General features: G+C 38.2%; 4 protein-coding genes and 1 long non-coding RNA gene across 8 annotated transcripts; 4 read left to right on the top strand and 1 right to left on the bottom strand.

Moving 5' to 3' along the window:
- Nucleotides 1-240: 240 nt before the first annotated feature.
- On the bottom strand, nt 241-6235 carry FGG (fibrinogen gamma chain). Its single transcript, XM_013951604.1, has 10 exons — nt 6016-6235; nt 5878-5922; nt 5249-5432; nt 5042-5135; nt 3408-3538; nt 2622-2755; nt 2328-2512; nt 1385-1659; nt 851-1020; nt 241-470 (listed from the first exon to the last, which is right to left on the bottom strand). Exons 1-10 carry the CDS (start codon nt 6085-6087, stop codon nt 456-458), a joined length of 1305 nt encoding a protein of 434 aa, XP_013807058.1. The 5' UTR covers nt 6088-6235; the 3' UTR covers nt 241-455.
- Nucleotides 6236-14748: 8513 nt separating this feature from the next.
- Nucleotides 14749-82909, top strand: LOC106492086 (uncharacterized). Of its 3 annotated transcripts, XM_067297837.1 has the most exons (20): nt 14749-14805; nt 15110-15210; nt 15756-15825; nt 16764-16894; nt 19405-19493; nt 21720-21819; nt 23186-23229; nt 24420-24497; nt 34649-34845; nt 37190-37254; nt 39842-39948; nt 42820-42931; nt 49690-49789; nt 61066-61105; nt 62623-62674; nt 66638-66749; nt 72085-72168; nt 73703-73826; nt 79705-79795; nt 80957-82909. In XM_067297837.1, exons 2-20 carry the CDS (start codon nt 15175-15177, stop codon nt 81029-81031), a joined length of 1707 nt encoding a protein of 568 aa, XP_067153938.1. In that variant the 5' UTR covers nt 14749-14805; nt 15110-15174; the 3' UTR covers nt 81032-82909. The 3 variants fall into 3 exon arrangements, with proteins under 3 accessions (XP_067153938.1, XP_067153940.1, XP_067153939.1); XM_067297839.1 differs by lacking the exons at nt 79705-79795; nt 80957-82909 and adding an exon at nt 72771-72810 and having other exon boundaries at nt 73703-73783; XM_067297838.1 differs by lacking the exons at nt 73703-73826; nt 79705-79795; nt 80957-82909 and adding an exon at nt 72538-72762.
- A 4277-nt stretch (nt 82910-87186) lies between these two features.
- LRAT (lecithin retinol acyltransferase) lies at nt 87187-92097 on the top strand. 2 transcript variants are annotated; one of them, XM_013951854.2, is made up of 3 exons: nt 87187-87760; nt 88564-88651; nt 90193-92097. In XM_013951854.2, the coding sequence occupies exons 1-3, from the start codon at nt 87218-87220 to the stop codon at nt 90207-90209; spliced, it is 648 nt and encodes a 215-aa protein (XP_013807308.2). In that variant the 5' UTR covers nt 87187-87217; the 3' UTR covers nt 90210-92097. The 2 variants fall into 2 exon arrangements, with proteins under 2 accessions (XP_013807308.2, XP_067153941.1); XM_067297840.1 differs by having other exon boundaries at nt 88564-92097.
- Nucleotides 92098-93542: 1445 nt separating this feature from the next.
- On the top strand, nt 93543-101759 carry LOC136992257 (uncharacterized). The gene is made up of 3 exons (XR_010884384.1): nt 93543-93581; nt 95177-95295; nt 101644-101759. It is a non-coding gene; the product is annotated as an uncharacterized lncRNA (long non-coding RNA).
- Nucleotides 101760-103382: 1623 nt separating this feature from the next.
- On the top strand, nt 103383-126832 carry RBM46 (RNA binding motif protein 46). The gene is made up of 6 exons (XM_013951853.2): nt 103383-103403; nt 103898-104069; nt 106206-106367; nt 111765-112232; nt 113207-113989; nt 125275-126832. Exons 2-6 carry the CDS (start codon nt 104051-104053, stop codon nt 125298-125300), a joined length of 1458 nt encoding a protein of 485 aa, XP_013807307.1. The 5' UTR covers nt 103383-103403; nt 103898-104050; the 3' UTR covers nt 125301-126832.
- Nucleotides 126833-144179: the final 17347 nt, after the last annotated feature.

The raw sequence follows: 144179 nt of genomic DNA on the forward strand, positions 1-144179 counted from the left end.
TTTCATCTGTGCCACAAATCAACAATTCCATCAGCAAGTAGAATGAAAACTTTTGGAAATGAGCAACATTTTATGGAGAAATAGCTCCAACACACACCTCTAAAAAAACAGCAGAAACTACTGGTGTGCAATTCAGGAATAAGTGAATCAAACAGATCTGATCAGAGTAACCTTCCAACCATGATAATGTTTACTTAGCTTTGCTTGGCCAACAGTAGAACACAAAAAGCAAGTTCAGAATTTTGTAACAATCAGAAACTTATTGAAAATTGATACAGAAAAAATAACAATGTACAGAGGTAAGTAATGGCCTGCACAAGAAAAAGGCTTGGACATTTTACAGTCAAAGGTGTTTTACGGTCAAAACAGAACTGAAGAAGGTTAGGTAAGTTCTGTGTCCCACAGGTATAAGATTTGTTTTCCCTGTTCAGGTAAGTCTTTGTTAAATTGTCTATTTATGCATCTCCAACCTACAACAGAAAAAAAAAAAGAGAGCATTATAATTTTCTTCTGAAAGAAGGATGGAATATACAGGGCTATGATGACATGCTGATAGTGTTCATACATATTTATATTAGTTGGAAATTAAAAATGTAGCATTTAAAATATATGAAGGCAAAGAATTATTTCTGATCATAAGACTATCCTTTTATTTGTCAGTTAAAAGAAACAGTAATGAGGTAGGTATACTAAAACAAAACTACAAGTATTTCTGTGACAAAATGGTAAACAAAGCTGACTTCTCTTAGATATAGTGGGCTTAACACTTCAACTGTATATGTTCTATAATTTGAAACAATAACTCTGTTAGGTTGTCATTTTACATATCTCCTCAGCCCTGTGGTCGAACCTGTTTGGTGTTGCCTAAGTTGTGCTGCTGTCCATCTACTGACAGTCTGTTGAATGGGATGATTTTCATTGCAGTTTTCTTCATGGAGTACCACTGACTACGCCACGTTACCCAGATAATCCCATTGTCATATCCAGCTGGACCAGCATCTTCAGATGTGTACACACCATCTAAAAATAGTAGTTGCAGCAAAATATTTAATTGGTTTCTGAAATGATTAATGTGTCTGTGCATCTTTCTGGTGCTTGACACCTCTTGGGCACACCAACAGGTCCTGCTCCCTGCCCCTATCCCACCAGTTTGCTCCTGTCAGGACTGATTTTCTCACTTTAGACTGGAAGACAGCCAGAAGTTCCTACTACTGGTGTTACTATTAACAGCTATTGCTAAGAATGAGCGATGCCAGCTTTGGGGAAACCAGATGGCTACACATACATAATGGAAGTGACACATTTTTCTTTGTCATTGGAATGTGGTGTAGAACTGCTGGGTTACTTTTTCTACATAAAAATAGGTATTTAGAAGATGTTTTACCTATATAGTATTTGCCATTGAGGTGGCCAGCGTGACATTTATTCATCCACCATCCAGATCCATCTTCCGCAGCACAGTTGCCTTCAAACCTATCGTTGTCGTTATCATAGGTACTGAACTGCATGCCATTATGGGAGGTAGACGCTTTGTCACTTGCAGCTCCAAAATCAAAGCCATCAAAGGCATCCCCAGCTTCACCACCAATAAAGTAGGCATAGGTCATTCGGTATTTGTCTTCTTCACTTCTGACTTTGAATACAGCATAGTCAGCAGTGCTGTTAACAAAGAATAATGGTGAATGTGAGCACATTGCACTCCCACATTCATGACTGAAAAATACATAGGCAATGCATTTCAGGAAAGGCATTTCTGCCATCCTAGCATGTAATTTTGAAAAGAGGTTGTTCTTTGTAAGATTGCATACCTCACTTCAATGAAATATGTCTAACCAATTTTTGTGCTCCAGCATTAGACATGTTTTCTGACTACAACTCAGTGATGTACCAGAGATCTATGTTATATATGCATATATATAGCCCAGGCTCATACTGTTTAGGCTTACTTAGCTCATGAGGAAATTCACAGTTGGAGAAAGGAATAGATATCTCAAGAAATAGCAAAGATAGTACGCCCTGCTAACTTCCTGGAAAACGGAAACAACCTAACCATTATATATAAGATGTGAAGAAACTCTGAAGGGAAGAAACAGATTCATTCTGCTAAATAAACTAGGGCTGCCAGTGCACGGCCTTCAGACACACACACGTCTGGCAGCAAGTCACATGCAGCGACTACAGTCACAGCTGTGGATTCAGGAACTGATGAAGTTTCCTATGCATGTATTAGCAGACCTAAGGGCACCATCATTTTTTCAGAAATCTATATGAATTGACACAACAGTGTGTTTTAAGCTGTCACTTTCATAAGCTTCATTAGCAGATACCCTTTTTTGCCACTCCAGTCCTCCAGTTCTATTCGTAAGGCATATGGCAGAGTAGACTGTGTAGTTATTAAATGAATCTTTTCATTGCCCAGCCAGAACTCTGTGCTGTCATCTGGAGACAGATGTCCAAATCCTTCCTTGTACTGATCCCAATTTTTCCTGAAGTCCTGGCTCCCATCCAGTCTCTGGGGGGGAAAAAAAAAGTCTCAACAAAAATGTTATGTATCATATGTAAGTAAATTAACACAGTGCTGAAGCAATAAGCTTGCTCCTGTTACTAAACAACTGACCTACCCTCTGTAATACTGTCCACCCATTGCCGTATGAGTCAATCTCACAGTAGACTAGGAACATCTGCTTGGCTTTTTGAGGCTTGATGAAGTAAAGACCGCTTTTTCTGGCACCTTTATTTGCAATATCTTGACAATCTGCAGTAAAGATATTCAAAGGATTGTTATTAATTTAGCTACTGTTCTGTCTTCATATTTATTTGATCTTATAACTTTCCTAGTGCAAGAATTAGAATTCATCTAAATATCATCGTTGCAAAGTTAGCTATTCAGTCTACACCCTTTAACCATAAAAATCCTACTGAAGTTCACAGGACTTGTGTAAGATGAGCAGGACTTTAGTTTCACATACAGTTTAAGCAACTTAAATGTAAAATGCAATCATTGCATTAATTTCTACAGCAACAAAAACGGCACGTTTGGTGCTAATGGAATAATTACATTTTCTTCAGGTGACTGCAGAAATGTGACAATGATAGTTCTGTTTTTCCTATGTCCACAGAAACTCTCCTCCCCTCCCTGGTGTACAGCATACATTTTGGGCTGGTCATATTTCGGCTAACTAGGCCAAAGGATCAAGTACGACTTCTGTTCCAACTGAATGTCGTTTTTGCAGAGCATCTACCTATCGCTCATGCTGATCCAAGTGCAAGTGGCATAGCTTGCAATCTCATACATCTTTGCAGAAGTCTGTGGCCCGCAGGATTACAAATAACTCAGCACGATGATGCCTACTGGCAGTACTTGTAACTGAATTATCCCTCCACCATACAAGAAGTATTTTGTGCACCTCTTCCAGTTGTCTCCTCTATTTCAGCAGTATCTTTGCATGGCTCCTGACAGTGTGTTTCAAGCTGAGCAATCTTCTGTCTTAGTAGTGAGATCTTGTTGCTGTTCGTTATATGTAAATCTGTCAACTGTCTGGAAAGACATAAAAATGGCTTGTTGCTTCAGCTGTTTCTTACTGACAATAATAAACATTTTCCAACACACACATGCCTTACTTATCTGGCATGCTCTTCCAAAACGGCTGCCTTTCTTAGCACTGGTATTTAAAGTTGAGGTACCCCTAAAGAAAGGAAAGCAGCCTCTGCATTTACCACCAGGCAGAAAAGTGCCATTGCATTCCTCTACAAGCAGCAGAGCAGGCGTTACAGCCCTCAGCTCCCCTCAGCTAGTGCTCTGCAAGAAAATGAATTTTCCACTGTCAGCTATTGTTTGGTGCAAAAGATTCAGCCTATGCCCTGCCATTCCCTGGCCCCTTTCTTCTCATGGTTTTCACGGGCTGCGAGTGAGTACCAAGCACGATTGAGTAGCAAGCTCACCCAAGTGCAAGCACCACTATTCCAGTTTGCCTCTCAGCAGGCTGTTCAAGTATCAGTAGGCTCTATCCTCCTTATGATCTCCCAAGCAGTGAGATTAGAGCTTGCCACCCACTTGCCCTGTGTAAATACATATGCCAATAAGTATATGGAATTTAACTTTCACATAGGCATAATTTTTTAATACAAAATTCTATTCCAAAGGCTGTAATTTTTTCTGTTGTTAGATTACCACGAGAAAAAAGGTTCCTCATTTCCTTTATCTTTGCTGTGACTTGTTCCTGCCCTGTATTCAATACTTCGTTCCCAACTGGCTGAAACAGGAAAGCATGCGCTTGATCTTACGCCAAATTTGACTTGACTTTGTCTCCCTAATCAGCAAAGCTCAAACCAGTAATTAATACATGAATATAACTCTATTGAAAGTTTTTCTTTGTTCTCCTGAAGTAGATGATAAATTATGCTTTTTAATTATGGATACATTTGTGAAACATAGATTATGCAAATAAACTGATGCAAAAGTCAGAGGGCCTAAGTCATCATTGATATGTTATAGAGAAGGGGAGATATTGCTACAGTCAGGTCAAAAAATGTATCATTAACATTTAGACAAGTTAATGATCTTTTCAATCTTAACTTACAAAGTCGATTTACAAAAGAATGTCACTGTTACTTATGATTTATATCAGTGGAACGAAGAGCCAATTTGCATGGATATATGCAGCAAAATTAGCCAGGGTCAGTGATTGTACAGATATTCAATACACTCTGCATTACAGCACAAACTCACGTTAATAAAATCTCCAAATTTCATGACAAAACTGGTATGAATATTTGGCATAGCAAATGAAACATAAATAAAAAGTTTGCCAGCCTTCATAAGATTCTCATCTTGCATTTCTTGCACAATTAAAGGGTTATGTAGATGAGCAAAGAATGCAATATCAGATCCACATTGTGGCTTGCAAGGCAGCTATTAATAATGTGGGCATAATGGCCACATGAGCACAGAAAATCTTTCTGAGAAAGCCTTAACTACAGTTGATAAAAGAAGAGAAAGGAAATGATCTGGACTGTGATACAAAAGGTGGAAGATACCTACTGTATAGTACTTTCATGAGACGAAATAGTGTTTTCATATCTGAGAATTTCTTCGATTATTTTCCTGGACTTTTGAGTAAATCCATCAACTGAATCTGTAAAACAGGTAAAGATGTAAAATTAATGTAACTAATTAAGCAAATGAAAAAACCAAGCAAACTGCATAAATGAAATTTTTTCAATGGCGTAGTTATTTTTATATTCTCACTTGGAAGTGTCTGCTTCTCAGGAGGACTGATGGTTTGGATGTGTTGAATCAATTGCTCTGTTGATACTGTGGAGTTAATGATTTGCTGCAAACCTCTCTCAATTTCCTGCAGTTCATTATCCATAGTGAGATGGTATTTATTAAAGAAATCTGCAATGCCACAGGTAGTTGGGCAATAGCTACCCTAAAGAGGAAAGAATAATAATTGATAATGTTTCAGGAGAAAAAAAAAACCAGCAGAACATTTGGGCAGGAAAACTTGCAGTCACCGTTTATACAAATGATTGTGGACAAAAAAGGGTAGGCATTTGCCACTTTGTCTGCAGTATTTGAATTTATAGGGACAATTTAGTTTCACATGTATACATACACACACATAACAGAAAATAGTGCATGCGATTACTTTTAGCGTCTTCTTGATACATGCTCTTATCAATGGTGCAACTTCCTGTGCATTTTTAACAAATGCGTACTGCTATTAATAATGGGTCTAAAGCACAGAGCATTTAGCAAGCATAAAAAATAGCAATGAGGCTCAAATAAAGCTACAAATGCATACAAAAGCATAATCAGTGCGGCAAAGTGTTAGTTAGCCTCTTAACACAGAAGAAAAATATTCAGATACTTACAAATCGCTCATCTAATATGCAGCAGTTTTCTCTGGTAGCAATGTACTGAAGAGAAGAAAGGAGATCATTTTCAGTGATTTTTCTCTGACAGCATTTTCGGCACGGACGTGTTTCCTAACACTCTCTATCTCCACTTACCGCCATGCTAGTCGAAAAGAGCAGGGAGAAGAGAGGCCCCAGAGGCGCCCAGCTGCCCAACTTGAGCACCATCGCGTCCACCCCACCGCACGCTGCCAGCTGCTCTGGGCAAGTGCAGGCAGCAGCCAAAAATGTTCAACCCCACGCCTCGGGCAGCGCCTTTATGGTCCTCGGCACATCAGAGCAGCAGTTTAACGGAGCAGGCTGGAGCTGGGGGTGGGCACTGGGAGGTAGCGGGAAGAGGCGGGGTGGGGGGTTGAGGTAAATTCCTGGAATTTGCACACATCTCCTCCTCCTCCCATTTTCAGAACCTGCTTCCCACTCACCCACCTTATCTCTGTTCCAGCCAGGTGGTCTTAAGACAGGCAGAAAGGTGAAACAGGGCACGGAGACTCCACTTCCACTAACATGGGAGTAAGAAAACTCGCACATGTTTTTGGAATGGGGCCTGATGAAAGTTTTATTTAATGAGCATAAGGGCACACTAACCCTCTGAATTATGTGTAAGAACTACCAATAGCCTAGCAAATGCAATCTATCCAAACTATCAGTATACTATCAATACTAACCTATCAATAGCCTAATAAATGCAAAGAATAATTTGCTGCTATGTAGTACTTTTCCTCAGCAGATCTCAACATGCTTTGCAAAGGGGACCATCATTCTCCCTATTTTGCAAATGACAAAACTGAGGCAGAGAAATAGCAAATTGAGTCAGAGAAAGATATGAACTCACACTGGGCAGTGCCATATCTGGAAAAAGAAGCCCATGGTGCTTCTCACAGGCAATGAAAATGTGGCTCTTTTCCATCCCTCAGTCCAAGGGGTCTGTTTGAACAACTTTGATCAAAGCTTCCTTGCGGGGAACTAATGTTGTCAGTATCAGGATCAGGAAGGTTTCCTTTCCAATTGCCACAAGTCTGGAACTAGTGTTTGCAGAAACATATTGCTTCTAGATAAAATTGTTGCCTCCCTGGAGGCAGAGGCTGACTGAGTTTACATTTGTACTCTGCCTCATTCAATACACCTAGAGGACTGGTGACAGGTTCCCTGTTCTGCTACAGACTTTATCCCAGGCAAATTATTTTCTGTATGTGCTTCTGGGCACTCTCTGTAAAATACCAGTGTTAATATCTTTCTAATCATGTTCTGCACCTAAATCTTCTCTTTAGGCTAGAGCTTCTTCAGAGAAAGCCTGCATTTGTGCCTATGCAATATCACGAGTGATGGGGCAGTGTTGACTGAGGCTTTTGACTTCAGTGCATGGTTGACCAAATGATGAGAAGAAAGGTGGGACTGGGTCTCAGGAATGCTGAGTGTCGTTACTAGATCTGTTACCAGCTGGCTTTGTGATTATGGGCAAATGACTTCACCTCTGTACAGGCGTATTGATCTTCAGCTTTCTTTGCAAGCTTTTTAAAAGACACAGAAAAGAAAGCACAGTATAAAAGTTAGATGTTATATTATTATGAAATTAGATACGATTATGTTGTGAAACATGCAGAGTCCCTGGCCAGTATATCATCTTTTCATCTGCCAACTGGAAAGTTCCCATCATGTTTGAGGATCCAACCACACACTACCAGAATCATATATGAGCATTTATGATACTAAAAATCAAACTTATGGGACATTTAAGTGGAAGCTGAAGCACTGTGAATGGGAGAACCAACTCTGCAGTGACTGTACTGATGACCAGTGAGTCAGCTGCCTGCCTGCCATAAATCCTTTCCAAGGGGTGACCCTAGAAGTCTATGCTTCCAAATCTTGCATTGGTTGGTTCTGCTTCCTACATAATGAAGATGAAATAAATAAAAATGGATAAAAAGTCAACCTGATCTTGTAGTGTTTTCTATCATTGCTTCATTGGAGCTGTTAACATGGACTCAGGAAAGGACCATCAGGTCCCACTGAGCTTAGAGAGAATCTCCCTGCCGCTGCTGCTCACACATTGCTTGAGCTTGCTTTACTGCTTCGAAGGCTGCAGGTCATCTGCTGGAGCGAGGCTGCTGCTGGGGCCAGAGGGTCCTGGAGACACAATTTCAGCGGCTGTGCACCACCAGGCTTCCATGAGATAAGATTTTATAGTGTAAGTAGGTCACTGGCATGAACTTCCCAAAATAACTGGACAAACTTCAACCACAAACATGCACTCAAGAGCACAGATGGGCACACAATGTTCACGACACGATAGGTGAACCACATAACACAACTCCGGTATCTTTTATCCCTTAACAGTGTCCAGAACATACCCTTTCCTTTTTTCACTAATAGCAGTACATATAGGTTTGAGACTCTTTCAGAACTGTACTTGGCAGCAGAGCATAGAAAATTTGGTCTTGCATTCCTAGGCAGGAATTTCAGGATTCAGAAAAGATGGTAAAAGTCAGTACTGCCAGTGATAGCTATTAGTTAATCTTGAGATAAAATGTCTATCTTACAATTAAAACATGATGATGGTTGTAATGAAATAATTTCAATGTATAATGCAACAATTTTTACTCAAGTCATTAATATCTTAGGTAACAAAAGACATTGTTAGAGTTTCATTGTTCTAGATAATTGGCTAGTTGGTTTTGGAAAACAAGAGGATCATTATGCCTACAAATGGGTTAGAAGTTGGAATTTTCAGCAAGTTGCTTATATTAGGCAACTTTCTAGGATCAGTTTATAGATCTACATTCACAAAGGAATCATTTTGAAACATTTCTTTAATGATTAGCAAATACCTGTATACTATATAAGTGCTGTCTAGTTGTATTTCTGTTGCAACCTCTTGTACTTCTTAGCAGGAGATACAGATATTTAAACCTCACAAAATGTTTGCTGATTACATGGTCATGATTTAGCCTTGAGTGATTAATCCTTCCATATCTTTGCTTCCTTCTCTTTCCTTCTACGGTTTCACTGGGCATGATTTAGAAATAATTTATTCCTACTTTCTCATTAGGTTGAAAACAATATGTATTCTTCGTGGAACGGCTATGTAGTCATTTTTCTGCCTTACATACATTTTCTCTTGGTTGGTCCTGGCTGCAAAATAGCTGACCCAAAACAAATGTTCTAGAGATCCAGTTGTACTCTGCTATGTGCCCAACATAATTTGACTGTGTTGATTTTATGACCAATTTTATCTTTCTGGTAGGTTTATTTGCTGATTTGCTAACAAATTAGGAATGATTAATGTAGCACAGACAGAAGGAAGAATTCTCAAATGCAGTTTACCTTTTTTCTTGCAATTTATTTTTTGAGTAGATAGTAAAGGTGAATCATTATTTGTTTAGAAGAGCCTTGTTAATGTAGCTCAATAGGTGAGTAGCATTTTATTCGTCAGATACACCCTCATCTTCTCTGTCTCCATACCTCCATATAAATGCAGCGGTAATTCAATTAGTCAATTATTATTCTTGTCAAAGAGCCACTGGGAAACTATCCAATACCTTCCTATTATTCATAGTAAATCTTTCCTCAGAAATACAAAACAGGAAAAGAAATGTGTTTATATTTGTAAATTAGTTCCTGAATACCAGGGCATTCTTACAACTGTCTTGGAAAAACAACCGTTTCCAAATTTTATGACTCATACTCATGTGCCCTTATGAATCAAACTTGAACAATCAATACATACAATTTCAGAAATGCTAGACTGATACTTTAACATTTCCAGAAGGGCTTTGTTATTGGTTTAACTGAAAGAGTTCAGTGGACTTCAGTCGGATTTGCACAGTTTTTCAGGTGCTCCTAAAGTGAATTTTCTTACTAAAATAAATACCAAAAATAAATATTGAAAAGAAAGTAAATACCGAAAAAAATGTCTATTTTACTTTGCAACCCATCACCAATATACATTACTGCTGCTTGCACTACTACTAAGCTATACAGATTGGTGTGCACAGTCTCTTTTGCCAGGCCAGTCAATGAGTGAGTTGATAATCAGAATGAGAAATAGAGATGATTAAAAACCTGTGTAGTATTGAAATTATGCTGCTAGTGTGCTAGAAAACCAACCGCTTTACAAACAGAAATAGAAAAGTGAAAATGAAAAAAAACCCAAAAACACAGTTTTGTATGTCATCTTTCTCTTTCTCTTTCAGTATTTAAATTTTGGTCAAAAAGTACAGGGCAACATTTTTGCCAATTCAATAGTCCCCTCTCTCCAGCCAACACGCTTCCTCACACTTCTGGGAGTGAAAGGCCCAGGGAACTCCTGAGTCAGCAACAATCGGCTCTCACTTGCTTTGCACGCGAGAGGCTTTCTACTGCTTTCCGCTTCCCATTCACTCCCACTAGAATGTATTCTTAAATAAGAATGGAATATTATGTATTTTTAAATCTGCACAGGGAAACCACACTGATGCATGACTGCTAAATGCCTTTTGATTTCTGACTAATGTTCTCGTGGTTATTTTTTCCAGCACTTTTTCTACATAATATAGCCATGAAAAGACTCTGAAGAAACACCTTTGAATTCTACAAAGAATAACAGAGTTTTTATATGGCTTCATTACTTGAATACACTGTTCTTATTTTGATTATAAATGTAATTACATACAAATTTTCAGAAGTATTTAACAATTAAAAAGGCCAAAAATCCAGGTGCCCTATCATTTAACTGTTTTTGAAAATACCTCAGGTCCATGAGTCAGCTGTTTAATGGTTTGGATAATGGTTTGATGGGTTTATTTTTTAAAATCATATAGTCTTCCTTTTAACACTTGCTTTCACATGCAATAACATTTTAGATGTTATTTAAACTTCATTCAAATGTTGAGGAATTAAGAGAGAACATATCTCTAAAAACAACAGAAATGTAATATAAAGGAACAAAACCAATACAATCCATGAGTACAGAAGATTGTTTTCTTGCTTTGTCACAGTCAAGGTTTCTCACGTGAACATATGATGCTATACCTGAAAACACTAGAAAGCTAAGAAACGTGCTAAAAAACCCAAACAATAGGTTGGGAACAGTTAAACATCGGTATTGAGTTTTGGGTGGTTTGTACCTTATTTGGGGGCATTAGATGCAACACTGCAAATTCCCTCTCTTTACTGATTTACAGAGATCATTTTCAGCTGTTGATTCCTTTAGAAAAGGTTGGGTTTTAGACTATCTGCAAAAAAGAGATTGCAATGTATACTTTACCTTGAGGACAAGAGCAGTGAACTCCATTTGTTAAACAAAGATTTGCCCTAATTTATGGTAATAAGATAAGTAATAAATTCAAATATTTGCTGAATATTTTGTAATCAGTTGAGAGGCCAAAGCCTCAATAAACTAAGCAGAACCTTCTCAATAAACTAAAATACTTGTTGGTAACTGTTTATACTGTTGTTTTGGATAGGAACTTATTTTCAGTGACATTAACGGGAACATAGCAAAAATGTAATCTATTTGACAATAAAAACCTGGCCTGTGAAATACTTTGCTTGTACTTTTTAGCAACCTGAGGAAGTCTGACTGTCAGCAAAGTCCTAGAAAAATATGTGGAAACTGTATTTGATTTGGAACAACAAACTCTCGTATTTTTTTCAAATGTCCGCCCTGACTTCCAGGATTAGCTGTGAACAAGATTAATTCAGGATCATGGTAGTAGGAGAATGAAATGTTCATTTCCTTTACACATCATCTGTGCTCCATACTAGTGCACAAATCTGCTTATAGGGAGGGAAATACCAGCCAAAATTTGAAACATTAATGGCACTAACATAATAAAAGTAAACCTATATATTCAGGGTCACTGTAGGACACTGTGAATCTTAGACAGACCTGCATTGGAACTGTGAACAAGAAAGAAAGAATATTCTTTAATCTTTATGTTTTACTCTGTAACCTTTATGTTTCTGCAGCAGTACCACCTAGCATAACAATTCAGGCCAAAAGATTTTTTTTTCCTTTCATAATTTATGAGCAAAGGAATTCAAAACCTGGTTTAGGCTTAAAAATTGTATGTTAGGCAACAGAGCTGATGGGCAGTGATCCTTACCAGGTGACAGAGTCATAGAGTCTATTATTGTTTGCTAATATCCCCTAACTAGGCCACTAAGCGTTAAGCTTTTACCAGCAGCTCCATGTATTAATTTCCTGTACCCTTGTTCCTAACTGCAGTTTCTTCAGGGCTTCGCTGACAACCACCCAGTGCCACCCAGTGTCCTCAGTGAGCAATGAACTTTTTCTAAAATCTGTATTAAGTCACCTAAGAAACCAAAATCTCAAGATTAAAACTTGAAACATCACGGAGCAGGGAACAGTGGAGTCAGCTGGGACACTTCAGCTGGGAAAAGGGATGGTTCAGAGGGGCCACCATGAAGTCTGCCAAATCAAGAGCAACCTGGGTAGCGCAGGCTGGCTCTTTATTTTTATTTCATGTCTGTCTTTTATTTTTATACAAGAAATAGAGAATAGCAAAGGAAGCTAGTAGGAGCCAGCTTCAAAACGAAAGCAGCAGGTTTTTCATGTGACAGATATCAGACTTGGGAACTCCTTACCAAAGGATATTCTGGGTGCAAAATGTTTACATGGGCACAAGGGGAGACTGGGCATGTACTTGGAAAGGAGGGAACTACTGTATTGAGGGTTACTAAACAGATAAACAGCTGAAACTAGAGGGTGGGCAAATACTCAGTAGAAACATCAGTTGTCAGTTGTCTCAATAACCCACAATCACCTCCACAGCTATGTTCATCTGTATTAAATATAAGAAGAGGAGGTTTTCTAGGACTATATATACCACCATATATATTGCTGGGTATAGCTGTGGCCCCAGTGTAGGGATATGCAGCTGTATAGCTGCCTCCTCATGATAAAATCAAGACACCTCACATGACATTAATCTGGGATGAGGCACCAGTCATAATTCATAAACGCCCCTGCATAAACCTGCACCTGCACTGCCTTTATAATTATTTTAATTATTGAAGATCCAAAGAAAATCATCTGTCTAATCAGATAGAGAGAATCCAAGGAGTGTATAAATTATTCTCACTGATAAAATGGATGATTTTGCCAGAGCCTTAACAACCTATTAAATGGCCTACTTACTTAAGGACAAGCCTAAACTGAGTAAGAAAAGCACTTGCTTAGGAAACCAACAAAATGCCATCTTTGACCCCTTCAGCTCTTCAGTGTACCGTTACAAGTAATGGAAACAATCTTAAACCCTTTCCTCATATTTAATTAATTGGTTGACAGACAAATTAAGTCATAGGTGTGTATTAGCATCTTATGTATCTTATTAGCATTTTATATAGTATCTTATATATGTTGTATATTAATTTTCTCACACGCACATATATAAACAACCCCATGCAAAGGTTGGTGAAATTGTGTTCATGCTCCACAAGGACTTTGAGATGCTTTATGACAAAGCAAGACCCAACCCATCATAGAGCCATGGGCAGCTGCTGTCAAAATCCATGCTACAAACATATTTGAAAGGAGTTAAAAGAAGAAGGTCCCTTCTGCATCCCAAGACTGCTACACCAATGCATATGCATTTGTCTCTGTGTGTATATGTGAATTTTTATATGTTAATATAAATAAACTGTATTTGTTTATCTGGGAAGAAATGCATACGTTTGTCTTTGTGTATGCTACATACAGCACACTTGATGCTGACTGGAATAGAGGACAGTTCCCACTGACATTTTTTGTGGCTGGGAATTATGTCGCATAGGAGGCAAGGATATGGAAGCCGGGACAACACAGCCATCTACTGGCCACAGCAGGGTAGTTTAGTTTATTTGAGTAGGCTTGTCTTTCAATGTCCAGAAATTCAGCTTTGTAGTGTGAAATCTCAGCGCAACTGATTTCAGTGGAACTTTTATTTATATTCCTGGGTTATAAAGTATGGCATCACTGCTAACTGCAATTAGAATTTCGTCTAACTGGACTCCGTATTTATCAACAATTTTCAAAAAGTATTTATTTAAATGTTTTCAATGTGGCTACTTTTTACACCAATAAAACCGCCTCTCATCATCATATACTTAGAATTATGTCAATGTCTCATTGAATGTTGCATTTTCCAGCTTTCCTACAAAGACCCAGAACAACCCCAGATCTTCCTAATGTTTCATTTGCAAGAGGTAACGCGCAAAACCAGCCAGGATCGAATTGCAGGCGTTAAGGCAGGCCTAGCCGTTTTCACCTGGGATTAGCACGCCAGACTTGCGGACTGAGTTACCGCCCTTGTCACGTTAGACACGTTACGTGGGTTTTGTCCGCGCAGGGAGCCGTTCTCAGGCACCTCTACGTGATTTAAGGCGCTGCGTGAAAGCCCGCGCACCGCGGCCTCTGGAAATCCCTCTGCATTGGACCATGCGCTAGTTTGGCGAGGCTTATTAACAGACTCCAGGTTCGCTGCCTAGAAACTCCGCCTGGCACCTGAGAAACCTTTCCTGTCAAAACCGAGATATATAAGTAAATATAGGCATAAATAAAACCAGGCACGCAGGATAAAGCCAGGCACCCCGCCTGGGAGTGTGCCCCGACGGGCTGGGGCAGCCCACAGGGCCGGGGCCGGGGCCGGGCCGGGGGCGGAGCCGGAGCCGGGGGCGGAGCCGGAGCCGGAGCCGGAGCCGGGCCCGGGCGGTGCCGCCGCCGCCATCCCGCCGCCGCCACCGCCGCCACCATGAGCTGCGCCGCGCTGCTGGGGCCGCGGCTGCTGCGGGCCGCCGCCGGGCCGTCCCGCTGGAGCCGGCGGCGCAGCGGCGGCTGCGAGGCGCCGGCGGGCGGCGCGGTGCGCATCGGCTGCGCCTCGGGCTTCTGGGGGGACACGGCGGCCGCAGGTAGGCGGCGGCGGCGGCGGCCCGGGGGGAGCCGGCGGGCGGCGGGGCTCGGCCTGGCGCCGCGGGGCCGCCGCGCTGCGTAAGCGGCCGGGGCGAAGCCGCCTCCGCACGCCCGGGCGGCCCCGCGGCGGGAGCGGGTCGCCGGCAAGGCCGTGGCCAAGGCCCGGCGGGGCCGCGGCGTCTGCTCTGCCCTGCGCGGCGGGCGGGCGGGTGGCGGCGGCGCGGCGCGAGGCGGCGCGAGGGCCCGGGCGCGGCCCCGTGGCCGCCGCGGGGGGCTAACGGCCGCCGCGTCTTGGCCCGCTAGTGCCGCAGCTGCTGTACGGAGGGAAGCTGGACTTCCTCGTCTTCGACTATCTCTCCGAGATCACCATGTCGCTGCTGACGGCTGCCAGGGCCAGGTCTCCCGTAAGTAGCTGCGGGGTGCCCCGGGGGCAGGCATCCCAAAATCCAGCCTTCCCACTAAATCATACATTTATTTATTAATATATGTATATGAATCATGTCCTCTGCTGCCGAAGCAGAGCTCTTGCAGCCGAACACCTGCGTACGCAGCTGTGCCCCTCGGGCTGTCTGATGGAGTTGAGCAGCCAGGCTTGCGATGGCACGGGCGCCCTGTTGTAACACCGACGTTCGCCCCGCTTTGAGCGAGGCTGGGTCAGGTCCTTCCCAAGCTCCCTTCCAAACTAAACCACCTTGTGAGTCTGGTCTAGCACCTGCCAGACTCCTGGGAAAGCTGCCCATTTGCTTTTGTATTTTTCTACTTGCGTGCTATTATTTATTCTTGAGGAATACCCAGTTTTCATATAGTAAAAATGATCACGTCTTTTTCTGTAGCATAATGTAAGTGTTTTGAAAACTAGTTGTCCTTCAGTGTTTTCTCCTGTCAGCTAAGAAAAGGGGGTTGAGTTGATTTATCCCTAACAAAGAGTTACAGCTTTTTGTTGTTTCAGGCTTTGGGTTACACTCCTGATTTTGTCTCCACTGCAATGGCTCCCTATATAAAAGATATTCACAGGAAAGGTATGCAGTGCTTTGTGTGAGTTTGTATGTTAGCGAAGTTAAGTTGTTTAGATATATCTTATATAGTGTATCTTACTATAAGCAGTTGTTTTGCACCCCACCTTTTGCTTTTCTGTGGGAATAATATTTTAAACACCAGCAAAAATCCCATCCCTGATTTTAGCAAGTGTGAAGTGCAAATCTGGTGGTAGCACTTAAACTGGGTCGATTTAAAATGTTTGCCTTTAAAATGTTTGCCTGTAATTATGAATATATATATCTCCATGTAGTTATTATTGTAGCTTTAATTCAGGGATGGAAGATAACTTTGTGTGCAAGTCTCCACATTGAAAATGTCCTAAGTCCTTGTTTTGACAAACTAAAAATTTGTCAACCTTCCCAAATAGTTCTAGCTTTTTATATATGAGCATAATTTATTTTCTGGTCATTTATTTCTCTTGCCGTTTATATTAGTATATCTTCATAACTCGCTCAGTTTGAGAGAAAAAAGTGAATGATTTCTCCTAAGCTCCCAATACAGTTTAGAATTTATATATAAATGCATATTTCTGTTAAAATGAAGTAGTTCGAAGAGCACAGTTGTTTTGAATGACAGGCATCAAATGTTGTACTTGCAGGAACTGTTGTGACACTGTTTCCTCATTGTGGCTGTGTCTCTTTGGTTACTTTCCGTATGTGAAAGATGATGTATAAATGCAAGAAGATGATCTACAACAAATTTTTTTTCTCTGTATAACACTTCTACATTGACTCAATCCATTCCTTTTATTTCACAGTATAAAGGGGGTTGATACTTTAATGTAATTTTAATACTTTATTTGATTAGGTGTCTGACACCTTGCAGAGATGATGTCTTGCTTGTGTTTCAGCATACTTTAAGTTTTTGGAATACAAATGATTGTTAGTGCTGCTGAACTCGGTTTGTATTTTTTGTTTAGGTGTTCGTGTCATCAGTAATGCCGGTGGAATTAACCCACTTGCTTGTGCGGCTGCCCTTCAGGAGGTGGCAAAGAAAGCAGATGTTGACTTGAAAATAGCTGTTGTTGCTGGAGACGACCTAATGAGTGAGGTATTTTACTTTGTCTTAAGTCTTAGTAGGATTGCGAAAGTTCATTTCTATAGCAAAAAATGGCATTTAATATCCTATGAGAACTTATTTTGTGCATCTTTATGCAGTATCTTTCTACTGCTAAACGCATCTAAAATTGTTACTTCATTTGGGTTTTTTTATGCATGAAAATAATCTTTGACACATTTTGTTTGGTGTGTGAAGGGATGAATTTCATAAGACTCTGCTGCTGTGTACCTTTTTGAAGTAAATTGTGAATCCCTGATCTAAGGTCTTTTTTCTCTTCAGGAGAATATAGGATGTGCTGTTACTTACTGCTTCTGTTTAAAATAATAATAATGCATACTTATTCTCTTAAATTAAGATGTGGTATAGTTACCACATATTCAAATGTTCATGCCTTCTGGCTGTTTTTAGTAGCTTGCACTCATTACCTGTTGTTACTTTGCTTACAGGTAGCTGTTTCTTAAGTAATCAGTTTATGGCCAGTAAGGTAGCCTTAAGTGGAAGAATTGAAGTTTGAATCTTTTCACGGAATTTGAAATCTAAAGATGAAATACATGGCTTTTTTTGTCTTACTTTGAAGGACTTTTTTTCCTGTACAGAATCTCATTCTACAAAAAATGTTGGCTATACCTGAAAAGATACCATGAAAACATTTTATGCATTGGTAATGTTTAAAAGGTGATAAGTTTGAACTACGTTTCAATCTCTGGCTGCAACTTGAAAAGTTATTAATCTCCATAGGCTGTATCTAATTATTCCTTGCATGTTATTGAGTATGGAAGAAGCTTGAATAAACTTCTTTCTTCGCAAATTATGTGCAATAGGGCAGAAACGTCTGCCCTATTGAAATTGGTGTAACATCGATGGTCCCGTATTTCGTTACTGGTGTGATGGTGAAATGGTTGTTATTTGAGCTTGGCATGGCTGTTTCTTATCTGAACTGGATTGTTTTCTATGTTGTTGTCATCAATACATAACTGATATGAGCAAAATACTGCTTTAGAGATGATTTCATACTATTGACACCAGAAATCATAAATGACAGTAGGAAGTGTTATTTGTGGTTTCAAAGATTTCAATCCTTACCCAAAGTATACTAAATTCAATAGAAGTAGAAGGTGTTTTTTTTTTTTTTTGTTTAATGCTATGTTACTGGCTGACTGTCATAGTGATAATGGTGATGGGAAATACTTGAAGGAAAAGGTTGAATGTAAATACACTAAAAAAATTAACTTGTTGAGCTCATTTGATAACATTCATGAAAAAGATCAGCTGTTGGAAAAGTTGTCAAGGTGCTGATAAATATTCCAGGTCATTATGTCAAAAAATATCCAGGAAATGTTCTGCTGTTCCTAAAATGTTGACTGTCTTCCAACCTGAATTGATACTCTGTTAGGAGTTGCCCAATCTGGTAGTCTGATAGAGGCAAGGCTGCTGCAGCTCCATGTCCTGAAGTCTAGCCAGTAGCGAGGCTGAGCATGTATTCCTGGTAGGTGCACGTGCACGCATACACACTCTATATGTGTATGTGTGTATACACACTTGTGTGTGTATGCACATGTTAAAATGCATACACACCCATCTACACATAAACACACATATAATATATATATACACACACATATGTACAAACACACAAGCCAGTCATGCAGTTCAGCACATACAGAAGAAACAGCACTCACGCAAACACAAGCAGCATGAGTAACCTGATGCTGTTTCCCATCTCCAAATGATCAAGATAAAAGCCCACTGGTGGAAAATATATACAGTAGGGATCCCTCCAGTAGCTGGGCTCGGACACTCAGTCTATCCAGTAGCTGACCCCTAGATCCCTCAGTCTTCCCAGTTACTGCCACGTGGGCATGTGAGCCCCCAAGGCCTGCAGCCCCGCTCCAGCTGCTGGTACTTGGACCTTCATGTGCTCTCTCGTGCGTGCACACACACTCTACAGATCCCTCCAGAAACTAGCCTTATGCATTGAGTCAATCCAGTTGCTTGCCTCTGGATTCCCTAGTCTCCGCAGTTGCCTCATGCACAGACAAACACACTTACACGCAAATGGGTCTCTCTGGTAACATGCTGTACTGAGGAAAATAGCAAAGTATTGCCTGGAGCTGCAGCATTAGCCTTGTTTTCTGGCCATGCAACCATTGCTGTTACAGTAGACATATTTTTGTTGGTATGGTTTGATTTATTCAGTTCTGCAGGAATTAAAGACAGTTTCAAACCCTAAGGAATATATCAGCTCGTTGTAGTTGATCATCTGTGAATGGACTAGCATTCTTTAAAGACTGATTTCTTTTTCTGTGTTCAGGAACGCTATGATTAAAAGTGTGTGTAAAGCTTTCCATAGTTCAACTGACTTGTATTTTGTTTCGAATTTTAACAATTATATTTTTCTTAAGAGTTGCTACAAAGTGGATCTTTTGTCTGATGTTAACAAAAGGTTTATAGTAAATACATACAAAATATTCAGAATTGAGTTTTGTTTTCTCTTTTAATAGAAAGAGAACCTGAAAGGAGCTGGTATCACTGATTTAGAGAGTGGCAAACAATTTCCAGAGAGCATTCACAGCATGAATGTGTATCTTGGGTGAGTTATATAAACAAGCTGTTTTTATTGGGGAGGAGGGGAGGGAGAAATAACATGTTGACTACATGACATTGTTTTGATTTGCAAGTAGAACAACCTAATACTTAAGGTTCTCCGTTGCATAATTAAAGCAACCAGAAAAAAAAAATCTGTTTTCTTTGTCGCTTCTGAATAAATTTTAATTTAGAACTTTGCCAGTTGTGACTCTTTAGGATTACATCTCCTGAGAATCTTCAGGTTTTAGCTTGAGTTGAAATCACTTTAGTTTAATTATAACAATCCCCCAAATCCATTTGCATATGCAGAGTATCCTGTCACTGCATGGAGCAGGGTTCAGGTTTGTCATCCCTAGAGAAATGCAACTCGGGAGTGGAGGTACCATGACGCATGATGGATGCTGTAGAAGATTTCAGTATTTGTGTTTCGGATTTTGTGCTTTTGAAACTTTGGAGGCTGCCTTTTTGGAACAGATCACTGTTCTGAAGGATCTTAGGTACTTTCTTTATGATACGGAGCACCTTCTGAAAATCTCTTCAGTGCAAGTGTTCTAGCTGCCCATTTGTGAATGGTTACGTTTTCATTGTCATCATCAACTTCCTCAGAGGAATCAAGGTAATCAAGTCTATCAAAAGTGAAGGACTGAGAAATGGGGCAATAGTCAGGCATTCCCAAAAGCTAGCATGTCTTCCAGTTGACAGTCCTGGTGATCCTGCTTTTGCTTTTTCATCCTCTATGCCCTATATGTCATCCCTTCTGTATTTCTTTTCTGTGTGTTTCTTAAGTCCCTACACACAGCACCCCTTTATTACATTAATCTTTATGGGAAAAATTGCCATGCTCTCTCTTGTATCACTATCATTGCAATTTCTAGGAATGCGTTACTGGCACATGGCAGGGTATGGCTGTACCTAACACAAAATATATTTTTCTCTGTAAAACAAGCATCTTCTAATAGCTTACTCTTTCAATTTGTCTTTAGTGTTTTGTGTTACAGTTGTTGCTAGATTTTCTGTTTGTTAACCTTTGATTTGCAACATTTGTGGATCATAAGTAACTGTAAATGAGGTCTAAGAAATAATGATTAGTATTTATAACCATGAGAATGTTTTTCTTTGACATCATTAGCAGTGGAGGCTTATTTGTAAAGCAAAGGGAAATTCACATATGCCTGTAAAACAACTTGAAATCATAGCATACTGGGTAAAATCTGTAAGTTCTGTAGATTGACCTTGGTTTTTTAATTCCATAGGTCGGGTGATGTTTACAGTGGTGGGTTGGGGTTTTTTTTGTTTGTTTGTTTGTTTTGATTCAGAATGTAAACTTCATCTCAAAAACTTGCACTGAGATATAGATTCTGAAGTGTTTCTTCTATCCCTCATGATTTGGACTATTAAATTCTACAGATTGAACTCATGTACATCTTCAATAATAAGATCCAAACTGCTTTACTTACTGACATACTGCTTTTTTAAAGGTAGTTATGCAGTTGCCGTGTCACTATCCTACATATTTGTATGCAGAAATCCTATCTGTGCTGCTTACCAGTGACTATTACTTCACACTATGCTCAAAGGTGTAAATTATTCCAGTATACTGTATATTTGCTTACTTATCTGGCTAGTATCCTTTAGTCTATGTAGTATTAGCTAAATATGTATTTATTTACATTATATGTTATTTACATCATTAAGATAACTTCTGTGTATTCTAACCTTTCTCTTAACAAAAGCAGGGCTAAATCCATTTGTAGAAACTCTAGAAAAATTTTGGTTTTGTTCTTAAAAGCACCCAGATAATGTGGTTTATGTTTTCAAGCTGCCTATTTCATGAATAATGGAAGGATTCAGTACAGAGCATGGGTTTAGAAGCCAGGAGTCGTGCATTCTGGGCAAAGGTTTCTTACTAACCTTCTGTATAAACTTGAGCAGTTCACCTGGATGAATATTTTCAAGCACTGCTAATTCTGACTGGGCTAACTTTTACTAAACGAATCTGGAATATCTGTTGCCTAAGCTTCTTCAAAAATAATCAATGCACAATGCTGCTCTTTAGATTGGTTGATGTTGTTTTAAAAACGTTCACTGTGTATACAAAATGACTAATTGATTGTTAATTTAAGTGATCAGGACATTTAAGTGATTTTTGTCCTATCTGTGTCAGGCAACTGATTTTTAAGCAATGTTTTAAAAAGCGAGAGTGCACATTGTTTTATTTTGTCATCTTTAGAGCAAGACCAATAAGCAGGGCCCTTGACCTTGGAGCTGATATTGTTGTGACTGGTAGATGTGTTGACAGCGGGATTGTATTAGGACCCCTCATTCATTCAGTAAGTTCAAGTTAATTGTCATATGATGCTGAACATATGGGAATGAATATTCAGTAATCATTATCAGGTATTTCTGCTCCTTAAGAAAATGTAGATACAAATTAAAAATAGTGAACTCTTTTTTTTTTTATTTTATTTTATTTTTTTTTTTTTTTGCTTACATGCATGAAACTTTGCCAACTTTCACTGCTTCTAAATTTGTAGCAGGGATTTTTAAACATGTCTATATCGTGAAACTGGAAATCATCTCAGTGAAGTTCAGGGAATTTTGCCTTGTCTTACCAGGGTTTCACTTGTAACTTCTTCCACTTTCAAATTCAGTGCATAAGGTTAAAAAACATATTTCTTTCTTTACCACAAGGTGGCACTTGTAGATCTCATTTTGTTTCAGGGGAATAAAAGGCTCATGAGGTGGTCTAAACACTGGCCTTTTTCAATGGGTAAGCAGTTTTATTTTAAGAAGTTGAGTTTTGGTGTGACATTTTTCAAATTCTTTCAGTTTCAAGACATAAGGCAGGATATGTGGTTTTCTGCAGTGTTTTCAGTAACGTACACTTTTGTGAATGACCACACACTGTGGAACATTCAAGATTTTTTTTGATACACATTTAAAAATATACTGGGGTATGTGTTAATGTCTAGTTACAGGTGTCCTTTCTAAAACTTCATAGTCGTTTGACTTCATGCATATAAAACATTGTCTAATCTCTAGTTAAACTTTCCCTTTTATAATTGCCATTATAACTTCTTATTCTATTCCTATCTATTTATATGCTCAAAATAGTTGTCAGCATATATTATTTACTCTAGAGAGGCCTTATATGTTATTTATGTTTTGTGGAGGTTTCTGTTAAATTCTAAGTAAGAAACAAGGAATATATTGTTTGCATTACATTGAACTTGATAAAAACAACCTGTAGTCAAACAGAAAACACACTGCTAGTTTTCAAGAAAGATTGGTAGTTGTCCAGGAACTGATAAATTTCAAAAGTTGGAAAAACAGTACTTTGTTTATGTGACACAACATATTTGCTAGATATTTAAACCTATAGTATATGCAAGTGCTGAAGATTTGAAAATTGTACTTCTAAAGTTTTTTGAAGAGGATGAGACTTTGAAAATTTATTTTAGGTTGGGTGTATTAATAAGAGGAAAACTGAAACACATCAGAACTCTTTTACTCTCTTACTGTGTAGCAACTCAAATCCACCTGCAGTTCCTACCAACTAGTTAGATTATTCTTTAGATTTCTGCAGTTACTTAAGTATGTACAATGTGTTGTTACTCAGAGCAGTGAACATACTATATGCTGTTTCCTCTATTGTAATAAACTGTTGTATATAATATATTTGTATTTTTCTTCTAGTTTGGCTGGAATAGGGACGAATTTGACTTACTAGCTGCGGGAAGGTAAATGATATCAGAAGAAATGGGTAAAATTGTATTTGATATCAAATTATGTCAGAATAACAGAACTTTCCCTAATGCTCATATTATTGAATTCATTTGTTTGAATGTTACAGTTCGACTCACTTAATCTCTTGTTGGAACTGAAATCATAAAAACTTCATGTTGGAACCACTTAAAATAACAAAATGAGGGAAAGAGTGAATGATTTTATTAAACAGTGTAACTTTTTCTTGTCTATTTTGTGTCAAAAGAGGTGAAGTCTTAAAGTACAGACCAGTGGTTCCCAGCTTTTCCTATTTGGGCATCACTGTTGCTAGTTGAGATGGCAGCAGCTCTTGTCCTCAAACATGCACAGAAGGAAAGATTCAGTCATTGGTCAGCATCCATTTATGGTTTTACAGAAGCTGCGTGTGAGTATCCCCATTTGCAAAACTAGCTGTAAAACCCAGGGTTAGGAATTGGATGCAGAAAGTACAGGTGAAAATCTGTTTTGTCTAATTTAATTTTCTGCATCATCTTCACTGTGTTGAAGTCCGTAGAAATGAATGACTACTTAGGTGATCTAAGTGCACTAGCAGTAGTATTTTGGACCTCCTATTGCTTGAGAATAAATGCAGAAAGAAATTCTGGCTCTCCTGAGTTGGAGCTGTAGTAAGTAACCATTTGGTTTAGAGAGAGCAGGATTTCTCCCATAATTCTTCTAAGTAGTCAGTACTTACAGAATATCACAATCAAAGATTTTAAAATCATAATACATTCAGTTCAAGGATGTCCTTTGCCTTTAAATGAGACCTTAAAACTCTTGATTAAAAGTGAGTTTTGCTTATTTAGTTACTAACAATGCAGACCAACCAGAATACTGAATTTTGATCAAGTTTTTTAGAAATGAGCAATCAAACTTGCTTTTGGTGTCACATGATATCTTTTCAGATTGTTTTCACTTTTTTAGAAAGTTCATTTGTTTCTTCATGTAAAAGTCTAGTTCTTTTAAGCCTTCTTATGTTAGACTTTTAAAATCCCTAGTTACATTTAATCCAAGGTTTATAAACGTACTACTGGATGCTTATGGAAAATTTTTAGCATGTTCTGTTATTTAGCTTTCTTTTCATTGTACTATAATACTTTTAGGCTGAACTTGTGAAACTGTTTTACAAAAAACTTAGTTAATTGAACATTTGCCATTTTCCCAGCCTTGCAGGTCATCTCATTGAATGTGGTGCTCAATGTACAGGTGGAATATTCACTGATTGGCATGCAGTACCAGACTGGTAGGTAACCATGACATCAGCATGCATGTTTATAGTGGACCAAAGATAAGGTTTCCTGCTATTTCTTTGTTGTGAAATTGGTTTTCACTTTTTTTGGAGGGAGAGGAGCAGTATTTGCATTTCATGTTTTTCTGCCTTAGAGTTACCCTGCTGCAATATTCATTCTCTCTCTTCCAGGTTTCCTTTCTGGTTAACTGGGGACTTTGGTAACTTAAGCAGCAGATGCTTTGAAGCAATAATCGGCCCTTTGATATATATATTTTTTCTTTTATATTGTCTTTTTTGGTGTTTCCTTTTCTATCATCTGCTTTTTGGAAAGATTTGTTATCGTTCTTGATATCACCGTATGTGATGGAAAAGACGATATGAATATTTTATGTGCTGTTTGGTCAGTCTTCAATTAGATCAGAGGCATCTGCTGTTTAGTTACCAATCTCACATAATTTACTCTGGCAGGAATGACTGTATGCCACAGTCCTCTCCTGCCGTATGACCTGATCTCCTTAAATGTATTGAACTGTCTGTCTATCCATATACATTACTGTCCTTTCAAAGTTACATTTAGCTCGTGTATTCAGACTTACTGAATTAGACCTTCACATAGGTAGGTCTCTTTCTGCCAGCTGAAAAGGGCCACAGGGAAGGTCTAATGTGGCCTGCTTTTGACCAACTTGATTTTGAGTAGTTTAAAAGCAGTCAAGGAACATGTTTTATACAGGATGAATGATTCTGGTTGTGGTTTATTCACATTTTTCATGGGATAAGAGGGAGGAATTGTGACCCCTGCCTTGTCAAGAGAAAGGCAGTGCTTCCATTACATGACTAAATAAAGTGCTGAAGGACAGTAGGAAGGATGTAGGAGAGAAGACTGATTTTTTTTTTTTTTTTTTTCTTTTTTCTTTTTCCCTCATCTGGCTGTATTCCTGCTCCCAAGCTGACTCTAGGAAGGAGGCCACTGGGAGCAGCCTATAGGCCAGGTGCAGTGAACTAGGACACCCATGCCCTGTAATCTGAAGATGCACTCTCCTGGGTTAGTTCCTTAAGGCTGCCAGGCTTCCACCCGTTTCCCCCCCCCCCCCCCCTTTATAGTGACTGTTTCTAATTCAGAGCTTGATCCTGAAATGAGTGTTTGCTTTTGAGTCACTGAACTCCATTGATTTACAGGTGAAGGCACATATTGCGTCAAAGGAAAGAGGGTTGGACGCTTCACGTATTAGAAGGCCATTACCCCAAACAAATTGCACTCACTCTTTTCTTCGTTATCATGGTCAATGGGAATGACAAATGTCAAATGACAAGGTTTATAGTAATGAGACATTTTGTTCAGTTCAGAAGCTTGTAGGTGCTAATCTTACCCCTGTGTCTGTATCTCTTGATAATTTTGTTATGCTGTATTATGAAACGCCTTAAAATCTCCTGTAATCCTGACTCCAACAGACCTTTGATTTATAAAAGAATGAGGAACTCTTCCCCCTTTTTTTATATTAAAGTACTGGGTTGTTCTTTATTTTTAAAGATTTTTTTTCTGTAAGAAATGGCAGTCTAGGTTTTAAAAAAATAAAAATAAAAAAATTAGGAAGGAAGTTTGACTATATTAAGCTATGAGCTACTGGAATGAGAATAGGAGTAATATTACATGCACAAATGTACATTCATTACACATGCATATCTAATACTCAGGCATATATATGTAAATCAGAGAGCCATGTCTGAAATTATAGTAGTCTTGTAGCATAGAGCTGACTGGTAGTAACTTAAACTGCTACTAACTAATATAGAAGATTAGCACTAAATACTGCTCTATTACCTTATCCCCATCTTCCATCTGCATGCACACATTTGAACCATGCCTGATTTTATAGCAATAATTTATTTACCTTCAAATTAAGTCTGCTGAAGCATTATTGTAGTGCCTTAGAACTGGTAAATGTTTTTGTTTGTAACTCCAGGAAGTCTCAGGCATTTAATTGATCAAATTCTTGAAACTCAAGCATGATATTCTGCCCATATGATATATTACTAATGCTATTCAAAACAAAACAAAATAACTTGTGAGCTTTAAAATTTTGTATTTGGAGAGGCAGAATAGAAGACTTGACTAAAGCAGACTTGCAGTCCAGTGCATTTCTTGGGATACAGTGAAAAACTGATTTGTTAGAGCTTCACTCCCCCCCCCCCCAAGAAATAGTTGTTTACTATAAATAGGGCCTAGTAAGCTAAGGGAAAGTATTATGAAGTTTTTAGGTTGCAGATAAATCCATTTTCCATTTGCTAGCTTTATTAACAGTAGTCTGACTCTTAAGCAAAAAAAAAAAAAAAAAAAAAATCTGTATTTGAATGTTTGGGATTGGTCGTTAATGCATGCAGATTCATGTAATCTTACAATGATTATTTGTATTGTCTCAGTAATGATCGAAACATGCAGTATCTGCTGTCACCAATATTGCTTATATTGCCAATAGATCAGTGGAGTTCTCAAAGAAGATAATTGACTACAGTCTGTTAATGATTTTTGCTTAGTTTAGGAAGAGCTACATTTTTGTCAGTCTCTTGAAAGTAAGCCTGTGTAATTTAAGTCTCAAGAAATCATAGCATTTATGGTATGCAAAATTACATCCAAACCAGCCCAGTAGAGTCAGTTAATACTGGAGGAAGAAGCCAAGTCAAATCCCTGTCTTGTCAATAAAGTGCCTCTTATATGTGAATTTTTCACAGCCAAAGGTGCTTATCATTTTTGGGCCTTTTCCACTAGAGTTTAAGGACACCTTTAACACCGTTTGTGCTACTACCTCTGGTGACCAAACACTAGAGGGCAGTCTCGTGCTCTCGCTCTCGTGCGCGCGTGCGTGCTCACACACTCGCTTTGTTATGGAATGTGATTTGGTTATGGGGAGACTCGGGTTATGGCATTGTCTGTACCTTTGGGGTTTTTTTGTTTTGTTTTTTTTCTTCCTGAGAATAAACAGTCCACTTTGCTGTTCTGTCCTTGGCTGTTGAAGAAGGTAAAAGTGTACTGCTAAGCAGGCTTGATGAGCATGGGTTTTTCTAACTCGTAGACAAAAATAAAGCAAGAAATTACAGATCAAGTTTTAGACCTACAAGCCTTATGGATTTTTGTTTATGCTTAAACAATAGACAGATAAGTTATGGATAAATCTATATTACTGTGTCTCTCTGAGTACTGAGACGCTGGATGGGACCTACTACATTCATCCAACATAGTATTTTAAATTTTCTTGAAGTGTTTGATGCAGACCACTTTTGGAAACACCCTTTTGCAGTTGCATCCAGTTTTAGTTAAGTCACATGTTCATTCATGTGGATATATTGTGGTGATTGAATGGTTAGCTCTTAAAACCTAAGCTCCTCTTCCTTTTTCTTTGTTGTCTCAGCAAAGTAGGTTTTAATATAAAATGAGTAAAGTATATCTTCTGACTCGTGGCTCTCCAAATTGTTTTAGCTGTTAGAAGCTTGAGTTAATTGATTGTAGTCCGATGTCTTAATGCACTGGGACTTCTCTAATTGTGCTGGATTGTATTGCTAATGTGCTTCAGTGTACTTAACTTAGAGGCAGGAGTCTTGAAGCTGTGAAGTTTTTACCAATTTTCATGATAACAAGCAGAGAGATAGAGGGGATGGACATTATTTAATTCTCCAGTGAGAGAAAGGCTCCTGAAATCATCCTTTGTGTGAATTCTCTGATGTTTAGTAGAGAAGATGCAATAAACCATTAATTCACAGTTTACAGAAGACTAAGTATACTTAGTCATTTTAAGTAAATAATGTTATCTAAAGACACTCATTCCTTTTCTGTTACTTGTCCAGTAATACATTCTAGCAGATGGATAAAAGAGGCAATTAATATTTTTACTGATTTGCTTGATGCATCACCACTCCCTATTTAATGTCTAGGCACAGCAGTCAGTAGGGAATTCACACACTGAGTCAAAATGTACTGTGATGCCAAAAGTATATTGATAATGCACAGCTCTGAATTTCATTCTCATTTAACCCTGGACATTGCTGTCTCTTATTATTTAGTGCCAGTGGGTGACTAGACAATTATTTTGTTTTGTTTTGAAATGCAGGAGAGAATAAACAAATGCTGATCAGTAGTAATCATTTTGAGGAGATGATAAACACTGACATTTTGCCCTAAGCCAAGAGTGTACAATGGTTGAGAGCATAATCATCTGGCCTGGGATGACCAAAAGGGTAAGTCAATAGTTGTAGTCTCTAAGGACTGGATTCAGATTGCTTAATTTGGGACTTGAACAGAATCCAGCATGCAAGTCCCAATCAGCAATGTGGAATGCCTTTTCTCTGTAGCACCATCTATTTCCAGGCAGCTGGAATCACTAGACGGCCTGTCTGGTTGGCCTGAAAATTCTCTAGGCATTTAGAATTTATGTACTGTGCCTACCCTGAAAGGCTCTAGTCAGAGGAGGCAGATGATGAGATAGCTAAATTCTGCCTAAATCTGTATTGCAGCACAGCTTAGGGACATGATGGGTACCTGTATATCAAGAGATGCCTTACCCATAGGTATGTGCTGACGTCCCCTGAGGCATGCTAGCAGTTTTGAATTGGTTAAAAAAACATAGCTAAGTGTGGTAGCAGTTCCTGCTTTTGCCTAATAGCATTGTGGCTAAAATACTTGCCCGGGGAGTTGAGCAACTTGGCTCTGAGCTTTATTCAGCCTCACATTCATTGAGTCACGTCCCAGGAAACTGTATTAGCTATAAAGCTAAAAGTTCATACCATAGCCTGCTTGGGCTATGGTATGTGTGTTTTTTTTGTGGGGGGGTGTCTTGTAGTATCTTCCCCTACAAGTATATGTGCTAGACTGTCTTCTCTTATATTGCCAATAATCAGTTCAGTTTGCCAGTAACTGGCCAGAGTGAGATACTTCAGGGTTTTGATACTTAAAAATGGATCTTTCTTACCTCATTTCCTGTATCTCAGAAACTGTCTTTTTCCCCTGAGCCTACCAGGGCCCAATATTGATCACAATGATGATTCTTTTTGTAATGCAAATGGTGTAAGATGTGGAACACAGCAAGAGGGAAGGATGTCTTTACATCTGTCCAAAGATAAAATAGTGCACTGTCTAAGAAGAATTCTCTTAGACAATTCATGGTATAGCTTATGGGCATGTCTCAGGTGATCACATTTCTCAGAGCCAAAACTGCAGAAAAATCAGCATTTTACACAGAAAAAATTGATCTAAGAGTAGATGTTTGTCAGGATGGAGAACTGACATGAGGTTCAATTTCAGAGTCCTAGTTCCTATTAGAGTAGGACAGTAACTGCAGGTGTGAGAAGTTGGCTTCAGCAGCAGAACCAGTTTTGAACTTTGCTACCCCTATACTGCAGTTAGTGAGGGCCTGCTTTCACTGTTAACTCCTCAGTTAACCCCGGTTTGGAAGGGAGGGGAGCTGAGAGGTTTTTTGAGGATTAATCTTAGCCTGGATTTATTCAGGTCTCTGGTTAATTAACCCATATAACTTAATTATTAAATACCAAACACACAACCCGAAACAGACATGTTGGATAAAGCAGTGGTAGTTACTATCTCCTTTCACAAACCTGACTTATAGTATTTCTTCTGTATCTCAACTCCATGTTAAAAGAACAGCTCAAAATGCTTCTAATAGTACTTTCATATTTTTATTTCTAATATTGTCTTTTATTAATTACATAGCCATATAATTTAATTGGAATCAATCTTACTTTTTTTTTCTTCTTTGCTTGATACTGCCCCATCCTGGTAGGGGATTTTATCTTTAAACTTACGCAGTCCTTTTAGCATTAAAGTGTGCCCTTTGGCTACCATGACTGCAGTTGACCACTGGCGAAGTTCAAGTTCAGTTTTGTGGTTTAATTCCCTTGCTGTGTTGTACAAGATTACAACTTGGCCGTGGGTTATATCGATTTATGTTGGCACATTACAGAGCAGATTACGTCTGTAGTTGTTCAGCAAAACCTGCTAGTAAATCAGAGACAGATTTATTTCTTTTAGTGGAAGTGCTTATCAAAGTGAGGATGTAATTGTAGTACACGTGGTTATGCACTAGAATATCTTATCCAGGTAGCTATTGCTGCTGGTGAGCTCTAACTCCAGACTGAAGGAGCTGTCATTTGACTGAATCATTGGAAAACAGCAACAGCAAAGAATATTCCTGATGATATCTGGTTTGTTGCATCTCATGACTTAGGGGTAACTTAGCCTGGTTTGCTTCCAAGTTGAAGTTTAATTTTAAGTAATGTCTTACGGTAATATATAGAGTACTTTCTTTTAATTAAGAAGACACATTTTAATGTAAGTTATTATTGGTGTCTGTTATGAGGTAGTATAGGATATTTTCCCAGAGATCCTGTTACAATACTTATAGAATCTAGGGGCTTCTTGCTCAGTTCATTTGCATTAATTTAGCATTTGTATGATGTCTAGGTTAATGCCCGTATATGTTTGACACCAGTGCTGGAAGTACTCCTGGCTTTTTGTCGTATTGTGGAACTTGACTCACCATATGTAGTTAGAATGGAGATTGTTGCTGAGTTGTTTTGAGTCAGGCTGTCATACTGATACTTCATGTGATGTGGGTATATATGGATGAGATAAATTAACTTTTAGGTATTGTAATTTAGAATGAAAGTATTCTTATTGGCAAATCCATGTATTTGATTAAAAGAGTGCTTCATGGTTTGTTTTATGCAGCAACAACAGTTAATCTCACTCTAGACTATTCAGTCCTGTCCATGTCAAACTTCACCAGAGGAACACTCCAGAAGACCTGTAGATGGAAGTGGGACATCTGGAGCTTTTGTGGGGTTTTTTTGTATGTTTGTTTGGAATAAGTTTCATAGTTAAAAAAACAACAACAACAAAAAAAACTTTATTGTAAAATTCTAATGGTTCTTCACTAGTTTAGTTTTTCTTTTATCTTTAGATTATCTGAGTTCATGATTTGGGTTTCCTGAAGGGAATATAAAGGAAAAGAAGCTCAAGGGGGGCACAGTGAAACTAGCACTGAGCAGGGAAGAAAAGTGGGCCAGGTCCATACCTGTACTGAAATTAAACAGAAACTCCCTTCACCAGGGGGAGCCTGAGATTTGGCGACCTGGAGAAAAAGGAAGCTTTCAGAGCTGACATGACCTAGTAGAACACATTATCTTCTGCAACTAACTGAGCACTCAGGAAAGTTTCTTCGGGTGATGTTGAATATTGAGAAGGAAACATCCCTTGTGCTTATCTCGGAGGAAGACAAAAAATCTTCCTTGATGCCCTCACTTCTTCAACAGTCATTGAGAATGATTTGAGAGATTACCAAAGAATAAGTCACTATGATTACATTGTCCTTTTCCTTAACCTTTTGGGTTCTGAATTTCAGATTGGTTTAAATGTAGCTAAAATTTCTCAGACACCCAAAGTTTACCCAGTATATTGTCATCCTTGACCAAAATTCTCGGTGACTTCTTGTGTTACCCAAAAAGCTAAGAAGAAGGAAGTATTTCAGTCTGGTTTTCATTTCTTGCTATGGAGCAGGAGTATAGATCCTGCCTTAGGCTGTACAAAAAATGTTCCAGGAGAGGATGCTGTGTAGAGTCTTAATTTTCTGGTTAGTCCTGAACAGAAATTAAATACTGCTCTCTCTCTCAAGGCACTTACTGGTTTCTGCATCTCAGCAGAGATGTCTCTTCTCTTTCCCCTTTTTTTTTTTGTGGGGGGGGGATTTGTTTTTGGTGGGTTTTTTTTTTTTTGGCAAGCTCTAGTGAACTCAGTGGTTCAGAGTAGAAAGTTGAGTATCTGCTGTTTGCCACCCCTTTCAAAACAAAGATCACTGGGGACTAGGTGTGCAAATATGTGTCTTAAGAGTTGCATGCGTTGATGATTTAGGTTAAGGCAGGTTGCAACAAGGATACCTGTTCTCCCTACTGCCTTACATTGTTGCTGCACTGCCTAGATTGCACTGAGTAATCTGTCTTGACACAAGTGATTTTAGCTTTGGGTAAGTGATTCAAATAAACTGCGTTCTGCCTAGCAAGGCACCCAGTGGTATTGCCTGAAGAAAAGACAGGCAGTAGGGTCAAAGCACACAAGCATGCCACTAAGAAGTTAAAAGCTCCTTAATTCTAGACTTGTTAAATCACTGATCTTGCTGTGTAATGCTGGGTGAATCACCTTCCTTCCTATACCTGTCTCCTCATCTGTAAAACTGCAGTAATTACATATGTTAGTTTATTAACTTACAATGATATTTGAAGCTGATAACTGAGAGTTATTTTTTGGGGGTATTGCTTTCTTTTATGTCACATTTTAAAATGATGAGTGTTAGATACTTTTTATCAGCATCTTTTCTCCCTCCTCTTCCCCTCAAAAAATCTAGAATCATTTAGAATCAACAGCTTCTTACAAATTCAGTTCATTGTATCCACAGATTTTTTTTTTTTTCCCCCCTTATCTGTTTTGTCTTTCAAACGCCAGGTTAATGAACATCTTTCGTGATTCATGGTGGGCTTTTCTAGGTGTTCCCCAGCTACCATAATTTCAAGTTTTGTATACAATCAGTGTTAAAGTTGCTGATCTCTAGTGACAGAGCTTGTTTCTTAATCCTTTTTTTTTTTTTTTTTTTTTAAATAATGGAGTTATGTTTGAAGCTTCCCTATGTGAAGGAATCTGTCCAAACTCCCATGAACTTTTACAAATGTCAATTATAAGAGTTCACTGGTTTCTTTACTTACTTCCTTTAAAACTTTGTGGATTTATGTTATCCAAACTATGTTCATCTAACCTTTGCTAATAACCAGTTTGGTTGTATGTTCAGCATATTGTTCTTACTAGCACCTGAAGATAATTAATTTCAGGGATGAACTGATCTTACATGATGTACAAAGGACCTGAAGGTCATTGACTTTAATGGGAATGGTGATCTTCAGCACCTTTTGTTATCAGCTCCTTTTTAGAACAGTTTAGATTTTGTGAGGGGCTATATCTGCTTAGCTCCCCATTTTCTATCAGCTGCTCTTTTTACGTCTCTGGGAAACTTTATTTGGACAAATCTCTAACTTCTTGTGAGACAGGAATGAGCCAGGCAGCCTCTTTAAAAGAATATTAAAGTTTTGCTTTAATTTTCAGATGCCTTTTTTTTTTTTTTTTAATCATTACATTTCCTGAAAGAAATTCTCTGGAAATGAAAGAAAAGCCTTTTAACCTGGAAAGCAGCTATTTAGATCTCTTCTACATAATGCTGAAAATTCTGTCCTGCTACTGTAATGGAGGCAGTGTACCTTTTACTATGAGCTATTGACGACTTTCTGTATTTTAATCTTGTGAAAATGTGGGAGGGGGGAATATTTTCATTTATGAAGACCTCTGTAATTTGCTATTTTGCTGCTTTTTTTTCCTCTTTGCTGTGCCTGATTTTTCTGTCTTTCTGTGTTTTGCTGTTGTTCTGGTCTAGAGATCTTAATTTCATCTATCTTCCTGTTTTCTTATTATGATTTTTGTTTGTATAATTTATCACAAACATGCAAAATTGTCCTTAATAGTTGTGATTATTCCTGTTTCCTACTTCTCTTCATTTCTGAGATCTCCAGCACAGACTGTTTTTACTGCTTGACTTTCTTACAAATCCATAATCTAGGATGCATTTACCTGTCTGTCCCTTTCATTCTGTGTCTGCTGCTATAGCCAAACTAAGTAGTGTCATCCTAGTCGAACTTTTTTCTCAATCTCTTCTCTGCCCAGAACTAGCAATCATGCTTTTCTTCTGAATTTACCTCCTCAGTTATAATTCCTCTAATTCTTTCTGCCTTTCCTACTTCTAGGTTTTTGGTTAGTGTCCTAATTTGTGGTTTCTCCTCCATTCCCTTCTCCTCTCCCATCCCTTTACTATTGACGTTTGATGTTATATCTGCACTGCTTTGCCCAGCAATAAAATGCATCCTCTTGTTAACTTGGTTAGCAGTTTATTCAGTGCTTTTTCTTGTGTATTTTTCTACAGAAGCAGTCAGATATGTTCTTACTTAATGACCAGTTTTATTTAGTCAGCCATTACCGTGAAATGCTGATATGCTGTTAATCATTTTTCTTTTCCCTCTCCCTCTGTATTTATAAGTTTTTGTTTTTTATGTTTTTAATACTCCAGGCATAACATAGGCTTTCCCATTGTAGAATGTTCCTCTGAAGGAGACCTAATTATTTCCAAACCACCAGACACGGGGGGGCAGATCTCTTTTGGCACTGTGGCCGAACAATTGGTGTACGAAGTGGGCAACCCTCAGCGTTATCTCTTACCAGATGTCACCTGTGACTTTTCTGAAGTTTCCATCACTGAAATTCCAGGTTAGTCCTATAACATGTTAAGAGATCTTTGTCAGTGAACTGGGTTATCAAACTAAAGCAGTTACTTTAGTGGGTTTTTTTGTTTTTTTTTAATTATTTATTCCTTGTTAAATCTGTTCTTCAGAGCATGATAGTGTGATAGACTGATTTTTTTTCAATGAATTTTGTTGGAAATTTCTTTGGGAACTTTAATCTTATATATCTTTGATCATTTTGATCCTTTTTGATCATTGCTACTTTAATGCATGCCTTATACTTAGCAAGTCTTTAAACTGTGTGTTGTGTGTGAGCAACACTGAGACAGCTCTACTATGAGATTTTGGTATCTTTTGTAACTGTGGCTCAGTTTCTTTAATTTAGAAGGTTGGTGGGTTTTTTTTTTTTTTTTTTTTTTGGTAGATGTTCTCTCACATGGCACTTGAAATGCTGGTAACAATAGACAGCTATACCTTTCAAAGCATTACTTGATTATGACTTTTCCTGGATGTTTAATGGGTCATCTTAACTGGTAGGAGCTTGCTTAGGTACAGATTATCCACCGGAGAACCTCTGTTAGGAAAAGGTCTGTTTGTCATCATCAAAACTATGAACAGCCATATTAACAGACTAAGGATGGATATAAGATTCATTCTGGATTTAGTCTTTAAGTTTTTCTTTTTTCTTTGTTTTGCTTTTAAGATTCATAGGTTTGTTTGTTGTACCAAAAAAAAAAAAAAAGAAAAGCTTGATAAAATGTTTAGCTACAGTAATTTGATGTTTATTTTTATTGTGTCTGTATTATATAGGGTTTTTATTTTAATGGCACTTACCCTTGACAGTATGCTGAGTGACCTTATAAAACCTAGAGCGATTGAAATCTTAAATTAAAAACTTACTGTGATAATATTCTAAACTCCATAACAGCAGAAATATTTTGCTTCAGTAATAAAAGTAGCATGAAATTGTACAGTGAAACTTCTACTCATACAACATGATCAAATGACAGTCCAATAAGGCCAGCTTCTTATTCTTAGCCACTAGTCCTTTAAAAAAGGGGGTGGGGGAGGGAGAAGAGAACCCTAACCTTCCTATGAACTTTTAGCTTGCAAATGACCCGATATGACATGTTTGAACTTATAATGAACTTTCGCATGAACTTTCAGTTAGTCCTCTTAGAAATATAACAGATGGAAAATAGGCAGATTTCTTAAACATTTTTAGTTTGAAGTGCTTTGACATGTACTCCAGTTAGATCAGGGCAAGCTCTGTTTTTGTTGTTTACATTACTGGTTTTATTATCCTGTTGGATTAGTTGCAGTGCTGGAACTGAGAGGTGCTTCTGTTTTCTTTTTGTCAATCAATGCCATGCATTTTGTTTTGTGAGGTTTTGTTAGAGTTTCTCCATCACCTGGCTTATAAAACTCTTCTAGACCTTTGCTCTGACTGCAGGGATATTGTTCTGTATTGACAGAGTCAATTAACCTTATGTCAGCCTGTGGCGATAGTGATAATGTTATTTTTGAGTGACAAGTAAAATTTCTGCCAGTCCCATTCGATTGTTCAGGTATGTGCTGAAGGAATTTTTGTGTTTTGATCTCTTCAGAATATTTATGTAAATCTTGAAATTGTTTTCTAAATACTTTGAAGCATACATGAGCTACAGGTGAGCTACAGTATAATTCAGCTTATATTTGATAGACACATAAATGAGGTGCTGATTCTGCACTGCTAATTTTCAAGGGACTGTGCCTATTGATTTTTTTTTTTTTTTTTTCACCAGTGCAAGCTCAAAGCTGATGACACGGGAGCATTTTCTCCAGTTTCTTATTGGCATTAACATAACATACCTGACACAGAGCACAGTATTTGCCCTGGAACATATGTTCAGGCTGTTTGTTAGCAACAAGAAAACTAAAGTTAAATTACCTTTTCACTTACCAAGCTACCAGCAAATAAGCTCTCACTGGTTTCTTATCTTTCTCCTGGTTTATTTATGTGCCAAGTGAAGGACTTCAGTCTGCTCCAGCCAACTACAGTAAATTGAATGCTATGTGTGTCTGCAATAGCTGGCTGTTAAATGGTAGATAATTATTGGGTCCAAAGTCCTAAGGTTACATTCTGTGCTAAGTATTTTAAGTACATGAATAAACATTTCAAGCATTACATTAAAATGCTCATTGAAGTCATAAATTTAGTCACCAATTTGCTGCCTGTCTTCCTAAGCCATGGAGGACTGTGTAGTAAAGCAGTGGCAGTACAGCTATCAATGATTTGTTTTTAAGTGTATTTGTTTGATGTGCATCACAAGCGAATGTCTTTGAAGTTATACTGAAGAAGTTTAAGTATTGATTTTTAACCATTTTAGGTATTGAAGGTGGGGCAGTGAAAGTTCAAGGAGCAAAAGGATCACCGCCTTCAAAATTTTATAAGGTATTATCTCTTTCTACAGTGTAAGGTATTTTTGACTTAAGTCTGGCATTTTTGGAGAAAATACTAAATATTTTCTGTCAAAAACTGCCACCACATTAAAATCTTGATTTTTCTTCCCCCCAAGAGTAACAAAAAGAAAAAAGAACCCACCCCCTATATTGGAAGTGTTCATTTGTATAACAGGCTAATCCAGAAATCTCTGGAGAAGCCTGAGATGTTTCTTTTACAATTTTCAAAAAAAAGAAAAAAAAGTCTGTCATCACACTATCATCACACTATCATTTATATAATATTTGTTCATTTTTATACTGTCATGCCAGTCTTGTTGTATTTGATTGTGAAGTGTACCTGCCAGCTGGTTTTCAAAAGTTAAGTATTGAGTAACTACATATGTCAAGATAGCAGTTAAGTATTAGACAGATAGTCTTTTGTAGTCTCTTGAAATAATCTACTGAAAGAAACTTACACTTCCGGTAAAAGTGAAAGTTTTATTTGATGTTATTCTCCTAGTGGTCTCAATTCCCTGAACAGATGCAAATGTAATACAGTTCTGGTAAAGTACTGGTAGGGCTGGATCATTTTCCTGTTTAAACTAATGGCAAAACTGACTTTTACAGAAGCAAGGTTAAGGCCAGAAATTGACTGTTTAGTGTAGCAATATCAAAGGTGAGTTAACCTAAGTACTGGATTGTGCAGATCTGCTTATACTTCTATTTGTATGATAAAATGTGTGCCTACACATAAATTTAATTCATACTGCATTTTTAAAATATTTTTAACAGTTTAATTATATAAATCAAATTTAAACCAGTGATAGTATCGCTGAGAGAGAAGTCAATTTAGCAGTAATTGCCACAAATGACAGAGTGAAGAGTACACATTTTTACATAACATTGAAATCCATTAGTCAAAATGATAGCTATACTAATGCTTCTTATTACTCCTGTATTAAATAGTGAAATTTTGATATTGGCAAATATAGAAGGCAGTGCATGTGTGAAGCAAGAAATACTTGCTCTTCCTTGATCTGAGTGCAATTCAGAGCAAAATATACTTTGCTTCTGCTCAGCAACCTCCAGCAGCTGTTGTCTTCAGCAGCGTTGTCCACTTGCAGTTATTGTTCTTGACCTTACATTTACATACTCTTGTACCTCTAAAGGAAATAATGAAAATATCTAATGTTAATAGGAGATCAAGTGAACCATTTCAAGTAGAAATAGTTACATTCAGTTGTTCATGCTTGTAGTTGTCCAGATTGAGATTTTCAGCTAATGAACCATGAAATGGAATAAACTAAAAAGAATAGAATGAGAGTTTGTGTTTTTTATTTGTCAGTGCAATTCTTTCTTTGACGTAGCAGTAAAACGGTAAGAAATCTTTGCACGTATCTCAAGTAGGTTATATGAAATGTATATGTTCCAGATTTTTTTGAATATATCTTATGTTTAATATTTGAAACATTGTAATGATGTTCTAACGTACATAAATTAAACTTCCTGTAAAATAGTTCCATTTTTTTGAAACTTTTGTTTAATTGGCTGTCAGTGACAAATGCATGGATTTTGGCAAAGCAGTTCTATTTGAGAAGTCATTTTTAGGACATGAACTTAGTATGGTCATCTTGGCTAAAAAGTGACTGAATGGGCATTTTAACAGGCTAGAAATACTTTAAGGGTGTGTTTACATCCTTCAGTAATTTTACAGTAAGCATAGAGAGAAGTCATGTAGTTGCTGCATCAAAGTTGAAATGGAGTTAGTGGGAACAATGGTAAGAGATAGTGAGATACAAGGTAAACTTGTGGGAAAATAATGAGTGATACCTTACTTGTAAAATAGCTTTCCAAAAGAAATAGCTGCAACCCCATTACGTGGGACATTTAAAAGTAGACTGGATAAAGTGCTTGAAAACTTACTCTAGGAAGCACGCTTCTCGTGGTAGAGTTATGCTGTATGTCTTAGCAGATCTTTCCATCTGTGTTTCCTGTTAGATAACAAATCTTATCTTGACCATACTTATCATGCTTAATTTAGATACATCTATTAAAACCCCTCTACCATTTACGGCCATGCATTATGGTCATTACTTTTATTGTATTAGAGCTCTGTTAAACAGCTGTAACATTGGAAGTGTAGTAAAATGCTTATTACTCAAATGTTTGCAACATATGCTGTGTTCTTTTTAAAATGTGCGCGTGCACACACACGCACACACACACCAATATATATATGTCCCTCCCCCCCATTTACTTTAACACTTGAGGAAAACTTATTTATAGTTTATTTCTTTGTGATAGTTTATGCCCCTTTTCAACATCATAATGTATCCTATGTTCCAAAATAGATATATACAAGAGGATTTTTTAAGATCGCAGTGAGAAGCAATTCTGAGTTTTACAGCTTTGCAGATTTGAAACTTCCTCCAATACAGTTTTGAATTTTAAATAATGGAATAAGTTTTCTTGATGCCACGATGATGATGACTTCTTGTTATTCCATTTCTGATTAGTTTATGGATAAAGATCGTCAGAGAGATTGATAGTACATCAGTACTGAATCTCATGTAATTGTATGCTCCCTTTATCATTAGGTAAGTGCCGCTTACCTTGATGGTTTCAGAGCTACTGCTGTCTGCCCAGTGGGAGGACCAAAGGCTGTACAAAAAGGAAAACATACTGCGGAAAGTATCCTGAAAAGGTTAGTATTTGAGATTTGGAAGAGTGGTGGGTTGTTTGTTTTTTTTTTTTTTTTCTCATTTAGGGTCGAGATCAAAATAGAACTGTGCCTATGATAGCAACCATATCTGACTAGAAGGAATCCTGGAAGATCCTCATCTTCCAATTGGAAGGACATTTCAAGACATGAGTAGTCTGTTTAGGAAATCTGCCTTTAGGCTGTAACTACATTTGAAATACGTTTGACAGAGGGCAAAGAGGTCTCAAATGTTATTGAAAATAGCTAGATAGCAGAGAGGGACCCAAATTAATGAGGGAAAAGCTGCAAGTCAGACTAACATTTATTAGATGTCAGAAATCCAAATGAAACCAGGTTTCATTGATTACCACAGAACTCTTCTTTTTATCAAGAATCTTAGTGCTATGAAATATAGGCAGTTTGCCCAGATCATGTTTTAAGTGTTTAAAGTTTGTTCTGCAGCCTTGTCAAGTGTCACAAATTATTTTGTCTGACAGAAAAATTTTCTACTTGGAAGGCAGCCTAATAAACCTTTAGTCATGTTTTCATGTCAGTGTATGTGGGGGAGGAGGGATTCCTCTTAAAAATATAATTCCATCTCCTCACAGAAGTCTCTGAACATTTACTCCAATAGCACCCAATCTTTCTAGCTGTTAGCTATTTACTTCCTTTGCATCATGTTATATACATGATCTCTCCCCCATCATACGATAGAGCTGTGGAGCAAGTACACTAGGATAGATGCCTCTCAGAAATGCAAGATTTAGTGTGGACTTACAGCATAATATATTGCTCATATGCCCATGCACAGCCCTTTGCTGAAACAGTTGCTGTGTGATTTCTCTCAAGAAACATAGCACATGAGAGCAGACTGACATAGAATGTGTAATTATGCTGTGGAATCCCTTTCTTCAGTATGTCGTGAATGCTAAAAGTTTACATATGTCCAAAACCCACTGAGGAAATTAATGAAGAAAGTCCTTCATGATCTATTAAATACAAAGACTCAAGGGCTCAGGAATCCCTGAAAAACCTTTTTTTGGAAGCTAGGCAAGTATTCTGGAAAAGAATGATATATTTGCTTTTTGTTAAACTTTGTTTTTATTTGCTCTTGCCCACTATTTCAGACTGGAGTACATGAAAAGTTTGTGGCACTACTGCTGCCACTACCACTGGAAAATTAACTCAGCCTGCTTACTGTGCTGTCCTGAGTAATCCTCAGAAGAGGGCTGATGGGTGATAGCAGTAGCCAGCTTCTAGTACTTTATAAATTAAATTCCTCCCAGTAGTCCAATGGCAAGAAGTATAGATTTCATCACACAGACTTAAGCTGCTTCAGTTGTACAACTTAATTTAATAGGCAGCGTAAGGCATTAAGCAGCTTTAGCAGCTTGTAATATGACTACTTCTTTCACTTCTTTCTTGCATGCCTCCTCTCCTTTGTTCATTTATTCATTGCAAATACAGGAAAGATTTGGCAGAGTGCGTGTGAAGTCTGTTTCAAGTAGTCTCCAGTGTCTCTATTGCAGTACAAAGGCACATGCATGTGCTAAAAATTACCCATAGAATGTATTTTGAATTCTGATGTCTCTAGCTAACTATTTTTAGTTAAATAACTTACAATAATTAATTACAAATACAGTTTGCAAATTTAAGTGCCTTAAATCAGGTATTTGTCTTTCTGTGGTCATCAAAATAAAAATGGCCCCATTCTGTGGTATATTGACCACTTTCATCTCTATACAACAACTAGAAAGTTGCATTTTGTATTTAAGTCCCATTTACTTCTTCACTTCTCAGGTGCCACATTTAATATTGACAATAATTACAACATACTAACAATGTCTTCAAAATATTCCACTGATCCAAAATACCTTTCTGATTCTGACATAATTTCCATGTTTCAACTGATGAAATCTTTTAAACATCTAGAAGGGTGCCAGACAAAGCGTTATTGGAAAACCAGTTTAGGTGCTTAATGGTTTCAGAGTGTGACTATTTTAAAAAAAAACTACAGTGCTAATTCTCAGCTTGCTCTGTGTTTCAGCATTGTGCTGTATTTTAAGAGTTGTTGCAAAAGCTCTATTTAATCTGAATTTAATATTTGACAAAACACAGTATTTATTAATTGCTGGCTCTCTTGAAGCTGACTTGAATGGAAAAAATGAGAAAATAGCAATGTGTGTTCTTATGATGTCTAAAAAGAAGGTCCATCTCCCTTATTGATCATAGTAGGACAGACTTAGCATTCTTGTCACAATGTGCTTTTGGTGGAAATAGTCTTAGAAAAAGGGTTTGATGGCTTTCACAGTACCAGGCTAGAAATGCGTAGATAATGAAGAAAAGTTCTGTTCAAAATTTTCATTTATTTTTTGGCATTTGAGTCATATATTCATTACTCCAGAAAAAGTACCTTTAAAGTTTGAATAAAAGTTCCTTCTCAAGTTAGATTTTTCTTCCTTGGTGCCTGTGATGTAATGATACGGTTTCATATATATATTGGTTGTTCATAATGTCTTACAGGAGAAACAAAGACAGGGACTGAATTTCCAGTATGAAAGCCAGAAAGACTATATACTGTAGTTATATTTCAAACTGTCTTTGTCTTAAAGATGAAGGTAAAAGATCTGGAATCCATATATTTGCCTATCATCTTTTAAATAATTTGAATAAAGAAAAGATTCAAATTGAAACCCAGTGACAAATTCAAAGGTATAATTTCTTGACACTATCGCTTGATTTGTAGTATTCAGATGTTAGTGAAAAGTATTTGTTTTCCAGTCTACATCACAGAGCTAACTGCTGTGGACCACATGAGGCTATTTCAGAGAATCATTTTGAGGCAGTTCACTAATAAAACATCATTTGTTGCAGGACTCGTCTTATTTTCAGTCAGCTTGGGTATGAAGATTACAGTGCGGTTAACATACAGGTTTTAGGGTCTGAAGATACGTATGGACCTCACGCTAGAAGGAGTGTAGATGGTGTAAGTATTCAGTGGAGTGTTTTTAAACTTCTGCTGACCTCTGTTAATCTCTCTCTATTGTTATCTTTTCTGTAACTTTAAAGGAAGTAGCTATCATCTCAGGAATTTCACCCCATCATCTTACAAAGAATTCAGTGTCACTACTTAGTGTACAAAATTATGCAAAGACTTATGCCTTTGCAGTATTGGCTTTTCCAGAAGAATTGTTATGAAATCTTACAAAAATGTTGTTGTAGTCTGTTCTGATGTTCTTCATCTAAAGAAAAGTCTTCTTATAAAAGTTCTTGTGATGTAAGCTTTTAAATTGCATTGAAGATAACTCTGAAAGACCTCAGTATAAAGATTGCAGAGTCAGAAAATGGCAGAATTATTATTTCCCATGCAGCTTTAAAACTATCTGGGAGTAGTATCCATAAAACGGCCTTCAGCTCATCATTTTGTATTATGTTTTGTGACTTCTTATGTTCATATGTAAGAATTTGAATGATGGCCATAGCAACTGAGACATCCACTGTAAGTTTTCTTAATCTACAATATGGAAGCCCCCCCCCTTTTTTTTTAAGGCTGTAAATCTTGTCCTCACTTACATACACTTTAAATATTTAGACAGCTTAGCTTTTTCCAAACAGTAGCATCTAATTCTTTGTAAGTGGCAGCGTCTTGCGAAATCGTAAGGTACTCATGGGACAAAACTCAGCTCTGAGAATTTGATACGAGGAATGTCAGCACTTAAAATAGCTGAGTATTTGTATTTATAGGGAACAAAAACATATGATAGCGAGAAAGATAATGAACTTTTTACTGTAGAAATTAATTGTTCATAGAAATTGGGTAAGTTATATCTGCAGCTGTTCATTTTAGTGCTGGAGCTTCAATTTAATTCTGCACAGCAGCAAAAAAAATGATCCTGGTGAATCATCTATATTATGTGATCTTTTTCCTTCTCAGGATCATAAACCCCACTATGTTAAAAGTGTATGACTGAGATTGCAGAATCAAGATTTTCAAACATAGGAACAGATGTTCCAGATGTTAACTTGTCTGTGTTCTGTTAGTACCAGCTCCTTATGATTATTTATTGTAATATATTCTTTAATAATATGGTTACATAGTATGTTTTCTGTCTTGCTTATTGTATAGAATGAATAATGATTTGAGAAAGAGCTTTTTATTGTTTTGTCTTTCTTACTGTACACTAAATAGGTTTTCCAAATCAAGTTGAATATTTATAGTATTTCTCATATTTCAGCCACAACTCTCAAGTTTTTTATTTAGAGATAACACTCTATTTACTTTTTTGTATGTGCTTCCCATGTATACTTGATACAGGACATGAAATATGGGAAATCCTTCTGCTGCCTTCCCCTTTCACCCTGTTCCTCCAACAGTTAGGAGAAACTAAGCAGAGGAGTTTTCATCTGGAAAGTAGCAGTTGTAGCTTAAGAAGGAGGGAGGAGTGGAACTTACTTCAGCATTTAAAATGTAAAGTTGTGGGATCCTAGGCAAAACATCTGCCTTCTGGGATATCAGGGAAGAATTGTGTATTCTCTTAGACACTCTCAGTGCATCTTTCTGTGCAAAATTAGATCTGGTCATTTGGATTGCAAATAACAGTGCTCAAAACCAGAGGCTTCTTATGTTAGGCAGGATATTAACACACATGAAAAGCAGTCCCTGCTTTGAAAATTCTGCCATCTAAATTTATAGGAGGCAAATATGTATATGAATACTAAGACAGGAGAAGTATATCAAACAATACTCAGAACTCATTGTAGACGTCTGGTATGACTAGGCTGATTCCCACACAGGTCTGTCAAACTGGGTGGGTGAAGTCAATTCCTCTGTGAAGAGGAGGAGGAGGTTTGGCTACATTAGCAAAGACAGTCAGTTGGACTTTGTAAATCTTGGGTTTGCCTCTGTAGTTATGAAATCACGGTATATCACAGACTTAGGCTCATATACTGTAGTCTGAGTTGCTAAGGGGAGCAGCTTTGAAGGTCTTCTCGGTATTGTCTAATCCTAACAACAGAAAGGAGCCTTGAGAAATTAAGAAACACTTTCACTCTTTCCCATCTCAGTTTTCCCTGTCTCGTTACATGGCCTTTCCGTGCCACTCTCATAGCTTGTTTAGCTACAGCTTTAGCAGCAGCAACACAACATGAGCACAAAAAGGATCCAAACCAGCACTGACTAACCCTAGTGATATTTAATTTTTAACATCTCCTGCTTTGTGGTTTTCTGTGGGGCTGGGGCTAGGGAACCATTAATGAAAGTGTCATAAAATCAGCAAGTTCATCATTTGGAAATACTGGAGGTGTTTCATATGAGGAGTGCTTATTAATAGTATATTACAGGTATTAGAGTTACAAAATACAAATTCTAATTTTTTATATATATAAAAATATATATGTATATATTTGTATGTGCTGAATATGGATATAAGCACATAATTTTACTCTTAGCAGTACTCTAACTAAAATCTATTGTCTAACTCTACAGCACAGCTTTAAGACTCAATGAAGTACAGCTTTGCTATTTTTTTGTGTGTTGTTTGATTATGATGCTGTAAGAATAGTCTGCGACTTCGGTTTTGATACTGGATTCACACACTCAGGACAGGATTCATTTTTTTTGTTTTGTAGATCATTTGCATCATTCATTATCTTGCATCTGTTGGCAAAGAAGTAAATATAGAACTTAAATGGAATATTGAAGATATGATAGAGTTTAGAACCAGGAAACAAATGTGAATGAATAAGTGTTTTCTGCAAGAATATTTCCTGTTAATTACTACTAGTAGTAATTTAATTAATATTTTGATAGCTTTTGAAATACTGAATGTAAAAAATAATAATAAAAAAAAAATTGCACCTCTACTTAAATTTGTGGTGTGGCTGCATGTTTTCTGTGTAGTAACAGTTCTTATAACAATCTTTTTTTTAAGTCAAAGTTGATTGGTTTCTTATTATTTAAATGAACTTGGTCAGGACATCTGTTTGTACATTCATAAAAGGAAATTTCTATTGTTTAACTTCATGGCTTAGTGATACGTGACCTGATGGAAAATTTAACCTCTCCCACCTCAGTTCTGCTAAATGCTTATTCTAGGGTTTGCCTATGTGGGTATTCAGGTAAACTAATTAAAAATGTGAATCAGGTTTGCAGGTTTTCCTACATGATACCATCTTTGCAGGCTTTTTCCAGGCAGGGAGTTTGGAGCCTTAGAAGTGAACAGTGTGTCTCTCCCTATGAGTATGCCTACCTAGTAGTACTTGAAAAAGATGAAACAAATTAACTGAAACTGTGCATTTACAAGTGCATCAGTTATTGTGCTTCAGAGCATCTATCTGTAGACATGCCACTAGAATAGGAAGTAGTGAAATCCCATCTCTCAGATTTACAAATGGTTAGGAGTTGGGCTTAAAAATATTGAAACAAGAAGGTTTGCTTCATTATTGCGTTTTAGCTGATTGCCAGCTATGAAGTCAGGAAGTTTCCTTCTCTTGGTATAAGCTGACATAAGTGAGCTTGTTCATTTTATGTGGTTTGTCTCTGCATGTTGTCTATTAGAACTGGAATACGAAATTTAGTGATATGTGTTAATATAACAGTTCTTCAGGATAATCTTACAGTATCCAGTGTACAGTACTACAGCAAGTATTATAAACAGCATTTCAGCAGCTGCCAGTAGGAAATATATCCATGTTCTTACATTGCTGAAGTTACTTAAATTCCTGAATTTGACTTGAGATTTTCTAATGTTGACATGTTCTACAATACTGCTTTTGGGAAAAATGTACTATATACACACAAGAAAATGACACTAATATACAACACATCAGTATTTCAAAAAGCTTAACATTCAGTTTGCTGTTTACTTTTATGTAATGCTTTTAAAGAATGCAGCTTTACAGAAATGTGGACAATTAAAATAAGTAACATTGGAGTTAGGAGATGTGTTTAAAAGCTAGGCAAATTAGGAGTTTAGATGTAGCAAGTTAATTTTGCTGCTTATTTTGAAGAGGCGAGCCTACTTTTTAAATGGAAAATGTTTAGTCAGTCTTAAAATTTGGAAAAAAAATGGTGGTTTGATGTTATGTTATTAGTAAAATTAAATTTACTAGAGTGCCAGTGTATAAATTTGTATTTTGTTAGGCATAATGGTTTAACATTTTTCACTGCAAGTTGTGTAAATTGGTAATTACTTCAAGTTATTTTTGAATTGTTTTAAATATGATTTCTAGTTCTTGAATTTAGGGACACCCATTTAACTTCAGGTAGTGAATAAACATCTAAACATACAGCAAGAAGGATGAGATGTGGTTTTCTTTGACCACAACTTTAATTCAGTTCATCTAACAGCTGCCTGCCAGTAAATTCTAGGAGGGAATCTTTTCTCTCCTGTCTCCATCAATTGGAGGAAAGATGCCATTAGTGTGAAGAAAGATACCTCTGCCTTTTGCTCTCTTTTTTTCAGTGTTAAAGCCTGAAAAATCTGGGGCTTAGTAGGGTGCTGCTATTCCCTAGTCCAGAGGAGGGAGGACTCCTTGCAGGAGTGATGCTTCCATTCTTTCCATCTGACCAGAAGAATGTCTCCCCTGCTCCAAACCTCAGCCCCTGTCTTTCGAAGTTGTGGCTGTTGAATTCTAGCAATACCTGTATCCTTCTTGTCTGCCGAGTATTTCGTTCTGATGTTTTCAGAAATGTAACGAGTTTCTATATGTGTAATGAAACAGGCTTTTTGCTAAAATCTGTTAAAAGTATTATACTAAGGAGATTAATGCTATTTTAAAGTACTCCTCACAATTCTATACATGCATTGTGAAGCTATTAAATGCTTCAGAAATGATTATATGTAAGGAAGAGTTGGAACAAATTAAGAATGAATTATATAGTCATGTATATTCATTTTCTGGTATAGCAAACTTTTAGAATAGATGCAGACTGTCTTGAATCTTCCAACATCTAGTAGTTCCTTTCTTCCAGGAAGAGGTCCTCTTCAGTCTCTAAGTAGCTATATGTTAGGATTTTCCTTCACTTCTCTATGATGCTCCTCACATATTTAGTAGAACAGCTACTGAATCTGTCAGTATTCTTTAGACAGGGCATTTGGAGTGTTATGAAGTCCATCAAGCTCTGTAGAAAGCACCTTGGTATATTTTTCATGCTTCCGTGAAATATATTCTTTCCTGTTGACATAAAACAGGACACAGAAAGTGGAAGAAATCCCCTAGTATCTTTTAGTCAAACTCCTCCTTTTCAAGCTTTACATTGATTTAAGCAAGCCAAGAATTTCATGCAGGTTTAGTAAAGAACCTTTAGAAAACTTCTTCTTGTTCATTGACACAAAGAAAGAAAAATTAAAACTGAGCTTTGGGAATCAAGTCTGAAGTGAAAAACTAAAGTTTATAAAAGCCTGATGTGACCTTGGACACATAAGAATTTAACATGAACTTCAAATTGCATGCTATAGCTGGCTACCAGAAAGAAGAAATATTCTTCAGCAGGATTCCATACTTGTATGATGCTATGTGAGAAAATCTGAACCAGCAGATTTTGTTATCTTGTGCAGACCCATTTCATATGAACAATGGAAATGGGTTTGTTTGGCTTGGTTTGGTTTGGGTTTTTTTCTTTTTTTGTTTTTTGAAAAGAAGGGAGGCAGATTGAGGAACAGGTATTGACTTTGAAATCTATTCAAAAGACTAGAGATTCCAAGGCAGACCCAAAGATTGTTCTTACTGATGTATGCAAATTCTTGGAGAAATACACAGGTATAAGTGTTTGCCTGTTGTAAGGGGCAAGAAACCTGGCTTTGACAGAAGCTGAATTTGACTACATGAGATACAAAAGTCTACCTCAGATGCAGTAAGAGAATATTCAGAAATTATAGTAAGGTACATAGCTGAGGATTTCTGTATAAATGAGAGCCATGTTATGCGTCCTTAGTATGAAGGGAATTATATTTAATAGGAAGTGGTACTAATAGACCAAAAACTTGTCTTTGCCTTCAGTGAGACTTGGTGTTCGCTTTAAGCCTTTTGCTGGTATGTTGATCCCAAATGAAGATCTTTCAGTGGCAAAAAAAGAGATTCTTACAGAATGAAAATCCTAAATGAGAGATAGTTAGTGCTTATCTGTTGAAGGGGTTGTTAGCTGACTGTAGGGTGGGGCAGAGTACTGGTTGGGTTTATCTTTAGAGTAGTGCCTGCTGTCTTTGGAAACACGATGGTTTTTATAAGTTCCAGTCTTCTATTTAACCCCCAAGGATTAGGTTTGACTTCTTTTCCATGAGAAGATCTGCTTACTTTTTAATGCTAGGAGAAGTGAACATGACTGTCTAACTTGATTCCAAAGTATTTTCAGTGGGCTTAAAATAAGAGGAAGATTAGTTTGTCTATCCCATTGAGAATGAAGCAAAGTGTTTCTTTTGTTATAAAATATTGATTATTATAGTACTTGATGCTCTAAGACAGTTGAAGGTAGATGGTGTCCTCGCAGTCTGAAATATCCAACAGTTAATTTCAGGATAGAAAAAGAAAAAAGATAATGAAAACAATAATAGAAAATTATGGTGATGTTGGCTACACCTTGAAATGTCACTGAATGAAAATTGTTATAGCTGTTAGTAGTGGCAAGCACTAACATTTCTGTTAATCTCAATGGTGAGCTACAGTTCTTCAATTTCACAAATTTAACTAATGCTCTGCATGTGAGCTAATCTTCTTATGACTCATTTTCTACTTTTTTGGAAGCAGGGTCCTCGGGAAGCTGTTATTTGGCTTGCTGTACACCATAAACAAAAAGAGGCTGTAGAAATCTTCTCCAAAGAGATTGCACCAGCTGGAACTGGAATGGGTAAATACTCACATCTTTGTAAGAATCTGAAAGTTCTTTTTTTTGTTCCTGAGCATGAGTAGCACCCAAAGACCTAGCTAGTCACAACCAGTTTCATAGAGCTGTGAGTAGTAAAAACAGTTTTTTAATGTGCTTATATTCCTTGTAGACATAGGGCCTACAGACATTAACAAAATGATAAAATGAAAGTTTTGGAAATCCACCTTTTTATTCCTTTGAGACTTTTCATCATTCTGTTGTTGCTACCATCCCTTCCTGCATTTTTTTTCTTTTTTCATCATGTTATCTTTATTCTCCCAGCCATGGCTACACTGACATGTGACAATGTTATATTCAGTTTCCCCAGGTTATTAAAACTCAACAATGCCATGAAAACTCAATGGCAATAAGCATTAAGAATGTTATTCAGCTTGCAAAAATATATCACGTATTGTTTTGCTATAACATTGCAGCTTATCAAGAGCTGTGCAGTTCGAGAGTGTTAAAGGTTCTCTTCAGCACTAGTATCTGATATTACTGCAAAGTTTTTTATATGTACTTCTAATCTGTTTAATGTGTAGCTGCTTGTATAGATGAATACAACTTTGAAATGTAATTCAAATCTCTTTTTTTAAAAAATGATACTGCAGTAAGAATGCTGATGTACATCTAATTCTTTTTTCACCATATATATGTGTGTGTGTATATATATGTATATAAAAACTCCTCAACTTAGATTCTGATCCTGTACTATCATGTCTAACCTCAAATCAGTCTGTCTTTAACATCTGACTTTTCATGATTTAATATCTGCGTCCATTGTAAGTTTTTGTTTTGTTTTTAATTGACTTCCGAGCTAAAAATTAAATAGCAGGATTTAATTATATGTCTTAGTTTTAAGGATATGTTTTAAGTATTTTCATAGCCAGTGCTTAAGGGCCACCTCTTGTGAAATGATCTATGCTGCTTTTGTTTGCCTTCTGTTCTAAAAAGACTTTTCATGGGTTCGTTGTAAATTTCATTGGATTCTCTTAACTTTTTAGGGAGAGCCACTCTTTGATTATTTTGAGCAAACTGTTCTTTTTTTTTTTTCTGTTCTTCTCCCAAGTGACTTTTATCTGTCACCACTATATGCCTCTCAGTTTTAAGCAGCACATTCACATGTTGTGATTTGACTTCTACCACTCTATGGATACACACCTTTTTTTTTTTTTTTTTCTTAATCCATTTAAGATTTGGACAGTTAATTTTTGAGGATTGTAGCTTAGATATTTTGCAGTAGCTCCTATGTAATTTACAGAAGAATATATTGAGGGATTACAGGATCCTCAAATTTAAGTTACATGAGCTTAACTTAAATCTCTCAACATTCATAGCGAATCTAGAATCCTAGTTAATGTTTTTTTTCCCTTTTTTTTTCTGCCTTGCAGTAAAAGAATTAATAAACATTTTATTTTCAGTGGATTTGAAACTTTATGCAAGTGTGCATGTTCTGTCTTACTGTCTTTATAGTGGTAGCAGAGATATAGTTAATGTAGTAGTAGGGGTTTTTTAAAGTTGTGTTTATAGAGGCAGGGTCAACACATGGTCATCTCTCTCTTTTTTTTTTTTTGTTCTTTTTTTTTTTTCCTACCAGATAGAACATAATAATGCAGAACTAATCAGGAATATTCATGGAGATGATTTTAAAAAATTCTGCAATTGCAAAGGCTAGTTAGTACATCAGCATTTACTGTAGATGTAAATTGTTTCCAAAAAAATGTTTTTCTAATGAATGAAAGGTGGTGTTTTTACTGTTTGACCAAGCTTGCATTTTTAAAAATAATTAAGGATTCATAACTGGAGTTTCTACTTTTTCATTATTCAAGTAGACATAACATACCTAAAAGTAAAGATCCGTACTTATTCATTATTATATATATGGTAGACAATCCCCTAAACAAATTTCTCTTTGAATAAAGAAAAGCTGATTGGATTTGAAAACAATTACTTCTTTTTAAGAACTAAAGTTAATGCACATATACTTGTCTTTCCAAATTCCTAATCTATGGCTCTTATTTTGTAAAGCAACTATTGTGTAATTAAACATTGTTCGAAGGCTGAAAGTGCTAGGCTTATTAAAGTTTCAGTTTCTTCCTTTCATTACTGTTATCCACAGAATGAAAAAGTCAAAAATCTGCACTACCTGGATTGGGTGGAGCATATACAGTCTCAAAATTGAGTGTACCATAATATGTGAACATCTGTGTTTTAACGCGGCTGGCAAGCTTTCTGACAGCTCTTGTTCCCAGAGCTTCTGGAGAAGACCCAGATGTGTTCATGTTCAGAATCAGGTAGAAAGTTAGGCAGTCTGGTTGGATGTGTGGTGGTGCTGGCTTTGTTTTATAAAGGAATTGTTTGAACTTTCTAGAACATCCTGTAGCAGTTATTCACTACAAGTCTACTTCACTTGATAGAACTGCTACTAATGAGCAGCAATGGGAAACAGCATGCTTCTGGAATCATCTGGGGCATCCAGTGATAAATAGCACTTCATTTGCTTGCCAGGTACAGGACTACAAGATTTTTGGCCTCCTTGGTGTAAATTACCAGTGTCAGAGGGTATCGGAGAATATTTACTGACAGGCTTCCAAATGCTTCAACAAGCCCATAAATAGTCAGTTTAACTATGCCTTGTATCTCCAGTTTCTGTGAAGATTATTAAAACTGCTTCATACAGTCATTTCTTTTGGTTGCTGTTGCATGGTAGGTTTCCATACTACCTGCATAGATAAATTCTGTGTATGCAGAAAGGGGCCAGATTTGGGACCTTAACTGCTTAGCAGGCTGCATATTGATCTGATATTCTTCTACGGCAATGGTTTTCAAGCATCTCCGTCCCCTCTCCCCTGCTAAGTCTCACTAAAGAAAATAACCAGTTCAACACTGTTGACCAGTAATTAGCAGTGTATTGATAACTGAATCAGCTGTTTCTGCTTGTGGTGTTGGCTGCCAAACTTGCTGTGAGGAGCAGAACTAGGAGTGCCCACTGCTCAATTGTTTTAAAACAAACAGGTCTGTAGGCAACACTTAGGTTAAAATTCTTGTTGGATGAGTGCATAAATGATCTTGGGAACAGAAGCCAGAACCCAGATTGTTGTTCCCCTAGGTGAATTCTCTAATCATGGGACTTGACATTCATTCCTTTCTCCCCTGTCTTTTCCCCTGTGTTCCACTTGGCCAGTCATGGGAATAATTACTCTTCCTCAAAGTATCACAGCTTCAGTGAGAAGTTGAGCATGCCCCATGAGAGTTTGGCACTTTTACGGGAGGGTTGGGATATCCACAGGCAGAGAGGAAACTGGAACACAAATCTCCCATACCCTGAGTAGGTACTCTGAACAATGAGCACCTGAAGTCCCTTTTCGTACAGTGCTGCACCACTTTTTCTAGCTCTGTTTTGAATAAAAATTATTGTTGCTTCAGTCTCTTATGTGGATGAAGCATGCCTACCTGATGAGGTTTTGCAAATCCCACATGGGTTTGTGTATGATGTAACCTTGAGTGGCTTTTATGCTGCATGTCAAAATGGTGGCAGTTGTGGGGGTGAACAGCAAGTGAGGTTTTAAGCATGAGTGGATTTTTTTCCTGATTAAAAACACAGGTGCACCTGCAGTCTAGCTTAGGTACACATGCACCAGTGTTTCAAGGGTTGCTGGCTCAGTCATGGCCTGCTTGGCTCTACTGTGATAGTTATTTTTTACAGGAGGAGAGGTAGTGACTATGGGAATGATTGCAAACAAACTTTTTTTTGTATATTCTTTAATGAAAAATTGAGGAAAAGCAGGAACAAATTAAGAGTCCTCCAAAACCAACAGCAGTGAGAAAAGATGAATTGATAATCTGCAGGGTGACGTCACCTGAACTGAAACACTTCATTCCATTACGTTTTGGACATTTTGAGAGTGAATTTTAGGAAACAACATTCATTTGATCTGTACCAGACAAAAATAAAAACCTGGAAATTTTCTCCCATTTTAATTGGACTGTATCTAGTGATTGTGGAATATTGTTTATAGCTATATATGTATTTTTTTCACCTCAATAGCAGTTTGGTGTCTGTTACTTTAAAGTAATGTGTGGACAGTTGTACAGATAATAATTGTCAAATACAGCACCTTTCATCCAAGAATAGAAAGCTGTGTAAACATGAGCTAACTAAGCTTTACAATATTTGGTAATATTGGATAGTATTATCTCTGCTTTAGAGATGTTTTCCTAAGATAGCAGAAGGAGGCATAACCCCAAAAGAATTGGAATCAGAATTCTAGACTCTGCTTTCTCCTTAATAGATGCTGGAGGGAGGTCGGTCCTAATTGCTCCTGCTCTGGTCCTTGGGACTTATCAGTACTCAGATTTATTAGAGGGAGGTAGCAGCAAGCCGAGGCTCTTAGGTTTACGTGTGTTTACCAGCTACATCTTCTGTGACAGAATCCAGGAGCACCGTCAGTCTTGGAGTGACCTGAAAGTGGTCAGGTTCATTCAATCTGCTAGTCGTATTTGCCACCCTGAGCTAGACCTGGTTTTATTTTGGCAGTAGTATTGTAGTATGAGAATTATAGATAATTGAGGTATTAATTCCTTTAATTGCCAGCAGTAAAAACCTAGTTTTCATTGCTTTCATTTCAGCTAAGCTTAAACCATTTAATGTTTTTCTGAGCTGATAAATTTTTGAGGGAGTTTTCAGCCATGTTTTTTCAGGATTTGCAAGGAACAAGAGTAAAAAAGGGTATGCTTTTTAATCATGCAAAGAAAAGGAATCTGTAACAATTTTGTTGAAAAGTACAGCAGAGTATTAAAATTTGGGGTGCTATGTCTTGTGTGTCAGAAATGTGCTTTTAGCTGTGCTGATGAACCTTAAGTCTTCACATCCATATTTCTTAACTTTTGACTGATTTTGCAGATTTGGTTGTTTTAAAACTTTTCTAGATATGATACATTGTTTTATGTAGGGGCAGTAAAACTTAGTCCTCATAAAAGGAAAAAGTCGTAAAATTTCTGATTTGTAATTACTGATTTCCCCCCCCCCCTTTGTGGTGGCTGTTTCTGAAAATCGGTAGAAAAGGAGGACATCCATCACAGGGGCTTGTACTGGTTTGAAATTTCCTATTCCTTATGAAATCTGTGCCTCGATGTCAGAAAGAAAAGATGAAGGAGTGCTATGTATGTGTTGGATTTGGCTGAAGCTTTTCTGTTTCTGTGCCCTGCAATAAATAAAAGGTATTAAATCTGCAAGAGAAATTCAGGAGAGCGACACCTTTTAAAAAAAAAAAAAAAAGTAAACTTCTGTAATCAAGAATGAATGATTAAATTTTTTATAACTATTTCCTAATGTTTTCTTCTAATGCTTTTTTAATTTTCATTGTTTTCATGAAGACCATTGAGGTACATGAGCATACACTCGCACGGTAATGTTCTGAAGCATAGATCTCAATTTCAAACTTGCATGTGAGATTCTTAAGCCCAGAGAAGAATTTGAAGTTACTGTGCACATAGATGTGCCATTCATGAGACTGATTGATTCGTTATTTATTTTCTGTGTTTGGAATGGAACACTTTTATTGTAAACTTCTGTTGAGCATGATATTTAGTTTGCCAGTTTAAACACTTAATCAGTTTTCATTTGGAGTCTGCTATTTTGACAGGATTAAAGGGATACAAGCTCTTAAAAAAGAAAAACCCAAACCAATCTTTTTTTCGATTTTACAATTGATGCCTGAGTTTAATAAACCTCCAATTAGTAAAATCATGCATTTTGTTTACTTAGTTTTATTTCTCCATACTTAGAAAATTGATCATAAGCTCAGAAGAGGATTTAAATGTGTCTGTAATGTTTAGCCTTAATCGAAGGGTTTTTAGAGCTATTTCCTTGTTCTACAGGGGAAGCTTTTGTGTACTTTGCTAAGATCGCAGTGGGAATTAAAACACCAGAATGCCTGTTGAAGCTCAGCAGTGAAGAATCCTAGGCTCATGAACTCGGACTCAGATTATTAAGTCTATAGTAGCCTGCGGTGGTTTAGTTCAGTTCTGCATAGTACAGTCTAAGAAAATTCACTCTTGCTTCATTAAAGCTAATAACCATAGACCAGGTTTGTATTATTAAAAAAAAATATCCTTCATTATATACAGTTCAGTCAGCTGTACGGATAACACTTAAATTATTTTTCTTGATGCACAGTATATATTCCCATCTAAGTTTTCCTTAAATTCAGATATTTTATGCAGAAAAAAATCCAATGTAAAAGTCTCAGGAAGAGCCTTGCTGAGGGAAGCTGGCATTTTCAGTTTAATAGTTCAGTAGCTAAGAAATGTTTCACTAATAGCTGAAATAATGTGCTGACCCTTATTTCACATTAAAATGACCGGAGTTTGACACTAAGATGACAGCTGGTTAATACAGCTTGATATTTTAAAGTGCTTGAGTATATGTAAATATTATGACTGATCTCATAAGTGTGTTGGAAGATACTTCGAGAAATGTCCTAGTTTTAACAATTTACTGCAGTTCCCATTTTTTTTTGTTTGAGAATAATACCGCAGAAGATATTTTATCTACTCTATTCAAAGGACATAGAATAATTAAGGACATATAATTGACTCTCATAAACAAAGATTGTACATATTTTATATTTTTACGGAACAGTATTGTAAGTGCTGTTGACTGTAAAACCCTGGATTTCAGATTCCTCTATTTGATTGCTTAAAAAAACCATAATGCTTGGAAACTAGACTTCTTCAATGACTGTTATAAAAATACATACATATACATACGTGTGTGTGTGTGTATATATATATATATATATCCTTCCTTAAAATATGCAATAAATATATTGATAACCTTTGGTTGAGTTTATTCAATCACAATCAAAATATGAGGGACAAATGATTTAGGGGCAAAAAATGCGAGTCAACAGATGAGACATGATTATATTTTGGAGCGCAATGAAGTTTCAAAGAAAGAAGTGTCACCTGTTGAATTTAAACTAAAGTTTTTTAGCTCTTTGGTTTTCGACTAGTCAGAGCATTCTGACTTTTTTACTACAAAACATTTTGCAAAATAAGTTTCATGTGATCTAGTGTCTTTCAAATACTGCATGATGTTTTATTCTCTTGAAAAGTATATAGATTGCCCAGCGACAGGACGCGAGGCAATGGGCACAAGCTGAAACACAGGAAGTTCCATCCAAATACGAGGAAGAACTTCTTCACTGTGAGGGTGACAGAGCACTGGAAGAGGCTGCCCAGAGAGGTTGTGGAGTCTCCTTCTCTGGAGATATTCAAAACCCTCCTGCATGCAGGTGGTGTGGAAGAGTCATAGACGCAAGGAAATCATAGACACAAGGAAAAAAGCTACAGATATAAATGTATAGATGTGTACACACAGAGTATGATGGCTTGTTTTTCCTAAGGAAATCAGGCTAAAAATGGATAAGAAGATTGAAAGTAGGCTAGAGGAAGGAGTCATACAATGAAAAGATAGTGCAAGACTGTATGAAGAATTGTACAGATTAACCAAAGAGAAGCACTTGCTAAATAATAATTCATTCTTTATTTGTAGATTCAGTATAGATTCAAACCTCTTTAAGCACTGATTCTCAAAGGAAGGGTCCTAAATGAGTATTTAGTCACCTAGATAGAGGTAAATTGCTCTACAGAGGTGAGGTGTGCCTGCAGGTATCACTGACTTTAGTAGACTTTGTACCTGATATTCCTCCAGTCATACCTTATATTTGGGAGTTAATGAAATTAGTGGAATTTAAATGGCATAATCCCTAGTATTGACCCATAGGTTTTAAATATGCAGCCACATAGAAGATTTTTAGCATCAGGTGATCTCCTCAGGCATTGTAAGAGAAAGTGTTCTAGAAAACAGCAGGCTATTGAATTAGACCCTTGCAGCAAAGTAAGTGTGATCATATTTGATATGATTACACCAGACAAATTCTGTAAAGCTGATCCCGAACAGAATATAGATGGATTGAAAGGAAGGGCTCTGCCTGTTTTATCAACTTAACACAGGCATTCATCTCAGTGTGTGATGCATCAGTGTTGTGCTATTTTGAGGCAGCAGAAGCTGGTAGTTACCAGTGATGAGCTGGCAGTCCTGGCCAACTGCAAGTGAAAGCACTTGTTCAGGAGGGTGACTGGCAACAGATAGGGTGACACCATGATTAGCGGTATTTTCTTTATCTGCTTTGGTGGACTAATGAATGGAGTTCTGATGGCTAGTGGTGCTCATGCAAAATTTCTGGGTTAGAAGATCAACAGCTTCAAGATAGCTGATAATCTTATCTACTTGATGCTGCAGCCTGCTCAATACTCATCTACAAGTACAATGAATGATTCATGCTATGTGTCATTGTAGACAAAGATGAGTCTCCTTCCAGAAAGGCTGGAGGGAGGGCATCTGCACAGATATTTAAGTAAGCAACATAAAGTGAGCGTGAAGTACAGCATAAGTAGGTCTTCCTACCTGGAAAGTGTCTTGGGGCAACAGCTGACCTAAGGAGATCACAGTTAATTTTGTGGAAATAGCTCTGGCCAGAGTGTCAGATCTGCTGTTATGTACTTGTACTTCACCTTCCATTGTCTTCTCCCAGCTTTACTTGAGAAATGCACTGGGGATTTGAGCCATGGGAGGTGAGGTCTTGTGCTCTAGTGCTGTCTGTTTACACAAATAACAAATCATCAAGTGTAAACCAAAATCAATTTAAGATTTGGTTCCTCTTCCATGCTTTAAGTCTAAGTAGGAGTTAGTATATATATATATGTGTGTGTGTATGTATACAAAAAATTAGATTATACTTACATGTGCTCAAAGGTAGATACCAATCTTACTTACATTAACATAAACAACAGATTGGATTATTGTAAGATAGAAATGGATAACTGCAACTGGGATATTGTCGTAGCTTTGCTCTGCAATTGCATTTATTTGCAGGGGTATCCATACTATTTCCAGAGACAGGTCTGCTGTTACTGAAGCTTGCACTGGAGGACTTTGCAAGACTAGTAATAGCAAATAGCAGTAAAAGGAGGTTGTTGCACCTTTGAGGTGTGAGCACAGTTGTTGCTCTTGGATTGTTTTCTTATTAGTGTTTAGAGAACTGCTTTGTTTTAGGAGCCAAGTGCTATTGTATGAGAGCAGGCAAGTGAAGAGCTTTCTCTGAAAGCTTTCAGGAAGTTGAAATTGATTTCAGAGCAAAATCTGGTATCCTTAATGAGCAGTTCAGCTGCTTAGCAGGAAGTCAGCCATGTGACAGTCCACAGATAATTTAAATGAACTAACTTTATGAACCTATATTTTGAACATGACCTTACCATATCCAGCTGCCTCCTCCCCCAACAACCTAAATAAACAAAAAACTAGGAGCATAATTCAGTAAAATAATTGTGCGGGGGGTAATATTGAACTGTAATTAATAGTTTTCTCCCTTTGCTTTAGGGAGAGCATAGGTAATATGCATAGAGCTGAATCTTCACTGGGTGATTTAAAATTGTGCAAATGTAACATAAGAGATTGTTTCTCATTCTATTCTCTACCATTTTTTTCAATATAACTTTGGGGGTGGGGAGGTGGTTATTCATGGCTTTTAGTTGAAGGCATTCTTTTTTCCTGTATTATTTATATAGATAGATTTTATATATATATATATGTATGTATACACACTAACCCCTAATTCTTCTAGTTGTTCTCAACTGTAACACCTTCTAAAAGTTGCTGTGTTTTTCAGCCTCTGGCTAAAATACAGTTAGTGAAGTCTGTTTGTCAGGTGAATTGGTTAAGATGCGCAAGTATTGCACTGGCCAGGGTGGCAGAGTGATCATAAACTGGCCTCAGCCAAAAGACCTCTTCCATAACTTTAAGTTTTATTTACTGTAATTGCCATCTGTGAGACAATCACACAGATAGGCACTGAACTTAAGTTATGTTGACTCAAAATGTGTCTCAGATTATAGAGTGGTGTGATCGAGGTAAAACTTTATCTGTAACTTATGTAACATCATCCCTTTTCAAAGACTTAATTCAAACACGCTTTTAAATGTTATTTTGGTGAAATCACTCTTCCAATGAATGTGAGTATAGCTAGACTCTATAATCTGGACCTATGCTGTGTTGCACCATGTGTGCTGCCACTGCTGTATGTCCACTTTAGCAAGGCACTGAATCCAAACTAAGACAGCCTACCAAGAGGTAGAGGTTATCAGTGTAAGCTTAGTACCACACTGGCATAGTTACATGGCTTTTAGTCTGGAGCATGGGCAAAGCAAATTCACACCTGGAAGAAGCATGAGGCAAAGTGAGTACATGTCAGCCAGGTTTAATTTGAGTAAATATGCTGTGTGGGCAACTTTTCATAGCTTTTGTTTTTGAGGTACTACTTACATGCATGTTATTTCTTAGATTGACATAATTGATCCAGTTTATCATTTTTTTCCCCTGCCAGTAGGGTGTGGACCTCTGATGTATCACGTATGCACACTGTCCGTGCCAAAACAAAGTACTGTAGCAGAAGCTGTCCTCAGGATGAGGAGAGCAGAACCGTTTCTGTCAGAAATACTGAACTGTTAGATGAGTTTAATGGTATAAAAGCCTGGCCACCTGATGTTGAGATTAGACAAGTCTAATCACAGTGCTGATGTACTGTAAATCTAGGCTTGCACCAGTGACTTAAGCCCCTAAATTTACCTGTGTGTCAGAGAGAGAATGGGATCTCCACTACGCAGCAACTTAAGAACATCTGAGTTAGCCAGTGAAAATGTCAAAGAGAAGGTTCCGTCTGAAACGATCCATCTAAATAACAAAGCTATGTTAAACAACTATTAAAACAAGCCATGGCTCAGGTCAGAATTGTTTTGTCTGTTCTCTTCAAATAAAAAAAAACAAAAAACAAAAGAATCCCACCAACAAAAACCCCCAAAAGAGTTATTTTTCTACCAAATGTGTTACCTGCTTGGCACTGGCATACAGAAGTAATATTAAATTCTTCATATAAATTAGTTTATATTCTGCACATCTTGAAACAAATTCAGTGTTTTTTTTTTTTTTTTAAAGTCTCAGTGCTTTTGACATGTTTTACCTTTTTCTGTTGCATAAAATGTTTGGATGTATTAATTTGCAATGCCATACATAATTTGCTAAGTGCTTTCCAGTATTTACTAAATCTGAACCATAGGAATGATTCAAGCTACGGTAAATAAGAGCCCTGCTGTTGTGAAAATGGCTGTAACAGTTATGGTGTTCATTTCATTTCCAGCACCCGGTCTCACTGGAGTTGTTGGAGGGCGTCCTAGAGTGTAAGTTTACTTTTGATCATTAAGTTGTTTTAATGTATGATGATAGTGTTCCCACCGCTCACCACTACAATAAAAAAAAAAAACAACAAAAGCAACTAAAAAGTGTTTCAGTTGCACATTATGCTTAATAACTAGTAACAAGATAATAGTGAATGCTACAAGATGCACATCCAATAGCAGACTTCTCTGTTGGATTACTGCATATGAGTCACCTAAGTCTCTGGTCATCTCGCAGCAGTATCTTTGCTTAATGAACTATAGGGAAAGCTTTAGACATAACTGTATGGCAGGGCATTAGCCAAGAATATGTTAATGCGTGAAGGTTTCTGGACCAGATTTGGGTTGAACCTGTTCAGTTTGGAATACAAACACACAAACTTTTGTCTGTACCCACCCATTTCAGCTAGAATTGGCTTTTTTGTGAGGTCAGTACACACACAGAATTGTCCTTACAAAATGTCTCCTTTTGCAGTGTTAGCATGAACCCATTAAATAACTGAGCTGAACAGAATAATTTTGAGCATATGAAAAATCATGTTTTGGTTCAATATTTTTCTATATGTGGCTAAAATCTGCTGGTGATTCATATGTTCACCTTTCCATACTTACTCATGAGAACATCTGAAACTTTTCTATCCCTAAGCAAATATGCAAGATATGTCTGTCCCCTGCACATGGAGATAGGGGAGGACTGCAGATGCACTTCCCCTGGCTCTATGTAACTAGCTTAGATATCATTGTTGGGCTAATCACAGTGCCATAGACTTCAGCTTCCATGTAAGTACATCCTTTTTCAAGAAAATATTTTGTTACTCTTCCCCCTTTCTCTCCCCCCCCCCCCAAGATTTATTTGAAAATTTTTCAAAACTACTACCATGAGATGCATACTTAAAAGTGAAACTGTCTATTCATTTGATTGTAACAGAAGAAAGGTACAAGTAGGAATTATGCAATCGATTTGATGTGATGGACAAAAGGAGTAGTAAGGACAATAGTTTTGACATTAAAATTAAATTCTTTGCCTTTACTGCTAACATATGACCAGAGTAAAAATGATGTATTTAGAAGTGCAGTTTATTTTATATGATACTTTTATCATTCTGTCATGGATTCAAGCTTTCACATGTCATTTTATCTTCAAATGCACAAGGCAGTTAAGGGTTAAAAAATGAGCAGAAAACAAATGCACAGTTTGGCCATTTCTGATGTTAGAAATGTTTAAGTAGATACCACTTAAAGTTTCCTCTTTTCTTTCTGTGGTTGTGTGTGTGGTGTTTTGTTTGTTTGTTTTACTAAAATCTTTTTTTCTTAATAATGAAGTTTGAGTAGAGCTTCATAGTAATGAAGTTTTTCAGGCTTATCAAAGTTGTTTGGAAAACCACTGCTAACCACAGCTAAATAGCTTTTAAGTTCCCAATTTTTTTTTCCCAATGTCTGAATAATCTAAAGATGCATGAGCTGATGTTTTCATTAATTTCTGATTAAATGGATTTATGCTGGTTGTTTTGTATGTTTAGGTCTCCGGTTTTGAAACCATTCTTCTTCCTTTATCCCAAAAGCAATGTCCAGGTAAGAGCTACTCCTTAAAGCCTGCTCTGTTCCCTTTGAAGTCATTTGTAAAACTGTGCTGACTTCAGGATTTTTCAGTGACTTTTTGAGTCTTAAAATTGCGATGTGTACTAGTAAGTTTCATTGCCAAGTATTTCCCAGAAACTAATGTTACTTCCACAGACTATTTTACAACAGTTGAACATGCAAGCTCTGCAGTTTAATTTTTGTGAAGTATCCTATAGGAGTTTTAAAATACCTCACGTAAAATGATTACAGAAACTTAAATTCTCTTTACAGGTTTATAGAATTGCATTCTTGAACTTTTTTTTGCAAAGCGTTTGCAAGGAGTGCTAGTGGAAATTATAATACTTTTTAAATTAAGGTCCTTCTTTAAAGCGAAGGCACTGGGTGTTGGGAGACTTGAATTTTAATCTTGTGAACCTGGGCAAATATTTGAATCTTTTTTGTATCTCAGTCTACTGTTTGTGTATGCTACTGTAAGTAACTATTAAAATCAATGAATTTCTCTTAATGTGAAACCTGTGTGGATCAGAGGAGAGTTGGATGTTTCTCTATTTATAGGGAATGTATATATAAAAAATATATATATTTTTTTCCTCTCTTATTTATATTGCAAAAAACTATAGAAATACTAAGCTCTGTGAGACACGCAAGTACTATTGTGATGAGTACTACAGCAGAGCCTGTGAATGAGATCTGTCTGTGTGGCCTTATTCAGTTTGTAACAGTAGTTTCTCTCAATCTGAGAAGTTAGAGTTCAGATGACTGGACAGTCCTAGGTGAGAAATGACAATGTAAGATGATACATAAAGCTACAGCCCTACTGCTTTTCCATTATGCATGTACCTCTGTGCAGATTGGAGTCTTCAAGATAAACCTGAGGAAGAAAATAGTTTTATTGAACATATAAAAGGTTTGGGTTTTTAAGCATTGGTGTTGCTGCTTTTTTGATTGTCATCAGATACTTAATTTATCCTTTGGAGACTGCAGACAAAACTGCATATATACCCTTCCTTTTCTATGGCCTTTAATTGACTTTTAGCAAGCAATAAAAGGATACTGCATACGTTTCATGCCAAGTCCTCCTAATAATGATGCAGGAGCTTTGTCACTGATCTGCTGTCAAGAAAGTGACCAAAGGCCAGAACATGGGTCTAAGACCACAGGTATTGTGACAGACCTCAGCTTAGTGTGGTGAAGGGGAGCCTTAGGAGCAAAGGTGGCAAATGAAAAGAAAAGAACAAAAAACAATTAATGAAAACAAGCTTAGTAAAACAATTATCAGCAATCAATTCAAGTGTTGTAAGCTTTTCAGAAAAGGACTGTTTCATTTTCTTTTTTTTTTTAACATGCATACAGTGCCTAGCACAAGGCAGCCCAAATGTTGCATTTTTCTTTGAGTGATACTCTACATTAATGGGAAATAATGTAAGATTAAATTTACAAGAAAGATGCTGTGCAGTTATTAAAATCAAGTTTATAATCCATGCATGGTGGAGAAGCATTACAAAACCCATAATCCCTTAAAGGACTTCAAATACTTACCATTCTTATTGCCGCTTACATTTTGCTTTATACAAATGGCTTGTCTTTGCCAAGTTTAATATGAAATTATCTTTATGAATGTTTAGCCTGTTGCTGTTTAGTTCATCAAATTAAGTGTAAATGTGTTAATTAGCACTGTGTTACAGTCTTGGTAAAATGCCTATTGAGATTAAATAGTAACTTAATTTAGCAGGGGAAGCAAGCAGTGTCTCACACTTTTTTCCATATAGAAAATCAAAATCCTTGCTCTAGCTGACTAATCTGATGGATACATTCATATATTACTAACAAAATTTTGCGCGACCTACTACTGTTAATGTGCAGTAATATTAATGGTCATTTAAAAGTGTGGTTTAAGTGATTCAAGTCCTTGATTGAAAATTTTGGACATGTTAAGAACAACAGTCTAGCTAGAGATTACAGAGTAAATAAGGTATGAATTTACTGCTTTTCTAGTTTTGGAGTTCAGTTACAGAGAGTCTAGTTACTGCTAAAATAAACCTAGTTGAGCATTCAACCTAAACACAAAAAGACTGTGTAAGGAGATTTTCAGATATATTAATATTGCCACAGTGGGTTCTTTTTTGTGTTTGATAACACCTTTTTGGATGTCAGTTTGGGTTCAATATCTCACTTGTGTGTTGTTTTTCATTGCTCTTTTGCAATGGCCCCAGTTTTGTCATAGATCACCAGTTGTTTTAAATTTGCAAACGTTAGGTATTTTCCTGTGTGTGTCTTTTCAGATTCAGAAGGTAACTTAAAACAACTTTCACTGGGGAGAAGAATCCTAGCAAACCTATTTAAGGCGAGAACAGGTTTTTTCAAATATTTTATAAATTTTATCTTCCCCTTACACAAGCATTGGAGGCCTTTATCTCTATTATCTATTCTCTGAAACAGTCTTGTGAAAGATGGTCAAGATGAATAAAATTATCTTATGTTTGCTGAGGACTGAGAATGAACGCTAAGCAGCTAAGCTGGTGTACACAAGTTGGTTATGGCAGCATAAGCTGATTGTATGTCTGAGTCTTTAATATTAAAGAGTTCTCCAGTGCAAATGAAATGAAGCAGCTAATTTTTCTGAGTGAATGAGTGAACCTGACTAGAGGAATCTTTGTGTATATCCTGTGTGAATAGTGCAATCAGATAATGATACAGCACACTTGAATATGTATTTTTTCAGATTTCTTTGTGGGACCAAGGGTTCCTGTTGCTCTGTTCATGCAGGATGTCTGCATGACACTTTTATTTGGTTTGTATTTTCATTGCGACATTAAAAACAAAATATCCAGGATTAATATCATTTTCCAGTGCTGCCCCAGCTACCTGCATTCTTGACTCTATGAGCTCATACCTGTTTAATGATGCAGGGGGGGGAGAAATTTCTCCTCTTAGAAAGGGAAGGAGGGTATGCCACATATGTGGAGACCATAGGGTAATTGTTTTCTTTTGGGGAAAAATGCCAAAATATGGTGGCCACTGAAATAAAATGTGCAAAGCTTAGTTACCCAAAACTCTGCCAGTAGCTTTTTATATCAGATGGACTTAATCCGGAGCTAAAGGTGAATAGCCAAAATACTAGTAATAACTATTTTGGCCCCTAGTATATTCATTTTGTATTTTCCTTATAAAAGAGCATTTGTAACAACAGTCAATTTACCTAAATACATCTACAGGAAAAGACAGAAACTTAGTATTCACTTATAAAGCAAAGCAGTACATCATCCAGGGTTAACTTTTATTTTTGAGGTTGATAGTGAACCTGCATGTGATTGAAGACATCTAGAAGAACTGATAAGCCATATACTTAGTGAACAGATGCTCCCTTTGTTTTCCACAAAAAATCACCTCTAAAACTTGCTTTCATTGAATGTGTTTCAAGGTGAATTTAGGATCCAGAAAGAAATTTGTCATTAATATGGACAGTGACATTAAAAAGAAAAATGGGTTAAATCATGTAGGAGCTAGAAGCTGTCAAGTTTCAGGCTTCAGGATTTCAACTTTTAGGATTTACTGATAAGAGTTGTGAAGCAAAATTCTGTATAGTACTGCTGCACTTAAGAAAATAGGGAGGAGATTTGCCTTCCTTTAAAATGCACCAAACTGGATAGAATGTTTCTTTGATCTACTACAACAGTATGTTTGGTTTATTCTGTTACAAGAAAATACAGTTTATGTAGTTTGTTCTTTATGTTTTTATGTTTTCTTCCCTATATGAAGATATCTTTTAGGAATAGAGTAGATCATTATTGTTGTTTTTATTATTACTATTTAAAAGGGGGGGATGGGGGCCTTATCCATAAAACTGTTACTGAAAATTTGCCAGATTATTATTTAATTAGAAATATGCTTTATTATACATGTGTTGCACAGGATTTCTCTAATTTGACAGTTTGAAAATTGGTATTTTTTCAGATCAACCTATTTTTAAATGGACAGCATGTTGAGACATTTGAGGAAGATCTCACATTTACATCAGAAGAAGTTGTTTCCTCTGATCCACCTAAGATTAACAGTGAACTGAAAGGTATGTTCATCTTTTATTTGTTCGTGTATCACTTGCTATCTGTGCTGGATTTTATCCATGAAATATATTTTACCTCTTTATGCTACACATTATTAACTCCTTTACAAAATACTTCTGTTACTTTTCTTGGGAAGGAAGGCGTTTAAACCTAGCATCACACAGTATAAGATGTAATGGAGCTTGTAACAAATATTTAAGTAAGTGGTTGTTCAAAACAACCAAACCTTAGACACAACTAAAAACGCAAGAACACTGGCTTGAAACTGAAACATGACTTAAAAGTATATTGCAAATTTACTTTGTTAATCCTGGAAGTAAGTGGTCTTACTTTACATTAAAATCATTGTGTTCAGAATGGAGAATAGACTTACAAAATACTTAAAATACAGATGATTAAAATTCAGCCATATTCCATAAATCAGCCTTCACAAAATAAGAGTGGTATCAATCTGGTACTGGTGACACTTGAAGAAAACATACTACACTAATGATCCAGCATGACAATTCCTGTGCTGCTGTTAGACTTGTCTAATCAAATTCTCTGAAGAAAGAAGAAAAGAAACTTAAAAGGAGCAAACCAGTGAGCTGAACTGTGCAGATCAAAACATCTACAATAAGAAAGAAGTGTTCAATCTGAATAGTTTGTAGAAGTCAGGTACTAGGTTAAGGATTATAGAAAGTACTAGACATCTAAAGTTTTTTGTGTCCTTTCTAATGGCAGAATTGCATACTGTGTTGCTTAACATATAGGACATTTCATGATTCCCTTTTGGTCAGAACAGAATTTTTAGTATCTTACTCCTGCTCACAAGAGAAATGAGATAATTAATTTAAAACTCTGGATAGGTATTTGCAAATCTAAATGAGGTGACTTAATTAAAGATTACTTGTTAGAGTTATTTCTAAAAATAATATTAATGCTAAAAGAATACTTCAGGTATTGGAGTCAGTGTATACTTTAAAAGAAAATACTGATGCAAAGACATCAAAATACTAAGATTTATTCTGGGTTCCTATTGTAGGTGATGTAGTATTTCTCAAAACCAGTAATAGAATAATGTAACTACTAATTCTAAGTTAGTGAGGAATATTCTATATCATGTAGAGTAGTTTTTGAATATACATATAGCTGTAAAGTGCTTATTGCTCTTTGAAAGTTACTGGTGTTGAATGCCTAATTGCCATGAGTGATTTCATTTTCCCCTGTCCTTTCAAACATGTTTTTAATGTGTGATAACTTATGTCACGCAGAAGCTAGTTGAACTCTTAATACATATTTATCTCTTGCTTATGTCTGTTGCAAATCTAATCTCATCGCAGAATCTATTTGATACCTGGCAGTTCCAGGGAAGGCCATAGGGGATTTAACTAAGACTGAAAAATAGCAAACTGGGCAAGTTAAGAAATAGGAAGTCATTTTTCTCTTTAATAAAAGGATGAGCAAAGTTCCTAGCTTTTTGTTTCACCTATATTTAGCATTGCAGTCACCTTGAAAAAGTTATTAGACTTCTTGTTGCTCTCAAATGCCTTCTTATCATTAGAGAAAACATTCTGAGGTGCCTGACATCCCCGTTTTAAGTACTGAATTCTTCAGGCTTTATTCAGGCAAAACTCCACTTTTAAGGGTCAACAGAAATTTTCTGGTTGTTTCCCCTGAGAAGGACCTCTAAACTCTTGCCCTTAGTTTGTAAATAGAATTGTTTTCTGGATGTGACTGAAAGCTTACCTACTTCTCCGGCTTAATACATGGACAGTGTGTATGAGAAACAGACAAATGGGTTAGACTGTAAAAGGAGCAACTTCTGCTGAAATGTTTTCTGTCAGCATTTAGTAAGGGGGGAAGTATTTTTCTTTATGTTTCATGGTTATCTCGAGTGTGAGGGACTGTTGTCTTTGAACTGATAAGAAAAATATGTGAAAATGGATTTCAAAAATGCTGCTAGAAGTGGTTCTGGGAGAGTGGAATTTGAATTCACCATTTGCCCTAGCTTCGAAGAGAATTCTTTTGTAGATTTGTTTGAGATGTTTATTGAATGAAAACAGCTTCCTGATAAACAGATGATGAGGGATAAATAATTAGGGTAATAATAAATGAGAACACCAGAACACTTTCTAGAACTGGTTTTGTAAGGGGACACTGTCAAAGACTGTAAAATGTTGTTTGATGGAGAAAAGACTCCTACAGCTTATACAGTTTAAATTTTGTCATATTTCAACCTTTAAAGAAATGCTAGATTTTTTCTTGACTTGTGAATAGAACAAAATTATTAAAAATAATATGGTGATGTAGATTTAGCCAAAATGAGCAATGACCTTCAGCTGGACTGCTTCAGATGCTCTCTTTTGATGGAGGTGTTGTTTAGTCGCAAATAGCATTTCCCAATTAAATAAATAGACCCTGCGATATTTTCTGGCGAGTTTCAGGGCCCATTTCTGCTTGCATTTTTCCTGGAAGTGAACATGGCAACATGATCATCAAGCTCAAAACAAATCTCCTAGGTTTGCGTTAACTCTTGTTATTATGTACTTTTATCTTTTTAAGTTGGATGCTGTTGTGATTTATTACCAATGAAGAACCATAATGCTAGACTCAACTATAATCATTCTTTCAGCTTGTTTCTGACAGGGACCCAATATATGTTATAATACTTCAGGTCTTAACTAAAGCAGTTTAACACCAGTACATTGTTGTTGGGGGTGTGGGTAGGTGTCCTCTTTCTGATCCAGTTGTACCAATAGAAGAGATTTGCTATGGCCAGCCCCATGTTTGTTACTCTTTTCCCTGTTATTACCACTCAGATATGCTAGCAGAGCTACTTTTGTAAGTGGCACCTGATCTGCTTCAATCAAAATAAGTAGCATGAGCTAAGGTATACACTGTATAAATTACCTATCATTGCTGTGTAGTGAGGCATTTTGTCATCCATGCTCTCTCCCATACCCAAACTAACTTTTGGGATCTCTCCAGCTGCCACTGCCATGAACTTGCAGCCTCCCTCCCTGATAGGGACAGTAAAAACTGTGGGCAGTAGAACCTGGACATATTTTCCCTCTTAACAGTTTTGCTACAGCTCTCTAAATCAGTCTGGCTTGTGTTTGATTAATATGAACAGATCAGAGGATCCAGTAATTCTCTAGAGAGAAGGGAGTTGAAGGTGATGAGAATTTGGCTAGGGCTGGCTTGTCAGCTTGTCAGCTGACACGGCTGCTTACAGAGTGCATATTTATCCACGCCTTAATAGTAGAAGCACTTTAATTTAAATCATACCTGAACTTAATCATATTGTTAAATTTGTTTTACATATAATTTAAACACACCTTGGTACCTTGAGAATTAATTTAAATCAGCATAGTTATACTAATGAACTTTTTTTAATACAGCCTGCCTTTGGTCAGCATTCCATATTTGGCTCATTTAGAGCATAACATCTTTAGTATTCAATCTTTCATTCTGTAAAATTAAAAAACACACTATTTTGACATCATCAACAGAAGCCGTAACAATACAGAAAAAGTAGACTGACATGTCTTCAAGCAGCACTACATCTTACAGGCAGTGTGAAGGTTGTTCAACATACTTGATTTACAAAACTCTCTTTTCCGTTGCCTAAAATGTGTCAGTTTAACACTTTAGACTGAAATTTTATGTGACAAGCATGTGCCATAGGCTGAATCATTTTTGAAAATATAAGGAAAAAACATTTCAGAAGGTTGTCAGCAAGTTTTTGATAAAAATGTTGTTTGGCCATGCTAAAAGATCTTAGAAGTATTTCATTTGAAAGCAGTGCAGTAGTTTCTTCATGTTTTGTAGCAGAGAGTTTTAAAGTCAGAAAGAATTTTAGAAGGAATTCCTACAGTCTGCAAAAATCAGCTCAAAATGGGCAATATAGTACCTGAAGAATGACATTTCTCAGGTATTCAGTAGACATTTGTTGGTGTTTCAGAGCTAACACGCTCTGAATCACGAGTCTGTACTAAAATGCCTCATCTAAACTGTTCAGAGACCCAGCAAGACTTCCCCTGAAATTGCTTCTTGTGGCTGCCACCCACAGCTGTTGCACCAGAAATTGTGACAGAAAGCAGGGAGCTTATCGCTCCTGTGCTCTGAATGTTCCCCCTGCTGGTGTCCAAGCAGCAAAGAGAGAGGAAAAGCTGCTAACTTGTGCACCGAAACATGAGAAAATAACAGGAAAGAGAAATAGGGGACATGGTAACTGAGTGGATGACAAATGTACACGAGTGTAGATCAGTCTGTTAGAGATGCTGGGACTGAAAAGTAAGTGGGCTAGTGAAGCCCTGAGTGCCAGCAGAGCTGGTATGGCCACAGGGAAATAGGAACAGAAGCAAAACTAGTTGGAAATCACTAGATTCTCTCTGCCCCAAAATTGGGATGTACCTAGGTTTTGAGTTTCACTAATATGCTACTACCAACAAATACTGAAACTCGGTAGCAAAATGAGCACTTCATCTCTCGCTATGGGGAACAGGAACTAGATGGTGACAGTCTACTACTGTTATTAATCAACAGTTGCACAATTTGAAGAGGTCTGCGCTGTGAAACTAAACCATCAAACCTTGCTTAAACCATGTAGATGATAGTATGGTTCCACAAGACTGAATTTCGGGGTTTGGGTGGGGGTGGGTTTGCTGCTTGCTCCCTGTGTGTGTGTGTGTGTGTGTGTGTGTAGAGAGAGAGAGGTGTATATATATACACACACACGCACACACGATAGGGTAATTAGTAGGAGCTCATGAATCATATAATACTACAATATTTACAAAATTAGTCATTTTTTAAAATCTTGGGATTTTTCTATGTAACTGAGTAAATAATCTTTATAGGAGCGAGTATGAGAGAGACACATTGTCTTCAAAGGGGGGTTGTGACTGTTTTCTACAGACAGCAACTAGTTATCAGGACAGTAGCAACTACATGTATTTTCCATGAGCACTGGAAGCAGAGATGTGTCTTAATGGGACAAAAGTTGTCAGCCAGTCAAGAAATGAGAAATGGCTTCTGTCTGCTTTAGAAATAATAGACTGCTAACACCAAGATGAATTCAAGGGTGGTGGAAGAGGTGATGGCTGGCACAGCATTCAGCTGTACAAAGGTAAAAGGGGTTTAAGAAATAGAACAGGAGAGATTAAGTTTGTAATTTGGCCCCCAGCCTGATTTATCATCTGGTAAGTGTTTGTATGGGAAGAAAGCTTTGGGAAGTTTCGTGGGAGTACTACAAACAATGCAGGAAGTACAGACTGAAAAGATGGTTACTTCTTCAAAGCATACCATTATATGTAGCTGTTATTAAAATGTACTCATTTTCATTTTGTATAGATCTGCCAAGTGGTCCACATACTTATCGCTTAGAAGACCTTGCCTACACTAGAAGCGGAGACAAAGGCAACTCTGCAAACATAGGTATTCTTCTTTTTCTTTCCTTCTAAAGTGATGGAAGATTTTCAAATAAGAGCTAGGCACCAAGTGCTCTTCTTAATTTTTTTGTAATCTCTCACATCCCTTACTTTTTTTTTTCCTTGTTGCCTTGATGCTGAAAGAAAAATTAATCCATGTAAACCCAGGATCCTACTAATGGAATATTTGTAGTTTTCTGTTCAGCAGCTGTTGAAATCTGAGGTACTAAAAAAATACTTGCAAATCATGCTACAAATTTGCAAAGTCAAGCTCCCCAAAGTTAAGCAATGTCTTTTTAAGGTTTCCTTTATGTCTTAGTTGCTACTTATTTGTGCATATGTGTTATCTAATGTAATCTCTTGATTGTCTGATCAGGTATAATATTTCTATATGTGAACTTCATAACATGGCTAAAACATCGATACTGTTAGGAAATACAAAAGTCTTTCTTACATGTAAGAGATTACTTTTAATTACATTGTTAATCCAAATGGTGTATTTCAGTATGCAGTCTCTTTACATTGATTATGCTGCTTCTTGCATTGTTTAATAATTCCTTCTATTCCTTACTTCTGCATGCAACAAATGGCTCTCTTACTTGTTGGAAGATGAGAGCGTGTGGTGTTCAAAGCTCATTATGAATTAAAGGTGCGTTTGGGATTTGATTTGCTAATAGCTGTCATGCTAAAACTGATAAATTTGTTCATTTATATCTAAGGAATATAGTTTTCTTGCCCTAGTCTGTGAAACTGTTTTTTGGGTTGAAGAATGAAGGACTTTTGATTATTTTTGTTCAAACTATAGTTGACCTGTATCGCAGCGTAGCATTGCCAAATTGTGAACGATAGTTAATAGACTTCCTTAGATATAGAGAAATCATTGCTTTATTAAAGAACAACAACAAAACACTTGATCTGTAAGATTAATTTAAACTTTGAAATTCAAAGATACAAAGATTATTGCACTGGGAACCAAATTCATATGAGAGGCAAATCTCCTGCTTTCCTGATCTTGCTGTGGAACCTCAGCTTCAACGTGAAGTTACATAACACTTATTAAAGCCTACTTACGGCAAAAATAATGCAACTGCGATTTCTCCCATTTACAACAGAACCTCATGCAAGGAGTGGGGCAAGAACCAAAGCTTCAGTTACTGTGCCCCAACTGATTTGATCGTGCTTTATTATGGTTAATTGCAATTGCTTGTGGAAATCACATGAGCTATTTAGGGAAGAGAACTGCATGTAGATTTGTTGTTGTGATTTTATTGTTGTTCTTTAGGTGTCTCTCAGTGGCAGAGACTGTGGGCAACCAGAAGAATGTCCAGTATCAGTGTGGGAGCATTCCTTCGTGTCATGTTCCACACCACCTCTCTGCTGGCAGATGGAAAGCTGTCATACTATTTTATTTGGGTGCTCATTAAAGAGGAGCCATATGTACAGTTTCAGATGAGAGGATGCTCTCAAATCAGTTTGTAAAGAAAAAGTGCAAATTGGTTTTAATAGCTTATATTCCAACTAACACCTACTATACCTGACAGGTGTGATAGCACGGCATCCCCTCTACTATCCATACCTAAAGAAAACTTTAACTGCTCAGGCCTTGGAGAACTACTTCCAACACCTTTTAGAGCGAGAAAAACCTGAAGAAAAACTAGTAACAAGGTGAGTAGCTTGCTGCTCAGTCCACAGTTGCATGTAGATACATGATGGTATCAGAAATTATTTTCAAGTATGTTAACATAAATATTGCAAAGCTGCCTGTGTTGTCTTTAATACTAATTTATGTATCTTCCTTTGAGGTTTTTAAATAACAACTTGAGCAATAGTCATTAAAAAAAGAAAATGGATGCATGAACTTGGTTCTCTCTTTTGAAGCTGGACAAAGGCAGTGATTCAGTTTATTTGGAGGCATTGTAAGTTCTCCAAATCAGCATATTAATGCTATGGATACTTTGTTTTGTTCCAGTACAGATATGTCTCCACAAAATAGAAATAACTTCTAAAGTAATTTGAGAAATGTATTTTTCCCTCATTTTTGAACCATTTGGTGACTGCAGGGGCCTTAGTAACTGAGGCTTCCCAGGCCTCAGAACCATTGCAGAACTGGGAGTTTGAAATCCCTAAAATACCATCTGAAAGGTGTACACAAAGCCATTGTCAATTGGAGCCCGAGACTACCTGATTTTCTTTTAGAAACCTGCTTCATCCTATCACTCTCTCTGCAGAACGCTTTAATTTTTATAAAATTTACTCACTTCAGAATAAAGATTGCATTCCTTTGAGTTCCCCCCCTCGATCTCACCTACATTCTTGCTACATTCACCAAGCCAGAATTTAAAGGAAAAGAACACGCATAGTTTCCCTTTTCAAAATATGAGAAGAGAATGTGCGTCCTAAACAGGACACGTTTACCTGGTGTTCATCTAGAGTGTCCTCTGCTGATAAACAGTATACATAACATTTTCATTCTCATGGCTGATGCTTAGGGTCCTTTCTGGGGGCTGGCGAATGTTCTTGTAGTAGGAAATAATACGGCTCATCCTCCTAAGGTTTAAAAACCTGTTGACTGTCTTATTGATACAGAATTCTAATATTGTAACAGGCTATTCAGTCTTCAGTATTTCTAAACCCTGTTTTAATATAGTCAATTATACTGCAAAGATGGAGAATCCACCAAAATCATTATGTTTTCATGGGTGCTGGATAAACTGTTAAGTGTCTCTTTTGGTTCTTTAAAGAGTCTGGCTCAGAAAGGTGCAACTCCAAGCTCAGAGAGAGCTTGGGGATATTTTAACCCCTGTTCTTTCTGAGTTGCAAGTACTGTTCTGTATCTCAGTAAGCTCCTCAATGCAGATCTTTCCCACCTTTTTGTAAGTGTGAACAAACCTTTGTATCTAATAAATTCCAATATCAAGAAGTGTAATTGAATTTCCTCTGAAACAGAGCAGAGAAGGGCAAAAAATTAAGTGTCATGCCTTGTAATGATACTTATAGAAGTTGATTTATTGTAGCTCCTTAATTCTGTTTATGTTCATAAATAAAAGTTGAAGTTTGCTGTGTCTGGCTGAAGCCAATTTATTTTGATTAATTAGATTATCTGTTCCTGGATTTGGCTTCTTCTAATGATGTGATAATGGAGCTCTGTGAGTGAATTGAAAAACTGCTGGGGAAAAGAATAGATCCTTTTGTGGAAATGTTTAGGATTATAAGGATTATGCTCATGTGCTTCAGATTGTGCAGTTTCTTTTTAAAATACTTGTTTAATTTTTAGTTTTTATTGTCATAAAAAGAGCTATCTTACATTTCCTCTCATTTCCTTTACCTAAAATGAGAGTGATTTTAAAATATATTTATATTCTTTTTTTATACTAAAAACATACCAGCAATGGCTCTGCCTCACCACTGACCAGAGGTTAGCAGCCAATTGCCTTTCATTCTTTTTCCTTAAGGCTATTAAAATAAATAGGTATGCCATGTAGAGAGAAAAGATAGGGTTATTTTTGATAGATATAACTGAAAACTCAGAAGCTTCGAGGTTTTCAGGTAACACAGTAATGAAAGATTTTCTTTCAAAAAATCTATGAAATTGCTTTTTCCCCACCTATGTAGAGTACATTCTTCTTGAGTTAATGACAGTTTTTCTCTTGTGCATAGCAGTGATGTGCAAGCCCAACAGGAAAAGTCAGACCAATCTAAGGGAAGGCAAGGAAGAGATAATTGTATTCAGGCAGAAATTTATTCTAAGTTTAAAAAAGGATGCCGCCCATCCTTTTTCTGTGTAAACACATACAAACGTTCTGACTGTTACTGCCATTAAAAATAGCATCGATGCTGTAGTAAGATGTAGGATAGATATAAGATCATACATGTGAAAGGAAAGTGATTTTTTGGGGGGGGGGGGGGAGGGTTGTTTGTTTCTTAAGACATTTTGCCTTCCATCCTGTTAATAGCAGGTTAGTTGTCTGGTGTTTTGTATACAATGGCTTATAAATTGACCTCTGTTAATTTTAAAGAAGTATTAGAAATCAAATATGGTTTCACTCTTTAATTAAAAAAAAGCTAAAAATAAAATACTTGAATAGCTTATTACATACCATTTGCTGTATTGATCAGATACTTTTTTGCAATATCTTGTCAGGACTTCAGTTATACCCATCCTCCGTCATCATTAATTCTTCAGTTATATATTTCCATAATAGAGAACAGTATTAGCATTGTACCTATAAGTTGTTTTATTAAGGATTTATGTTACAAGCTCACGAAAAGGAATAAGAAACTTTTTATTTAGTGGTCATAGGCCGCTTATTTGAGAAGGATAGGAAAGTTTTCCTGTAAAAACTTGCTGGTTTCTTTTTCTGTCTTTCAAATCTTCTTTTCCTTCTGAGAGCATTCCACTGCTCAGAAATCTAATATGACAGCTGATTTCTTTGTATGGGATACTTTTACTAAGAGGTGAAGAACAAGAAAGCAGTGCTTCTTATGTGGACACAGACACTTCTAAATTGTTTTCTTTTCCATAATAAAGATAGCCTCATGCACTTCCCTACAGTGCATCTCTCAGGCAAACATCTCGTGTTAGCCTATGGGTTCTTCTCCTGCTTTCTTCTGACGGGAGGAATGCCATCTTTCTCTTGGTAGAAATGCACTAAACAATTTTAACCACATTATAATTGCCATGTATTTTTAACAGGAAATTCACAGGGAAACCTGACTTCTATTGAATATGTACGGACCTCACTTTAAAGGAAGTAGTTAAGCAGGCATCCCATTGTGCATAAGCATAGAAGTTCAGCTAGAAAAGTGAATTTTCCTTGTTTTATTGGTTTCTGTCGTAGCCTTACTATTCTTTGAAGGGTTTTTATTTGTTTTCTTTGCTTTTTGAAAGCAGCTCTTAAAACTTTTGATTGAACTGTGTAATTAGATATTATTTTCTTACTTATTTTAGATCTCAGTTAATTACACTTATTTAAATTGTTTAATTATTCTAGGTAAACACATGGCAATATCTTGGATGACGTATTGTTGCTGCTTAAGACTATCATGATTGTTACAGTGATTTTTTTTGTTGTTGTTGGAGTGTGTTTTGTGTGCACAAATATTTTGGACATCAAGTGCTTCAAGTAGGCCTTAAAATACTGAAAATACTGCCCTTTGTATATTTTTTGTAATTTTTAGCTAGAATCTGTTACTGTAAATATTTCCTCAAAGTAATTGAGGTGAATGTGCCATTCTTCAATATTCCAAATTAAGATCTGTTATTTATATTACCAACTCCCTCTACCAGAATTGTTGCAGGAGGAGAAATTACATTCTTCCAGCATCCATTCTTCCATTCTTCAGCATCTATGCTTCAGTTTCTTGGGTTATTGTTCCATTTTTTAATTTTAGCCAGGACTTCTGATATTTTTGTTGGATTAATAGTAATACCAAGTTCAGGTTCACATCCAAATCTAGGTGTTAAATAATTTAGGATTCCTTAATGGACTTCCTATTTGTTTTCCTGCTTTACCTCAATTATAAATGTACACTGGTGCACGTCAGTGCTTTTGCTGGTCTTAAGCAAAGGTGACGGGAGGAGTTGAAAGTAGTACTTTGTACAAACTTATTTTTATGAAGATGAACCAAACTACAATTTTGATAGGAAAATAACTGTTTGACTAATCCTTTATACTATCTGAAGGCTCCTAGTAGAGGCCACACTTTGGTAGTGATAACCAGGGTACTAAGAAGTTTCTTGCTGGCCATAAAGCAAAACAAATTGAAAAAGAAATAAGCAACCACCCACCCATCCCTAGGGGATCTCTCTTTGTTATTGCAGAATATGATGGAGATGACTACCTGTGGGCATAAAACTTCCATCAGAATGAAATGATAAGCTTGGGGTAGATTCGTGTTATCTTTTCAAAAAGGAGTGACCACAAGCTTGTAAAAGGAGGAGGGCTCATTCACAATGGAGTCTACTCTAAACTCCTTCATCCACTTAGGATTTGCAAGGCAATGTATCAGAAGTGCCAAATTGCTAACTAGATTCCTAAAGATGTATCATAGCGTTCTATATTTTGATGCAGAAACATAGTTATAAGGACAAGGGATGTTTTTTAGCTGCTTCCAAAGTATGGTCAATAGAATGCTAACGCCAATTTTTTTCCCTAATAACAGCTAGCAAAGTTAACACTAAAGTAGAATGTGGTAATAAAAGAGCGGACGGAAAATAAAAAATCATGGCCTAGGAGTCAGGTGCAGAGGGCAAGACATTCCGCGAATACTGCTTGCAGGAACATATCGAGAACTAAAGCATTTGCTAGGCTATTGAGCAGAACCAGAGGCTGACCACATCCGCTTCCAGTAGGGATTTCGGTCATCTGTCCAAGGTACAAGGGCATACTGAGCAGTGAATGTCAGCAACAGCTGTAATTTTTGCAATGCCAAAACAGGACTGAAAAGGATAAGCCTCAAAGTGACAAAATCAGTAATACAAAACTGAAGGTGAAGAAGCACTGCAAGAAATTCCAGCTATTTTAGAGGACAGATTTGAAGAATCTGTTGCAAGCAGATAAAGATCAGATAGTTGACTAAAGCAAAACAGTGTTGGAGAAAGTGTGATTTAAATTGTAGCACTCAAACATCTGTAGACATAGCAAGAATTAAATGTGCTCTTTTTCAGTTACTCTAATTCTTTCCTAAGGAAATAAAGGAAAGCCATCAAGTGCTTAGACAAAATATTGGGGGAAAACAAAAAACACAGAAACACCAAAAGAATACAAGAAAGAAGACAAAGCACTGAAAAATTGTGCAAGGCCAGGCAAATGGAAATATGCTGTAGGCCTATTTATTGAATTTGAAACAGTTTTATTAGGAAACTACAGAGCAATTTGCCAAACTTCTGCAAAAGTTTCCAAATTGGAAATGCACCAATCAAAAGCAAGGATGGAAAAATGCTTACTGTGGCAGCGGAACAGAAATAAAGAAGGTCTGTTACACTAAAATAGAATTGTTTTATCTTAACAAAGTAAAGTGTTTTACTCCAGTAAACTGTTGAAATGTAGCTTAACTTTTTTGGTTGTGGTTGTTAGAACCAACTGCAGAGAATATTATAAAAGTTTGATCTAGTGACTCTTATGGTTGTTTCTCAGTAATAGACAGCATGACTTGCTGATCAGATGGCAGCTATTGTTAGCAAAAGGGAGTTCTGAGAATTAAATGATTGTATTTTTCAGTAAAAGAACTAGAAGATACTAAAATACTGCACACTGTGATCTTTGTTCATATTGGATCTTGAACCTCTTGCCTACTGAGCTTTCTTTATGCATTTTCACTCTCAAAAAATTTAGAAAACTACCTCAATTAGAAATGAGTGAGTTTTGCGGTTGAGTAAGAAGAGAATGTTTACATTTTGATCCTGCCTTACTACTATTAAGGAGTTTGATTTGGGGCAAGGGGGAGGAACAAGGGGAAGGCCTTGGATTATTTTCAGTTGACTTGTATGCTTGACTCGGCAGTGGGGGACACCATTACAAGCATTGTAAATTTTATTTTGCAGATATGAGTTGCCAGGAATTCATGGATTAAATTTTGTTCTGAAGAATTCCCTTGGTGGTGGTGGCATAGCATCCCTAAGAAGTGACCCACAGGCATGTATTTAAGCATTGATTTAATGTAGTTATCTTTTATAATTATGTATTGTATAGTCTCTTTATAACCACTATTTGGGCTGGAACTGTATGCAGTATTTTTTTGAATCTGCAGTTCTTTTTAATTTCACATGAATACACATTATCTACTGCATTGTTTGAAGGTTTAAAAACTATGTAGTGAAGTACAGAGTTGATTTAGAATATTTATTGGGAAAGGTGTGTGTGGGGGTGAAAGGTAACTGATTTGAAGACTTAAGAGTTGGATGTCCTCTGCAATGCGCTACCTGTGTTTTTAGATGTACTAGTTAAATCAGCTTCTCAAAAATGCTGTCAAATTTTGGAGAATAAGAATTTATTAGACAGTTTTGATTAAGTGTTTCCTTGTACATATAGCAGCCATCAACTGCGAACTCCATTTGAATTTACAAGAGTTCTCTAAAGCCACATCAAGCTAAGCCTATGATTAATATAGTTAAATTATAGCTAATTAATATAAATACAAAAGAGGAAAAAAAAGATGCATAGAAGATCTTTTGTGCTGACCACATTATTTGGATACGAAACTAAAAGATTTTGCAAGTGTACATTTCAGGTATTAAATACTTGAAACATCTCCTAAACCTGACAATAAGATCCCTTAACATAGCAATGCTGTGGCTACAGTGAAGTGTAATTCTCTCACCGTAGGCTGAGAAATGCTTTAATTTGCAAATAATCTCAGCATGGTCAGCAAGACTATTCACAAAGTAAGATAATGTTGAGTGTGAATCAGAAGGCAGAACTGAAACTGAAAAAATTAACTTTTGCACTAGGTAACAAACAGATTGAAGAAACTCTGCTCAATCTAATTAGGATTAAATGCTTGAAAAGTTTAACCATATAGTTTTCCTTACTCAAGTATTTTGATTTACAAGTGAGAAAGCCAAATGAATAGAAAAGGTAAATATAACTTGTGTGAATATACAATCCAAGGCTTGAGAAAACTCACTCAAAATTTATATATATGTATATGTAAACACAAACAAAATTTATAAAACATAATGAATGCTTGTTGCTTGTGCTGATTATGGAAAAAATCATATTTAACAGTTTAAAAAAACGAATTTAAAAAGGTGGTATATTTAGATAGTAAGATTGTGTGGTTTTTCTTTCTTACAGGGCAAAGCGCTTGGACAGATGTTATTGGATTTCCAGATAAAGAATGTTCCTGATTTAAAATCACTGATAGAATAACAGGTGTTTGATACATATACTCTTAACACTTTGAGTAGTATAAAAGCATGTTATAAACAAAAACTGGCTTCTTGAGCCAGATATTAAAAAGTTACAGAGGGGAAATTATAGTGACAGTTATCTCTCAGAGGCTTAGCTATATGGCACAGATTAGCAAATGTTTTGAGTAATACCAGACTAATTGCTTTGTCTGTGACTGATAACATTTCCTGTCTAGATAATACATTGGATGAAGAATTAATATATTTCCTGTAAAATAAAATTAATCAAATTGCAATGTAATAATTATAAGACAAGAAGATAACCCTTTGTTCCAAGATGAAAGTTATCTCCTGTTAAGTCCATCTCTCTTTTCCTTCTTTAAATCTTTATTTGAAAATTATATGGACCAATATAGTTGAATTCATGTCAACTGTATTTGCCCTGTGCCTAGATTGAAGCTGGATCACCTGCTGTGTATCACTATGAAATCAATACTGTCTGGTACTGAAGAGCAGTTTTTTCCCAATAGGGCCATAAAAATGTAGTAATTGGTATTGCCATGTAGTGACTGATAGTAAGTATTGACCTTTGATGATACACCAAACTTCCAGAGGCTTCTGTAATTACTGAAAACCTTTTTTATTATTTCTATTTTCAACATCTCTTACTAATTAATCCATCAGTTGAAAAGCACTAAACAATAATTAATTGGAGTTCTTGACATGGGAATACATGGGTGGTGGAGGGGTGCCTTGTTTTCTTTCACCACTGTTACATCCTCATTTTGTATCACAGTCCCACCTGGATTAAGCTAATTTAGCTGTTATTTGCATTGTCCTTCCTACAGAAAGGTACACAAACCTTTCACAGGAAGGTCTGTCTCCTGCTGTAAAGGAAGATCATGTTGAATGCAGTGCATTCTGACTCCCAGTTATCATCTCCCTAGTTCCCTTTCTCCATCCATCCTTCTCCCTTCCTGGGAAGTATCACCACCACATACAAATTAGGATGCTCCTAAGCGAACATCTTCATCTGACTAAGCAGAGACTCAGAGATCCATATCATACTTCCTGGAATAGTATCAAGATGATGGAAATTCTGGCCCAGTAACTGTCTGTATTTCCTCTGCAGTAAGCCATATAAATACTACTCTGACTGTACAGGCATTTTATATTCAGAAATATATTTTTTCCTTTATTTCTGGGAGATTGTATTAATTGTTCAGTGCTGACAGAATGAAGCATTTCTAATACTGGATAAAATGATGAAAGTAAGTATTTTTTAAACTTCACCAAACTTCCCTATTGGTGTTCCTAAGTCTTGATCTGTGCTACCACTACTATTAATTTCCTAGCCTCTTGTTAATGAGGACTATACACTGAATTGTTCCCTTCTTTTTTGTGGTTTTGTTCACTTGACTTGAAGGTATCATAAGTGAAATCTCTATGGAAGTTGGCAGCAATTTTCAGTGGAACTATGATTTAACCGCACATCTTCATTTGTGATGTAAACATGTTATGCTCTTAGTCAGTCATCAGTACTGTCTGTGTATACAGTGTGGTTCAGTATGGTTGTCACAAAAAAATTAAAGTTATGACTTCATCCCAGAAAAATACCAACTTCATAATTTTAAAGAGGAAGTGGCATGCTATTGCTATCGTGTTTACATTCATTCTTCATTAGACAACTGTTGTTAATAATTTGAAAGCTTATTTGTTTAGTAAAACATGGAAAGGTATTGGGAGGAAATGATAGTGATAGACAGACTTCAGTAGCAATTCTAAAAGGATAAAAAAGGCTACACTAAATATATGCAATTTACTCAATATGCTGTTTAAGTGACTCTGTAAATGTGTATGCAACTATTTGGGGATTAAAGTAAACATTTATAAAGTACAGATTTGTTTTAGTCATTTAAGTTTCTTCCACTGGAAGAAAGTGAAACTTGATTTAAAGCTTCTTAAAATTGTGTTTTGGGGTTGTTTTACTTGTCTGGATTTTTCTGCATTGCCTTGTTAGTGCCCTTTTTCCTTGACATTTTGTTAAATGCAAAAACTGAGAGAGTCTACTGATACTTATTTTTTAGAGAGACAGTCATTTATAACTCCACAATGGAAGCATAATTTGATTAAAAAAGCTGTACGGTGTTCAAATGGATTGGATATGGGAAAATAAAGAGGTTATTTTTAATTCTGGAATTGCCCTTTTGGGTGCTATGAAACTGTCCTTCACAAACATGTCTTCTATCCATGTTTTGTTTTTTTGTTTTTTCAGTGCACCAGCTTGCACCAAATACCATTGCTTTTCAGATATTTTTCTTGCAAAACGTATCTTCTGAAAGTCCCTATCCAAAGACTTTGTCCTGTCCTTGAGCTCCTTAATGTATTTTAAATTCATGTACCTGTACTTGTTCTAGCAATCCCAGTTGACCTGAAAGCTTGTTAAAGCTGCATTTATTTATTAATCTACAGTAGAGATTGAGTAATTGAAAACAGTTTGATAAAATATAAATTGTACTTGCAGGTGAGCAAGTACATAGCATTGTATGTAGCAGGTACTTACCTTTGGCTTAACTTCAATCAGTTAACAAATGCATTTTGCTCATTTGTTAAACCAGGGCTGTTGCTCATGTAGACAAGAACTTACACTTCCAATTGCCTTTCTTTTCTGTTTTTTCCCTTTTGTGTTAGCTGGAATGGCAGGATGGAAATAATAATGACTAGTTCATAAGATAATGATCCATCTAATATACTAGAGATTCAGTATAACTGAAACTGGCTTATACCCCTTGGGAAATTTTCTTGCTGCGGCTCATCTCCATTGCAAAACAAAGGCTGTAAATTCTTTTACTTCTCTAAACTTTCTTACTGCATCTTACCTAACTCTCAAAATAAATCATAGGTTCTATCTTGAAATTCTTCTACAGCAGCTAACAGTCCAAACAAATACTTCAGCATTTGTTGTGTCATATTTAATAGTTTGAAGTGATTTAGTTGTGATGAAGTTTAGCAGTGATGCAGTTTAATGTGTATTAAAGATCTAGAAGATATTATACAAAAACTGTGCAAGAACGTAAGAAGGAATGTGCTGGAGTTTTAGGTTGAGGTACAAAGTACCTTTTCGGTTTAGCCATATCCAATGAAAACCTTTTTCCACTAAAATATATGGTTTTTTTATTTCCTTCTGAGTAGAGGAAAACATAATTGTAAGTATACCGCTTAAATTTGGTTTGCATTATAGCAGTTTGAAAGTAATAGGAGTGCAGCCCTTGAAGCTTGAAAGCAGTTAATGTACAATTGCAGATTGCCTTTCAAGAATCTGAATGGTTTCATTCAGAAATTAGTTTGTTGTTCTATCAAGTGCTTTGGATGCTGGTCTCTTAATGCTCAAAACAGTTTTAAGGTAGTGAAGCATTAACTGGCTGGATTTCACGTGCTGCAATTGGATATGTGTTTTAGCTGAAGGAGTGAAGCTGTTCCAGGGCTTGTCTGTCGCGTAATGCCTTTCTTGCTTGTTCCATTGGATTTCTGGACCTCAAAGTAAGTGAACAGTTGGGGGGAGGGAGAAACAAGGCTCGTTAGTGCTTTAGATGTTAGCCTGATGTGGAGGAGGAAGTTTCCACTGCAGAAATGTCACACCTGTCACTTTGTTTGAAACCCTCCCATGCAGTAAGACTTTGAGCCTCCTCCTCTTTGGGATTCCACTTTTCTTCTTGGGTTTCATCCCAGGTTTCCTTTACGGATTTACTTGTAATGGACCCTGGTGATTTGGGGATTAAAGTTAACTGGCATTAAGAAAGCAAACACAGGATGCCTCCAAGGAGAAGATCCAGTTTGGAAATGTCTGTTTCTGCCATGGAGTTCAGCTGAATCCCTTACCTTCTGAACTGTGGAACTGAAGTATCTAGCGTTAAAAGTATCTAACACTTACCTGTTTCAACAAAGATCATCCAGACATGCCCTTGGCAGCTTTGGAAAAGGAGAGAAAGGAGTTTTGAGATAGCAGCACAGGGCAGGACCAGTGCTTACACTCACAGGAGGGAGAGAAAAACCTTTCTGTGCCAGAACTGAGATTGTGCCCAGAGCCTTTTGTGGAGTCTGATAACCTTCTGGCTGTGGCACAGTGCTCCAGCTCTGGGCCGGCCACTGTGACCATCACCAAATGACTAGGATCCTTTATACTGGTCAAGTTTTTTAAATCTTTTCTTTTTCTCCTTTCCAAGTCCCTTAAAAAATGCACTGGTAAGAAAAGAAAAAAGTCTCCCCTCCCCAGGTTGGTATTTACTAATAGCATGAGTAAAAGTTTCAAACCTTCCAAAGGTGTTCAACCATCTGGGACTTGAAAAGATGCTATTTTAATGATGTGTGGCTGGTGACTAATCCACAGAAGTCCTACCAGCATCACAAAAGGTATTTTCTCTTTTATAAGTGACATGATTTTGAAGTAGGGAGCTTGAAGTGGCTAAGCCTCTTGCATAAAATATTTGGCTGAGATTCTCCACAGAAAATCCCAAATGTCTGATCACTGGTAAGAAGTGCTGAAGCTCTTGCCTGTAATCAGCGACCAAACAAGAGGTTACTGTGAGCCTCAGTATTCCTTTGCAAATTAAGCAAGGTGAGGCTTGTTTCTCTGAAAATCTTCAGTTACCCAGAAAGTTGTTCCTTCTGCTCTGAGCAGGAGGAAATAGGAAGGCAATGCTAGTTTTCATTTCCAGTTAGGGAGTAGTAAGAAATGCACTCCCCTGATATATTTTCTTCATTGAGAAGTGGAAAAACTGCTCTGGGTCATTGCTATGCCTCATATTTCCTGTATGCAAGAAGTATTAGGTTTTCAGGTGCTATTTACCAAACCTTGGTTCAATATCCAGGGTAGCAGGAGGCTCTGGCCTGCTCAGTCCTTCGCATCCCCTTTGCTTTTCCGTTCATATCAGAGTTGCTCCCCAGTGGGATGTTGAACCGTTTCTCTGGTGCGCTGGAGCGAGCCAAGGGCTCCGGCAGCCCCTGGGTTTTCTGGGGATCTTGTCCTTCATCTTAACACCAGCTCTCAGCTTTAAAGCAACTGAGGAAGGAAAACCAACTTGCTGTTTCAACATGGTTTGCCTGTGGAGAGGTGCCAAGATGTTGCACAGTACCGCTCCTCTTCTTGCTTCATTTTTTTTTGTGTGTGTGTGTGCTTGACCATGTGTATATTTTGTGTTTGTCTGAACATCCACAACCTGCAGGAAGTTGGATCATCGGAGCTGGCAACTTCAGAAAGAGCCTGCGGTTGGAGGAAGATGCTCCCAAATACTATTCCCACCCACCCCCCAAGCCACTCTGAGTTTCAAGCGGAGGCGAAAGTTTCCCATTCCAGCCAGAGTGGAAGCACAGCGGCAGGAGTGTCTGTGGCACGAACAAAAGCAGAGGGGGACAGCGGCGGGGACTCGGTGGCGGGCCGCAGCCCTGGGGCGGCGGAGAAAGGGGAGAGCGGCCCCCTGCCCTGCCGCTCTCCGCGCCCGTCATCTTCCAGGTAAAATGAATGTCCGCCCCATCCATCATCCCGCCGCCCCGGGGGGGCGGGAATTTGCTCGGCTACTGAGACTTACTAGCCTCAGACGGGGAGGCTTTGTTGGCCTGACAGAGCTGCTCTTTTGTGGGCTTTGTTGCCAGGATTTATGTATTTACATAATTGATTAGCATAAAACAAAACGCGAAGGATCGGCTCTCGCGTTTTCCCACTCCTTAGCTGGCGGGTTTCTAGGACCAGTTAATTTACAAACGGCGTTCCCCGCTCTCCCCTCCTCTTTGGCGAAAGCAAGGCGCCTTGGGGCGATGCTGATCCGCTACGAGGCGGCGGCTTTGCCCTGCGGGAGCGCCCGCCCCTGCCCCTCCGCTCCGCTCGGCCTCCCCTCGGCGCTGTGCCGCCCTCCGCGGCGAGCAGGGGCTCTGCTCGGCGGCGGCGGCGGCGGCGGCACGGGGTCCCGAGCGGAGGGCAGGAGGCAAGCGGCAGCTGGGCCGGGCCCTCGCCGCCCCGTTCCCCGGGGCAGGTGAGGGGCGCGGCGCGGGGGGGGGGGGGGGGGCGGGCGCTGCCCGCACGCCGCTCGCCCAGGGGGCCGGCCGGCCGGGCGCCCGCCCCGCCCCGCCCCGCCCCGCCCCGCCCGGCAGCCTAGAAAAGTGGCGCTGGGGCGCGGGGGGGCGCGGCGGCACGGAGCGGAGGCCCCGCGCCATGGAGAAGCGCGCGCCGCAGGCGGCCTCGCTGCTGCTGGAGAAGCTGCTGCTCCTCGCCCACGTCCGGGCTCTGCCCGCCGGCGCCGGCGGGGAGCTGCCGCCGCCCGCCCCCGGCTGCTGCGACACCAGCCGCTTCGAGCGCGGCGACCTGCTGGAGGTGCCGCGCACCCTCTTCATCCACTTCGGCATCTACCTGGGCGACAACCGCGTCGCCCACCTGATGCCCGACATCCTGCCCGCCTTCACCGACGACCGCCGCCAGCTCCAGCAAGTGGTGACCAACAAGCGGCTCGTCCTGGGCGTCATCGCCAAGATGGCTAGCATCCGCGTCGACAGCGTGGAGGACTTCGCCTACGGGGGCAGCGTCCTGGTGAACCGCATGGACCGGCTCTTCAAGGACCAGGTGCTGGGCAGCGAGGAGGCGGCGCGCCGCGCGGAGAGGCTGGTGGGCGCCACGGCCTACAGCCTGCTCTGGAACAACTGCGAGCACTTCGTCACCTACTGCCGCTACGGCGCCCCGGTCAGCTTCCAGACCGACAAGGTACCGCCCCGGCTCCGGCGGCGGGCGGCCACCGGTTTCGGACGCCGCCGCCGGCGGCCCGACGGGGCGGCCCGCGGTGTGTGTGTGTGGGGGGGGGGGGAGCCGCGCCATGCGGAGCTGCCCGCACGGCCGGGCCGGCGGCGCCTGGGGCGAGCGCGCGGCTGCCCAGCGGCCGCCGCGGGGGCGGGGGGGGCCGCCAGGTGTCGCGGGGCGGCCCGGCCGAGGAGGGAGCCGGCGCGGCGCGGCGCCGCCCTTGCCCCGGCGGGCGGTTCGCGCCCCGGCAGCGGGTCAGCGGGTGCCGAGGCCGGGCTCCCGCGCGGGCCGTGCGCCGCTGGCCCCGCAGGCCGGGTAGGCTGCTGCGGTGCCGCCCGCCGCCGCCGCGTCAGGCCGGGCGGCCCTTTACGGGGGCTGCGGGGCATTAAAACAAGGGCCGGGCCGCTTAGAAACGACGGTAACTTGGTCCCTGTTGGATTGGACTGGCAAGAAAAGCGAAGCCGAATTCGTAGGACAACAGTCGACTCGCTCTTAAAATACCCTTGGGCTGTTCAGTCCCCGGTACTGTGCTGTCAGAGCAGGAATAAAGCTCACGTCGTGAGCGAGTGCTGGACTGATTCCAAAGGGCTGTATACCTGTTTCCACTTTGTACTGTGCTCAAGGTAGCCCGTGGGAGGGCTGTCGTGGTAACAGGCAGTCGTTAATAGAGAGGGGCTATCTGAAGCTGTCTGTTTAAAGCTTTTTTTTTTTTTTTTTTTTTTTTTTTTTTTAGCTTTTCTCTTTAACCTTGACCTTTTGCTCTTTTGCAGTTCTGTGAAACTGTGAAGATGATTATTCGGGACCAGAGGAGTGTTCTTGCTTCAGTGCTCGTGGGATTGGCATCAATAGTCTGCCTAGGTTTGGCACCCTCCACCACACTCCCCACTATTTTTATTCCCTTCTTTCTGTGGATGGCTGGCTAACAGCCTTCCAAGAAGCCTGTGGCCAGCATCTGTATATAGGATGTATACTACTGTATTTATAAAAGCACAAATTACTCATCAGCATTGTGTAAAGCAAAATTTCCTAACCTTGTGTGCCATTTTTAAATACAACTTTGTCTAGAACACAGTGCACAAGGAGTAGCTTACTGTGTAAGCCAAATAATAGATTTCCTGAAAATCTCAGTTGGTACATTTTAACACACCTCTGAAGCCATGCAAAAGTAGGGGTGCAGTGCAGTTCTGCTGCTTGCCTTTAGCCTTAAGTGATTCTGATAGTCTTTCATGTTCTTTAATTTCTTAGCTGCGTACCTGGATGTTATAACTATTAATAAAAATGAATGATGGAGTACCATGAAGTGACGGATATTGAGAACAAACTACTTCTTAATTTCATCCATACAGTTTATATTCAGAAGTTACTGTTTCTATTCCTAAAATGTCCTTTAATGGAGATAGAAGTAACTAAATTGACTCTGATAGAAGAAAAAAAAAAAAAAAGAAAAAGAAAGAAAAAACTCCAGCCTGAGCATTCCGTGCTGTAGTAACACATCTGTCCTTTGAGTTCCCTTCTGGGAAACGTTCACAAATCTCTTTTTCATGTTAATTTTATAGATACTTGCTACTGTATTTAACAACTCTTTGATTGGATTAGTGGTAGGGAAAGTCTGCATTATCTCAGCCTTTTGCTTGCTAATAATAGTTGTCAGTATAGCTAATATAAATGGGGGGGGCAGAGTTTAGAAGGTACAGGAGGAAACCAATTTCCTTTGTGAAAGCTGGTAACATAAAAAACATGGCAAATTCCCAGTGTTCCAGGGCACATGGAGTGAGGAGGAGAATGGAAGCCAATTTAGTTCTTATTGTCCCTCAGTAATGGGACCCATGTGGGTGCCTTAAAGCATCAGGGATCACTGGAGCAGTTCTTGCGGTCACTATATTGTCATTTTGGGTATCACCTTAAAACACCGATGCCTCTCTGCGAAAGAAGACATCTTTCTTCACTTATGAAAAAGCATTCACTTACAAGCTAGCAGTTGGTGCTAAAAAACAAACAAACAAAAAAACCACTTAAGTGTTGAGGCCATTTTATCAAAGTATAAACTGATTTGAAATCAACTTCATCTAGTCAATTGTTTGAGTGACTACTGCTCTTTTTCCTTCTTTCTTCCCCTTTCCTCAGCCATGTCTCAATGTATGCAAAGAAGTTGTTCAGCTCCTGGAATGTCTTGTATGGTATACATGTACTTACATGTTCATGCACTATGCTTGCCTTGCTTTCTAGTCAAAGGCAAACACAATGGTATCTTCACCAAGAACTGAACCTCAGATTTACTTCTTTCTATATATGGTTTTCAGTATTCTGTAATCAGCTCTGCTACTGAAGTTTCCATTTTTTCCATTTTTAGAGTAAGACTCACTTTAACTGTACTATTGAACTCCTTCTCCTTCCCCTAGACCCCACAGCTGTTTGAAGATTGGATTCTTGAACTGTGAGTCTACTTGGCTGTCTTTAATGTTTCTTCTTCTGGCTGTTCCACTATAACTGACAAAGAATGTAAAGACTGGGGTGAAATTCCAATCTCATAGAGAACAACAGCACTACTACTGCTGTCATCAACTGAGAGGGGATTTCAACCCAGCTTTCGGTATTGGTTCAGTTTGCAGCCCAGCTCCAAAACAGTTGGATATCAATTACTGTTGGATCCTTATAAACAACTTCTCTTCTGCTTTCAAAGATTGCAATGGTCTGTGTATCTGTCTCTGGTAAACTTTTAAGGTGTTTTTTAATTAACATGAATTGCTTTTTTATAGTGTATGCATCAGTAATATTTACATAAATTCCAATGTGTTTTTTTTTACTTGCTGTACATGAGGTATGAACTGTAGTCATTACTGTAATTATATAAATAGAATTTATTCATTTTAAAATGTCTACCTGCCTCTTGAAACTGAGTATAATGTTATAGCCTTTCTGTAACATATCCCAGTAGAGCACTGAGTGATCCATTAACATGCAGTTACATGGTGTCTGATTACAGGTGGGCTTTTCTTTTCCCCTTTATTTACTTGAGATTTATAAGAATTCCAGTAATTCGTATGAGTCATTTATACAATAAACATTGGGGTCATGACTAGTAACCAAATCATGAGTAGTATTGTTGGAAGGCAGAGAAATGTTGCTGCTCTAGCTTCAGAAGTATCAAAGGACCAATACTGCTGCTTTGCTAATGATGTTGAGAAGGAAGCATCCAAGTTAGGATGGGGGGACAAAGTTAGGACTTTGATAGGTGTCAGTATGACAGGAATGAAACCAGTTCCTTACAGACTTCCAGCTGCATTAGGAAATGCTGAAAGGAAATCCTCTAAAGTGTGAACTTTAAGAAGCTTACAAAATACCATGAAACAGTTTAGAATGTCCTATTATGTCGTTTCATTAGCAATAAGTAGTAGAGGTAAATGGGGAGAAATTGAGCTGTATGTTTAGAATTTTTTCCTACCAGCTCTCATTCTAGCAGAGACCTGGAAATTTTGTTAGTTAAAGTCAAGCATGAGTCAAATCAGTTATACTCAGGGAAGAACAAGTCTAGCAGGCATGAATTCTTATGTTCAGCTCAGCGGGTGGTGTTTTTGCTCTGAAATATTTTGGTAAATGTCAGTGTCAACTGTTTTTTCTGCAATGAGTTGAGTAAAAATAACTACTTGCTCTAGGTGGAGCATTGCATTTCAGACGAGCTCAACTATGATGCCATTGAAGTGAAGGAGCTAGTTAAAAAGGAAAAACACTAGAAACTGGAGCAGTACAGCTGTTTGGAAATGGGTGTGTTTAGAAGTGACGTTGTTCATTGGTAACTGTAAGTGGTGGTGATGGGGAGTGTAAATCTAGAGCTGCACTTCATTTTAGTGGTAGGGCTGTTTGGAAAAATTGTTTGGTTAAACCTGAATATGTAATGGAGGAATTTAACCATCACCACTGTGCCACTGGGAAATGCAAGCAGTGAAGACAAGCGAAAAGGATAGACTTCTGCTTTCCAAAGAAAACAGAAATAAAATGACCATTTACAACACTAGTAATGTCTTTACAAAACCTGTGTTTTAAAGAAAAAAATGTTGCTAAATGAAGAGATTAGAACATTGAGCTTTCTGTTTGTATTTATTTTAGCTTGGAATGTAAATAATGATTCATTTTGTGGCTGAACAGCCATCTCCTGCTTGATTTCACCTTTGGGTCCTCCTGTGCTGAAGGAGATTGCTACATATAAATACCACTGAGGCTTTTAATGAAAACAAAATCATAGCAATACTAGTTAAAGTCTGGGGGGGAGGGGAAGAGGGAATTAAACTTGTGTGTGACTTGTCATCATCCAGACAGGTTTTAGAAAGCAAGCTGTGGCAACAAGAAATGTTAGAACTATGATCTCTACAAATGATATGGTGTTGTATTATATATTGCATGTTCTCACATTAAATAAAGTATCACACACTACTGAATGATACAGCACTGTGTTAGACAGTCACTAGAATCTCTTTTTTCCCATTAAAGTTCTCAGGTGACTGTAGGAGCCAGTTGCTACTTACACTTTATGATAGTTTAGGACTTGATCCCTCTAAGCAGTTAGGAACAGATCATTAGGAACAGATTTACTCATCTGAAATTACGATACAGAAACTTACTGGTTTGCAGCTCTTTGCTGTAGCATGTTACACTTTCCCATAACCCTTAAAGGAATCTTTCAGAATGCTGTGCTGACAAAATAAACTATCTCCTCCATTACAGGAATATATCACTAAGAATATCCGAGGCTGCTTTTTGGTAGTAACTCCTTAAAACTAGATTCTGAGCTCTGCACCATGGCATAACTTATCTTCTGAAGTACAGGGTACATTTAGGATAGGGTCCTAAGTGCTTAAGAAATGGCAGGATCTACAGGAGACTTAAATTACATTGATTGCAGAATAGCAGTTCTGTCTGTGATGAAACTGCTGATTTATGATTACTGTATCTGTCTCTCACAGAGTAGACACCTTTCTATGAGATACTCTGTAAGGAGGGTTTTTTTTGGGTTTTTTTTTTTTTTCAATCCTGTTGTTACTAGGGAGTTCTATCAAACCCTGGGCCCTTGTTTTACTAGCTGCCTCCTCTCTGTCGCAAATCTGGTAATTAGAAAGGAGTCACTATCTCTGCTTTGTAATAGTGTGATTTTTCAGCTTTGTAGTCCCCTAAAACTACATCACAACACCAAAAAACAGGTGCTTGTTCTGAATAGGGCAGTGAAAGTAAGAGGGGTAGATAGGTAAGTTTCTTTCCCTTGTGAGAGCAGGGCTTACTAGACATGCTGAAGGCCAGGTCTGTGAGTGGAGAGGCGTGTGCCTCTGAAGAGGGAGAACGCAGGAGCTTCATCTTGAGCTACGTAAGTGGGCACACAGGGCACAGTGATGTGCCTGTTCTCCTGTCCCAGCTTGAGTTTAGGGAGCCCCAGACAGGGCTCCCTGTTTGGGCTGAGATTAAACAAATTATCATGCCTTCCCTTAACTTGAGAAATGCACCCTAAATGCTACAGGCTGTAATCTAAGCTAGCGATAAAATGGGCCTAGGGCCCATTTTTTGACCATTGGGTGGTGCACTGTGACATGTGTCTGTATAGCTAAACTCCCTTCTTCACCTCTACTGCCCTCTCACCTCTACAGGTAATGCTCCCTGGCCTGTGTTGTCCCAAGTGAAAGAGCACTTGTTACCATGGGCTGCAACTGGTGTCATGAAACAGTCAAGAAGTATGGACAATCATGTACAAGTACACGGACCTGTGCTCCAATCTTTAGTTGGTTACTCTGACCAGAATTTTAAGGTTAGACTTGCCTTTGTCCATTTGTTACTCAAAACCTTTGAGTTTCTTCCTGATGAAGCAGCACTTGAATGAAAATAGCAATACTACTGTTTAAACAAGTGCAAAAGGGGAATGGTTGTGGAGCTTCTGGGGATGTGGGAGGCCTGGTTCCTAGGCCCTTCTCAGTCTGAGGGGACTGTGCCCTTCCAGGAGACTCACTGGGCTTTTACAAGGTGGCTTTTTTCACCTTTTCTAATCTTAAACCTCTTGCTCTAGGAATGTGACTATCGGACTATTTTTATAAAGTCAGGCAATGCTTGGGCTCTGAGTTTGAGAGAAAATGGCTCCTTGACCACTTTGTGTTGGCTCAAACTCAGTTTGGGCTCTGCATATTAGGTCCCTAAGGGCCCTCAGTGTTGCTTCTCATGTCTATAGGCCCCAGTGAGGTTCTGAGTGGGGACTAGACCTCAGACTTCTCCAGGAACTAGAAACACCCAGACTGGGACGTTTTTGACTTTGTCACAACACAAACTGCAGTCATTCAGGAAACTTCCAGGTAAAAATAAAGAAGCGACTCAGGTTAGATCAAAGGTTTGCTACTTTGGTGTACTGTTAATTTAGTCAAAGCAAGATGTAACCACTGTACCTCTTTAACCATTGCCTTTAGTTTCTCTTTTTTATTCTTTCCCATTTCTATAGCTGGGATGATGATAATCTCCCTATACTCTGGCCAGCTACAAGACTTGGTTAATATTTGCATAAGGCTGTGGGTTCCTTGCATTAAATGTACTGAATAAATACAAAGCATGGTTCCTTACCAGAAGACAATTTTTTGCCTGTGAAATCACAGTACTCCGTGAGACTAAGGAGGTATACTACTTTATGTAATTAAGACTACATGCAAATGAAGACTTATATTCTGCTAAACTTGTCAGGCTACCTAAAGCTTCTGCATAGTCTTAGGCCCAACACAGCTTTGGACCTGCAATCCTAGCAATTTTGTGGACTTGCACATTTCCATGTAGCACTGCATAGAAACACAGGGAAGGGTGGGTCTGCTACTGCCACACAGTAGGAAAAATAAGTTAGTAATTAATTTTAATCAAAAGTGAAGAAATGGGGGTGTGAATATAATGAGAAGTCTCCTGTACCCCTGGTGGAAAGATTAGAGTTAGATATTAAACAGGTTAACTTCTGCTATTTCTGTCTGCAGACAAGATTGTACTTAATTTCAAGCAAATGCTCAGGAGGAAGGAGGCACCTGGTTTCAACCACATTCTTACAGAGTCTGTCTAAATGATGTGGTAGTACACAGTGTAAGTAGCCTGGAGCTGATGATGACTTGGTTGCCTCCAGAATCAGAAATAGTGTAACTATGTGAAATACAGAACTGCGCTTAGCCCTAGGGGACCAAGGCTGCTTGGTTCAGCATCATGCTATCACAGCTCTGTTGCTTTTGGAACCTGAACTAGTATCATCTCATGATCCTGCCTTGTGTTTTGTAGTCATACCAACTTGCCTGAAGCAAAAGCTTAGGAGTCTGTGCTTCCAGTTATGCAGATATTCCCAAAACTGTAAAAGTTCCATCCCAAGCCTCTCATTATTCATTTACACAGGTTCCAGCTCAGACGGTTTCTGAGGAGTCCTTCCTGAGGTATCTAACTTGTCCTGGGCTTTAGAAGAGGAGCCTGAATGCCTAACTGAGGGTTGAGAATCACCCCAGACTGGAAGGCGTGTAAGTTTGCAATGCCTCAAGTATGCTTGAAGATGTAGTCTCTGCTACCCATAGTCACATAGCCGTGTTCCATTGGGTGTACATAAAACTCAGCTCCTTTGCAATTCTAAATGTGTCGTAAACTAGGATATGGTCTTGAGAAACAGAGGCAGAAGTAACACCTCTTCATCTAGTACACCAGCCATTTAGCACTGACAATCACATGGTAAAGATATCTTTTTTTTCTTTAACTATTACTCCCAATTTTTGAGAGCATGTAGCACTGCTTCAGTCACACCATATGTAGGAACCATTCTATTCTTGTTCTAAAATAGCTACTTGTACAATTTGATCATTTATTTAGCAGACAGGGATTGGACTGGGAATAGTCTTTTCAAAAACTCGCCTGGAGAAAGCAGTATAATTTGTTCTGTAATAATTCTGCTTGGCTAATATATTGAAATTCCAATGAGGAATGGAGCATTTCTATTTCTGATGTCTTTGATGAATTCCAGTAAATCTAACACTGTTAAAGCATGGACAATTGCACAGGAAGTAGACCTGATACATAGTCATGAAATGTGTTTCAAAATTATAATGAGGTTTTTATGACTTGTAAAGATTTTTTTACAGGCAAACTTAAAATACCCACCCAAACCAGTTATAGAAATTACTTTCCCTCAACAACTTTGTTGCTTGCATTTTTCAGTTTGGGGAGTATTTGTGTTAAAGAGCTCTCTCTCAGAGAGTACTCAATCCTGCAATTAAATACAAACCTTTGCAACAACAGTCTGTTGTTATGGGAAGGACACTCAATTAGTGACATATTAATTGTAAACTTACTGTATAATTGAGCAGGAAGAGAAAACAGGATAAGAGTGAGATATCTGTAGACAAAATATTTGATCCTAATTAAAAATAGTAAGGTAAGTTATATTAAAAAAAAATCCAAAAGAGAAGAACAACATTCACTTTGCTAGCACCATGTATTTAAAATTACCCTGTTAGGACAGATTCTTAGCAATTCACCAGATCCACCATCAAGTGCACAGTACTCCAATCTTCTTTATTACAACAGCGTCATTAACTTGCCTTTCTTCCAGCTGAAATCAACAGGAGCTTTGTCACTGACTTCACAGGGAGCGAGATTAGATATGAAATACTCCCTCCCATTTCCTGACCTCCCCAATATCTTGTACCTGTGGAAATTCAGTAATGATGTTCAGAAATGAACTGCCTGATCGCTATGAACCTTACATTGAATTATGATATAAAGACTTTTACAGGCTATAAATAGTGTAGCTTTTTTATTTTTTGTAGTTTTTCAAATCTAGTCAGACAGCTGTCTACAGACAGTTCCTTCTGTCCTGCCACCTGTATTTCCACCTAATTTTTTGCTAGTTTAGACAATGCACTCTACAGCTGGCTTCTGAAGATATTTCTTCTGTGAAAACAACTACTCCCATTAATTTTGTAGGAAACTTGGACTCTCAATGCAGAGCTACAGCAAGAGTGTCCTTTAGAGCCAGACACTGTTAACAACTTAACTACCTTTGAGAGCCTGGAAGCTTAAAGATGAGGGCCAAATTTTTCAGCAATATAAGAATATAGGAATGTACTTGGCAATATCCAAAGGTCAGTTTAGCTCCATATCTTTCTCCACCAATAAGCAATAGTGAGTGCTTAGGGACAGGGTATGCATACAGAGAGAGTCTTTCTTGGTATAGTCTCAAAATTTTAAGTAAGCAACAATTCATGAACTTCCTGTTTTGAAGGTTGCATTCATTTCCTCATGCTTAATACTCACCAGTGGACTTACCCTCCATGAACTTGTCTTACTCCATTTTAACTTACCTGTTTGGCCTCTGAAACATTCTGTGGCAAGATTGTTTTATAAGAAAAAGCACTTTATTTTAAATTGTCTGCCTGATGATTACATTAGCTGCTTCTCCTCCCCCTCCCCTCTCATACTGCAAGGAACAATGAATAATCATTTTGCATTCATTTTCTCCATTTATAGTCTTACAATTCTCAGATATTCCTGGTGTGGAATTGAAATTTACTGTTTTGCAGTTTCACAAATTTGTGCTGGAGTTCTTCTAACAATGTCCTTCTAACTTGGCACTTCTAGTACCATAGCTGCCTTCAGGAATGTGTTGCACATTGCACCTATCAACCCAACAATTTCATATTGGAGTTTTTTAGAATTCTTGAATGCACCCAGTCTTGTCAACTTGTTACTTTGATTTTACTAATCTGTCCTAAATGGTTTCTGCTGACACCCTCAGTTTATGGCTGGTGTGAGGATATATTCCATGCTAAAAAGGAATGGGTTTACACTGAGAATTTCTCTGAACACTTTTATATTGAATATTACTGCAAAAAAATCAATTTAGATTTTTTGCTATGGCCTAATTTTCCTCAGAAGGCCCTTTTCATATCTTTATCATTTGTCAGTTCCCCGACTATCTGGCAAATGTCTGGCTTTTGATTTTTTTTTTTTTTTTTTGGTGGGGGGTAGCAATGCTTTTTTATTATTAGCTTTTATAGTCAATCCTCAGAATCTTTTTTGGCCACTGTCCTTGTGGTTTTCTATATAACTTGTTTATGCAGAGTACTTGTGTCCCTTGTTTGGATACGAGTTCCTCTTGGTGAAGGGTGCCACTTCTAGTAAGTTTTTGCTTACGTTAGGTCCAGGGACATAGCGAGCTGCCTACAACCTTCAAGTTGACAATGTGCAAGTGTCCTACAGCTTCTACTCTTCTTACCACTGGGGGAACAGCAAGGAGGGCAGTTTCTGCAGAGCGTCCAATATAGACACAAGCATTGCATATCCAAAATCAGTTAAAACTCAGCATGGTTTAGCCTGTATTACATGACCTCCCATGTGCTGGGGAAAGAGAGTTGCATACCTACTTCAAAATAAAAAGCGCCATGTTTGACATGCTTTCTTTTAAAATAACATACTCCCACCTAGTGGCTATCCAAGAAATAACTAATAACGTAGAAATCAATTTCTTTACCAGTAGCACATCCTTTCTTACAGCACATTTGGCAAAATATGCTGTCTTTTCACTAAATTGAGGACAGTTAACTCTTATACTTGCATTAAAGGAATCGGCAAAACAGGTGGTTACTAAGATGGAGTAAATGATCAGTAGGTTTAAAAGTGTTTATTTTGATTTCCTGTTTCACTGTTGTAATACTTTATCAGAAATCAGAAACAGTTAACCTGTAGAAAACTCCAATTTTGTTTATAGTTTTCTATAGTGTAGCGGCTCTCTTTTTTTTTTTTGTTTATTATAGTTTTGATTATGTCACTAAGCTTTGTATGAGACAAAAAAGGCATTTAAAAATCATTCCTTCAGCTTTACTTGAAAAATACTGTTAAAATAAAGCAGGGTAAGTCATGGGATTCTTTGTGTGTTAAACATACAAATGGAAGAACCTCAGAAAAACAGGTTACATTGATTTAGACTTTCTTAATTGCATGTCTAAACACTCCTTAAAGCCTCAGGAAAAATCTAAAGAACATTACAAGGAAGCATTGTAAGTTGTTTAACTATAATTGGCATTGATAGTCCTGAGTTTCCTGACGTAACATCTAGTTAGCAGCTCACAGCAGCTGCGTTATGAATTAAAAGGTGTGAGCCTGATAAATCAATGTCTTTTAGGATTCTCAGAATAAGCTGGAATTCAAAGCAGAGTATGAACAGCCTAAAGAAACAGTGGCACTCTTTCCATTTTCTAAACTACAGTTAAGATAATTTACATATTTAGGAACTATTTAGTATTATCTATTGATCTATTTGAATATTTAAGAAAAGTAAAAATAAAATCCTGTTCTCAACTATTCCACTCAATACAGTTTATTTACCAAAGGATTAAAGAAGGCACAGAATGTAATGTGATATAAATATCTTTAGGCTCGCTGATAAACTTCCAGTTAATATCTAGATCAGATCAGATATGACCACAGACTTCATAGTTTGATGCCTATTTGGTTCCAGTGCTGAAAACATGTTATAAAACTTGCACAAAAACTACTATAAATTGAAATAATTTCTGACAATATTTACAGAGAAATCAAAAACTGAGCAGTAATTGAGAGTGAACTGTCTCTGATCTTTCAAGTCTTCAGACGAGCACCGAGACATCAGTGGCAAAATAAAAGGAAGTCTATTCTGTAGGTGTTTGTGCTTCACATAGTTGTGGAAAGAAAAGTTTGGTCTCAAGGTTCTTAGGGCAGTAGTAACTTTCAGAAGTACTAAAACAGTAAAACCTCTTTAACTGCTGCTGTACAGACATGCACAGGATATATTGCCACTTCAGAATTCATTTAAAATGTCTGCCTAAAAAGTAGACAGAAACATGCTTTATGACCATATAGGATCAAAAAATGACAGTCTTCAAGGGAAGGACTCTCTATCGTCCCTGGCCCTTTCCTCCTTCCTTTCTTTCCATCCATTTTCTAACATTTATTTCTTCCACCATTCCTTTGCTGTGTTATTTTTTTCAGTAACTCCAATCTGTTCCTTCCCTTCCATGGATTAGTTGTACTGCCAGAAAACAGCTGTTTCTCTCAGTAATTAAAAGTATGGCTTGGTCACAGAGAGTACAGATTTTTAAGAGTCAGATACAGGTGGCAGTAAGCAGTAGTTCTGAAGGACATAAGGGCAAAGACAAGTAAGCATGTTTTGTATGTTGTTGTGCACATTTTACATCACTACACTCAGCAACTGATTTAAATCACTTGAGTGGAATTCCTGATATTCTTATTAGTATAACTGAACAAAGAACGTGTTTCAGGATTCATTTTTTCATATTATTTGCACATCTGCATGTTAAAATCATACGGCCTATTTTCTGCATGTGTGCCCCAAAGTGGTTGACAAAGCAAAGAGAGCACTTCCATATGATGTTTTCTTTACAATTAATTTTCTTCTCTGTAATGCTTATTTCAGCAATATCTGATTTTGAGATTTTATAACTAAAAAAGATCCCTATTCTTTTAACGAAGAAAACTGAACAAGAACAAATGGTACCTTTTAAGAAGAAAGACCCTTCAGGCACTAGAATGCCTTGTTAGGAGGAGCCTACTAAACAGGCATTGCAACTACTTGATAAAATGGAACCTGAAATAAAATGGATTGATTGACTGAAATTAAGCTTTTCTAGACAGCTTACTATAATTAGATTTACAATCATATTATGTCTAGGTTTTCTACAGAGACCTTTGTGTAAACTTCAAAGGATGTCTGCTTCCTTTTAAAGTATTTGCACTACCCACATATCAAACCTGTCACTGTGCAGAAGTACTACATACCCTCTTTTCCTGCTCCAGGCCATAGTAAAACTTACTCTGACAAAAAAAAAGGAGGGGGGGGAGGCAGCTTATGTTTCTATTAAAACATATTACAACTGCAGTAACAGTCCACTCCAGGAATATATGTGCTGGGGCTTGCTACCATTCCAATGAAACAGAAGCTACAAAACATCAAGGACTTCTGTGTTACAGCAACTGTCTGGTGCAGCGCTGTGAAATAAAATATGTTAGAAAAAGACCTTTTTCACATTTTCAAATTTACTCAAAGGAATAAATGTCATAATCTTGCCAAGACTCTGCCCTTATTCCTCATCCCTCTGATCTGTGACAGTTTTGAGCAGACATTTGTGAAGAAACTAACTCAGTGTCTCTTAGAGATTAATAGGAACAGTATAAAGCTTTAGGGCAAATAGCATATTATATCATATCTAAGTAATTTTTCTAGGCAGAATTTGTGCCAAGTGCTTTTTCCAAAGAATATATAACTCCTGTAAAATGATCCTTTCAACCACGTTTCTATTTGTCAGGATTAAAAATTAAGCAGATATGTACTAGGGTGCTGATTCGATAAAGCACTAGAGAAGTAAGTACTCTGATAAATAATGAACATTCTTCTGAGCCTGGTCTTCTTTTCCCATCCTCTAGTATGCCTTCATTAGGAATAAGTCAGTTAAAATATGGCATTAGTTTGGAAGAGTGGTGAGTATATATATATAAAAAAGTAATTATAATTGACAGAAACTGTTATTTTGTTGTGAACAGTTGTCACTCCTAGAAATGGGAGTGAAAATGCAATCAGCCTCCTCAGTTTTCAGTCTCCCAAAGGATGGTTACTGATAAATGAATAGGATACATCTTTTGAATGCACAGTACAATCAAGTACTATATGAGAGAAAGGGGAAGAAATGAAAAGAAGGTAGAATTTGCTGGCAGAAGTGCCTTTTTAGAGGAGGCTTATACCCTACAATTAGTCCAACTTATCTGATACAATTACACATTGTATAAAATCTTAAAATTAACTAGACCTATTTTTTTTTTAATAGAGGATGTACTCAGGAATTTGCTTGCTGAGGATTCTTCTAGTTCTAATACAAGAAAAGCAGCATTTCAGGGAGTGTTGAGCTGAAAGTTTTGTTTTAGCCATGAGAACCTTTCAGGTATGCAAACTGTTTTTCAACTAATAAAAAATATTTCCCTATAAACCTTGCCTTGCTTATTATTAGAAAAGGCATAAAAATCCTCAGCTCAGACTTTCTTCAGCACATCTGACAAGTCACAGCAAAATCTACAGGTTAGAAACAGTTGTTCTTAGTAAAACCTAATTATGCTGAACAATTAGACTACTGAGGAGAAAAAAACAGCTAGCACCTGTGGGCAAGGGGATAGTGAGAACAGTAATACCCAGTTAGCACCTGTGGAACAAAGGGAGAAAAGGATCATTAATTTATTTTAGAGAAATAGGGGTCAGCAAGAAAAAGAAAGTCCTTAGTTCTTAGGTTTGACTTCGATGTTTACTAGGAGATAATAAGGTAGACATTGAATACTCTTGTTGGTTATTTTGATTTTCTCCTTTATTTATGCCATATCATAAAGTGAAAAACCTGACTGCAAATTTTTATGATTTCTAGAGAGCTGCTGCTGTTAAATACTGGAACAGGTTGAACAGCTGTTGAGTTCTATATCCTACAGTAGCAAAGAGTAATTTGTACTCCAGAAATGGCTGTATATGGTAACCCATCCAGTAAGATGTCACCTATATGAAATACAAAGAAAATACTAAAGGGTTTTCTTAAATTAGAATTTAAGAGACTTGTTTGCATACTTTCAGTAAGCAGTAAGATCTGAAACACATGGAGTTTTTTGCCAGGTAACAGGGACACTGAATTGCAGTCAAAATGCCACAAACTTCATTTAATGTAATATACTCCTAAGTCATTCTTACTAGAGGCTTCACAGACAAATTAGATGTGGTTAAAAAAAAAAAAAAAAAAGCTGTGGACACTTGAAAAGGTGGTGAAATTTAATCTTAAAGGCAGTAGCTTTGCTATCTTCAGTATAAGTCAGGTTTGTTTGTTGAGTCTTTCATTTGTGAGATGGAAACAACAGGCCACAGCATTTCAATAGCAACAAATTAAAGAACTTGAAAACTAATCCCGTACTTTTTATCGACTTTTGGTGCATTTGATGTATGCCCATGCAAGTGCCGCAGGTTCAGGGCTGCAGCTGCGTGCCTGCGACCCCTGAGCGATGCTGACAGCCTTCAGGAACCAAACACTGGAAAGCGAAAAGAAACCTATTCTGCTTAGCTGTTCAACAGGAGCCTGCACGACAGCAAACGCTCCCTCAAACACGAGCACACACCAGACCATCCTCAAGGCCCAAATTACTTTCAGAGGGTGGATGTAAGCCGAAAGATACAAAAATTACCATTGTGCTTGTGAAAAAGCTAACGGTGAGGCTAGCAAACTACCCCCCCCCCCCAAGGTAAGAGGGAGGGGAGCGCTGCGCTGACAGCGCGGCGAGCACTGGGCGGGCGGGCGCTCGCCCCGCTGCGGGTCACGCGGCGCTGCCGGCGCTCAACGTGCCAAACTGCTTTCACGGCCCCCACCGCGCGCACTGGCAGCGCTCTTCCGCTACCGGCCGCGCATTTTAAAATAGCTCGTGTGCGAGGGCCCGCCCGCCGCTTTGTTCTGATTGGTTAGAACCATCTGTCAATTGCGCCCGTGCCCTCCTCGGCCGGCTGGTGATTGGCTGGTTGGGGCGGAGAGAGGGAAACGTGCAGCGGCGGTGTTAAGCGAGCGAGGTGCTGGGTGGTTGGTGGCGGTGCCGCGTGGGGCGGTTTTCTGCGGTTCTCTTTCCCGGTGGGGCGCGGAGCTGTTACAGGACAGCGGGCACTCGCGCCGCCGCCTCGCCCTTCTGCGGGAGGGCGCAGGGGTGGCTTCGGGTCGTCGCCGCGCTGTGGGGAAGGGTGAAGGTGGCGGGGAGGGATGCGAGGGCGTGAGGAGAAAGGACGGCGGGGGCCGCCCTCAACGTGCAAGTTGACGCGAGTAACGCAGGGTGTTTCTGGGGCTGCCGTTGTTCCCTCTTACTGCTCCCGCGGTCCCACGTGCCCGGCCTGTCTCCTCAGGCTGTCCTCTCAGCCTGGGTCCCGTCCCAGGTCCGCCCGCTTTGTCCCCTGGTCGCTTGTCCTAACTTCCAGGCGCCTTCTCTCTTGTTTTCCCTGCTCTCGGTCGTGAGCTTCGGCACCCTTATCACCTCCTGTGATTTTAATCTGGGGTCCTGTTGCTGCTCTTACAGATAAGTCCTTCGTGGCTGGCTGGCTGGCTGAACTGGATGAGAGAAAGAGGAACTTAACTTACCTCTGCCTCACTCTAGACTTTTTCAGGGTCTCTCCATACCTCATTAGCCTTGAATCTGACGAGAGATTTCTTGATTATTGCATCTCTGTGCATGCAGGCTGTGAAACACGGTAAATATAATGAATTTCCTAAGAGGAGATGGAGCACCACTTGTAGCAAGTGGAAGTCATACTGTTGTCTGTAGCTGTTGACTTCCAGGACTTCGTTGTGCTCTGTCCAGTTTCCTTTTTGGAATCTCTTTTTGTTGAAGTCAGGGGTCATTTGGAGATCGGTTGTTTAATGACCTGTGATGGGTGTCATATGAACTTCTTTTCTCCAAAATGGCTGCTCACATCGATTCCTGTCCCAAAATGAGTACTTTCTTGATAGAAAAGGAACTGTTTATTTTTCCACAAAAACCCCTTCATTTTCTAGGTTGGAAAAAAAGTGTAGTTGTGTTTACTCTATTACCATCCTAATAATGGTTGTATAGAGTCTGTTATAATGTCATATGAAGACTGTCATGAGAAGAATGTATGTTTGCATACAGGAACAGTTTCTACAGTATAGTGTTTCAAAGTACATTTAAAGTGACTAAGCTGTTGGGCAAAAGAGATTATCCACCTCTATACAGAAATATCACTGTATTACATGCACAAAAATAGCAGTGGAAGGGGCTTTTTAATCGTTAAATTCAGTCTAACCATAAGTAATTTCAGCATATAATATCTTAAAAATCTGCTTTCAATGTATGCAAAATCATATTAGTTTGAGATATTGGGGTAGTTTCAGTGGGATATTTTAAGAATAAAAGCTTCAACACCATGGGGAGGTTTAATGCTTTGAGTGTAGAGGTTGATGCTTGATTAGTGTGACAAGTAATAATCTGAAAACCTTTATATGTAAAGATGGAGGAGTAATATTTGTAAGTTAGCTACTAAGTATGGCTTTATTTTTAGTAGCACTTCTTCTTTTCTTTAGAAGTAGGGAGTTAATAATCAGCTGTCACATGAAATAAATAAACTGTGTAGATAATGGTGCTGATTTGGGTAGTCAAGCTAGATAAAAGAATTTAGCCTCAGTTTATACAAAACCACCAGAAGCCACAAGGTGGATGAAGAAGAGAAGGTGACTGTAGCTTCAATTTGTAGAAGAAAAGATAGCCGTAGCTACTTTTGAAGTCTTCTTCCCTTTCCTTTGGCAGCATTCATCAGCTCAGTGCAGCAATGGAGTTAGTTTGGGTTTGGTGCAGTGCTTGAACTAACTGGGTTCTTGGGACCTTGAGTAATGGGATACCTAGTGAGGAGACACCTGAATGTTTATGCACTGTTTACTCTCTGATTTAGTGTTCTTTATACTCTGTTTCCAGATTTTTTTAATTGAGGTCTTAACTAAGAAGCTTTGACTTCATTGTTCAGCAAATAGTGTGTTGACAAGAAAACATTCTGTATGTGGAACTGAAGTTGATATTAAATGTTTTTCCTGGAGAAAAAAAAATTGTCGAGGTTTGAGGATGTTCTTTATTAGGGTCTGACATTGAAGACAAAGCAAGCTGAACATATGAAGGGCATTAAAGACTGGAGTTGTAGCTTCTGCTTCTGGTGGTGATTCTTATTTGGAATATTTGTTTTGGAGAATGAGGGGCATAGCAGTTGGTCTTACCATGTTATCACACTAGCAAACCTCCGGGGTTAGGCTGTTTAAGTCACTCTGGTTGCTGTTTGTGCAGGGGATCATGCCCAGTGTTGAAGAAGATTGCTTTTGGCTAAGTATTGTGCACCTTTAAGGCAGAAAAATCTTGGGAAAATAAAAAATAAGATGGGGAAGGAAAAAAGGAGAGACAGTGAGAAAATCTAGGTTTTAAGTTACCTTTTGGGAGGGTGGGGCTTCACTAGCAGACTTGATAATAGCGTATGAGTTGCTTGGTATTCTTTTCCATCACCTAGATGACAGAAACCCAGAGCTGTCATAGGGGGTCTTGGCATACCAGGAAATAGTGGGTGGAGCAGTAATAACTGTAATAATAAACCTTTTGTTTTGTGGATATTGTGAAAGTGGGTAAAGGCATCAAAATAAGGGTGCCCAGAGGTGGGTTTATCTCATCTCCTTGGTTTTGTCGGCCCATTCTGCCTAGTTTTATTATATACTGGTTTTAGTTAAATTGTATTGTTGTTCCTGAATTCTTTGAAGTCTTTGCACTAATTAGGCATGGACTTAATGCATTTCTTAAGTATTTTTTTGGACTCAAATAAAATGTTCTGTTGAAGCTATTGCAGATATGCATGAGGAAAATACAGATGTAACAAATGGATGTGGCAAAGTCAGAAGTGGTACTCAGAATGAGGCTGCCTTACTGGCTCTGATGGAGAAGACTGGATACAGCATGGTTCAAGAAAATGGGCAAAGAAAATTTGGTGGTCCTCCACCAGGTGAGCATTTCTTTAGAGATTATGAAATTAGAGTTTATTTTATATAGATAGCTATACTGGGTCAGACCAAAAATTCATGTAGTCCCAGGTCCTGTATCTTGACAGTGATCAGTAACAGATGCTTAGGGAAAGAGTATAAGAAACAGAACACATAGAGAGTTTTAGTATGCTTTTACAACTCCAGCAATTTGAGATTTCTTGTGCCAGAACTATGTTGAACAGGTCTTGATGGACTTAAGAAGTCAGAGCTGGTAAGAGCAGTTAAAGTTGTCAGGGCAAAGCAAATGTGGAATTGAAAATGCTGTGTGTGTTCATGTGAATGAGAACATGCATGGAAATGTTTAGTGGCGCTGTCACTTAAATCAGTGGTAGCAGGCAGACCTTAGCCTAAACTAGTATGTCTCCTTGGTTACCGCCTGCATTAGCATGTGCATTTCTTGACAAACCTGGTCTCTGAGATAACACTGATGAAGATAATCTAACTCTTCATTTTCAAAGTTGACTAATCTGTTCCCCACATCTAGCATAACTTAAAAATTTTGTTCTGAGAGGAAAACTTAATAAATGTTGAACTTCTGGAGCTTATAACTTTAATTGGAAAAGCAAGTGTGTTTTTTACAGCAAAGTACAGCAGTCTCAGTTTATTGTTAATGTGTTGCTGTTCTGTCACTTAATATATTGGAAAACAGAAAAAATGTTATGTATGCAGCTATGTGTAAAAAGAAAAAAAACAGCTGATAAAAATCCCAGAGAACAATGGGGACAGTATCCATGTTATAACAACTACTAATAGTTTCCTTTGTACATTTGTGGTTGGGATTTATCTTTGTGTAAGTGGGAGACTTTTGCATGTAAATTGGTATGTTACTGCTGTGAAAACAAACTTTCTCATTAGATGGTTTTTACCCAATTTCTGCTAAAGTCAATGGCAAAATAAAGAATTAAGTCCTGCAGTACTGAAGTAAACTCTGTATAGAGTATGTACACTGCAATTTGGAAACAGTGGCTGTAGTATCAGATATAGTAAATGCTTGTCAAGATGTTACTGCTTTGGAAGATTTATTTTTGTTGTATCTTTTTAAATATTATGTCTAATACTGTGATTAAGTAACTTGGTGATAATAAATCTCACACCTTGAAATCCCCCTGTACCGTGCTAAAATAAACACTTGGTTGAAACTACTGCTGCAGATTTAATTTATAGAAAATTAAGGGTAACATTCACAGGTAGTGCAAGTAAAAAGCCTTTGTTCAGCACTTAGATTTTCTTTTGGAAGGCAAAATTAAAACAACTCCTAGGTTTGAGTAGGACTAATAAAGGTGTTCTTGGCTGAAAATGTTGCTAGAACATTCTAGTTTAATGCATGGTTATATGAATACTGGAAACTAGTGGGTTTATCTTGTACTGCAAAGGCTGAAAGTTTGTGAAATAAATGGATAAAAATAAATGAATTTGTTATTATTTTCAATGAAGAAACTTGAATGGAGGGAGAGAAATAGTTCACTAGGTTTATTTCTTTTCCTAGTAAGCTTTTTTTGTCATTGTTCCCATATCCTAGAGATAATATATGGTAGTGTTTTTTCACCCTACCAAAATGTTGGTGCATTTTTTGTTCTTAGTTTTCTCAAGAACATGGTCAGGAAAGAGGTGGCTTCTGGATCACTTAGTTTTAGCTCTTGTGCATCTTAAGCATTTTCTTCCTGCTCAATCACTACTGTGTTGAGCCTGATGACTTTTTTTTTTTTGGCTAACGTATTTTCAGAAGAGTGTCTGGTTTTGATTGTGAGACTCTGCAAGACTCTACAAGTACTACTCCTACTCTTAGCAGCTTGTTAAAATGGTTTATTATGGATTTTTTTTATTATGGTTTGTTATGGTTTTATTTCTGGTCTGAAATTGTTTTTATGAATTTTCCTGATGAATCACCTAGTTCCTACTATTTTCTCCATATAGCAGTCTGTCAGTTACCTTTATCCCAATTCTTGTTCTTCTGATTTAAATGAATTAACTCCTTAAGTCTTTGGAAAAAAATATTTAAAGCGAAAGAAATACTTTTATAATGTTGTTGTTGAAATCAGCAATGTATGCCAAATTTTGCCATTAGTCCTGGTTATATCACATGAACTATAATGTTGACTCAAAAAGAAGAGTAATTTATGTACTTACACGGGCAGAAAGAATGTAAATTCTTTGTGCTGCTCTCTTCAGTTTGGTTTTACTTGTGGCCTGTGATTCTGTATGTTTTTAAATCATGCCCGTAAGCATGAACTGTATTGCTTATTCTCACATGTAGCTTAACATACAATCACATCAAATTGATTTCTTTTTGGAAGCTTCTCCTGTCTAAAATTACCGACATAGTTTTACCAGCCTCCCTGAAATAGGTGAATGGAGCTCTCTGAAATTCTTTTGAAAATAGCACTGGATAGAGGACTCCAGTGCATCATTGAACTTTTTCTGAGAGCTCAGCCTGTTCTTATTTTATTTAATACATTACAGCATAATGACAGTTGTTTAATTAGAAGGTTAGGCAGTATTAAATGTGTTCCTTTTGCAAAGTTAAAATTTGTTAATCTTTTCGGATACTGAAATTAGATGTGTTTGACAAGATGTGTCTTCCATAAATCTGTTTATTAACATGAATTACATACCTCTCCTTTAATACTTTATGTATTTTCATACTTGTTTAGGCTGGAAGTTACCCTTCTACCATAAGTGATAGCTTAGGCCAGCTGAGACTGGGATGTTTGAGAAGGTTTGTAAGAAATTACAATAACAGTGTGTAAATTAGGGTTGTGTTGTGAATGTTGCTTGTTTAAAATGTGGTTTCTAAAGGCTTGTGTTGCTGCCAAAAGAGACGGCTTCATTATCAGCTGCGTTTTCCTGTTACCATGTTGTTTGTGTGGCTGGGAAGTTATCCAGAACAAGGAGCTGATCTGGCTGAAAGTTAACACTACAAAACAATTTTTTTTTTTTTTTAAACCTCTCTTGGCAGCAGCACAGTTCTTGCTCAGCTTATGCTACCTGTGGAAAATGTAAAGTATAAGGCATGGAAATGAAAACAGTGAATTTTCATTGTTTTTTGGGGGTCCTGTGCTTAGATTGCTGCAGACGTAAAAGTGTGATTAGATACATAAGTCATTAGGAGAATTACATGGAAGAAAATTTGAGATGGATTGTATCCCACTAACCAGTGGGAGGATTATAGTTAAAATGTTGGTTAAAGTTTGGTTTACTTGAACTGCTGCAAAAAGAGAATCCAACAATCTGTGGTCCAGCAATGAATAAGGTACCCTGTGAAGGAAACTCACTGGTCAGTTGGTAACTGTTGGAGTAATGGTGCTTTGGAGAACCGATTCCATGTTTGCTTCGTTGAATACATGCCCAGCATTGGCAAATATGCCATATACCAGGCTGTCTTTAAGTCAGGAGTCAAAACTGTACTCCCAGTTGGCAGTAATGTGCTATAGGAGCTCAGATGATTTATAAAGAAAATGAATATTCCCAGTTTTTAAATTCTTTTCTGCCTTTGGTATATATGGTGAATTTATATGCAGCTTTAAAAGTAGAAGGTAGTTTTTTTTCAATGGTAGTTGGCTTTTACTTAGAATCACTGTTAATTAGTTACCAGTCTGAGGATGATGGTAAAAGTTTGATTCTGGTTAATAAATGAACATTGTCATTTAATTCCATGACTTCCTTACAGTGTTAAGCATAGCCTCCTCCGTTTTTTCTTGACTGAGGTGTGTGCTGCTGCTTTTCTTTGGAGTTCCTAAAAGATGTAATGTTGGGTTAGGCGTTTTTATTTGGACTAGTGACTGGCAAGCAGTGAGTGATGGCAGTGCTAGGTTACAAGCTGCATTATTTGCCTTGTCCTGTCAGTCATCAGTTATGATATAGAGGTTGAATGTTGTATAAAAGTGTTGTGTGAACAGTGTGTTGTGTAAAACTTCTTCCTAGGTAAGTCCCGACACTATGGCTCCAAATGAATGTTAAATGAATGAATGTTCTGATCACTTCAGTAGATGCGCTGTGTACCATGTAGTTCTTAGTACACAGCTTGTAGAAGAAAAGTTCTGCGAGAAGGCAAAAATTGCCCAATGATTCTGGTTTTAAAAAAAATTTTCAGGATTAAATTACTTGCGCTTTGATGATACTTACATGAAGGAAAAAGCTGTAAAATTACAAAAGTCCACCTAAATATAACTTATTCTGAACTTCAAGCCAAAGTAAAATATTTAATCATCTTCTTGTAACTTGTCAGCTGTCATTGTTTTTCCCTTGCCTCCTTATGCTTTGTCATCTCATACTAGTACTTATTTTTCAAACGTTACATTCCTCCTTTTCTTCCAGCTTTGTACTCCTTGCTCTCTCCTGCTAAGAACCTTTCTTGTCAAAGCTTTAGAAAAATTTATTAGATAACTGTTTATCTGAATCTGAAACGTCTGCCTGATTCATTTGCCTAAATTATTAAAAAAATTTTGTAAAATGCATATTAAAGTGCCATATTTGCTCTGCAGACCTTATTCTCATACTTTTACATAGATATATGCATTTTTACATTATATGTTGAATATATTTTTCAACATACATGGCAGGGATATAAAATAAAAAGTATATGAATGTCTCCTTGGCTTGATGGCAGAAACATGGATCTGCTTGTAACTTTCAGATGTGAACTATGGACTCACTTGTTTTGTAAATATTTTTTTTCCCTACCATCCCTCTCCAGCTGGTGGAAAATTGTGGTTTGTTGTTCTTAGGAAGAAAGTTGTTCTCTCTTTTTTGCTACTGAAGAAGGGATAGCTCCATATCTTGCCTTCCTTAGGGAATCCTGTTTTGGTGGATGAAAGGAGAAAGTGGAACCAAAACATTCGGACCTTCTGAATGATGTGAAGGAAAAAAAAATACTGGCACTGGGGACACTGACCAAAATATCTCAAAATGTGGGCAAGCAGTGCAGAGAAACAATTGCAACTTTTTAATATTAGGGCAGAAAATACAACTTAGTCTTCCTCTAGCAATACAGTTAATTATCACATATCAGTCATATTAATAACTGACAATCAATTTTAAAGGGGGAAAAAAAATCTTTGAAACGTAGACTCTTACAGCAAGCCTGTCAGTGTTTTAAATTGCTGGTTTCAATGGGCTGTCACATAAATTCAAATGAAAGAAATGGAAGAGGGAAGTAAAAACCTGTGTGTGGGGGGGAATGATGTAAGCCAGCAATTTAGTTTTTAAGAGTAACAAAAGCAAGATTTAAATATTGGATGAGAATATCCCAGGCCTAAACTGATGCTAATAAATCCCTCCGCCCCCCCCCAAAACTGTGTGAGCAAAGTGCATCTGTCTGGCATTTGTACTAAGATTGTTGTTGGACAATTTATTTTAAGGTTGGGAAGGTCCTCCTCCACCTCGTGGATGTGAAGTTTTTGTGGGTAAGATTCCTCGTGATATGTATGAAGATGAATTAGTTCCTGTTTTTGAGAGAGCTGGGAAGATCTATGAGTTCAGACTGATGATGGAATTCAGTGGCGAGAATCGAGGCTATGCCTTTGTGATGTACACTACTAAAGAGGAGGCCCAACTAGCCATTAGGATTCTTAACAATTATGAAATCCGTCCAGGGAAATTTATTGGTGTCTGCGTAAGCTTGGACAACTGCAGACTATTTATTGGAGCAATTCCAAAAGAAAAGAAGAAGGAAGAAATACTGGATGAAATGAAAAAAGTTACAGAAGGAGTGGTGGATGTCATTGTTTATCCAAATGCCACTGATAAAACTAAAAATCGTGGCTTTGCTTTTGTTGAATATGAATCTCACAGAGCAGCTGCAATGGCCAGAAGAAGGCTAATCCCAGGTAACCCCCCCCCTTTTTTTTCATTCCTGTTTTCATTGCTTTATGGTGTCTTGAGAGTTATAAAATTATGCTGTACTGCCTTTCAGCTAAAGAGGACTTCTTTTTAATTCATGAATAAACATTTCCCCCCCCCTTTTTTTTTTTTTTTTTTTAAGTTCAAATTTTAAGCAGTTTTGAGAATGAATGAACAGGCATCTGCTTTATAAACACAGGTTACTGCAATTTACACCAAGATATGTATTTGCTTGGGCACACATCCAGTTTTCATTTGCATGCACTGGTCGCTGCATATGAATGCTTTTAAAGTTGAGCTTAAAAATATAATGGTTGGAATGTGTCCCTTATTTTCTTTGAGTAGAATGAGTGATGTTGGTGTTCCATATCTTAGTGTTTGAAAGTCAGTTTTTAACCTTTTATTAAAAAATCATTTTAAGAGTTTAACAAGTAGAAAAAGACTTTCTTTGCACCTTACTTTGTCTTTTGAGGGAGGGAAAGTAGAAAGAATTGAAAATAAAGAGGATGAAATAGATAAATGTGCAGTTTAAAGGTAAATAATGGAAAAGAAAGGAAATCAAAGGTATCAGGAAGGAAATACAGCATTGATCTCACTGAAATGAATCACCGAATGTAAAACTAGTTCTGTAATACTCAAAATGTTGACTTGAACTGAGTAACAAGTTCTGTGTGTGTGTGTGTTTGATCAAGTCTGTGTTTTGAAAAGTAATGGTGCTTAATGATCCTAGAGGGTACTGATACGACCATTTCTAATTTTTGCAAAGTCTTACTTTGTTTAATAATTTCAAGTAGTAGTTTTTTTCATATTTTGTTAAGTGGATGCAGGCAACAAAACTCCCTATGTTTCATGTAGCATATACTTTTTTTTTTTTTTTTTTTTGAGGTAGTTGGTAAGAGCTAGATATCATTTGTTTTTTCCCTTGCATCTTTCTTACTGGCCTAATGCTTCTTTGCTGTAGGAACATTCCAACTCTGGGGTCATACTATTCAAGTAGACTGGGCAGACCCAGAGAAAGAAGTTGATGAAGAAACAATGCAGAGAGTTAAAGTGTTGTATGTAAGAAATTTAATGATATCTACTACGGAAGACGCAATTAAAGCTGAATTCAGCAAGTTCAAGCCAGGAGTAGTTGAACGTGTAAAGAAGCTGAGAGACTATGCTTTTGTTCATTTTTTCAACAGAGAGGATGCAGTTGCTGCTATGTCTGTAATGAATGGAAAGTGCATTGATGGAGCTAGTATTGAGGTAACACTGGCAAAGCCAGTTAACAAAGAAAGTACTTGGAGGCAACATCTTAACGGTCAGATTAGTCCCAGTTCTGAAAATCTCTTAGGGTTTCCTAATAAAGAAGACGGTCATCAAAAATCCTTAGGAAAAACAGCAAGTCTTTCAGTTCGTCTTAACGGCCAGCACAGTCCAAACCCCCCTGAAATTGAAAGGTGCACATACCCATTTTTTCCAGGAACAAAGCTTACTCCAATTAGCATGTATTCTTTAAAATCCAGTCACTTCAGTTCTGCAGTAATGCATCTGGATTATTATTGCAATAAAAATAACTGGGCACCACCAGAATACTACTTGTATTCAACCACAAGTCAGGATGGGAAAATACTCTTGGTGTACAAGATAGTTATTCCTAGTATTGCAAATGGTTCCCAGAGTTATTTCATGCCAGACAAACTCTGTACAACTTTAGAAGATGCAAAGGAGTTGGCAGCACAGTTTACACTTCTACATCTAGGTAAGCATAAATGCTTTTAATTATATCTTAAGAAATGAAGCTAGAAAAGCTACTTTTAAATTGTTCTTTGTGTATGTCTTATGTCCTGTGTATGCATCTTCCGTACTCAGCTCAGTGTGGAAGATCAGAGTGAGAGCACTGAAGGAACACAGTGTCAGCATTTATACTGTTGCAATGTGGGGGCATTTTTGCTTTCATTTATCTACCTTAATGATTTGTAAAGAAGAACTAGATGACATGTTAAGTGACTTAGGTAGGTATAAGGTCATCTACATGATGCTGAAAATTTATTTGAAAGGCTGTGTATATTCTTGATTTAATGTTTGAGAGGTAAACCAGAAGTGGTTGATGCATATTCAGATGAATAAATAGTTCTGGTAAACTGGTTTGATTTCTCTCTATAGACATTATCAAAGCTATAGCAGATTATCATTAGAGGGCTCTACTGAAGATAACTTTGGGTAAAGACCGCTGTCACTTAGTATCTGTGGTTGTTATTTATTTTAAAGAGAAAGCAAGCAGGAGAAAGTAGGGATGCAGTTATTCTTAATTCCTTGAAATTCTAACATCTTCATTTATATATATTCCACTTCTTAAAATTAAAATGTGACTGCTAGAAAAGGGAAGTTTTGATATTATAATAAAGTCTGTTCTTCTCATAACTGAGGATGCAGATCACTGCAGTTCTGACAGTACATGTTATCCCTGTTGCTTTGTAAGTTGATATACATAAATAATATAACATGTAACACTTCTCCCATCTAGTTTCTGTCTGGTATTTTTTACTTCTGTAATATTGTAGTACAGCATCCAGAATGTAGAACTGACTTCTAATGCCAGGGTAGTTTCATTAGTAAATGTGGTCATCATCTGATAAAGTCCATCCTAAAGAAAACTAGATTTTTGGTACTCAGATTTGAAGGCTGTTGTGCAACATTACCATAATGGTTTGAAATCTCCTTATGTTTCCAGACAAAATTTTGTATAATTTATTCCATTTGTTCTTCTGAATAATTTTCCTTCTGCTTAATTAGCTCTCCCTTTCTGGCCCTTAGGTCATGTGGTATGTTTGAAAAAGAGAGAGAACTGATATATATAATTTTGCAAGTGTTGGAAACCGTCATTTCATTTTCCTGATCTGCTGAGTAGCATTTCTTGTGCATCTGTGACAAGGACTGTATATGATGTATTCTGAAATCTTACCAATGTTTTGCATAGCAACATTAATATTTCTCTGTCATTACAAAAAATCTTTTCAGTCAGTCCTAGAGTTGAAGCAGTATAGTTCTTTTTTGTGTAAACTGCGGTGGAAATGGTAGGCTGCTCAGCTAATACACACTAGTTTCTTGTCTCATTGTCTGTAGCAGTTTTGGGGGTTTTATTTTTTGTGTGGTTTTTTGTTTTGTTTTTTAGTTTTAGTTTTTATGACAATTCAGAAGAGGAACAATGACAAACTTGTTTTAGGGAGAAGGAGTTTTTTCTTTTTTCATTTGTTTTTGTGTTTTGCTGTGGTGATAAGTTGTCTTTGAATCTCTCCTAATATCTAGGAAGTTCAGGCAGGTTATGCTTTTGTGCGCTATTATTTCTGTGTATTAATAGATCACTACTTTTTTTTCCCCACTTTTATAGCTTTAAGTAAAGTATGTGTTAGAACGTTGGCCTTCTAAGGCATGGGCTTGCAGTTTGAAAGGAGTGGTGTTCTCAGTGGGAAGTGTCTGCTCTGTGTGGGCCAAGCAGTTTTTCTGGCATCAGACTTGGTGACTCTGTGTAGTGCGGCTCTGGAATATAAGCACAATGCAATCATACAGTGCAATAACAGCAGGTCATCCTTTCCTGATTTGCTGCCCATAGCTGGGACTGCATCCACTTTAAAAATGACACTGCTAAAAAAAAAAAAACCAGAATGTGTATGGCCTTGATCTCTAAGGTCAGAATGAGCTCTTGCCATCTCTTCTTGAGGTGTCTTCTGCTACTGGGTAGGGTTTTCAGTTTGTTGATTCTGCTGTAGAAATGGAAGAAAGAGAAATGAGAACAGATAAAGTGTTTTTTTTCAGATGGTTTTACTTGATAACTTTGGCCCAGTGGAACTAAATTTTCAGGAAAATGGAAGCAGAAATATTAAGTGGGATGTCAGTGGACTCCTATGTTAGTGATAACTGCTTCTGTTTCTGAGAAATGCTATAAGAAAGCCTCTTTTCTTTCTTTCTTTCTTTCTTTCTTTTCTTTCTTTCTTTCTTTCTTTTCCCTGTTCTAGTTTTGTTGAGTTGGAGGTTTTTCCATTTTTTTCATAGCTAGCAAAATTAGGGTTGCACCTTTATAACCTGTGTAATCCTGAACACAAAGTATTAAAACAATGCTAAACTTGCAAGAGTGATGTGGGGTTCTTACTGTTTTAAGATGGGAGGCAGCTTCAGGTTCTGTGCGTTGCTGTGCGTATCCCTGCCCATTTTGTGTCTTCCAGCTGTCATTATCTAAGATAAAAAATATTTTCACTCCCATATCACTTTAAGAATCGCCCAAACAATTACAAGGAAATAGTTGAGTAAGAATGAGCATTCACAACTGTGGTCAAAAACAGGATGTAAAGAAGCTTTTTCGTTGTTGTTTTTTTTTTGTTTGTTTGTTTGTTTGTTTTAATGAAAGCATGTTTAAGCTTTTCCTCTTTTCAGTTACAGTTGTAAGTGCTATAGGGAAGACATTTTAAGGTGAATTTAAATTAACAGTATCTCTCAAATAAACAAATAAATCTCACTTCAAATGCTGTGAATTCTTACCTACTGGGATTTCCAAATCCCAGGTTCAGATTTAAAAAATAGTCCAACTAATGGCCTAGTGTTTGTAAAGCTGTCTTACTATCTTTGAACTACAAAAGTTATTTTATTTTGGTGGCCTCTGTGCATTCTTGGTACTGGGGATTTGCCTTAGCACAGAGCATGCAGAGCCCTGTTTCAAAGCAGACATATACGACTGAAAAGATACAACTTTTTCATGTTGATAAACATGTCAGTGAGCGTTGTCCTGATACTGACACATAGCCTTAAGGACTCTAGAAATAGAAAAATTCTTCCCTACCTAACCTGCAGAGGTTGTTTTTGTTCTAACTTGATATGGTATTTTGAAAGAACTGTCTGAAGCTAAAGAAGAGTTGCTGGATGTTATGGAGGATCCCTCCTACTCGCCGAAGTGTCTGCTATAGGTCTGGCATGTTTGATGAATGATGCTGCATGGACACATATGTGTCCCTGTAAGTGGCAACGATACTGAGAAAAGCATCAGTGGTTTGTTTTTTTTTTTTTTCTTGGAAGCAACTTGCTATAAACATGAGTGTACAAAGATGAGACAGTCATTAATTGCTACTGGTAAGTAACTTCTCTTACAGGAGCTTAAAATTTCTGCCCACTTAATTTTTTGTGATGTGTATGTTTTTTCTTTTAAAATCATATAAGCAAATTAAGGTAAATGGAGGAGAAGGGGCTGCTTTGAGAGAATTTGAAAATTTAACTGCATAGACAAAATTGTTACCAACCAGAACGAAAAATGAGAAACTTCTAATACTCTGTGCCATGCTAAAGTCTAGAGAGCATCCAGTGTGCAAGAGTGTGACTTTGCCAGAGGGTATAAAGGTTAGTAGCAGAACATAATTCTTGCAGTGTTTTAGGAACAAAGTGAGAAGAAAAGCTGCCTGCAAAATCTAACATAATAAAATGTGCGCTTCAGACACTCTTTTCTTTATGACAGAGACTTTTTATTATTTTAGTAATTGCTTTTTTTTCTTCTTTTTTTTTTCTTTTTTTGCACTGTTTAATTGCTGCTGACTGGTGTTAGTAGGGAAGACAGAGTTAAGGCTTTGACTCCTTCCCATACAGGTATTGGGTTTGAATGGTGCCTAGCATTAAAGCCTCTTTCTTCCTCACTTCTGTTGTAAGCAGATTGAAGTTCAAGTTCCCTGTGCTGTTACTTATATTGGGCCATCACAGACTTTCCTGCTATAAATCATCTGCTTGATTTGATCTTGATAGAGAAACTACTGGGTACAGTCAGTGTTCTCTTAATCCTTTTTTCCCTATGCATTGTTTTGACTTATTTAGACAAGTTTGTTAGGTTCTGCTTTCATAAGGTTTCTGCTGCTTAAAGGTAAAATACACAGTCCAATAAACTATCTATCTTGACTTTTGAAGGCCAGAGGGGACAGTCCTTATCTAGTCCTATCTCTTCCAAAGGTAGACATAAAATTTCAACAAGCTACATCTTAATATCCCTTGAGTTGATAAGGAGAAGTATTAGACTCTTTTGATTTATTTACTCTTTCCTTGTTCAAATATGGAGTTGGTGTTGGTGGGGAGACATGGACTTTTTCAGAAAGTTGTAAATGTTTTTGTGGTGTAGACAGCATTTAATAGCTTATCAATCACAGCTCTTTTCTTTTGAGTTGTGCGAGCCTGCCATTTCCCATTTGCAGTTAGTGACCTTCCTAGTTAAAAGGGGTTGGAAATATTGTCAACATTTTTATGCTGTGTAGTAGCACTAAATATGAAAGCAAGCATCTTGGGGTCAGCAAGTTCTCAACAGGCCAGTGTGTGGTAGTTAGGCCATGGCTGGAAACCTGCTGCAATGCTGCGTTCCCAAAGATGTGTCTGGAAAACCACATATTCTACTGGTTTTGCAATTAGGGAGTAACAAAGAGCAATCAGTGTAACACTGCACTACAAGCATTAGTTTTCAAGGCGCTTTGATCAATGCTGTGCACTTGGAGAGGATGATTTGTTTAAGAAAAGATAGTTTGTTGATACTCACCTCTTACCATGTGTACATTTTGGGGTGTGCAAGAGGATTTCGCAAACTTGCATTAATATAAGGGAACAGAGACTTACTTATTATTTCAGATTTTTGGTGATCTAAGCAGACATTTCTATGCAAACATTTCTTTTTATGTAAATAATTCTATCTATCTTGTACAATATAAGTTGAATGTATAAAACAAAATTTTTTTTTCCAGCTAAATTCTGCACCTGACAGAGTTTGGAGAGGATTAAACTAAACAGGAAGTCTCTTTTTCATGATCATTTCAGATGTTGTTTATATTTAGTCAGTAGAAAAAGCAGAACTGTAATTGCAAGAATAAAGGTTTCTACAGACAAACATAATGTACAGATAATCACCGAATACTGATTCTGGACCTTCAGTATGTTTCTCTTGGTTATTACACGTAGTGTATTTTTGTATCTGTATATTGTTATACTGTAAATAGAGCTAAAAATTTTTTTCCTTTTGAATACATTTGTACAGCAGTATCTATTTTTCTTCAGCACAGTAAACAAAATATCTAGAATCCATTGTATTCCCCCAAATAATGTTATGAATATTAATCTCTCTCCTTTATCTAATACAAAGCACCTTGAATTTTTTTTTTGTGCTACTTATTCTTGTATTCCATTTTACGCAACAGAATACTTGGTTGATACCATATACATTAGTCCTAAACAGTCCGCGGACTGTACAACAGTTTACCACATGGTGTCAGCAGAATATTTTGAAAATGATGCTCTGTGAAAACAGAAACGTATGATTTCACTGAAAGATGAATAAGCTATGTTTTAAAGTTACTATAGAAATTGTGAACAGAACAAGGAGGGGAAAAATTCAGGCTTGTTTAAATACATGCAAATTATGTACCTAAGTGCCAGTTAATATGACAAACTGAGCAGGGCTGCATGTTGAAGTTCCTGAAGAAGGTGAATGTTTAAGGTGGTGGTGGGGAACAGTACAGAAAAAAAGCTGAATGTACTGTAAAAGGAATAATTAGCTTTCCCATTGATTTCAGTCTCTTTTCAACACAGATAAGTCTGTCTCTTAGAAGTTGCACAACAAATTGATGTTATTTGCAAAAGATGCTTGGCTGTTAAATGTAGCGTCCAGTTAGTTGGAAAAATATGTAACATTTCCTACCCTTGCCTCTTCAGCCTGTGCTGTAAGCTGACTAGACATGAGGCAGCGCTAATTTGGAGACCATAGTGTTAGCTAGCACTGCAGCTGTATCCCACCTCTGGGCCAGAAGCTGCATTAGTGCAGTGGCAGTCCTCAGCTAAGGCTACTGAGAGGCAGCACGTGTAGCACTCAGGTCGCTGCTCCATTAAGGTAGCTCTGCAGCTCGTGGCATCAGGCTGGCCCAGCCGCATGACTTTGAGCTATAGGCCAGAGACCCTGAAGTTGTGGAGACATGCTCTGACTGTAGGAGAATTTCTGCCTCCCTTTCTTCAGTGAAAGTAAACACCTGAACACTGAAAAAGCAGAATGGTCTGCTGAGAATTTTTTGTTTTCACTCACTGCTGGAGGAACTCCACTGGTTTAGGGAAAATCAGTTTTGTTTCTTTGGTTTGTTAGCTTATGGATTTAAGTAAGTAAGTGGTTTGTTTTTTTTAAAAAAACCCCAACAACTACTTGTAAAATTTTAGGCATAAAATGTAATTATATTCAAATATGTATGTTTGTTAAATTATATTCAAATTGCTGAACCTGTGTTTAAATTATTGGTTAAAGAATACTTTTACAGATTATGTTTGCCAGTTCACAGTTTCAAGATAATGTAGTTTTCAGTTGGAGAACAAATTGTTTTTATAAATCTATATGAAGCATTATTTATTATTAAAAAAATCACTGTAATTATGTAATTGTGCTCACTGTAACATTTTATTAAAGCATGCACAGGCTATAACCAATCTCCTAAAGTAAAAAATTGTGTACTAAATTTACTTGTGATAATATGCTGGCTTCTTTTTAGTTCATGTAATTGCATAGACAGGCATTTATTTTAAAGTGGTGTCAGTTGTCATACTGTGTGCAAATCAAATTTGAAGACTGAGTTTTGTGTTTACTAGTAATTTCTTTACTTGGTTGGGAACTGTGGGCATTGATAAAAAGAAGAGATGATTGTTGTTGTGCATGTGCTGTAGGCACGTTGCTGTGGGGGAAGTGAGGGAGCTTCACAAGGGTGCCCAGGTTGTAGCTTGTCCCCCCGTCTGTCTTGCTTGTGTGACATGTTTGGAGGCTGAGGCTGGTCCCTTCAGTTTCCTGTGTGCGAGTAAAAGGGGTGACGCTTTCATAGGCCTGTACTAAATCCAAGTTATAGCAGGACTCTGTTTCACAGAGTCCCAAAATATGGAAGTTTTTCTAGGGATTCAGTCGGTTTAGGTGGAAAAACAGTATTTTTTTAAATTAAGATGTTGTGAGTCTTAGAGTGTGGTGATAATCTCTCTCTTCATACCACAATGTTATTCCTACTGTATTCTGGAGAGATATACCTGAACTATAATTCAGGATATATTTAGCAATTTCTTCTTGTGTTTACAAGAATCCAAGAGTTTCCATCATTATTTAGCTGAGGATTTTTTGAGTAGAGTGACAGGTGTTCCCCCTCCCCGCAACTGAAACTAAATTTAGGTATGAAAAAAATATTTGCACCATTCTTAGTCCAAGTGAAAATAGTCCATTATCTTAAATAGCTAAAAAATTATGAGCAGTGATCCTTGCTTGATAACAAAACATCATATGTATATATATGTATATATAGCAAAACATAAAGACCACGACAAAACATTCAGAAATTTATTTATACTGTTTATTCTGCAAAATAAATGACCACTTTTTTTCATTATTTCTATAATAATAGAGTTAATATGTTGGGCTTTTTATCTTCATATAATTTTATGAAAAACTGAGAGCTCTTATTTTTTGAGTTAAATATATTTCCTGCATAATCTCTTAAATCATTTTAGCAATGAAGCAGTGATCAAATTCTAATAGTTGTTGCTCTTGTTGAATATTACTTCAAGAACCCATCTGATTTCAATGGATTGTTGTGTAGAAGAAAGTGAATTGATGACAAGTAGGAGTAACCAAATTGTGGTTCTTGACTGTTATAAAATATCCCTTATCATTTAAAAAAAAAAAAAAAAAAAAAAACCCTCTTACTTTCTTGCATAGGTCTGCACTGATGTTCCCCCTAGGAGTAGCAGAGATAGAAAAACTGAAACTTCAGCAAACTGCTCTATTAAGAATGTGCTGGGAATCATGTTATTTCTGTCTTTAGAAGAGACAGAATTATAATTTTGACAGGTCTTTATAGTATAAGAAAAAGTCTTGTATCTTGATTTCTTTAACACTTTGTTCAGGCTTCCCCTCCTTAATCCTGCATTGCAAGGTTTACCAAGGATTGCTGGATGGCTTCACAGCAGTTACTGTTGTTTTGCTTTGTTATTAGTTCTAAAAGTCAGATTTCTTGAATCAGAGTGCCTCGCAAATGAATCTGGTGAGCACAAAGAGAACGGGATAGCCTGAACTGTCCTGTAACAACTAAGTAAACTTTGTTACCTGCTAGGTGGATATTCTCCGTTTGGTTCATGCAGTGTCAAGCCTTTGATGTTATGAAATGCCTTTTTTCTATGCAGCATGTGATTATCCTTCTTTTAGTGCTGATGTAAAGTCATCTCTTTAATTTGTAATTTGAAATTTCTTTCAGGGAGAGGAAAGTCTGTCGGCACATGGGACCCATACAGCTTATCAGAAGATGCAGAACCTCTTCTTAGTCCTTAAGATACCACCCCGTGTAGCAAAGGCTGAGTCCTGGGAGCTCTCTCCCAGCTGAGTCTGACTTGAGGGTAGTGGGGAAGGTGAGGGAAGAAGGGAAAACATTTCAGTAGTTTCTTCAGTTTCAGGGATCTGCAAGGTTTTAGGCATGTATTCCACAACATATTTGTTTCCTTGCACAGGCTTCCATGTGGCAATATAGGAACATCTTGTTGAGAAATTATTTATTATTATTAATTCTTTCATGGAAGGAATGTTTATAAGAAAAATTAAAAAAGGCACTGAGGCATCTGAATCAAAAGCATTTTATCCATTAATTATAGCATATAAATTTTATATAAAGTTTATTCCAGTTCATCACTTAATATTGTTCATTATATATGTTCTGAAACGGTGCATTTTATGAATTCACTTGTTTAAGTTTCTTAAATACTGCATGCAATAGCAATTCACAATCAAGGATAAAACTTGTAAAAACTAATTCAGGAGTCTGTACTCAGCATCTGTCTTTCAGAGCAAAGGTAGCAGTAGAAACTACTGTTCTAGATTTTGGACATTCTCCTTAACGGTGTCACATTCAAGAGTGAAATGTTTTTATTTTACTATTTCACAGTCTGGGTTTTCTTTACTTCAACATAGTCTTGGTTGGCTTTATCAAAATTCACTGTATTGGCGTTGGAACAATTACAGCCAAGTACTAAATGTTTTCTGTAGACTATAGTAGTTATTTAAGCATTATGCTGATTTTTGTCATTATTCAGTATTTTTTCAATTTCTCTGTGAAGCTTTGATTTCTAAGAGTCATTTCATCTCCTTAGAATTTTACAAAAAAAGTCAAATAATTCAATTTCTTCTTAAAATCAGAAAATGCAGTTTGCTGCACTTCAGTAAGTAGTTCTTCTAACTTTGAACTTAAATTTAAAAAATACAGAAGTTGCTGTTTGTTTAGCAAATATAATTGTTGGGGTTGTTTTTGTGGCTTTGGGAAGGCTGAGAGTGCAGTGTAAGATATTCTTTTACGATTTAAAGTTAGAAGCCTTAAATATTTATCAGGTGACTTTTCTACATTTGTGCTTTTTTATCACCATCCCTGAGCAAGCCAAGAGCTTTGCTGTTCCTGAAAGCAGCATAGTGGGATAGTAGAGGTGAGTAAACCTGGCAAGATTTTGTGTGGTGCAGTTTTCCTTCCCGCCAGGATGGATCTCAGCTACACTGGTTGGGCTGTTAGAGAAGCTGGTCCTGGGGTATTTCCGCCTGTGTGCGCCTTCAAGGAGGCTCTTAGAAATGGTCAGTTCAGTCCCTTGTTTTCAAAGACCAGGGCTCTACCGCTGTCGACCTGGTGGTGGATCACCACTTCAGTAGTGCCACACAAAGAAAGGCTACCGTGTTCACTCCTGAGACAACCCCAGTCTGATCTCTGAATTAGTCGTATTTGCAGCATGGGTTTAAATTTATGTTCAGAACGGGAGTTGTTATTACACTGATGATTTGAACTTTTTCTTAGGTGAGTCAGTTTCTTGTGAAAGAAACAGTCTAATGTCTTATATCTTCTTTGAAGAAGTGTTATTTTTAGCTTTCTCCATTTTATTGCAGAAAGATAAATGTTCGCTTTCCTGGAATGTGCTATTGTGGATGAATTTAAGTTATGTGTGGTTGTCTGTCACTTCTGAGGACTCTATCATTTTTTTTTAAATGGGGATTAGCATCTTTTCTGTGTGTCTTTTTTTTTTTTTTAAAAAAAAAGCTTATAAGGCAGTTTGAAAATAGTGTTAAATCCATGCTCAGGGTTAACTTTACTGCTGCAAGCTTCTAATCTGAATCAACTGCCATTTGTCATGAAGATGCAGTTATTTTTCTGTCTCTGCTGCTTACAGACAGGAAGCATAAAATTGTAAGTCTGGGCCTGTATAGGAGAACTTGGAGAAGAACGGGTAAGAAAGATTTAACAGCGTTGGACCAAGTTTATCCATAAAATGACTGACTTCAGTGGCATCAGTAGCTTCAAAATACCACTGAATTTAGTGCCCTTTTCTGGCCAGCTGATGACCACACTGAAGACAGGGATTGTCTGAGAAGTGCGTGTAGCAGAACTTGGTACTTCCCTTGATATAAAGTGCTAAATATATATAATAGAAAAGATTGCTGCTATGATATTGTTATATGCAACAAATGAATAAAATTTGTAATTTTAATGAACACAACAGCTAGTGATCTAATACACACATTGAAGTTGTCCTTATTAATATTTTCTGTTCAATAGAAGTGAAACAAAGGGGAATTATTGTGAAGTTTGGTTAAAAGAATTAAAGGCTGAGAAAATACTGATCTTCAATACCAAAGAAATTTTTTTTAAAGTGTAAGGCTTTTATACACTTATTTAATGTGCTATATATTTTTGTAGGTTTGAAATTGGAGGAAAACAAAACAGCTTATTAGTTCTCCTTTTTAATTTCTCCTTTTTAACTAGGTCCTTTCTGATGTTGCTTGAACTGTTGACTAAACATTTTCTCAGTTATTTGAGTGAGTTAGTATTGGGGGGGGGAAGAGGAAAGGAAAGAAGGCAGCGTCTGGAAAAACCTGTAAAAGCTTTCATTACGTCTTTATCTTAAGTTCCTTAATAGTTGAAGAACTTCTTGAGATTGAGAATGCAGTACACTTGTTGAAATAAAAAGGTTTTTTTTCCCCCCCTCCCTTCTCTGTAGCCAACTGTACATCCTATTTGGCTTGAATTGTCCGGAAGAACGTTGCCCTGAAGAGCACAGTTGAACAGTTGGAAAGTTTGAAACTTGTTACTTTGGATCTTGCCATAAAAGGAAGAAGAACACCACACTGATACACAATTACTGGAAGTACAAATTACATGTTTATCGGCTAATAATTTTGCAAAGAGCGTGTGTATTTTAAACTTTTCACTTTAAAGATTAGTGAAATTAAATGTTAAATTTAGTTAATGTTTGATTAAATTTGTTTTGAAGAGCTAATTTGTTTAAAAATATTACCTGTAGTAGTTTATAAACAGTAGCTTATTTTTAGTGTTGAAATAATTTGCTCTAATTCCTACCCTTGTACTTTGAGTCTGGGGCAGAATTTTTTTAGTTTGTATTGTAAGTAATAAATCTTAAGCAAACCTTTTTAAAACAAACAAACAATTGGCTACTCTGCCTTTTCATAAATAAACATAATTCCCAATATTTCAGTCCTAGATCTAATGTGAAACTTAAATACCATACTCAGATTTGCTTTGTAACTTAATGCAAAATTTTGCATTAAGACCCTATTCAATAAAATCTTTGCTTCTGGTATAGCATTACATCAATGAAGGACTGGTGTTTTGAAGGGCTTTTATGTCAACGTACCAATAGGCTCTGCCAGAAGCATTGCTGCAGTCTTTGGGGTTCACTGCATTAGGTAATTGTTTGAGACAAAAACGGACAAAAAAAGTCTTAATGCATACAAATTCCTTGTACCTTTACGTCCGGCTCAGTAAGTTGCATTTCCTGCTGTCGGCACCTCCCTGCCTTGGAGGCCCCCTCTCGCCCGCCTTGTCCCTCGGCACCCACAGTTCCACTCGCCTGCCGTAGCCATGTTGAGCAGCAGCTTGCTCGCTCTCCAATCAGGCTATATTCTTCTGAAAAAACCCCCATCATTTAACATAAAAACTATTTTCAGTTTGAAGTTTAAAGCTTTTAAATCGGGTATGTGTAATTCATTTTGAGTAAGCTATCTTTATTTCTGTAGCTTGACTATTTAGCACTTCTCAGTAAAGTGCTTTATTTATTGAATGGCAAAAAATAAAGGTCAATATTTTTTTTTCCTGAGATGAGTACAGTGGATCAACCTCCTTTTTTAAATTTGGTTTATAGTTTCCATTTCCGGCCGAGGTATGGGCCAAGTGGCATATGTTAAGAGTCTAATGGCCTGACCTATGCAAGTATTGGTTGTAAGCTGTTTTGTCTGAAAAGCATTTGTCAAAAGGGAATATTATGTAGCCAGAAAACAATGCAATGGAAAGATTTCTTTCAGGTTGAATAATTTTACTTAAAGCAGTCAACTACTGTGGTCCTTTACATATTTTAAACATGTTACACCAGTATATATGTATTTTTAATGTTAATTTAGGTGCAGTTATAGTAGTTAAGCTTAATTTGTATTTGATATTAGATACATAGTAACTGTTTAAGCATTGCAGTTTGTAATGTTGAAATCATGTGTTTGACTTCTGTGCTTGAATTGATATTAAATTTATGCTGTTTGTTAGTATTTGGTGTGTGTCCATTAATCTTAGAATAATCTTTCACATGGTACCTTCAGGAACTTACTTACCTTGCAGAGTTCACTTTCCTTTCACTAGTAACCAGCTTTGGCCAGAGGCTCAAGTTTAGGTGCTTTGCTGAACAGAAGGAAGTATAATTAAGTGGCTGGGTGAAACCTTGTAAAAAGAAAAGTCATTTTTAAAAAGCATGTTTGCTTAGTAGCTTCTGTCATCATCAAAAGCTGTTAAACTATGATTTCCTAAGAACTCTGTTGAGAGGGAGGAGGAGGGGGGCTTGCTTTGCTTCATGTTTAAACTTCAGTGACTGGACCCAGAGACCGGTAAAAATCAGTGTCTGAGACAGAATAATAAAGTGCTGATACAGGATGGGGGGAAGTAATTTCAAAGTATTGGTGCCTGTTGGACAGAATTTCAGTTTTCAAACTGCAAAAATTAGCTATATTTTTATTTGTTGGGAGTCTTGTTAAGATTTTGCTATTGTAACTTTTTAAAATAGACACCTTTGATGACCCCTTGAAAATATGGTAGACTTCTGGTATGTGCAAGAAAAGACTTCATAAAACAGAATATGCTCTAGTACTTCTAATGGGAGTCTGGGCCAATCGTGGTACCATGAGAGGTGTTGGCCACTTCAGGGGACCGTGTGAGAAGGTGGATGGTGCAGCCCCAGAGCGTGTACCTGTGCCAGGGTGGCTCGCAGGGAAGAGAAGCAGGTACGGTCAGTGCTGCGCCAGGCCTAGGGATTACATTTTTCAGTTATGCAGCTTCTTTCAGGGTCAGATTTTTAACCTTACTCCCACATTTGAAGCAGTCTCATGCAAAACACAGTTTTGATACAGGTAACTGAGCAACTCCTATCATCGGTAACATAAACATGTACTTTCTCAATTATTTTAAGTATTCCCAACAACTGTCACTGTACAAAACCATGATCAAAAGTTTGAGTGTAATGAGTACCGGGTGGCTATATGCCGACTGCAGCCCTTAGCCAGAATTTGGGTCTTTGTTTTGCAGATAAAATCAAAAGGTATAAGGAATAAGCAGCTGAAGAAGCAGTTGCACTCAGTTGCTGTAATTCAGTGTTTTTGAAGTTTATTTAGAACATGCCATTAAAAATCTCTAATCAGTGCAAAAAATGCAAACATTTAAGATTTATAAAAGTCTCACCGGAGCTTATTAACCTTCAGGAAAAAAACACATGTATTTCTTTTAAAAAAGCTGTGACAAAAGGAGAAACAATGTCACCTATTTTTTTACAGTACTACTGTATAATGCTGGTCAAAAAATGACTCCATATGCTTCCCTTTGCTAAAATTGGTGTAAAAACAAAAGCCCATCTGAAAGCGGAGGTCACTGACTGGAGGGAAACGAAGAGTTGGCCAGTTTCCTTTGTACTAAACCCACGGCATTAAAAAGCTGTCCTAAATCAAAAAAAGGTGGTCATTTTTCTTAGTTACCTTTTCCATCTGTTTTATTTATTACCTTGAGGTAGGAGTCAAGTCCATGCTCCAGAGCAAGTGTGCTGGGCGTAACAGCCTAATATCCCTAGGCACAAAAAGGGCTAAGAGGGAAAATGTAGAATAGTCAGTCAGAGCCACCCCACCGTCCCCTCGTTTAACCGCCCTGACAAGGCTGCTACAACAACCAGGTCACGTTGCGGCTTCTAAGTTTTCTGTGGCTGAACAAGTACGCTTAAGAGAGTAAAAGGCTTTGCCCCCCTCGCAATGTCACAATCTGGGGTAGTATTAAAATATGCAACTTTTTGTTTAAATGGTCTTCCGTCCAACTGGCATGGCTTTGGCCTTACTGCAGAAAGGCTTAATTATTGTAAGGCTTGTCTTTTTCTTGAAAAAGGTTTTTTTCTGTCTGTCTCCAATAAAATGTAAACAACAGACATAAAACAATCAAATGACTCATTTACTGTCACACCAGGTGGCATTTCTAGGACTCTGGAATGCAAATACATGCACATGGAAATTTTAGAAATTAGGTACTGCTTGAAGTTGGCTGAAATTTCAGAAAGCATGAGGAGTCCTAGATACCTTCAAAATAGAAGCCTGCAAACCCAAGATAGTTCAGTTTTTCTTCGTCTTACATTTGGAGAACCCAGTGATGCTTTTACCAAAGCTAACAAAAGAGATAAAATTCATAGGCTTGAAAGAGGTAAATAATACACAGTAATAATTATTGAGTAGACTACTGGCTTGTAGATCAAACAGCAGTGATCGAACGCTGCACTTAAATAAAAATCGTGCTTCAGAAAGAAGGCATAATATTGCCATTTTGAGATGGGGAGGGGAAGGCATTGAGGTACAGGAGCTTGTGACTGACTGCCACAAAATAATTGGCACAATCAAAAACTGAAATAAACAGTGCAGGAACCAGAAGCAGCTACAAAGGCAAATTGTAGCTTACAGAGGCTCGTCCCTGCATTACAGCTCAGTTTACGTAGGAAGCCACGTGCCTTTAGAAAGCCATTCAGAGCATGACTGATCTCAGGAAGACCTTCTCTCTCTCCGTCTCTCTCTCTTTTACCTGACAATACAAGAACATTAATAAACTTAAACAGCTTTGACCAAAGTTAGAATATTTTGTGTGAATATTGACGGAGTGTTTATCCATGGTCAAGAGCCAGTGAAAATCTATGTGAAACTCAACATAAAACTTGATGGAAAACATGACCATACCACTAGGGCATGTGGTAAATTTAACTCTGTGAATTACCACCTTGGTTCTCAAACATTTTTTTTTGGTGCTGCCACAGGCTATAACTGCTATTGACTTACAGTTTCCTGCAAAGGGAAGTATTCCTTAGTGTATAAAAACCAAATATAGAGTCAAATGATCTTTGTCGAAGCTGGAAATGTTGTTATGCACAAGCAAAGACGAAAAGGCTAGAATGGCAAGAACAGTTTCCAGCAAGTTAAACAGTTTGCAAGGAGAAGTCAAAATATTTCAAGTGAAAACCACTTCACAATGGTCAGCACTCTGAGCAAAGGAAACACTTGTCAAACCAACGGGAAATACAAAAGATGCACCTTAAATCTCACCCCTTTATGATCTAGGAGCCTCCCTCTTGGCAGGGCCTCACAATTGCAACCATCTCTTAGAGAAGGCAGATTAGTAGGTTGGAGTCAGACTGATGAAGGAAGGGACCTTTGACTGCCCCCCGTCATACCCTCGGTCAGTGTTTTAAGCCCAGTATTCTGTATAAGAGGGAAAGACCAATAGTCTCTCAGAGGTTTTTTTTGTTTAAAAAAAAGGGGGGGGGGGGAGAAAAAAGTGACTTTGGTCATTATGTTATCCACAAGTCCATACTTAGAGTATGCACATGCAGGACAGGTAAGAGAGGCTCAGGAAGACCAGGCAGAGTCGCAGGGCAAGGTCCGGCCGGGCTCAGGGCACCCAGCTGTTCTGTTCTCCCAGGCACAAGTTGGTGCTGGCTGAGGAGCTCAGGGGCCTCCAAAGCGTAAATGGCAAAGAAGGGCAGGGGGGTGTGCGAAAAAAGTCAACTCCTGGCACCTACAGGACAGCCCTGAGATTTTGAGGACCACACAAGAGGGTGGAAGTGCCCAGTTTCAGTTCCATCCTGGTTTAAGCAACTTAGGCTAAAGTTCAAATTCCTCATGGAATCCAAGGAGATTTTCTTGTTTTAAAATATATGCTTTTTTTACAAAGGATATAGAGGCCTGTCAGAAAATGGTTAACAGCTCATTTGTAGCATTAGCTTTTTTAAAGGGGGTGGTAGAGACCTTTTGCACATAAAATCTTACAGTGAAACATTTAGTTTGGATCACAGGCACATTGATTACAGATTTCTTTTCACTAGACAAAAAAAAACCAAAAAAGAGAAAGCTACCTCCACTTTCTACAGCAACATTCACAGGAGGCGGCCACCTGGACTCTTTTAACACTAAGGCATGTATTTTGATGAAACTTTCACTATATAATTTTCACTATATATTTTTCCCCCTAACAAAAGCACATGTTTTCAGCTACCGTGAAATCATATTTGTTTTATTCATGCATGTAGTCAATCATTTAGGCTATGAATTTCCTAAATTAAAACCAAAAGAAACTGTTAGATCACTCAGTTTGTCCAGCAATATAACACACGATTAAATTTCATTACAAGTCTCTGGAACAAGCCCAATACTATATCTGACAAAAGCACATCTTCCAAACAGGCATCATCAAAGCCCACAAGGTGCCACATCTTGCAACATAAATCAGATCAGGGTCTCCTAACTTTAAACAGATGCAGCATTTTATTGCAGAAATATCTGATTTCCCCCCCATACAGAGGGTATTTCCTCAGCTCTCGAGAGCTCCTGCTGCTTTGGGCTCAGGAAACTTTCCCAGCTACCTGCCAGCTTTCCATGCTGGTAACAGCTTGTCTCTCTTAGTATCTGCCAGACACATTTTCCTGCTTCTCTTTCACAGCTCCGTGTGAAGTCTGTCTGGTATTTTAGCAACCACTTAACGCTGCTGTGCATAAAGCCACGGGAGCGGTCCGGTGGGTTGGGAGGCGTGTGGAATCCAATTATATTTAACTCTGGTTGAACCTGCACGACGGAGCCCGCAAACCAAACCGAAGCTGCACGTTAATAAAGCTCGCTCCTTCGATTCGGGTTTACCTGACCCGAGGGGAGACGCTGCCCCCGTTGGACGCGGCTGGGCGGCAGAGGCCGGCGCTGGGCGCTCCCGCCGCGGGCTGCGAGATGGGGACGGGGAAGCAGAGACAGCGCAACAAGGCAGCCGTGGAGAGGGGCAGGAAGGTCGCTGCTCCCGCATCCCGGGCACGGCCAGGGATTCCCAGCACCCAAAGCGCGCTTGGGAGAGCGTAACGCAACATACTGCCACTGGGCCGTTTGGATGCATAACTCATTTTAAAGGGAAGGGAGGGCAGCGCCTAATGCACGCCAAGTCAGAAATCTGTTAGTTCAGCACAGTTTTTTTTTTAAAACAAGCTATCTTTGCTTAAATTTTCAGTAATCCACTGGAATGGGGAAAAATTACTCTATTAGGGGAGGAAAACAGAAAAAATAATTACTTTGCCTATTTCAAGGGTTCTTATCTTGGCATTGACACTTCCACATCCTTTTCTTCCCACCTCACCGCAGACGAGTTCTGCGGCTTTTCTGCTTCAGGAAGAAATAAATATATGTTGGACTTCCAAGCTATTAAAAACTTCAGCAGAGCGGCAGCCACCTGTGCAGAGGACAATCTGATTAGAGACTTCCCCAGCTTATTAACAGCCTTATTACAAGCAACCCTGCAATTATTTAAAAACTTCATCTTTTTTGCCAGCCAAAGCACAGCAGTTCCTGTATTACGCGCTCACACTCCAACGTGCGCCGGTTGTCAAACAAGCTGAGAGAGATGGAAAAGGCATCGAACCAAGGAAGAATTTACTGGCAGTCTAAAGAGAAGGAACAGCACAGCTTGAGGGAGCTTCGTTTCAGGATCTTGTTTAAAATACTTCATTAAATAGTTTGAAAGAGTTTATGATGGATTTTTGGAAATGTTTTTAAAATTCCACTTTAAAGGAATTTTACTCAGGCTCACGGCAGTTTAACAACTTGCTTAAAGAAGAAGAAAAGGCAACTCAACTGCCATGGGATGGGAGGGAATTGAGGAAGTGATGAGAAAAGAAGGGATAGAAATCTAAGTTCCAGTGGACATTCTTAATTGCATTTATACGGATATCTGTTTCACAACTTTCTTAAACTTGCTTGATTTTTATGATCCATAATGCTAGGGTAAGTGGATATCTGACTATAAACAAGAACATTTTATCTAAACAATCTTAGCCAGTGTAGATAAGATACAGCTGTGTTTCTGCTCCTGAAAGTGAACTACGATTAACTTTTTGACTAAATTCTACCTTAAATATTTCAGAAATAATAGAATATATTTCAGTAACTACAGGCAGTAACTGTTTAATGAACATTTGATATTAACTAGGATTAACGGTTACTCTTTCTTTGTAGCTGCTCAAGAAAACAAAGAATCTTAATTTGGAAAATACTGTTTTGATAAAAAATTTAAATGCCTCAGTGCTGCTTTCTGTCTCCCCCTGCATAAGGGCACCTCACAAGTGATTACGCCAGAATAAGCTGGGAGGCCTGAATGCCAAAGCAACTCTCCGGAATAAACAAACCAACCTGGCAACAAACACGGGAGATCACAGTAAAATCGCTTGCTTACAGCTTCAGGCCGGCCAAGCCGAAGAGCCGCGCTCGGGCGCAGCCTCCCGCGGCCGCGCAGCAGGGCGAGCGGGCTCCTGCTCCCGCGCCGGCGGTCCCTCTTACAGCACAGGGCTTCCCGAGGGGCCATCGACTGCTCAAAACGGCAAACAGCAAAACAGCATTTTAACATTCAATCTGTAATATTCAAGCAGCAGGAGAATAGGATGATCCCTCCAGAGGAGGGGGTCACAGAAAACTATTAAAGTACCTAAACTCCCATGGACACACACTTACTTATTTGGGCGAAAGAAGGTGAGCTATGGGATGTTACAAACAGGTTACAGGTGACTCAGATGAAAGAATAAAAATAAAAAAGGTAGCGAGGGAGAAGACATCTGCTCTTTTGGGGCTAATTTCCAAGTCAGTTTAACAAGCTGTACCTCAAACTGTGTTACCCTTCTCAGCAACTCTCTTTAGAGTCTTTATCACTGCTGCACCATTTTGTGGACCTTGCTTGGCATTTTTTTTCCCCTTATTTTTCTCAGTATGTCACTGATTGCTCTTATTCAACAGGCTTCAATCTACTACCACATTAAAAAAAAAAAAAAGATATACTAAAGTCTGTGAAGATTATTTGCTTGTCAGTTCACACTGTTTTTTCTTAAAAAAAAAAAAAAAAAAAATTCAAAACCACAGCTCACCCCTCATGCATAGCTATGCTGATTCCTTTACTTAAAACAGCATTGACTGCTCCCAGTTACCCTGTTTGCTAGCAAAACATCCTCCTTGTACATGTTTCTATAATATTCCCAAACAGAATACATCCATCTTTAAGGGTACTCTGGGGATAAGATTACCAAGGTTAACACCTTTGATTACGGATTTAGCTTTACTAGTATACAGGCTGCTGCCAGCTCCACCGTGTCCATCGCTGACCATGTTTTCTCACACCCATTCCAGAGCTGGGCTAGGGGAAGCCAACGCTGCAGGCTTCTGCCAAGTACCAGATAATTGTGATTAATCTTCTACAGATGTTGTTTTACAAAGGAAGAGTTTGATGCATCTACCACATCTCTAATGATCCTCTCCAGCAAGAAGATATCCACCTACTGGAAGAATATCCCCATACGATCAAGTGATATGATTTATGCTGATATATCTAATAAGCAGGTACTGTGGCAGTATCGAAAGAGAAAGGATTAACATAGGTTTGCTGGTTTAGGATTAAGACACTGTTACAATAATTCTTTCAAGCACATGATCGAGTGTGTTAGTTGACCTGCAGCCCTGCCTGTGCACGTGCCGTCGCAGCAAGCAGTGCGGCTCTGGTGCTAAGACAGCACAGAAAGAAAGCCAAGGTTATTTCTCAGCCTCCTTTTCCTGGTTTAGCTTCCTTGAAATATCTACATTCCTTCATGGGACTGCTCTCAGGGACCAAGGGCAAAACCGTCTGGGGACAAGGGGCGAGGAAGGACTCGTACCTCCACGAGCTTTGTGGATGGTATTAGAAGCAGTATGGATTAGAAGCAACATCTTTGCAGAATAGTTTCAAGTGTGCAAACGTCATTCACTAAGCACCTGGCAAACATTTCTTTGTGTTTTGTGCTCACGTTTTGTGCAGTGACTTTTAGTGTTCATTATCTCGGCAGTTCTGGGAGATACAGACAGGGTAGTATGTGCAAGAAAAAACGCACACACAAACTTAGGCCGCCTCAGCCAGAATCCCTGCTGAGGATGAGCTGGGGATTGCGAGGGGAAACAAAGATAGAAGTGATGGATGGACAGAAGTACAGATGAAGCGTATGAATGTTTTGTGATGCTTTATAGTTAAACTGGTCTCCAAGCAACAGAGGTATATGGGGTAAAGAGCCCAAAAGCTAAGAACAACTTTCAGAAAGGAGGGTCCCCGAGCCAGGAGCACAGGCAGACAGCGGTCACAGGAGACCTCGCTGCCCCAAAGCAGCTCATTGCTGGAGTCGCCAGGCTGGATCCCCCAGCGCGGCACTCGCCCAGGCTGCCAAGACATCTCTGTTAGCTGCTCTAATCAAAAGGCTCCCGCAGCGCATTGGGAGCCCCTTCTCCAGGTAACTGTTTTAAAGAAGGACCCAACCTTCCTAATGATTGGTTACAGAAAGAATTGGCTATTTAATTTTGATAGTCATAAACCTGGTTCCTGTATAATCATTCTCCAAGTGATATATAATTTAATTTTTTTGAAACTAGATGTAGGGTTATGTCAGTAGGGAAGAGCTCTTTCTTGTATATGGGAGAGGAAAAGCCTAATAGCAATTTCCTTTTCTTCCCTTTGCATCCTAAAGAGTTTTGCCTAACTGAACTGTGACCACTGCACTGAAAACATCTCTGCCAGGCTCTTGCCTCCACTTGGGCAAGAACAACAGCATCCTCTACCTCTAGAAAGTACTCCATACACATTTCTGCATGATGCCCAACTAGTCGGGATAAGTTTTTTTTTCTTTTAAATACATGAAACAACCAGTTAATACACATAAAGACATGCATTAGCCTGCCTCTCTACTTTATTTCTGTTCATTTCTAGCTTCTAATCTTTTGGGGCTTGTCTAATACTCCCTGACAGCCAGAGGCATTAGGTTAGGCTCCTGGGACCTGATTAGACACACACACAGTCCAGACGCACAAAGTTCAAAGAATGGAGAAGAGAAATTTCGGACATCCAACCGCAGGTGGATCAGCTTCTGTAATTGCTCTGCTCAGCAAGTTACAGGTGGAGAACTGGAAGGGCCATAAACAAGTGATGTTTAAAAGCAAACACCAACTCAAACCAGGAAGAAATATTTGCTACAGGTGTGTATTTGCTGATACACACATGTTAAGTCTTGACCTGCAAGACAAAATACTTCCTTATTAGATTTCCCAAGGTCCTCAGCTCCCAAGCGTTCAGTCCTCAGATGAGACCAATGTCAGTGAGCCAAGACTTCCAAGGCAGACGGAAAGTAACATGATTTTTCTTGGCTTAAAAATATGAAAGCTATTACCTCTGGGGGAAAATAATCCAAAACAAAGACATTCACAGGGAGCTCAGAGAAGAGCATCAAAGTGACTGGCTATCTGGAGGGATAGACGTATGAAGAAAGATTATGAAAGCTAAATATGAATATTTGGCTAAGCTCTGATTTAATAAGGGATCAGGAGATAAGTCTACAACTATTTAATTCACAGAATGTTAATGCTATTGGTGAAGCGGACTTTAAAAAAAAACCCAAAACCTGAGAAGTTCATTTTCTAGTACAGTGGATATGCATCAGAATTTTGAAAAGCAACATTAAGACAGTGACTTCTTAAATATCACATAAGAATTTTAAAGTTAGCTCTTAAACATAATCAAATCTTATCTGCATCAGACTTTAAAGTCTTCAGCAGCTGTACTACAACATGGGAAAAAAAAGAGGGAAGGTTGTTTGGTGATTTTTCAGTTAGATTCTCTAGAAACTCCTCTCCTGAAATTAAAGTTCTTTTAGTACCAGGAAGTTTCATACCATATGTTCACTTGCACTAGAAAGGCATGATACACCTATTATGAGAAGAATATGAATGCCTGACAAGCAAAAAAACCATCTTCTACTTTGCAACCCACACCACTTTCAGAGATTTATTATAATTAAACTGAATTTCTAATACAACTACACTACCCCTATTAGACTAAGTAATGATGGAAATCAGGGGAATAAGGTCAGTATCTCCGGTTCAGCTTTGAAGACAACGGAGCTCGGCCACTACAGTAGTAAGAGGCAGTTATGTAGAGTGAAAGATAACATGTTATCACAGTGAATCCTTATATGTTCAAGGTACCAGACTGAGAGGAATATGTAATATTCATTATTAACATCAGCCTGTGATGACAAGAAAACTAATGGTAATTTAGATTACCTAGACACCAAAGGCTTCTTCTGATTATTACATTAACATACAGCTCTCTGAAATGGAAGATACTCTAGCTTTTTAAAGGTTGGTTACTTTTTTATCTCCACCTTGCAATACCTGAAAATAATTGAAAAATTTTAGAAGCTTTCAAGAAATAGGTTCTTGTGTAACTAGAAGTTTCTTATTTAATATTCTATTCCTTTTTTCAAAGCGCTTGCTCATGCTATGATTACCAAAGGTGCTCTCTATGACAACCACCTCTTGAAATAAGTTTTCGCTGAACAAAGCCTAGTCCACACTGCAACTAATTTATCAGCTTTGGCAAGTGAATGAGTCTCACAGAGGGACAAGAAGATCAGCCTCGAGCCTGCCATGGTTTTGCTCAGCTGCGATGGACCACAGCCTACTCGGTATAGCAGCTCCACAGCCAAAACTCAGCACAAAGATCTTCAGCATCAGATGTTTAATATTGCACCAGATTTGGAAAGGTGTGCACATCTAATGGGGCTTCTTAGTGGGGACCCCCAGAGTATCAAAGGGCAGTAAATATGCAGAAATGCCCCCTTCCAGACATACAATGAATTTCAGTACTCTGAAAAGGCAGGGATTTGGCTAACTTCCAGTTTTTTAAGAAATTAAAAATGTCTTTCAAGTCACTAAGGCAGCCAGATCCTATCAGCTCTCAGTACATTTAGAGTAACGGACTGGCTTCTCTCCAGTGAGAGCAGCTTGGCTTTTGCTGTTACACTGCTGTTATTTTGAGCCAGGGTCTCAATACACAGGCACAGAAAATGAGTTTTTAAAGATGAATAAAAAAAAGAAATTAGAATTCTAATGCTGTGGCTAAGAGACTAATCTGACAGAGGGAAAAAAAGCCACTTTAATTATCAGACTTAATTGGTCCAGACAGATGAACTATAATTCTGCAGTAGCCCGTCACGTGAAAAACAAGGCACATGTAGGTGACGCACAGCACCACTGTGCCCAGCACGTGGGAGAGGGAAGCAGTTCTGGACGGGCAGCTCCTACAGCACCGGCACCGTCTCCTGCTTTTCTTGCCCCTCTGATTTCAGTGAGAATACCTGCACGAGCCAGAGAGATTTGACCAGCTGGTTTTAGCACAGGTACTACAAACGCAGTCTTGATCTGAATAAGCTTGCACAGTCCCAGCTATGTGTCCTTAATAACATGCTTCCCCTCCTGTATGTTTAGCCTGCACTAATTGGATTACTGGAGACGAATCTAAGCTCTTCCACGCTGAGGCGTAAAGCCTTTCCCTACTTCTTTCCTCTTCCCTATTTCCCAGCCCACACTCCTCAGGCTTGAAGTAACTTGAGCTGTGGAAGAAAGGAGCCACCACTGTGGCATGGAGAGTTTACACGTGACATGCGAGCAGCAAGGAGCGGGGAATAATAATGCTTTCTGTGGCAAAATCCATGTGGTGGCATTTCTCTGCCTCCCACACTCTCCACTAACTTGTTAAGGAAATTAGGCAAGGTCCCCCCAGCCTGATAGATGCATCACAGTGGTGACCACCACATTTACTGATGGAAGCATTGCATAGCCTGAGTAATCACTGTCCAGACACAGCCGCACAACTTAAATCCATGTAGGCAATGAAAATAGGCTAAAAATAGTGTTCAAAACAGGAGGCAGGACAAACAGAAATTGTTCAGGGAAGAATTTCACTGAATTCCCCCAAACCGAATTCCCCAGAGGCAACAGGCTCATGTTACTGATTGATTCAGCCTCCTTCCTTCAATAAGAGGAGGGTGCAATGGAGGCTCAGCAGCACCCAAATTACTGCCAAAAATCCCACCAACTTCGGTGAGGTGATATTTCATCCTTCAAAATGTTATTATGCAATAATTTTTTAGACGTATTGGATTAGAAATATGCTGTATCTTTCTTTGCATCTTTTTTCCCCTTAAAAGGAAAGAAATAACTATTTTAAAACTGTCTTCCCTCTTTACTTCATGAAAAAAATTCAAAGTAAAGTGTGAACAGAAAGATACTGGGGAGTATTTAAAAATACTTTACGATTATAGAGTATCATTTTTATCACTAGGCACCATGAGTTCAGAACTAAATAGTAAAATAATCTATAAATAATCCATAGCTTCAGCAATAACTTGTCAAATAAGTCTTACACTAGGAAAAGGATTAAGTCACAGCTTTTTGATCTATAAAAAAAAAAAGTTCTATGGAACATTATCAAACCAGCATATACAAGAATACTATGTCAAATGCATATTATTCACACATAGCATGCCAGAGAAAGGATGGAGGAGCTCAGTCATCCTAAATCACCCAGTATCACTCTGGAGTACTTATTTACAGTCAAGTCTAGCCTTTAGCAAGAGGTAGGTACTGATCTTATCTACCCAGTTATATGGAATGTGAGTGACAAAATTACGTTTCATTAAAACAGGATTCAGTATGTGGAGAGAAAGACTACACGGTAAACCAGAACACCAGCCCTTTGCTGCTGAGCAGATGCAGCAGGTTCATTCAGGGCTTGGCTGAACGCAACAGCCCATGCCGGGGACTGACTTGTCCCGCGGGGAATAGCTCTGTGGGGAAAGGACCGGCAGGCAGATGAGCAGCTGAGGTTGGTGGTGCATCCTTGTGGTGAAAAGGCTGATTACGTACAGAGGTTAAGTAAGAACAGGTCAAGAGAAGCAGTTATTCCCCACTACCCAGCGCTCAAAGCTACATGGGGACCACAGTGTCCAGCTGTGTCCCCTGCCCAGAACCACAGCGAGAGTCGAGGGCTGGAGCATGCAATGCTCGAGGAGCAGCTCAGGGAGCTGAGCACATTCAGCCCGGAGAAGCGTGGGCTAAAGGAGGATCTGACAGACGTCTGCCACTACTGCAAGGGTTGGGGGGCTGCACGGACAACAGAGTCGGATCCTTCTCTGAGGTGCACACTGACAGTACAGGAAGCAGTGGTCACAGGTAGGAGCAAGGGAAAGTGTGACTAGGTAAAGAAGAAAATCTTCCCAAAGAAGGTGGTTGAGCACTGCAAAAGGCTGCCTGGAGCAGATGGGGAATCTCTGTCATGCAAATATTCAAAACTAAATTGGAAAAGGCCCCCGAGTGCCTGACCTGGCTTACAAGTTGGCCCTGCTGGAGCAAGGGTTGGACTAGAGACCTCCAGAGGTCCCTTCCCACCTGAATGAGGCTCTGACTCCAGACGCTGAGCAAGAACTGTCCGCTGCCTGGATAGGAGGTGGCAACAGCTGGGCAGGCCCAGGGCCATCACCATTTCCAGAAGGGCGACTAAGTCAGGAAATACGAGATGTCTCGGGTCAGGAAGGTGCCCTCGCACCCCTTTCCCCCAGCAAGCCATGAACCGAAGGGACAGGAAGGCATCAGCCCCCCACGTCCGGGCACAGCTGCTACAAATGCTGCCTGAGGACATATAACAGAGCAAGAGTCCCCGGCCAATGCGTGTTTGGTAAATCCATTTACCACCTGGTTACAGGAAAAGAAACTTTAAGATTTCATCTCATAACATCCTGATTGCATGCAGTTTCCTTTCCTTTCTTTCCTGTGTCTTTATAAACCTTTGAAAGCTCTTCCTGTTTGAATTCTGTAAATAACCCTTTTTTTCTTTGCTTTAATCTTAAATTGGCTTGAATTAAAGCTAGTTTCACAATCCTTAAAACACCACGGCAGATTACTCTCAGAGCATTTAATCACATCTATATAGCCTTCCTAATGTATCCAAAAAGTTACTAATTGCATTCCTACATAACTGCTGTGGCCCGGTAAGGAGCTGGTAACACTGGTGTCTGTGTAGAAGGGACCATTTCCCAGGAAAGGATGTAATGCAGAAAGGTCTTGGGCTTGCAGTAGGCTGGCAGGCTCGCGAGCAGCGCAGCTGAACCATGAAGGGCTCTGGAAAGCGTATGCCTTCAAAATTTTTCATAATAATTTGTGATAGTCCAGTGAGAACTGGGGGTGAGGAGAGAAATGCGCTAATATTTTTTATTTTAATATGCCCAACGTACATATCAGCTTTTCAGAACAGTGCATTTGTAAGACCAAGCCTGCTGTTAGAGACAGCATCAGTCTGGGAAAGGTCACTTTTGAGTCACAGTAAAATATTAATTCCATTTTCCTACACTGTAATTTCAAGGAAATGATTGCTCAAGTCTTCATTTAGAGGGCATATTTCCTCTCTTACAAGTTATATCAATGACAATTTGTTTGAGATGACCAGAATATTTAAAGCAAAAAAAAAAAAAAAAAAAAAAAAAAAAAAGATTGAAGCATTTAATGTTTTAAACACACAACACCACCACCACCACAAGCTACAATTAAACAAGTTTCAGTTAATTTTCTTTGGTCTTTTTACATCTCCTGAAATGATGTCTGGCTAGCATTCCAGCATGATCTAGGAAATGCTAACAAAAGACTCAATCTAACATATATAATTAAACCTTTTATTAGACACATGTTTAACTACTGTATAGATCATTATTTGGTCTACATCTCAAAGGAAGTGTCATAGTCTCTTACTATGGAGTTAAAACAAGCTAGTTAAAATAAAACAGCTAAGTTAAAATATTTTGAACTTCTTTGCTATTTACAGATAAGTATCCCTGGGGTGTTATCACAGTATGGGTTTCTCTCTTTAGGAAGACCACAAATCGTCCAAAGATGCTCCCTGAGAAAGCAGACAACTGAATTCAGTTCCTTCCATAAGCCAAGTCACCTTCATCACAGAAAAATCCTGTTGCTCCCACTACTGTTACAAGGCTTTGCTCCAGACCTTCACTCTTCTGACAGGGGCTTTCCTCACTTTCTGCAACCAAGCTTTATTCGCAGCCAAGTTACACTCTGTTTTTCAGACACCCTCCAAGTTACACTGCTGTTTATGCATTGAGGTTTACAGGCAGTAATCTTTCCCCCCTTGGTCATGCTTTACCAAAAGAAAGAAGAATTATTGTTTCTATTTTCAAATGCATTCATGACCGATTAAATTCCAGCATCACCAGCTTTCACAACTTTGTTGAAACTTTTTGGTCACAGAGTTTATTAGAGCTCCAGCTGCTGGAGGGAAAAAAAAAAAAAATTGTCTGATCAATTAAGCAAAGTTTTCCTACTGACCGTAGTTATAAAGAATAACTTGTAAATATGGCTCAGGGGAACTCTGGAATCTCAAAAACCAGAAGACAAATAATAAATTTTTAATAGGGCCTACAAAGCGTTCTGTATATTATTTTAGTGCAATGCTCATGAGATTTGAGGGGTCTGTCTCATGAGTTTGGTAATATTGCAATAAGTGCATGATTTTGAGGGTTACTGTGAATTTGAATGTTTTCTTTTAGGCAGTTGTTAAAGCTTGCATAGTATGATGAACACAAGACTCATTCAGTATTTTTCATCTCTTTAGTTTTCCTCCCACCTTGCCAAGGCTATCTCTGTTTGTTTCTACAAATTGTCTGAGTGTAGCTATCAGTCAAACACAGCAGCAAGAGCTTTGCTCCCTAAAGGAAACTGCTTTCATTTTGGTGACCCAAAGGAACCGGATCATTGCTGCAGAAGATGCCGGAGGAACACCTTGTTTTTCCTGGGCAGCCTCCCCTCCAACTCAAAATGGAAGTTTTCCAGGCAATTTTTCCATCGTTCAGAGGCATTTAAGGTCCCGAGGTGTCACTTTTGGCAGACTGTCCAGCAAAATATTAGTTCACGTGTTCTCTCACAGCAAGAAGCAGAGTGGTTGCATGGCTACGTTTCAGGCCACCCTGAAGGAGCAGTACAAGAGAAGCCTCATCCTCAGGGTCCCCCCAGGACGGCTGTACGCCCCTTTGGAGAGCACCGGGCCCCAAGGGCAGCACCTGCCCAAAGGGCTGCTGCTCGCACGGGCAACCCCTGGGCGCCTCTTCGCGCAGGAGCAGGGGTGCAAGGAGCACGGCGACTGCTCGTGTACGAGGCCTATAAATAGCACATGGTCTGGAGACAGGCAGGCTAGCCTCTCTCCTGGTGATGGAGCTTGTGGCATCTCATTTCAGGTAAAACGCTTGGCTTTTTCTCCAAATGCCTCCAATCTTCTCATCAAGGTAAACAGGCCATCTTTTTTTTGTTAATCCCTTCCGTATACTTCTACGGACTTCAGTGTAGCTATTCACAATTTGTAACCGTGTAACCAGTAGCAGAATTTGGCCTAAGGCAAGTTAGATTATTAACAGAGCTAATTTCACGTGGATGAAGCTTCAAGGTAGACTTTACGTAGTTCCAGAGCAGGAGGGCAGGATGTGAAGAACAAAAACTAAAAGCAGCAGATCATGCCACTGCCTCTCCAGCCTGCCTGTGCCCGTCATGCAAAGTAACAGTTTTCACTGATCCTTTCCCATCCTTAGCCTAATCTGCCTTTTTGTGCTGTCCTACCTAGCTGGATAAACCTTCAGCAATTTAAAGCGCATAAACTATCATCTCTTTGCAGCTGCCCGGTAGGAAGCTTGCTGCACTGCTCCCACGGGAGCCACGTGGAGTGCTAAAAAAGCAAACCGGTCGGCAGGCTCGCGAAGGGGAGTGAACTTCCAGCAAGGGACACAGCAACACCACCACGTTCGCATCAGGAGGCATTTACAGCCTTGCTACCCTCATAACCAAAGGAAGGATTTTGGATGCATTTCTCCTCACTTCTGTTCTGAGCTAACATTTCTCTGTTATTTTAGAGGTGGAAAACTGCAGTACAGGCAGATCTGGGGGAGGAGAGAACCACAGTCAGTGAGAGATAAGCCATGAATTCAGAGATATTTATAGGCACAAGTTGTTTAAGCTTGCACAGTCTCAAATCTAAAGTTTCCTCAAACTGGTAAATTAACTATGATACTGCCTTGAAAAGATGTAATTTATTACTTTTCTCTTTGATTTCCCCCTCACATCAAAGAAATAATAGAAACTCAAACAACAGACTCTCGAAAGAGCAAGAATGCAAGGACGTCAAAGGCTTTCAGCCACGCAGGCCACCCTTACACACACACACAATCCCCATCTGATCTCACTCTTGCTGCCTCAGTGAGCAAGCGCACTGCACCAGACTTCCCAAGCCTATGTCCACCTCCAGTTGGCAGCTGGCCAACACCAGTACATCTCCTGCAATCCCAGGTTGGCTCCCTCTTTCCTAAGGACGATTTAAGAGCAGACCAAGAATAGCGAGGGACAGGATGAAATGTTCTTCAGTGGAAACACCTTCCAGCCACCCTCTTTTTCCATAACTTCCTCAAGC

The sequence above is a fragment of the Apteryx mantelli genome, chromosome 5 (assembly GCF_036417845.1).
Source record: "Apteryx mantelli isolate bAptMan1 chromosome 5, bAptMan1.hap1, whole genome shotgun sequence".
Lineage (NCBI taxonomy): Eukaryota > Metazoa > Chordata > Aves > Apterygiformes > Apterygidae > Apteryx > Apteryx mantelli.

Excerpts from the sequence above, each read along its gene's own strand:
- FGG (XM_013951604.1), bottom strand. The coding sequence starts at position 6,087 with ATGGTGCTCAAGTTGGGCAGCTGGGCGCCTCTGGGGCCTCTCTTCTCC. Across the intron at positions 5,433-5,877 it reads GCATATTAGATGAGCGATTT|GGTAGCTATTGCCCAACTAC; the intron begins GTAAGTATCTGA and ends TTTCCTCTTTAG. Across the intron at positions 5,136-5,248 it reads TGAGAAGCAGACACTTCCAA|ATTCAGTTGATGGATTTACT; the intron begins GTGAGAATATAA and ends CCTGTTTTACAG.
- RBM46 (XM_013951853.2), top strand. Across the intron at positions 112,233-113,206 it reads CAGAAGAAGGCTAATCCCAG|GAACATTCCAACTCTGGGGT; the intron begins GTAACCCCCCCC and ends TCTTTGCTGTAG. Across the intron at positions 113,990-125,274 it reads GTTTACACTTCTACATCTAG|CCAACTGTACATCCTATTTG; the intron begins GTAAGCATAAAT and ends CCTTCTCTGTAG.
- LRAT (XM_067297840.1), top strand. The coding sequence starts at position 87,218 with ATGGAGAAGCGCGCGCCGCAGGCGGCCTCGCTGCTGCTGGAGAAGCTG. Across the intron at positions 87,761-88,563 it reads TCAGCTTCCAGACCGACAAG|TTCTGTGAAACTGTGAAGAT; the intron begins GTACCGCCCCGG and ends GCTCTTTTGCAG.
- LOC106492086 (XM_067297837.1), top strand. The coding sequence starts at position 15,175 with ATGTCGCTGCTGACGGCTGCCAGGGCCAGGTCTCCC. Across the intron at positions 34,846-37,189 it reads TTCCATCACTGAAATTCCAG|GTATTGAAGGTGGGGCAGTG; the intron begins GTTAGTCCTATA and ends TAACCATTTTAG. Across the intron at positions 49,790-61,065 it reads ACCAGCTGGAACTGGAATGG|CACCCGGTCTCACTGGAGTT; the intron begins GTAAATACTCAC and ends TTTCATTTCCAG.